Consider the following 144179-nt stretch of genomic DNA (forward strand, 5'->3'; position numbering starts at 1 on the left):
AGGCAGTTTATACTCCTGCACACCTAGCTGTGGTGTTATAAACATTTTCTCGTTAAGAGTTGCTTTGTCATGGCAGCTCTGGCAGGGACAAAGGCTTTGGGGTCTCTCTTCCCAAGACCACTATGTATTTCTCTCATCTTTACCCTACGTCTGCAATCATGAAAAATAATTAGACCCAGCTTTCCCCAACCCCATTTCTTAGCATTCTTTTTACACTCATTATGCTCTGAGTTCTCTAACTTGCTTAGACCTTTAGACCACAAAACCCCAATATTTGACTACCTTTTCAGTTTTCTGTTTTGTCACATCCCTTTCTGAGGCAATGAATGCAGAATATTTGCTACAAGGGAAAAGGGGAAGGAAATTGAAAAATACTGACGAAAACCCAAAAAAGATATTAGTTAATTAATCAAAACTATTATCTAAATAAATGTGATGGGGAGAAAAATACAGTCCTGAATCCAAAGAGACATGGAATTAGATACCGACGATGCTACTTTCTAGCTTACTAGGGCGAATTACATTTCATCTCTGTAGCCTTTTCACTCCCGTTTACTCATGGGGAAATTAAAAGACCCATCTTCTAGAGTTGTTGTGAGAATTAAATTTAGTGAGATAATATATGCAAAGTCAAAGTCAGGCCGGTGTGGTGGCTCACGCCTGTAATCCCAACACTTTGGGTGGCCGAGGAGGGCAGATCACTTAAGCTCAGGAGTTTAAGACCAGCTTGGGCAATATAGTGAAAACCCATCTCTACAAAAAAATACAAAAAACTAGCCAGGAATGATGGCATGTGTCTGTAGTTCTAGCCAATCAAGGGGCTGAAGTGGGAGAATCTCATGAGTTTAGGAGTGGAGGTTGCAAGTGAGCCCAGGTGACAGCATGAGACACTGTCTCAAAAACAACAACAAAGTGTCTCCTTTCAGCAAAAGTATAAAAAAATACCACCTAGCCAATATTGTTGTAGAAATTATTTAAGACTGAGCTGATTTCCCAGTTCTTCCTAAGTAGTTATTTAGGTAGACCCATAAAGCCTCCATGAAGACACCAGCTAAGGCCGGGCGCAGTGGCTCACGCCTATAATCCCAGCACTTTGGGAGGCTAAGGCAGGCAGATCACCTGAGGTTAGGAGTTCAAAACCAGCCTGATCAACATGGAGAAACCCCATCTCTACTAAAAATACAAAAAATTAGCTGAGCATGGTGGCACATGCTTATAATCCCAGCTACTTGGGAGACTGAGTCAGGAGAATCGCTTGAACATGGGAGGTTGCGGTGAGCCCAGATTGAGCCATTGCACTCCAGCCTGGACAACAAGATCGAAACTCTTGTCTCAAAAAAAAAAAGAAAAAAAAAAACCCACCATCACCAACAACAAAAGACACACCAGCTATTGAGTTTGAAGATTAGTGTTGGATGTGGTTTGCGACTACTAAGCAAGATGCCACTACGGTGCAGTCTGGCTCTTTAATTTTCTTCCTTTTGTGTAGGGAGAAATAGCCTGATGATGACAGCTAGATTTTCAATTCACTATTATCTTTATTTTCGAGCTTTTGTGCACTTTGGCCCTTGTACTTTCCTGTATCGAGGGGAATACCCTACAGAGAAAAATATTTTATATTTTAATCTGCCTGGCTCTTAAGTTGTAATACTAAATTGAACACTCCTCTAAGGCATTAGGTGTGCTCTGTTTTTTCAGGAGCTGGCAAAACCCAGGCAGAGCCGGTGTTGACTTTCAGATTTTCCTTTCTAAGAAGCTGTCATGCAGAGGCTGAGCCACTAGATGTCACAAATGGGGAAGTGTTCTGCCCTGCTCCCTGTGGTTTCTCCTGCAAGGAGAGGTGGTGAGATTCTATAATCCTTCTTCAGCTGGAGTGACCACTGTGTCATACCAGTGACAGGCTGGGAATGTCTGTGGTCCATCTTTATAGCCAGGAAGGCTATACATCTTCTCTATCCATATATATATAAATAAATATATAGATATGAAATTATATAATTGAGGTGAAGACTACGGAATCACCACCCTAGGGATCTTCTGTATTATCCTGATTAGTGGTTCCCACAGAGATCTATGACATGTGAGGGACTGTGCTAATGCCTAGGAAAGAAATGGCCAACAAAAACAGTGGGTTAGTGCAGGATGAGAAAGGTGGACTATAATGAAATCAGAAACACAAAGACATGTAGTGAGTTTTCCTGTAGGTAAAGATATTTACCTTGAAGAACTGGGCTTTCAAAATTATTTCTGTTTTATGTTAATGTTGAAATGCCTTTTATTTTATGAAACGATAATATTAGTAGGAAAAAGTTTTATTTTAATATTCTTATTGGAAAAATTAAAAGTCTGCAGCTTTATTATGATGTTCTAATTTTTTTTTTTTTATGATGTTCTAATTTTTTTAAAAAAATTATCTGGTCTTTAAAGTCCTCAAGTCTGGGAGCCCTTGTGTGTGTGCTATCTCTAACTGTCTATACTCAGGACTGAAGATGCCTCCCAGTACAGATTATTATCCTCATCACACCCACTTCTCAGTCACTACCATTGGAGAAGCCATCAATGTAGAAGGAAACACTCTCAGATAAATTCAGATAAAGCTGAAAGTAAATAGTATCATATATTGGGTAATGAATAGCATTAAAGCTTTCCCTAGGGAAACAATTTTACTAAAGTACCAGGTTTTGCTAGAAGATTATTGCTACATGATAAATTTGGGCTCTAAACTTGCTTTATAGAGCATATTTATTATTTATACAGTCCCCAGTGGAATTTGACCTACCCAATATCTTTCTGGTAAATAGTCCAGGGGGATGGGGTGAGATCAGATTGGAGAACTCTCTACCTAAAATAATGGACCCTATCAAGTGAACACAAGGTTCTCCTTCCCCATCATAGTCCATTTGGTTCAGATCATTTAAGAAGCTATATACAAACCTGTTGCAAAAGGATGTTTGATTAGCAGCGATGAGAATAAAAACAATGATCTTCAGGCCAGGCCTGGTGGCTTGTGCCTGTAATCCCAGAAGTTTGGGAGGCCGAGGTAGGTGGATCTCCTGAGGTCAGGAGTTCCAGACCAGCCTGCCCAGCATGGTGAAACCCCTTCTCTACTAAAAACACAAAAATTAGCCAGGCTTGGTTAGGCATGCCTCTAGTCCCAGCTACTTAGGAGACTGAGGCAGGAGAATCATTTGAACCTGGGAGGCGGAGGTTGCAGGGAACTGAGATTGTGCCACTGCACTCCAGCCTGGGCAACAGAGGGAGACTTCATCTGAAAAAAAAAAAAAAAAAACAAAAAAAACTTTGAATATCCTAAAACTAAATATGACCATATTAGTGTATTGTGTACCAATAGCCTTCAAGTAGAGAATTTGCTTTTACTGGAACTAAATATGACCATATTAGTGTATTGTGTACCAATAGACTTCAAGTAGAGAATTTGCTTTTACTGGGAACAAATGTTGAAGAAGTCAAGAATCTGGATGAATGAGAGGAAATGGCTCATTTCTCCGAAATGGTGACCAGGACAAAAAGTGAAAAGAACTAAACTCTTTGGGACAGCTAGGGTATACTCCAGGATAAACTATACTTCATGATAATCATCATCTTGGTGCCTGTGAACATGAAAAGAGCTGGATGAAGGGCAGGACTCTCAGGAAGCAGCAAGGTGACAGTGCACAGATTCTTTGAGTACCAGGCACAGCACTGTGTACCTGGACAAGTGTCCAAAAGAACGGAGCAATTTCCCCAAAACAAGGAGACATATGTGATTGACATGAAATGGCGCTTTGAGGAAGTGACTGTGCTCTAGGTATTCACATTTTATCCAAAGACACACCCTTCAGAGGGCAGCCCATGTCCAATGACTGACTGCTATATAAAGGCTCAGAGTCATTTCAACACAATGTGGGACTACTCTGAAGGGCTATTTGAACTCCAGAACTACTCAAAGAATCAGCTGAAGCTGGGTTAGTCTGAATCTTTTTGTCCTTTCAAAATTTATATTCTGAAACTTGATTCCGAATGAAAAGTATTAAGAGGTAGAGCCTTTAGAAGGTGATTAGGTCATGAGGGCTCCACTTTCATATATAGGATTAATGCCCTTATAAAGGAGGCCTCAGAGAACTTCTTTGGCCTTCTGTTATGTGAAGACACAGCGAAAAAGTGCTATATGCGCAGCAGAGAACCCTCACCAAACATTACATTTCCTGGTGCCTTGATCTTTAAATTTCCAGCCTCCAGAACTGTGAGCAACAAATTTTTGTTGTTTATAAATATCCAGTCTATGGTATTTTGTTATAGCAGCCAACATGGATGAAAAAGAAAAGTGGTATCAAGAGTGGGGTGCTGATGTAACAAATATCTAAAAACGTGGAAGCATCTTGGGAAAAGGGTAATGGATAGAGGCTGGAAGAATTTGGAGCTTCATGCTACAAAAAGCCTGCATTGTTATACATGGGACATTAAGGTGGATTCTGATGAGGGCTCAGAAGAAGAGGAGAGATGTAGAGAAAGCCTCAATCTTTTTAGAGATTACCTAAAAGATGGCAAGCAGAATGTTGGTGGAATTATGGATGGTAAAAGCCATTTGGATGAGGTCTCAGATGGAAATGAGAAATATGCTTTTGGAAACTGGAGGAAAGATGATCCTTGTTATAAAGTGGTAAAGAACTTAGCTGAATTGTGTTCATGTCCTGGTGCTTTGTGGAAAGTAGAACTAACTGAAGAAATAAGCTATTTGGTGGAACAACTACCTAAGCAAATGGTTGAGGTACAACATGGCTTCTCTTGACTGCTTATTGTAAAATTTGAAAATATTAAATTTACAATAAAAAATGAAGCAGAACTTATGCCTGGCCATGTCGTAAAGAACAAAAAACATGTTCAGGAGAGAATACCATGGGTGTAGTCAACCTAGCCTTTGATAAGGAGATTAGTATAGATAGAAGGAAGTCAGATGCTACTCACCAAGATGATGGAAGAATAACCCTGACAGCATTTCAGAGATTACTGGGCTTGCCGCTTTCACACAGGCCCAGAGTGCCAAGGCCTGGGGGACAGAATTATGTCAAAAAAGGGGCCTTAGGTGCCTGCGGGACTTTGGTGCTCACCCTGGGCTGCCTAAAATCTCTGCTCCCCTCATTCTGACACAGCACTCCTTAGCCATACCATATGACTCACAAGCTAATCTAAGTGTGGCTCAGGCTACCTCTCTCGAGGGCAGAGATAGTAAACCTTAGTTGCATGTGTTCAGTACCATCTCCAAAAAAATGTGAAGAATGCACAAGCTGTGCAGCATTGCTACTTCCATTTAGATTTCAAAGGATGCCCTGTTGAATCTTGAGGCCTTAATGGAGAACTGCACGCAGGAGTCATCAGAGGAAGCCCCTACTAGGGCAATGACCAGTGAAGCTGTGGAGGCAGGGGCGCTGCAGAGACTCCTTACTAGGGCAATACCTAGTGGAGCTGTGAAAGTGGAACCACCCTCAAGAACCCAGCTCAATAGAGCAAGCAGGGTGCAACTCCAGACTGGGAGAGCTGCAAGCACAAAACTCAACCCATGAGAGTTGTGGCATTGGCCACACCCAGCAAAGCCATGGGGGCAGAGCCACCCAGAGCTTTGAGGTTCCAGTTCCTGCCCTAATGTGTCCAAAAGACAGACCGTCAAGTCAAAGAACATTGTTCTCCAGCCTTAAGATTTAATGTTTGCCCTAATGAGTTTTAGACTTGCTTGAGACTCATTAACTGTTTCTTTTTTTAAATTGATTTGAAATGGGAATGTCTATTCTATGCCTGTCCTACCATTGTATTTTGGAAGTACATACTTCATTTGATTTCCCAGGCTCACTGTTGGAGGGGAATTTACCTCAGAATGAATTGTACCTTGAGTCTCACTTATAATTGATTTAGCTGATATTTAGGTGAAATTCTGAACTTTAGACTTTTGAATTCATGCTGGAATGAGTTAAGACTTTGGGACTGTTGAGATGGAATGAATGTATTTTTCATGTGAGAAAGATATGAACTTGGAAGCATGGGGGAGAATATTATGGTCTGAATGTGTCCCACCAAATTCATATGCTGAGATTTATTTCCCAATATAATAATTAAGAGGTGCGTGTCTTTGAAAAGTGCTTAGATCATGAGGGCTCCACCCTCATACATAGGATTCATAAAGGAGGCCCAAGAGAGCTTGTTTGGCCTTATACCTTGTGAAGACACTGCATGAATCTATGAACAGCATCAGTGAAGCAGCGAGCCCTTCCCAGATACCAAATCTGCTGGTGCCTTAGTTTGGGGCTTCTCAATCTCCAGAACTGTAGGAGATAATTTTTTGTTGTTTATAAATTACCCAGTCTGAGGTATTTTGTTACAGCAACCCAAACAGACAAAGACAGGCTGCTCATCAGTCCTATATGAAAGCTTGCCTTCTTCCTCTGCTAATTCCTTCCTTTTCCCCTCCTACGCGAGCACTCCCTAATAAACATTCCACATGCTAACCTCTCCCTCAAAGTCAGCTTCTTGGATAAACCTACTTGCATTTGAGTAACATTCAAGGTTTTTCTTCTCATCTTGAAGAAAAACTGGGATACCTTTTAGCTGATCTAGCTGGAGGAAATACTTGTTACAAGTATAAACAAACAGTATTACTGTACATAAAAAAGTGGATTAAAAAAACAATAGGAAATAATGTTTCATTATATTCTAATTCCAGATAACTTAGTGAACTCAGTTCTTTTCAAAGTCCAGTTTAAATGTCAGTGACCCTGTTATTTTTTTCTGTAACTTTCTCAGCTCATAGAATACTTAATATCAGTGCCATACCAAGGGCATGGGAGATGGAAGGAGGTTTGGAGAACAGTTGGTCCTGGGTAGGCAGCAAAGGGGTACACTGTCTGTGGAGAATTTATGAACTATAATAAAACTGACTATAAGTCAGTCTGCTTTATATTATCACTGTGTATATACAATTCTAAATGATGTCAGTAACAAAATACTCCTTCCACCCATGGAAAGAAGTTTCCCCTTTCTAACCCCACAACACTTACATACATCTCCCTTACACCTTGTTATACTATGACTCAGTGTATACCTTAGTTATGGCATATACCAGCTACTTTGCATTATATTAACTCCCAGACTATGAGTGCTTCATGTCAAACTTAAGTACAGCTGATCTTTGCCCCCTCCTTTTCATCTCTGTATGATCCTTATAAAAGTAGCTAACCCAGAGTAGACACCAATAATTTTTAGTTGACAAAATAAAGGACTGTAATTCAGTTCTTCATCCACATATGCAAGTAGTTAATTAGCACAGAAATAATAAAGTCTTCCATCCCCAAAGCTCAACCAATGTCCTAAATCAATGTCATTATGAATCTCTCAAATGTGATTCTCTTAGTTTTCCACACAGTTATTAAATCAAAACTTCACTTCTTCTGTGATGGGTTCAGGATACACTAACTCAAAATATGATTGTAAGAGACCAGAATATTTTTACCAAAATGCCAGGGGTTTAGTTTAGGTCCCATTGCTTGTCCCACAGAAAGCCAATCACCAAAACAACAAGTATTGCCAGGGAAGAAGGCTTTTTATTTGGGTGATGTCAGCTGAAGAAATGAGAGTCAAACTTCAAATCTGTCTCTCCCACCTGACTGAAATTGAGCGTTTATATGGTGAGAAAGGACTATAGCTATGTTCAGGGAAAACAGAAATCAGGAAAAAGTAAGAAAGCAATCAAGATGGATGAGGGGCCTGGCTTTGAGGAGTTGCAGTTCTTTGCCTGAGGGTTGGTTTCCCGAGAAAGGAACTAGAGCAAGACAAATTTAAGTTTCAAGTTTTAAAATCAGTAATAAAACTATGTTTATTAAAAAAAAAAACCCATTAACATTAGTTCTATGGGACAATTGAGTCAGTTTCAATATGCCACCCCAAATAAGCCTCTTTGACATGTGGATTATTTTGAGCTGGTTATTTTGAGAAACTGCTGTCTAAGGAGTAGTTTTGAAAGGTTATCCTTTGATTGGAGAAATTTACATCTATACAGGAAATCTCCATGTATAAGAGTATCTCCCTTTCTGCACCAAGAAAAGCAGGATGACTAATCACTAGAGATTCTAAACCAATGGAAAAGGTATCAACTTAAATCTGTCCAAAAATCTTTACCAAAGGCACCTGATGTAAGGGGAAAGTGGGCCTGAGTATCAGCGTGTGCTCAGTCTATTAAGCAGTGTGCCTGGTGCCAGGAGGTTGTGTTGTAACCCTAGGTGATTTCTCACAGATGTACTTCAGGGTTGACTTTTTTTGATTCACAATCAGGAGAATGGTAAGAAGTCTGAACAAGAGAACAGAAGGAAAATGGCTAGAGGAGCAGAGGGCTAGGACTGAGAAAGGAAGTTTTTAGGAGAGTTAGGGTGATAAAGGACTGAAGCAGCAGCAAGTTGTGAAGGAAAGGCTAGGGGAGAAATGGGATTTTAAGAAGCATTGCTCAAATATAGAACCTGAGCCACTTTGAAATTTCTTTTGATTGCTAGGCTATGTTTTCTTTGTCTGCTATAATGTTAGCAAAATCACTTTATATTTCAGGCTCTATGTCTCATTTTAAGTAGTTAAACCACCAGTTAAAGTCTGTAACTGCCTTCCACATTAGTGTGTGTCTGGGACAATGAAGGAATCCATTCATCTTTGCATTGACCAACTATTTGATCTTGAGAAAGTTAACACTTTTTGAAATGTCTACTTTTTTTCATCTGCAAACTAAGGTAATAATGGCACCTGTCCCATAAAATGATTGTGAGGATTAAGTGAAATCATGTATGAACAAAGCCCTCTGCTCAGGCTTTGTCAAAGATGGAGTGCTAAATAAAGGGTAATGTCCTGTTATTGTTTATGTTGTTAGAATAGTGAAAATCAAGCAGAATTCTTGGAAGTCTCAAATAAAAATTATGTGTCCTAGCAAACTAGATGGGGCCAAGAAGAACCCCTGGGGCTAACTGAATTACAGTGACTGGAATCAAAACATTCTACTCCTTGCAGTGGTTCCTGTCATCTGCAGACACAACATATTTTTATTTCTAACTGCAAACATGTCATATTTTCCCTAAATAGTAGTTTCTTATGTTAAGTGTTTCATATAATTCTAACATTTTTTGTATCTCATTAGCTTAAGTTTTTTTTCTTCCATATTCCAGCTTGTGTGCTTGCTTCTACTCAGTCTTCCTTCTATCAAAATAATTTAAAGATTGTGAAACTCCTCCAAATTTGAATTCAGTGATGAAAATGAACTTAACACACCACCTCTTTTCTCTTGCAGTCATTGCTCTCTTTCTCTCCTTCTCCTTACCTTATGCGTTAGACTGACTTGCTCATAGTACATGAGAATGACTTGCTCCTCAGGATCTCAGCTCTTTCACCTTCAGAGGTAAAAAGGGGAGAGGTCTTTAATCAGTTGAATCTTCTTGTCTCATAAGGAAGAAATAGCAATAACAACAAAACCACACTGCCTCAACAGCTAGTTGTAATTAGAAGTCAGACACAACTTAAAATAAAATTCAAACAAATAAACAAACACTGGGACAAAAGCTCAAAAGCTCTTTGAGCCATAGTGGTCCAAGGGGATGCTGTCTGTCCTGTGGTTTCCTTTCTCTTTCTCCTACTTTTGCTTGTTGTATTGCAGAGTTCTGTCCTCTCACACCATTTCCATAGGTGCATTGTTCTTAATCGACAGTCTGTGGACAGTAGTAACACAAAAACTTTCTGCCTGGAGTCCATGAATTTCAAAACTTTTAACCGTGTATGTGTGTGCGTGTGTGTGTGTGTGTGTGTCTGTGTATTCATGTGCACAAGCAGATATTTTCTTGGAAAAAGATCCTATCTATCAGCAAAATCCCAGATGCCCCTCCAAAGTAAGTCATACTTTGCAGGACTTAGATGATGTATCCAATCCTTAATTCCATTTACTTCTGTCTTCTTTCTGCTTTTCTCATTGCACTTATATTATTTTCATACACTAATGGTTCTATGTAAGCATTTTAGATTTCAAAGCAGAATTATTTCTTTCTTTTTCACTGCTATCTAAGAGGATTATCTTTTAGTTCAATGTCTATATAGTAGGCATTTCAATGCAAATGATATTTTCAAACAGTGGAGATGCCAGGTGATATAAGAGAGAATTAGGCATAACTCCTACTATCCAGGAGCTTATAACAGGAAGCAGATAATGTTAAAGAAAAAGAACTACAATAGCAGCAATGAAAAGTTAAACATGCAGTTTAACAAGAGTTAAAGAAGGATAGATGAGGAGGTTCTAAATCTGCCCAGGAAGTTAGGATAAGCCTGTTGAAATAGGTGACATTCAAATGTATCTGGAAAGGCACTGGTAAGTTTTATAGGGAAAACAGGTAGGAAAGAACATTCTTGGCAGAAATGGAAACAACAGTGACACCATTTTGCTGTGTCCCCACCCAAATCTCATCTCGAATTGTAATTCCCATGTGTTGAGGGAGGGGCTGAGCGGGAGGTGATTGGATTATGGGGGCGTTTTCCCCCATGCTGTTCTTTTGATAGTGAGTGTTCACGAAATCTGATGGCTTAAAAGTAGCACTCCCCCTTTACTCTCTCTCTCTCTCTTCTACTGCCATGTAAAATGTGCCTTGCTTCCCTTTCACCTTCTGCCATGATTGCAAGTTTCCTGAGGCTTCCCTAGCCATGTGGAACTGTGAGTCAATTAAATGTCTTTCTCTTATAAATTACCCAGTCTCAGGTATTTCTTTTTAGCAGTGTGAGAACAGACTAATACAAACAGTTTTGGTATAGCTGAGGCCTGAGGTGAATGTAGGTGTGGTGGGACCTGGGACTGGAAGGGCACAAAGGAGTCAAATGAATGATCCCAGTTGAATGACCTGGGACATTAAGCCAAATCATATATGTCTATATATGGGCATGTGTGTATGTGTGTGCGTGCGCATGTGTGTGTGCTGCATCCTTACCTATGTGCCTATGCAGGGAAGGTATACTTTGGGTAGAAGTCTGCTAAGTTGCTGAGTAGTTCCAAGACTGAAAGCAATTCCAAGACCGTGGAAGATGGGAGGGCAGAGGCTGAACAGATACAGACCATTCAGAAACTGAGGAGTGCAGCAGCTGAGGCCTAGAAGTACAGGTCCAAGTTCAAGTTGGAAATGGAGACAATTCCCTGAGGCATGAGAAAGGACCCGAATCTGCAAGAGGATAAAGAAGCTAAATTTGTTATATATATTATTCAATTCTATGAACATTTAAAAAGGTATCATGAATATAGTTATATTTTTAAAAGCAATTAAATATTGCTTAAACATTTCTGTTTGTTTTAAACTGGGCTCTTTCAGTTTATTTTATCAGGAAGATTCCTGAGTTTTGTGAAGAGCATTGTGCAGAGTGCACATGGGTTAGGCCATGCAATTATGTTCTCAATGAAACTCTATTTTTGCTGATAAAGGTCAAATGTAAAATGACTATTTTTGAAAAGATGACTCACATAATTCTGTTATATTTTAATAAGTAGCATGGTAGTAGACATTTTATTCTGAGCACATCTTTAGTGCTTTTGCAAACAGGCCTGTGTGTTATTTTCACTGATAAACACAGTACTGAAAGCAAAGTCTACAGGCCAGTTCTGAGACTAAGCATTGTAGTTGTTTGTATGTTACAGCTCTCTGCGAAAGAAGCCTTTGCCCAGGGCTTTTTAGAGGTAGTTTAGCTGTCAAATAAAGTTACTAAATGGACTTTTAATTTACTGTATGTATCAAAACCTTAGGATAAGGTTGCAGGTATCTGAAAATTGGCTAATGGAGCAAGATAAATGTGTCTGTTATCACTGTTCAAAGGGCTATATTTGAATCATTGTTTTAATTGGCAGAACTGAAGTAATTTTAAGAAGGTGCTGATAAAATAAAATTGAATTAAGTTTAGTGGGCAGAGTAAACTGTGAAAAGATTTTTGCTCTAAAAATGGGTTTTACCTAAGGCCCTTTTCATGGTAAAGTTAAAACATTTTATAAGCTGATGTTTTATTTGCTTGTTTAGTTTTTGTTTTTCTTATCTTTGCTAAGGAATATCTACTAGTTGTCTTTCATGATAACACATTCTTGTTTCTTCCATTGTTCCTTGATGATTTTGTCTGAGCATGTGGTTGATGCATGAGTTTAAATCAGGAAACCCCAGGGTCTTGCAGGAAGCAGGTTATGTGTTAATTAATGTTTTATAAGATATCACAGAATGCAGGATTTATTAGAAATGTGAGGAGGTTTTTGAGGGAGCCTCCTTCTGGAAGTAGCTTTTCTCCTACCAAAGCCTACAATACACTGTAGAAATTGTGGCCAGTCGAGCCACAGAGAGAAACAGCCTTCCAGAAAGCCCCAGGAAGTACATTTGCAGATGAGAATTAATCAGAGAGTGAACCTCTTCGAGTCTGGCCTTTGCAGGGCTCTAGGTGTATTGGATACAGACTTTTATGAGAAAAACTGAACCATGTTAATAATGGCTGAAAGATATTTCTCCATCTTTGGTATATTAACCTTAACACAAAGAGGTAATACATTCAATGCAGGCCAGCGTGGGACACAGAAAAGGAGAAGCAGACAATTCAGACTTTAAGGTCACAGCAGAAGAAAACGCAGGCAGAACCTTTCTCTAAAACTATCTCCTTGAGGGACGGGGATATCTTTAAAGTCCAAGTGTGGAGGACTTGCCTAGATTTAGGTAGATCTTTGTAGATTTTTGCTTGGGCAGTGAGTTGAAGAAATTCCACTGGCAGTGGAATTCCTGTTAAAGAGGAAGGTGTCTGTATTTAAGGAAATAACTTGTAAAATGACTTGGGGTAAAAGATGAGAGCTTGGAGTCAGTCAACTAAAAAAATGGCTTAGTGGTTTGCATTTGGAATAAACAGGGTTTTAGGAAAGAAGAGAGTTGAAATAGCAAAGTAGTGGCTTGGATCAATGACAGATAGCAAAGACATTTCAGAATAGGCATTCCTAAGGTTCACTTTTAAGGTCTGATGCCATGCGTTGGATGTCTTTCTAGCTCACCAAGATGGTTAATGGAGTCTGTTGTATACCCCCAGGCCTTTGTGTAATTGCTAAGACAATGCTTTTCTTTGGTTATTGGAGGTGTATGCAGATGATAAAAGAATAAAATATATGTCATTGTTCTGACACTGATAAAGAACATTTTCTCTCTTTACAGTTTTATGATGTTAAAATATTAATCAGAATGTTTATCATATAGAGTCACATTTTAAAAGCAATTAAATAAATAAATTATATATATAATATCTAGGCTTCATAAAATTAAATAATTTTATTTAAAGGTTTCCTGCAATTGTGATTTTTCTGGTTTTTATTGTTGTCTTTTAGTAATCCATTTGAAATCCCGTCTGGACTTAAAAAAATAACTTTACATAGTGGTTCAATGTGTCTTTATCCTACCTTTTATACAGCAGGTTACGATTGCCATTTAAAAAGCAATTTATTCGTCCAATTTTACATCTTGTCATAACCAATTCACTTTGGATGCTGGTGCTCTACTTTGATTTCTAAAGCTTTATGTATCCCTTACATTGTTAAGTTGTATCCGTTACTTTGTTAGCTAAAAACATTTTGTTCATAAACGTCACCAGTTAGCAGTTTAACTCTCTACACAGCTTTCTCTTGTTTAAATATGAAATCATAGCTTATATTTTTATCTAGGATTTACTTATGTAAAAATACAGTTGTTTTAAATTGTGGTTAAACCTCATCACATAAAATTATAGGATATTATACATTTCAAAATGTTTACCACTCTCCCCTAACCAAATTTAGTTATAATCAAAACTATTGCCTTGCAGAAGAATCCTACTAGTTTGTTTAGAAACATTTTTCTCTTAAAGATGAAGACTGGGTCAGTGTTAGTTCAAAAAGATCAGTTAGGCAGTTGGTGTGTGGCACTCAATGCTAAACACCTTTTACAAAAAGATGGTATAAAGCTGGGCACTATGGCTCACATCTGTAATCCAAGCTGCTTGGGAGACTGAGGTGGAAGAATGCTTTGAGCCTAGGAGTTTGAGTTCGAGGCTGCAGTGAGTTATGATTGAGCCACTGCATTCCATTTCAGCCTGGGCAACAGAACGAGAGTCTGTTGCTAAAAAACAAGTTTTAAGGTAAAATGTAATAAAGAAAAATTATCCAAGTAATCACATTTTTAAAGCAATTGAATCAATGCATCTTGGTACATGTCAGGTTTTTAAATAATTTTTTCTCTTCTTTTTAGCCTAATCTTGAGTTGCTTGAGCAAATTTGTTTTGTATCTATTACTGCTAATCTGTATGCCCATTTTCTCAGCATTTCAAACAGGAACAGCAGTCCTACATTATCATGTTGTTGTTAGCTAATGGTTTATAATTTATTTGTAATTTCAGGAAGTATTCTTGTTGTCAACACTTTAAAAAATGTATATGCATGAAAAAAAATTAAGTTTCTCTTCAATGTTGATAGAGAAATTGTTTACTTAAAATACTTGTTTCTTCAAGGTATTAATAGTTATTCCATGAAGCTATTTGTGTAAAAGCATAGTTTTATATTTTTATATGAAGAGAATGCATAAAAAAGAGCTGTTAAAATTTAAGGTATTTTGGCCAGGAGTGGTGGCTCATGCCTGTAATCCTAGCACTTTAGGAGGCCGAGGCGGTGGGATTGTCTGAGCTCAGGAGTTCAAGACCAGCCTGCGCCACATGGTGAAATCCCTGTCTCTACTAAAGTACAAAAAATTAGCTGGGTGTAGCGACGTGTCCTGTAGTTCCAGCTACTTGGGAGGATGAGGCAGGAGAATTGCTAGAACCCGGGAGGCGGAGGTTGCAGTGAGCTGAGATTGCACCACTACACTCCAGCCTGGGCAACAGAGCCAGATTCCATCTCAAAATAAATAAATAAGTAAGTAACGGTATTTTATTATCATGGCTTATGTGTTTCAGAATCTGGAAAAACCAGTCATTTCATCTATAAAAAAAATTATGAAGGTACATTAACTGTGTGGATGTCACAAAAACCCACATTTGGGCATTGCATTTCCGAACAGTGATAGTGCAGATGTGCTCCTTTGATATTATTACAGTAATTGTATAGAATTCCTTATAACAGGAATGATGATACAGGGCTGGCTGGGTGCTTCCGATTTTTCTGCAGGGCTGCAAAGAAAAAAATTTATAAACTAGAATTTTTAATTTTTGGCTCAAGGCATGGTCAGAGGATCAGGATTTTCTTAAAATATATTTTTATCTTGATAACCACAGGGCTGTTGTATCTAAAATAAGACCTGGGAGCTGCTGATGATTAGAGAAGTTGAGTTTACAGATTTACTGGATCTCTTCTGTGGCTGAGAATGAGGAAAATAGGATTGGAAGGAAACATTTATATCAGCTTGGGTGATGCTGAGTGTCCCAAACTCAGTCCCCACAGCACCTCCTCTGCCAGCTGCAGCAGCAGCAGCATCTTTCTTGATGCGCGAAGCTGGTCCTGCTTCACTGGAAACCTGAAATGACCTTATCTGAGATGGTTATGCTGCAAAGGCGGTGCTGATGTTTCTCATGGTCTACCCTTGCTATCCCTCATTGCTTCCAAATGATGGGGTACAGGAAGCCCTGCCCCCAAATATGGCATCTTGGCATACTGAGAATTTTAAGCTGAAGGAAACTGGAGAAACAGTTTCTTCAGCTGAGAAAATGCAGAAACAGAAAGATTTCTCTGTCCTTTTCCTACCCCTTCTCTCCTGACAGGTGTTCTGCCCTATACCTAGAGGACAGGAATGTTACATAGAGAGGCAAAGAAGAGTCTGAACAAACAGGCCTTGCTAGGATCTCCCAATTTCATACTATTAGATTATATCCCCTTTTAGTCTAATCATACTTATACAAGAATGTCTGTTCTTTACCAAACTGATGCCTAAAAAGAGTTTTACCTGGATCTTTGGGTCTTTATTTCCATAGGCTTTCTTGTCACATAAAACTTTGATTAAATAAATCTGTCATGCTGTTCTCTTGTTACTCTGTCTTTTGTTACAGGAGTGTCAGCTGTGAATCTTGCATTGGAGGGTGAGAAAAGATATTACTTTTCTCCCCTGCACAAATCTATATATAGAGTCAGGTCCCAGCAAGACCCAGGAAGAAATACAAAATGTGCCTTGAGAGGCGAATGATAACAAAAAGACTTACAAGAGTTTGATAATTTATGTAATCAAAAAACCAAAAGGGAGATACCCCACCTCCAACTCATTAGGGTGGTTAATATAAAAAAAAAACAAACAAAAACAAAAAATAGCAAGTGCTGGTGAGGAAGTAGAGAAATTGGAACCTTTGTGCATGGTTGGTGGGAATGTAAAACAGTACAGCTGCCATGGAAAACAGTATGGCAGGTCCTCAAAAAAATTTAAAAAATGGAATTGCCCCTCCATTCTAGTTGGATGATTCCAGCCATTCCTCTTCTATTTACCCAAAAGAATTAAAGCAGGGTCTCAAAGAGATATCTGTACCCTCATATTCATAGGAACATTAGTCACAATAGCTAAAATGTGGAAGCAACCCAAAAGTTCATCAACAGATGAATGATAAGCAAAATGTGGTATAGCCACATCATGGAAGACTGCTCAGCCTTAAGAAAGAAGGAAAATCTGACATATGCTACAACATGGATGAACCTTGAGGATATTATGCTGAATGAAAGAAGCCAGTACTATGACTTGAATGTTCATCCCCTCCGGAACTACTATGCTTGAAACGTAATCGTCAGTGCAACAGGGTTTAGAGTTAGGGCCTAATGGGATGTGTTTAGGTCACGAGAACTTGGCCTTCATGAATGTATTAATGCCATAATAAAAGGGCATTTAGGAGTGGGTTCACCCCCTTCTGCTTTTCTGCCATGTGAGGAACAACGTTCCTCCCCTTTGAAGGATGCAATGTTCAAGGCACCATTTTGGAAACAGGGACTGGGCCCTTACTAGACACCAAGCCTGCTGGTGCCTTGATGTTTTTGTCATGCTGGTATTGTTGACTTTCATTGGTGGTGAATGGGGATGGAGTTTGGTGAAGGAAATGCACTGGTGCATACAATATCTAGGTGTTTCAGATTCAGGAAGAAATTGTAATGTAAGGGCCATGAAAAGAGATGGCCGTTGCTGAGGGCCATTGATGAATTAGAGAAAGACAAAGAAAAAATGAGGGTAATTAATCATCTATCAAAAGTAAATTGTGAAATTCAGGAGATGTCCTTGGAAGCATATAAAAAGCTCTCACTTCTGTTACCGTAAGGCAGAAAAAGCTAAGGATCAGGCTGAGGATTTAATTGGAAGAGTAGCAAAGCTTCAGAGAAGGTATGCTGAAATTCTACCCCCAGCAAGTCTGTATGTCAAAGTCTGGGCCACCATAGGGGAAACCTGGGGTCTTGAGAGTGGAATTTGATGAATTTATGTACTTTCATCAATTCTACCTCTGTTAGTGGAAATTGGATCAATTGCCAGAGTTGAGTCACAACATAACCTGGCTAGGAAAGTGCTGAGTGTACTAGGGAAGGAAAGGCTCTGTACCTTGAAGAAGTTATAGGACTTAGCTGATACACACCAGTAGGAGCTGGGATCTGATGGATTGGGCAGGCTTTTGAGCATGCTGTGTCAGGAGAGTAGAATGTGAAGTTGTGTAAGAGACAGTTTTTCAACACAGGAACAGCCTCCTGTGATACAAGATTCAACACCCTGACAACGACCTGGGAGATGCTGTCAACACTCTCCTACAACAGCTCTTACAAGTTTGGAAAAATAATAGCCCGTGCTAAGTAAAGTAGAAATGTCAGAATTGCTGAGGCAAGTAGTGGAAAAAGATAAGGTCTAAGGCTGAACTTTCTGCCCTTACCTAACATATCTGTATAGCGGGCATGCTGTATAGATATGTTAGGTAAGGGCAGAAAACACCAGCTTGAACATTCCAGAGGAAACTCCAGGTATGAAGGATTTAGGGATGGTAATTCTTATCACATTCCCATTTAACTCACCGGTTTAGCTTAGTAAGCCAACAGATAATTCTGTTAAATAACAGTCATTATTGTAAGCGTAATAAAATAAGTGACTTCAGGTGTGGCTGGTTTTCCACGTTTCTTCACTGGAATAATCAACAGAACCCTGCATCTGATAAGCACTTATCAAGTTAGCAACCCTTTCCCCTAATTTTTGAACCTGAGCTTGCCAGAGCAGTTTTCTTTCATTTGACCGAGACTGCACATCTTCATTGTTTTACATCAGGGCTACATCAAACAGTCTGGGTCTATGTCATATTTTAGTCCATAGAGACATTGATCACCTCTCTATAACACAAGGCATCTTCCTAGGACATTATTGACATTCATGATAAGCAAGAGAGTAACCAACACCCTAGGCCCCTGGGTAAGACATTTACATAGCAGAGGGTGAAATATAATCACATAAAAATTCAGATACCTGCCACTGAAATGGAGTTTCAGGATAGTCCAGTGGCTAGGGCATGAAAATATAGTCTCTCCAAAGTGAAACATGAATTCTTATACCTTAGACTTTTTATTATTGAGAAAGGGACACAGCATGTGGGAGAAATATGTCACACATTTGGGTGCATTGCTCCAATTCAGTTAATGAGAAATACATAAAACTATAAAGTTTTAGAGTCCTGGTAGAGCCTGCACTCATAACTCTATGTGACTTGAAACACTTTTTATGGACTGCGTGTTTCTGATTCAACAAATTATAGAATTGGATCAAGCCATCATCAAATGAAAGGAGTATATAGAAAATTAGCCTTAGAAAGTCTTGATGGCATGAATAAGTTACACGAGTAGGTGGCTCAGCCACCCAGTGCACCCATTTATTGGCATTACCACCCCTGCCTCAGTCAACGTTTGTGACACATTTACTAAGGAAGAAAATATTTGTGTCTGTTTTATAAGTGATTGTACCAGAAATAGACAGAAGTGGGCTGCCATGGTATTATAGTCCCATTCAAGAGTGGCCCCCAAGCAGAGAAGGGAGACAAAATCCTTTCGATGGGCGAATGTTCAAGCCATTTCTGGTGTTCCTTTTTGCTGAAAGATAATATAAGCCGACATACGAACATACACTGCTTTATAGGTAGTGGTGGCTATGAATAGGTCAAGATAGTCAGGGGCCAGAGAGCCCCTGAATCTTGGAAATTGGTATAGGAATAGACCTCTCAGAAGTGATTCATGGGAATCTCACCAAAGTAAACTTACTGTAAAGGAGGCTGTTAATAACCAGGTATTAACAGATAGGATAGAATGGTCCATTCTGTTCAGATTATTTAGGTTTCCCCCCATCTAGTGCCTGATTAATGATTTATCAACAAAGAGGCCATAGTGGCAAGAATGGAGATTATGCTGGGTTCAACAGCCTGGACTTTCCCCAATCCTAGCCTGACTATTATCACTGTGAATTTAAGTCTGTCAACAGTGGAGAGAAATACTGAGCTGCTCTTAAAGAACTGTTATGGAGGGGGAAGCAACTCATCCTCACCGGAATGGATAATTGGGCTGTATCCAGTTTACATACTTCCTCAGATTTCCTTGGCCCTGCCCCTCCTACTTGTTTGCTTATTTGGAATGCTGTGGTCTGATCATCAGTACCATTGTCTCATCTCAACTCCTGTGTGCTTTCCATCCTTCCCTGGATGAGGGCAAAGAGGAAGCCTACTTTTCCCACCATGTTCAAACTAAATTGAAGTAACCTGCTGCTTTGGAGCATGATATCTGGCTTGCCAGTGACTGCCCAGAGTCGCTCAGTAGCACAACCTGGAAGTGTGGGGGAGTTAATGCCTCAAATGGTGAATTTTGACCAGTAAGAAAGAGATAGGGAAATAGAAAGAAGCCACGGTATAATGAGTGCATATTTGTTTGCATAATATTGGTGGGAGCATGTTGTTGATGCTATTTGTTGTTGTTTAGAAGCTCAAGTATATATAGAAGAATATACATCTACTTTGAGTAGGCAGAAGGAAGGCTTGCTTTGGCTATGGTGGGTTGGCAGTCAATATTGATTTTAATCATCTGTGTTGTCTTCCTGTATGTTGAAAACTAGAAAGACTTTTTTAAAGGTACATTTCTAAGGCTTTCTTGCCATGATGTTTTGCTATATAATTTAGGTTCCACTGAAAAGGGTCAAAAGATGCAAGTATGGAGACAGTAATTTTTCTGATTCTTTGACTGTTTCTGTTGGGAAGGACCATTTGGACACATTGAGTTTTTTATGCACTGCTGCAGTTTCTAGCCACTAATTTTCATGAATATTGAGAGACAGCTGCAGTTTGTGGCAATGGTTTTCTCCCTGTATCACAGCTGTAGCAGTGTCCCTAGCATTCGCCATTTAGGAGAAACTCAAATAATGCTTACTGAATTGAACTGGATTTCATAGAACTTGGAAAGAAGAACAAAACAAAATTTATGCTGTAGTTCATAAGTGCCAGAGTGGACATCATTGGCAGCCGATAACTGTATTAATCGTATTTTGAGCCTTCCTTATTGGTGTATTTTGTGAAAGAGAGTAAAACAGGGGCTGTGTGCTCCCTCAAAGTTCAGAAGGGGTTTTCCTCCTCTCCTGCAGGGCATACAAGTCTCCTCTGCTCTGGAGAGGTCCGGGCTGAGTGCTGGCAGTTGGTGCTCCTGACAAGGCATCAAATCTGTGCTGATTCAGCACACAAACCACTCCCTGACACCGATGGGGACTACTTCGAGTCGTTCTATCTCTTTCTCATCCATTCTTCTGTTCATGTGGCCCCTTGTTCTCTCATTCAGTGCATCATTTTTCTAGTCCTGGAGAGCAGTAAATTCCTTCTGCAATCATGCATCTGAGTCTCTTCATCTTCTGTTAGACTGGAAGGCTGATGAAGAAGTGAATATCTTAGCTTTCCTTCATAGGCTCTGCATGGGTAACTTGTATCTGCCCTTAAGAACTTGGGAGAGAAAGCCCTCAAGATGTGAGTGAACAAAATGATTGGTATTTGGTAGAAAAGACACAAACTATAATTCAAAATATGATCCTACCACAATGTGAATTGCTGTATTGTTTGTTCTTTGTGAGTTGGCAAAAAATAATTTGAGAACTGTTAAAATATGTAACATCACTTAACCAGATCCATTAGGAAATATTTCAGTCAAAGCTAATCTGAAATATTGGTCTGTTTTAAAATTTGTGGGCCTTCACAGGTTCCACTAAAACAGGTTACACTCATTTCTACTTAACAACCGTTTATTTAGAATGCTAGGGACAAGTTGCAGTCTTGGAAATTTATCTTACAACTCTAATTTCTTTACGTATTTACAAAGACTAACTCATATTAAATCACCCAATAAAACCTGAACAAGCAACAATAACATTTTCTCCTTACACAATTTGCTTTCTATTGAAGGCTACATGAAGAGGAGAAGCTCAATTATCTTAAGATAAAAATGTTAGATTAGGTGAAACTGCATATTTGCTAGCCATCTGGTTCAGTCACAAACTCCCCAGGAATCCTGAACATATTTGCAACTGAAAAGAATCTGAACTTGAATGACTTTTAAATTGGGACATAAAACGTGGTGACTCAAACTAGGCACAGATACTGATAAAGGGCCAATGAATAGGTTTATTTTGAGTCTTATGCGCTTTAGTATTCTTTTCTTCAGATATAACTAAAAGGATGCAAATATTTGTTAGTAATTGAATAAAAACTCTTTTTCCCACCTGTAAAATGTATTTTAAATTCATCCAAAGAGTCTTCTGCTCCAAGTTAGGCCAGAAAGAAGCAAAAACAAAAACAAAATCAAAAACAAAAATTGGATTGTGTATAATCCTTCTCATTTGCCAGTTTGCAGGGAAATAGTAGTTAAGTTCCTTATGCAAAGGAAACTTTTATAAAGGAAACCCAACGTATTTATGATGAGTTTGGAGACGACAAAATAACAAACCTAATTTTTGTTTGTGGAATTATTTTCACAATCACATAAGAAACACCTCTTCAGCTATCAAGCTGCAGCCTGATGGAAAGTCTACAGTGAGTAGTGTAAATGAGAGCACACGCTGCTGGATCTCTGAAGGAAGCAGAGAACTGTGTACAATATTTGATCTCAAGAAACTCGTGGTGTTTCTGTCAAAGGTGTTTCAACCAGAACAACTCCATCTTGAATAGGAGCTTGATAAAATAAGGCTGAGACCTACTGGGCTGCATTCCCAGATGGTTAGGCATTCTTAATCACAAAATGAGATAGGAGCTCAGCACAAGATACAGGTCACAAAGACTTGTATCCTTGCTGATAAGACAGGTTGCAGTAAAGAAGCTGGTCAAAACTGGCCGGGCGCGGTGGCTCATGCCTATAATCCCAGCACTTTGGGAGGCCGAGGCGGGTGGATCACGAGGTCAAGAGATCGAGACCATCCTGGTCAACATGTTGAAACCCCGTCTCTACTGAAAATACAAAAATTAGCTGGGCATGGTGGCGCACACCTGTAGTCCCAACTACTCAGGAGGCTGAGGCAGGAGAATTGCCTGAACCCAGGAGACGGAGGTTGCGGGGAGCCGAGATTGCGCCATTACACTTCAGCCTGGGTAACAAGAGTGAAACTCTTGTCTCAAAAAAAAAAAAAAAAAAAAAAAAAAAAAACTTACCAGAACCAAGACAGCAACGAGACTGATCTCCGGTTGTCCTCAGGGCTACACTTTCACCAGTGCCATGACAGTTTCAAATGCCATGGCAACATCAGGAAGTTACTCCATATAGTCTGAAAAGGGGAGGCATGAATAATCCACCCTTTGTTTAGCATATAATCAAGACATAACCATAAAAATGGGCAACCAGTAGCCTCCGTGTGCTCTGCTATGCCTGTGGAGTAGCCATTCTTATTCCTTTACATGCTTTCACTTTACTCTACGGATTCATCTCAAATTCTTTCTTGCGAGAGAGCCAAGAACCCTCTTTTGGGGTCTGGATCGGGACCCCTTTCCAGTAATATTTCTATGCACAGATGTCATATATCAAAATGCAAGTCACCAAGTCCTATGTCAGAATACAGTTGATCTTCAGTTTATGGTAGTATGTCTGGCAAACACCAATTTTAGGTCTTGTTAAAATCACTAGTAATAACCTTCCCCCACCTCATTCATTACCCAAACTGCATTTACCTTCGCTAAGGAACTGCAGACTATACCAACACAGGCCACATGCTGTGTTCCAGGATTATCATTTAAAGATAATTCAAACTTTTCAAGCATGTAATTGACAGTGAACAATTTTAAAATATTGACTCTAATTTTGAATCCTAGAGGGAGGATCTTAGATCAATGAAGAAGAAGCTTCACTTGCTGCAAGAGGATTTTCTAAGCTAGGAAGAAAATATTTTCAGTTTAAATGTTACTGGTCTTGTATATTAAAAAAGTTTAATCTATCCAATGCAGAAAATTTCCAAAGGAGTATGTGTAACTTGAAATTTACATTATGTTTTGTTTTGCAACTCAATAAATGTTTGTTAATTTACCATGGCTCAAATTTTGACCGTTGGGCAGGAACTATTTAAGTTGATCATCTTATTGAGGAAGGAATGCCTTGCTCTTTTCAGAGCATGGTATATGGTAGACTTAATGATACTTATTATAAGCTTCCAGGCTTGGGCAAAATTGCAATCTGATATACTGTGTACAAAATTGCATCTGATCTGCTGTGATTGCAAAGGAAATCACAAATAATGAAAGTGATAATGATGAGGAAGGTGATGATAATGATAATGATTGATGACTGCTGATGAAAACAACATTATCAAACACTATGTGCCAAGCACTCTTAGAAGCATTTACACACACTAATGAGTTTAATCAGCAAATAATCTTAACCATTGGTAAAAGCATTGCTAGTAAATAAAAGATTAGGGTTAGCTAAAATATCTAGGTACTTCCTGGAGAAGCTCAACCTTGACGGAGCCCATAGTGGGTGGCTGGTTTAGGAAGGAGCATGCCCATCTGGCTCTAGTGACATTAAGGCCGGAGATTAATTGTGGCCACCTCATAGCAGATGTAATAAAGCTCCACTGGGGTGTATCATAGCTTCTTTAGTTCCCTTCTATCTAATCATTCACTTTATAATAAAAAACTCAGGCAGTTCTCTAGAAAAGTACTATTTCCTTGGGGATGTAGGGAAATGTGTGTTATGTGTTTTGAGTTATCACAATGATTGGAATTTGGTTATCACTGGCAATGAGCAACCAGAGGAGTGAGGGATGTTAAAGTGTCCTGGAAGCTAAGATAGTCTCATATGGTAAATAATCATTTTATCCAAAATGTTCATGGCTCTCCTTTGAGAAACAGTGATGATGATTCAGGATCTAGGTTGACTTTTACAGTGGCAGAACTGGAATAGAAAATGATATAGTAAGGAAAAAATTATAGAGTCAAGTCTGGAATATTTCCCTCAATTTTTTAGAAAAATGTTAGGTTGCAATGAGAATGTACTAGTATTTCAGTACATTTATTTGTTAAATAATTGTTGAAGAATACATCTTTGCTGTGGAAGTTTTAGAAGTAGGAGGGAAATGTATTTGATGAATATATTGAATGAATTTCCTTCCAGGAATATTATTATTATTTTGATACGGAGTCTTACTCTGTCACCCAGGCTGGAGTGCAGGGGCACAATCTCGGCTTACTGCAACCTCCACCTCCTGGGTTCAAGCGTTTCTCATTCCTCAGCCTCCTGAGTAGCTAGGATTATAGGCATGCACCACCATGCCCAGCTGAAATTTGGTATTTTTAGTAGAGATGGTGTTTCAACATGTTGCCCAGACTGGTCTTGGATGCCTGAGCTCAGGTAATCTGCCCACTGCGGCCTCCCAACGTGCTAGAATTATAGGTATGAGCTACCTCACCCGGCCTTCAGGCACATTAATTGATTGTGCATAGTACAGATCATACAGACAACACATATTTTAAAATTGCTATTTTGATTATTTGCATTAGAATGGAGTCTTTCAGAGCCTCAAATCAATAGTGTATACTTATAAATTCTGGAGTTCTTTAAGGCTTCTGTATGTAAAACACCATTAAATATTTACCTCTCTTTAAATATTGAAAGAAATAAGTTTTAATTATATTTCCAGTGTTCTATTTATCTTTGCATTATTCCAAACAAAATTGGAGGGAATTTATTTATATTACATGTCAAAACTGTCTTGTGAAGTGATGCTTTAGCTGATATTACAGAATATGATAAGCCAAAGTATGACTGTTTGGTATGCTAAGTACTTTGAACTAAAGAAGATTAGAAGGCCGCAGAAGCAGCCTCAGAAGCAAAATCTCTCTCTGACCTCCTGCCCTCCTGTCTCCTGCCCCTCTTTCTCACTTGAATTGAGTCATAGAAACTGGAATTTGTCTTCTTCTTCCCTGAAGCAAACCATAAAACCTCAAAAGGTCACTCTTTGCCTTGTCCCTCAACATTCTCATTCCAGCAGGGTCTTGCCCCATACCCAGGAGGAAGGAAGGCTTCACAGCCAGAAAAATCTGCACAGACAGGCCTTGTGGGTTTCCAGCCTTGATCCATTACCATTAGATTATACCCTCTGTCCAATCACATTTCTATATGGTTATGCTTTCTTTATCAAATCTAAGCATATAATAAGTTTACCCTGGGTCTTTGGATCTTTGTTTCTGAAAGCTCCCATGTCACATAAAACTTTAATTAAATAAATGTGTTATGCTATTCCCTTGTTAACTTGTCTTTTGTTATGAGTGTCAGCTGTGATCCTTACGATGGGCATGGAAAGCTATTACACCTTTCTGCCCTTACATTAATACGATGTAGGCATTTCTGTAAACCAGCTGTCGTAGAGATAGCTTTTCTCAGTGGACTTTCTACAGCATTAGGCTGCAGTCTCTAGGCACTGTTAGGCTGCTTACCTGCCCAAGAGTTTTCAAGTTTCCAAAGTACATCCTGAACAGTGCTCTCCCTACCAAAACATCAAAGCCCTAATGTCTGAAATTTCTTCTCTGACCCTTAGAATGAAGTCAGCTCTCAATGAATTTGTCGTGTTTCATCAGATTTCTGTATCATTTTGGTAACAACTAACCGTTGTTATATTATTAGTGCACCTTCCTAATTAATATTTATCCTTTTTAATTTGGTAAGATATTTGCTTACTATCCTTTTCTTTAGAATTATTCTTCCCAGTGGAGAAGATACAAAATAGAACTTTATTTCTTTTGCACAGGAGTATGCTTATCGGAAGCCTCTGTGTCTTTAGCTACATGAGTTTCCTTTGCGTACTCTAAAACTAGGGTAGGAGGGGCAGGCCCTAGTCCCCTGGAACCAATGCTGGGCCTTAACCTGTGCCTCTGTGTTCTCTGGGAGAGCCACAGAATTCAAAAATCCAGAGCATGGCTGAAGGAGTTAGGCTATCCCTCCTTAGTGGGACCATCCAACAATTAAGAAAGTTTATTATCAAATTTTCTGTTCATATCTCTCACCTGTATCAGTGTGAGTTATAGCAGACTCCAATAACTGTACCATACCCACAGGTCAGTTTAATTAAACACTTGCTATATTAATTAATTAATCCTGGAAAATATAAAATGTATAAAACTATGTCTTTAAGAAAACTAAGTGATATTCCTAAAACTCTGGGTATGATGATCTAATTTTGATTAAAACTATGATTTATTCAAATATATAATGGCAAATATATAATAAAACAAAATTTTTGTCTTGTTCCCCCCTGGATATTTGGATTATGAATTATAAGAAATTTTCATGTTCTTTTTGTGCTTATCTGAATTTTTCAATTTTAAAAATAAACATGTATTCAGTTATAAGAAAATACTAATTTTCTTTTTTTAATTTTTAAATTTTATTATTTATTTACTATTATTATATTTTTCAATGGATGAGAGATCTCTACGTTGCCCAAGCTGGCCTTGAAAGCAAAGCCTCGCCTTCTCAAGCACCAGGACAATTGACCTGAGCCACTGAGGCTCAAGAAAATACTAATTTTCAAACTACATTGAAAGCGCTATGCTAGCCCTTGAAGTGAGGTTGAAGGATTATTAAAATAACATTATATAGTCTATGCTCTTAGAAACTTATAATTTGGTTTATTGACCAAAGATATATGCAAACAAAAATTTAAATCATTATATATTAAAGACTTAAATAGTAAAAAAAAAAAAAAAAAAAAAAATCATGTTTTGAGGTAGCATGTAATAAATGATAATGAGTTTTATATCTTTAAATAATCTTATTTAATTATTACAAAATAAACCTTATGGTTTATTTTGATCCTCTTTGGTAGGGTGAGAAAACTGAGAACTTACTTGTAAATCTATATGTAGATTACAACATAATAACAGCTAATATTTAGCTAATATTTGCAGAGTGCCTATGATGTGCCAGGAACCATTCCATGGTATTCCATGAGGTTAAGCATGGTGCATTGGTTAAGAGGGCAATTCCCTGAAGCTTCTGCTTGACTTAAGTCTTCACTTTGCTATTAAAGGAAGTCATGTGAGCTTGGGCAAGTCGTTTATCCTGACTGAGTCTTCATTTCTTCATTTTGAAAACTAAAGCAATAATATCTGTCTTACAGGGTATTAAGTGGAGTAAATAAATTGTTTATATAAAATACTTAGCACATATGTGATATTGTGTTAGCTATTACCACAATATATTAACTCATTCAAATTTTATAACAGCATCAGGCAAGCATTAATGATATCATTAATATGTCTACTTTTAGATGGAGAAATCAAGGCCAAGAAATGTTAAATGATTGACTCAGAGACGGTAGGTGGCCTGGCTAGATTTGAACTATGATACGCTAGTGTCTATGCTTGGAACCACTCTATTGAAGTGTGTCATCCCATTATAAACAGTCTAATATATTTAATATTATGAATAAGTTTCTGATAAGTAATAAGTAATGCATGTCTTCATGATGCCATAAAATAAATATGCTTTTGGAAAACAATAGTGATTATTTATGTAACATATACTATTAGAGTTTTAAGAAGTAAACAGTTGTCTCTGGTATTTGGTAAACTGATTTGATCAAATAATATATCCTTACTGAGGACAAGGGCAGAATCCTCTTTCCTCCCTCCTCCTTCTACCCTCTCTCTCTCTCTGTCTTCCTCTTTATTTCACACTCTCACTCAATCTTCTACTGAGCTAGCATTGTATTGCTTTTGTTTTTTGTTTGAGGGCCTGTGTTGGTAATGCAAAGCTCACGGTGAATCCAAATCTTTTTCTGTGAGATATAATTGAAATCTCAGAAGTCATTGACTTCAATGTGGAGTTCAAATTCTTATCCCAAAATATTTTACATGATTATTGTCATACCCCTTATATTTCAGTATTTTAGATGGGAAATGGCTTGATATAAATGGTTTAAAATAGGTTTTATTAAAGGAGTAACAATAATAGGGTAGGCACATAATTTATTAGATATATATTTGTTAATGTAATGGGAACTATCACTAGAAAAGAGAGCAAATCAAAGCAATTAAATATTTATGCTGGAAGAATATTCTAAGTTCAATAAAATTTAAACCAATTATAGAGCTTTTAAATTATTTTAAATTGTGAGTTGTAAATATCAACCTAAATATATATCTGTGGAATGACTTTGTTTCTTGCCCCTAAAATAGTTTAATCACCCCTGGCTGTACTTTAGAATCAATGGGGCATGGGGGTTAAAAATCCTCATGTCCATGTTAGACCCTTGACCATAATCTTTTTTTTTTTTTTTTCACTGTTTCAAAGTTTATTGGGGGTTTTAGTTGGTGTAACACTTGGATAGTTGGTTGCATTGTTTATATGTAGATCTTTTTACATTGTATGATAATGTACACTACTGATATATATAGTTCACAGAATAAGATCCTTTGGAACAAGACATGTGATACTGGATCTATATGACCATAATCTTTTTTCTGCAGCTTCCCAAGTAATTCCAATATGCTGAGTACAATTGCTTTAACAGTTTACTGAATGTTCATGTACACTGACATGAAAGTTTGACTTTTCAAAAGCATTCTATTAAAATAGCAGAATTTGCTTCTCAGCCACTTGAAGTTTGGCTCTCATCACAGGAGCAAGCATCTTCCCATTGAGAAAGGACGTTCAATTTGGCAGAACTCTGAGAACAGGAAGAACCACAAAGGACATTATTTATCTTTTCCTAGGGTTTGAAGCCATCATCACACATGAATATGTTTATTTATTAGAATAATAAATGGTTTCATTTTTAGATTCACATGCAAGAATCTCAGCATTTTTAAAGACGGACCTTTCATAGTCTCTAAAATCTCAAACTCACTTGTTTTTTGTCTTTCTCTGCTCTCTACATATATATGATTTTTGGCAGGCAGAATTTTCATTGATTAAAATCAAAGAGAAAAGCATTTTTAAAAACTGTTTTAAAAATCCCAGATATTTTCAACAGATGAAAAGCTGGCAACTGGGCCACTTGCTTTGAAATAAAAATAAAGGGATACAATATTCTTAGAAGTCTATTTCTATCCAAGAATCTTACATTTGTTGTTAAAGCCAATAGCTTCATTGTCAGGTAATAGAAAATCAGAGCTTTCTCTCCACCCTGAGGGTACTTTTCTGAATAAATGGAGCTCAGGTTGCTGAGCTCCAACTAAATTAAAGAGCCATCTTTTAATAGCTGAGGCATGAAGCTATTATCTCCCTGAATATACCACCTACTGAGAAGCAAAGACTACAGAACCATCTTAAGGCACGCCTCTCAATAATCCTAAATGGAGGACCCAAGAAATAGAGATAGAAAAGGAAATATCTTCTTCTTACACTTCTGGTGTCAGTTTCTTCTTAGTTCATTTTCTACCTCATATTCCCCCAATAATCTCATTTTTATGACTTTTCTCATGTATCTACCATCATAGACAGGGTCCACTCTGCTCACGATAGTCTTGTTCAAGAATAGTCTTATTATAATATTAAGCTTTGTCACTATGTAGGAAAGTAAGAACATCACATCTTAACAGTTTACTTGTTTTATTTAAACATTATGAAACTCTGTAAGATCCTTCAATATTAGTATCAAGCAGGTTTTATATATGACCAGGCTATAATATACAAAAATTGCTGGCAAAGTGAGGATATCGTCCATCTGTGTAAGAACTAAAACACTAAAAGTAAATGATTTAATTTCATATTATCCTTGGACTTTTTTCTTCTCCAAGGCAATTAATGTATTGCAATTAAGTAAGGGAAAAATTTTAAGACACGTCTTTGAATGTCAATGACAAACTCATTTAGGTGTGTTTCCATTCAAGTCATTGGACCAGCAATTGACACTTGCACCCAAGAATTCGTTTCTGTATATCAGAAAATTCAGAAACTATTTTTTATGTTGAAAATCTAGAGTAGGGATGGAAATATTGCAAAATGTATTCTTTGTTATTGGGAGTGTAAAGTGCTAAAGAGAAGAACTTAAGTATGAAAAGAAAAACTTTTAATTCAGCACCCATGATTAAGTTATAAAGCATTTCAATTATGTTGATCTAATCAACAACACCATAGATTTCTGGGATTGCTAAACTGGCTGGAAAAATAAATTATGCTTTGAGTCATATACAAAGAGAATAAAGCCAATATATTTTGGAATAATACCATAGTTGATTTAGCAACACCATATATATGATCTTTTTTTCCAACTGCAAAAGTACTAGGAAATGAAAAGCGTATGTATTTACAATTTGAAGTAAAATGTATCAGAACAAGAACGAATTAAATGGCTTTTTTGGAAATAATATATTTACAGGGTTTGACACAAAGAAAAATAGCTAAGATTCTACAACTCAGAAGAATCAAAAGATATGCAGTAACACAAAATTGACTTTTAATGTACCAGTTCATTGTATCTTACAGGAAACAAAAACATTTTTTTTGGTAATACAGATTGATTCTTCTCCTCAAATTTATACTCAGTATCTATTAAATGTCTTTAAATATTGGTCTTCTTTTAATCAGGTGACTTAATGACTTTTGTATTTTTCATTTCTTTCATTGTACACCCGTTGCTGCTCTGGCAGTAGTGAGCTATGATACAGTTAACTTCTTAACCAAAGGATGTCAGTTATCCCTTGATTTTCTTAATGCATTCTATTGCTAAAAACTGATAAGTGAGTCCCTTTTAATCCTCTCCTCCTTAGTGGTCAGCTACTCCATGAGACCACCATATTCTTTGGAGTACTAAAATTAAGAAACCCAGAATGGCTGCCAGCAACCAAATTGGAATCTCCTTTAAGTCTACTTCTAATTGCCAAAATAATAAGTGACTATATTATTGCATAAAATAACACTTTAACAGGTACCGGCCCCCTTTCTATGAGAGAAAGTTTAAATTTACAAATGCCATATTTGGCTAAAAATTACTGTGATACAATATGGCAGCAGTCATTTAAAGATGGCTTCCAGTGTTAATGTGACCAACTTATTTTCATTCTTATATTGTCTTTTTATTTGAATAGCTTTTTTTTTGTTTGTTTGGGGTTTCCAATGTAGATGTCTCAGTGAAATGTGCAGATATACTTTGTTCCTTATACGGTCACCAGTGTTAATTATGGACAAAATCATTAAAACAAGGGTTCCTAGCCCAGCCTCCCACAGAATCTCTTTGACACTCTTGGAATCCAAGTCTGAGGAGCAATTTCTGAATTAGCCAGTGTTGTACCAACTTTTTGTTAGGAATTGTATTAGAATAATCTTTCTTTTTCAGGCATGCTTAGTGAGACATCATGAGGAATAAAGTCGGAAGTAGATATTTGGTGGAAAAACAGCAAAATGAGAACATTAAAAAGACTCATTCAAGTAGGAGTCTAAAGGGCATGGAAATTCTGAGCCTCTGAGCAAAATCAGAAGATAAAAATTCTGCTCAGCAGTATTCATTGTGTTAAGATTTTTTGTTTTGTACACGAATGGAAAAATGATGTGTAAATTAATATAGATTTTAATCAGCTAACAGTCACTGCAGAGATTTTGATCAGCACCAATTCCTATACTAGTAAGTATTTAAAAGTTAAGAAATGCTACTATATTTAACATTATAAAGGTAGAGTTCTGGATATAACTGAAAATTAGACGCTTGCTTCAATAGAAATTTGTTCTCACTTGCATTTCCAACAAAATTATTGGAACATACATAATAATAGTTCAAGTATGGACTTCTTCCAATGAGCTAGCCCCCACATTTGAGGTGTTAAGAGTTGTTATTTAGAGATAGTTCCCTCTTTAAATAATATATAACCTCATCCTAGACCATTTAGGTATCTTCTTTAATTTAGAAATGCAAGTTCTATTTATACCACCAGTGTTTGAGTTTAAACCTTATGAACTCTTTGGATTTATAGTTTTGTACAATTTGCATATCCAACCTAACTAAAAAATGTGCATGCATAACATTGTCATCTTTTAATAGTAAAGCATCTGAAAATTTTCAGATATGTTTTTGATGAAAGAAAGGATCTACTTTTATTTACAATATTTTGTCTGAATAATATATGATTATAGTTATGGTTTCATGGACTTCCAATTGTTCTATACCTTCCACACACATAACTCTATATTTATAGAGTAAATTTATTAGAATTATTACAGAGCTTTAAATGCAACCACAATCCATTCAGGAAACAGATTTATTTACTCATGTTCATGGGAGGAAAATCTACATAAAAACATTCATGAAAGCATACCAACTATGTCATACTTGGATTGTTATAGTAAATCCCATTTATTAGAATTCATTGTGAAATAATGGGAAACCACGAAATGTAATTTGAATACAAATATTGGTCCCTGTGGGGTCTCAGCAGTCATAAAAATATAGGAAAACAGAGCTTTATTTAAGATTGAAGCTGCTAATGTGGATAGTTGTGTTTTGAAGCTGGACTTAACCTTTTATTTAAAGCCCTGAAGATTTTAGTGTAAACTCTTTGATGACAGCTTCAGCATTTAATTGAAGCCTAATGATGACCAGCAAGGAAAGTGACATCATTAACCACATTTTCTATTTGGGATAAGGTTTGGAACTGCATTTTTGATTTTTTCCCCCAAACATAGGCACTAGTTGGGTTTTCTAGTGTATGTACAAATCAGAATAATAAGAATTTTGAAAGTTGGGTCTTTGTTTCTGAATTAGGCATTTCTTTTATGATGTAATTGTTTTTCATATAATGTAAATAACAAATATTAAATAAGTTTAAAGTTATTTTTATAGGACAATAACATTTCATAGGCTAACAGAAAGTCAAGCTGCTAAATTTTACAATTTTTCTGTCCAGCAGTTTATCTATATAACTGCCCTGAGTAGATGCTAAATGCTGCTTAGCAAATGGCCCTTAGAATTTAAATACAACTCAGTAAAGCTACTCAAAAGATAAAACAATTCTTCTCAGACGTGTAATTTTAATTATAGGAAGGTAGAAGTCTTTCATTGGTTAAATATTATCTGCTTATTTATGTCTCATACGTCATATAAATGGGATTAAGGAATTTTAACTGTGCTTGTTACTATGCATTGGAGTCCATATGAATGTTTTCTGTTTTTTGGTCAAAAAGGCAGGATTTTAAAGAGTAAGATATTCTGTCTATTGGAGACTTGAAATACTAACTTTTAGAAAGCTATAGATTGTTCCCTTGTGAAACGGAGTTTTATATAAACTCAGTTTATGTAAAGAAGGCTGTATTTCAAATTCGTTGCTCTAATTTGTTTATTGTAGTGCATTTCAAAATTGTACAAATGTGTAAAGTTTGTGCTTGTGGAAGCTGCTGCTCTGAGTAGCTTTACTTTCCTTAATTTAATCCTAGCAATTCTCAAGCTATTGCATGCCCCGTTCATGAAAGGATACTTTGTTGGGATGATACAGCTTAAACAGTTTGGCTCTAAAGTCTCTTTAAGTAGAGCTTCCCTTAAATTTATATTAATTTATGATATATATTTAATGATAGCTTTACAAAAAACAAATCAGTGAATTGGTCTTTATGAAAATGACTCTTTACAGTAAGTAAAAAAGGGTTATCACAGTTTTGGTAACTTTCATGAGTTCATATTGGAAAAAAAAACCACCTTTCACATGTTCTTAATGACTTTAAAACTGACGCGCTCTAGCGGCACAATCAGTTGTATGCTCTGAAGCAGTAGACACCGTACAGCTTATGCTTTTTATCTGGGAAACCCACGAAGCGCACTGCAGCCTCAGTAGGACTGCAGCGCCTTCGTGGCCTAGAGATAGGGTAGCGGACGCTGCCGTCAGCCAACCAGCCCGCATCACAGCGGTCATATCCAAGGAGTTTCCAGGCAGCAAATATCTGGCCCACTTTTGCAATCTGAGCACCATCATTGAGACAAGCTTGCACCGCTTCATCATAGGTCAGTTTGGTGGGGTGGATCAGATAGTAAAAACGGCCTGTAGAGAGAAGGAGACAGAGTCAGTGGACTGGTCTGCAACTGAGCCACGCAGAAAGAGCCAAAAACGGAAGTGGTTCCTCAATGAAGTAACCCAAACCGGAAGTGGTTCCTCAATGAAGGGGGAGATAGAGCAATGTTTGGAAAGTTTTTGTAATATAGAAATGTCAATTAAATGTAGTGTCCCTAGGTCACTTCCATTAAATTAATTTTTTCCCTTACCCCTTAATATGTGTCCAGATATGCCCCTTTCATAATTTTAAAAAGAAAAGGGAAATGGGAGACTCAGTTTCTGTTAGCTAATTAGTGACTAAAAGAGCCCTTCTGTGGCACTAGAGAAGACAGAATTCCATGTTAAAAGCAAGGGCGATTTAAATTCTAGCTGTAGCAAGACTGAACCCCAGCACAAGTTTCTGGAGAGGCAAAATTTGAATGTGAAAGGATCAAAACACATTCCTGACATAAAAGTCCATTTAAAAAAAATCAAAAGCCCTCAAGTCCTTTTCATTCCAGGTATCAATAAGACATTATTCTCATTCAAAGACTACGGTATGAAAATGCATAAAATACAGGAAGTCACTTGCCGCAGATAATATGAACTCAGAATGTAAACCTAGTCTGTGTTGGGTCGCTAGCAAAGGAGACAAATTTGTTTTTTTTTTTCAGCTTCCATTGGTTGGAACCCTGACACCTATTTCTTGATTTCACTAGAAAGACAAATTAGTCTCGACCACTTATTGAATAGTGTTAATTACTGAGATTCCTTCAATATGTATTAAATGTGTAAAATGTATAAAATATCACTTCAACTGACTGAAAGTGATACATACACACTGACCGAAGATTTTCTCATGCATCTTAGTTTTAGGTAGAACCTAATCAGACTCTCTTGCCTGATTAGATATTGTAATATGATATTCTCCTGCCCCTCATTAGACATAGGTTACTGAAGTATAAATTAATGCTTGCCATTTCTTACTAGACTGAGATGATGTGATTTGGAGAAAGGGTAGTGGCCATTGGAACATTAACTGGAGGTTAAATACAATCATCTATACCAGAGTTCAGCAAACTCAGCTCATGAGTCAAAATTGGCCTCCTACCTGTTTTTGTAAATGAAATTTTATTGGAACACTGCCATCTCCATCTGGGTTTAGTATTTTAATGGCTGTATTTTGTGCTACAACATACACATTTACAATGAGCAGTTGCAGCAGACACCACATGGCCATCAAAGCCAAAAATATTTACTATATGGCCCTTTACAGAAAAAGATTGTTGGCTGGGCATAGTGGCTCACGTCTGTAATTCCAGCACTTTGGAAAGCTGAGGCAGCCTTACCATGTGAGGTCAGGAGTTGGAGACCAGCCTCGCCAACATAATGAAACCTTGTCTTAGCTAGGTATGGTGGCACACACTTTAGTCCCAGCTACTCAGGAGGCTGATGTGGAAGAGTCACTTGGGAACCTGGGAGGTGGAGGTTGCAATGAGCCAAGATTGTGCCACCACACTCCAGCCTGTGTGACAGACAGGGTGATACCTTGTCTCAAAAAAGAAAAGTTGACCCTTGACCTCTAATCTCTTTCTATTTTTCCCAAAGCATATCACCAGGGACCTGAAATATAAATGATGGGTCCAGGGCTTGCTTCATGGGTGTGCGAGCTGTGACACCACACAGGGCCTCACATGTCTACATGTGGGGTTCTGCATTTAGTTCAATGCTCTGCTGTCACCATCTTAAAATTTTAACATTTTTGAACAAGAAGCTCCACATTTTCTTTCCTTCTTCTTTTTTTCTTTTAGAGAGGGAGTCTCACTATGTTGCCATGTCTGTTCTCAAACTCTTGGGCTCAAGCAATCCTCCTGCCTTGGCCTCCCAAAGTGCCAGGATTACAGGCACGAGCCACTGCACACAGACCACATTTTCATTTCACACTGGGCCCCACAAATTATGTGGCTGACTCTGAAGGAAGCAAGAGAAGGGCTGAGAGGTGCATGAATATAATGAATCAGTCATCAACATTGATGCAAGCTTTCCTTCTGCTTTCACCTGGAGAGTTAGTTCTATTTCCTTTATCTTGCTTACTCCCCACTTTGTCCTGAGTTTTGATCATCTATGAATAAATGCACCTGTGATTGAGAGAGGGCGAGCATGGGTAATAACAAAGGCACACTTACTTTGATTGAGAGAGCCATATCCTATGGAGGGCACACACTGGCAGCATCATCTTTGACAGTAGGGAACAGACCTCAAGCCACATGACAGTTTCAACTATTTCATATAAAAATGGGATGAAATAAAACCTAGGAGTACTGGGAATATACACTTTTGCTTGACTTATGTGGATATTTAAAAATAATGACACTCAAGAACTTTTTGTATCTTTTTAAACTAGAGTAAAACTTCAAAGCTTGTTTTTGTTTGTTTTTCTAAGAAGATAAGATTAAAAGCCAAGTTTAGTTACTGGTATAATATAGAATGGTCCCTGAGACAGGAAAGAAGGTAATACAGTTATTATCTTACCATTGAAATTGGATGTAAAACAGAAAACATCATATCTGCTTTTATCTTTGTCCCAAAATCCGTAGTTCCTGACTCCGGGCACTGTGTTCTGGCCCCCACAGGGCTCTCTGGGCTTTGTGATGGGATACTGCACAGAGCCATCACTGAGCCAGCCGGCATTGCACCAGTCCAGCCCGCCCCGCCAGGCATCGTACAGCTGGTCAAAGGAGGCGATCACAGCATCCTGGTCCAGACACACCTGCTGCGCCTCGTGGAAATTGAGATTGTAGCGCCCCAGCCGTGGAAAGTAAGGGAATACCACACCTGTCCAAAGGAGAAGGCAAGGAGTCATTAGAAGCCCCAAAACTAACAACTCTAAGCAAATCCCACCTAGCTGGTGAAAACCATAATACAGCCTCCATCAGATGAGGCAAAAGTTTTTTGTCAACTAGCAACTGTTTCTCATGATCCTTTTCCCCTTTAAGCATCCTCTCAGTTCTGAGCAACTCATGATCAGCAATTTTGCTTGATAACTTCAGTGATTTATTGCTTTTGCTAAGAGTTCAACTCTAGCCTTAAAATTCTCTTTTCTGAAGAGATCTGTCTGCAGATTACAGTTTCCAAATAGCCCTCCCTGAGAACATACCATCTGCTGCGAGTTACTAGCCCTACAATGGGTTACTACTGAGCCCCTGTCACCTAGGGAAAGTCCGTATTGAATACTAGCAGTTGGTGGCGGATATGGAAATACTCAATGTTGAATATTAAGAGCAGAGGGGATGTAGTGCTCAAAGAGAAGGTATTTATCAAAATTCACAATGTTTTTCTTAGTAATTTTTCCTATATAATTAGTAATTAGTTTTATGTAGTCTTTTAAATGTATAGGGAAGCATATTAACAAATGATTCAAATGCTGATATATAACTCTTTTTATATGGTCTTCTAATAACTTGCAGATAAGTAACCTTCACATAGGGGGATTCTTATTTGGCGAAATTCTTAAAGCAAGCTTGTCCAACCCTTGGCCTGCAAGCCACATGTGGCCCAGGACAGCTTTGAATGCAGCCCAACACAAATTTGTAAACTCTCTTAAAACATTTTGAGATATTTTTGTGATTTCCTTTTTCAATTTTTTTTTGTAGCTTATCAGTTATCATTAAGTGTTAGTATATTTTATGTGTGGCCCAAGACAGTTCTTATTCCTCTAAAGTGGCCCAGGAAAGCCATAAGTTTGGATTACCCCTGCTAAAGTGAATTCCTTTGTATATCTAACAAGAACATAATTAAACAATTTTATTTCAGATTAATAAGACAGATTTGTACAGTGAGACACTCCTCCATAGAAAGCACCATGGTACTCTTATATGTTTACTTTTAATGGGGCTCTTATTCTTATTTTTTTTTTCTGCCCTTAAATAGCACGACTAAAATAAGGGCTTTCATTTAAAAATATTTCCATTACTATTTTTCAACTTCCACATTTATATATTGCAAACTGAAAGTAAGGGGTTTGAAACATTTTTATTATAAACAGACAAAAAATTTCCCTAAGCTTGTCCTATAAAAGGTAGGTACAGAATAGACATCCATTGATTGACTAATGCCAAATAATTAAGTTAAATATTTTGAGGACAGAAGTTCCATAGCAAATGTTAACAGTGTGACTCGGCATTTGTTTTGCCTGGGAAGATGTTATGGCTTTCCAAAACATTCCTTTTGTTCAAATAATTATGGGAGGTGACCAAGCTGCCTCACAACACTCTGCACAATTTTCTTTAAAGGCTAAGGATTACCAAATAAGAAAGAAAACTGCATCACTTGCTGGACTTTGAAACGGACTACTGTGTCAAAATATTTCTCTCATGGTTATTAAAAGATAACTAATTTAGAATCATTATTCAACGACTTGCCTCAAATTTTTGAATATAATTAGAAGTAATTAGTATTATATCACGTGGAATGCAAACATTTGTCCCACTGACACAGTAATTTGGTGAGTTATAGCACATGTGCTATTTTATGAGACTGCAGATGCTATTCAAGATGATATATAATCCACTAATAGCATAACCAGTACACAGGAAATATTTCTTTAATAAATTGTCCTAAAAGACTCTACAAGAAGAAATTTCAGTGGCCTTAAATCAAGTCACGTCCACTGAAGGCCTCTGTAGGACACGTTTGTCCCTGTAGGGCAATCCAGCTGGCACCATCCATGAAAGGCAGAGCTCCAAGAAGGCTTCCTGATCTCATTCTGCCTTCTCAGGTTCTTGGCTGAAGGATCTATAAGCTGAATTAGAGCCAAAAGGAAGGAGTAAAAGCCTCTATTGGTTGCCACTAACTCCTGTGGTGAGTGGGAGGGAAGGCCTGGAGATGATTCTATCTAAGGAGGACTCTGCCCAGGCACTGAGCTGGGAACCCAGTGAGTGCTGGGAAAAATCCATTATGGTGCTCTGGTCCCTCATGTCTTTTATCCTCTTTCCTCAGTCACCCTGGGAGTGCTGATGAAAAGGGAAACCTTCAATTTATTCATTAGAGATTCCCTTTTTTGCTAGATCTTAAGTGACAGAAATCTCAAAGTATATCAACTTGAAAAGAGAAAGAAACCAGTGGGGTTGACTTCCATTTCCAAAATGGCTGAAGATGGTAACAATGGAGAATGCAGAATATTTTAATTTATGCTAATTTTAAAGACCCGGAGAACCTTTTAGGTTTAAATTCACTGTAGTGTGTTTTTGGTGGACTCTCATAAGCATCCGGAAAGACTTTTCTTTAGTAATTTGTTTTTGATTAACCACTAAACGTTACTTAAATATAATTGATTTAGTTCCAAATCCAGTGCTGTATATTTTTATTTGAGTTTTTTCAAATGTAACATAATTTCATACAATCATTTTAGAAAGTGAAACTTAGGTTAAAATTTTGGTATTTTTCAAATGTAAGAAAAATACAACTAACTGTTGTATCAGCTCAAATGATTTACTTAACAAATTTGAATTACTGTTTGATATGCTGGAAAGAACATATCCCAAGTAAATCAAGGTAAAGCTCTATGCTTTACTCAAAGTTTTAAAACTTTCCCTGTATTCTATAAATTTCACATATACATTTCAACAATATGATGTTTTTATAAGCAGGGCCATTTTTGGAACTACATGATTATTATATTAGTATTTTATTTGTTGACTTATTATACTTCCAGCTAGTTAAGGTTTTAACATCCAATTGCAGAAAACTTCTTGGCTCTGTAGAAAAAATGTGTACTTCTTACAGCTGAATTATGGAGCAAATGGTTCCTATTATCCAGTGTTGCAAAAATAAGAAAAGTTAAACTTTTATGGGTGGGAAAGAAGGTGGTATGATTATCCAAGGAATATCTGACTAATGTATCCTTCATACGTATATATCAAAAGATAATCAAAAGCTCGTAACTTTCTGTGGAGGGCTGGTATGTATCATTACAAAGGAGATTAGTAAGGATGATACATTATATGGGAAAGAATAATACCAAATGATGTGAGTTTAGTTATTTGAAACACATTTGGAGAACACATTTTTCAAGATTTATAATTACCCAGCTCAATTCATTCTAGTTGTTGGCAAATATCAGTTTGTTAGACATATGAAAGGTTTCCACATCCTGGGACGTATAAAAGTTAAAGTAAGTTTTAATAATGACACAAAGTAAATGTTTCCAGTAATAAAAGGCAGATACCATGTAGCATAAATAATATGACCTCCCTTAGTGCCTGTCATAGTGCTTATCAGTGCTATGCACATATCTGAAATTATGTTTCTATTTCTGATAGTTCTCAGACTATAATTTTGTATATTTAGCCCCATTTTCAACAATGGAAGATGAATACAGTGGAAGTTTAGAAGCATAAATGTCACATTTTGTGTATCATTAATTGTGTATTTATTGATTGCTGAGCCCAGTTGATTTCTGATTCTGTAGCCCTAGCTTGCCCCTAAATTTCTAGTGACATTCTTTTGTTTTATCTGTATAAATCTTGTTGCTTGTTGGGTGCTATTTCTAGGTAGGTAATTGGTGGCAATCAGAGGGCTCTGCCCTATCCAAGATTCTGTATGAAAATACTGTGTTTCCACATCTAATTCCAACTCACACGGAGGTCAGTCTTTGTTAAGGATTTACAATTTTTTTTTGTTAGTGTGATTATACAAACAGTTCTTAAGCAACAACTAAGAGCAAGGCACTGTGCTTGCTATTCTAGGACATAGGTAGGGGTGTGGCCTCTTCCTATATTTGACAGAACCCAAGACAGAATAAATATATATAGTTTGGACATATATATATATATATATATATATATAGAATCTAAGACAGAATAAAAGCTTATAATACAAATAGGAGCTATATAATTTAAGCATCACGAAGAATTTTTTTTTTCTAATTGGTAACATTCTTTAGTGTAAATAGCATTTAACCTGGTATTAAAGGACCAACACAATTAAAGATAATGTGCAATTACAGTTGGAAAAGCAGCTCAATCAAGGCATGTAAAATGAGATGCTTCCCTGGCCTTTTGATGCATGTTAGAAGACTGACAGGGAGCTTGAGTGACAGTTGCCTGATTGGTAGTCACATGTAAGAATGTAATTGATAATGAAAAAGATCAAAAGAGGGAACGAGAGCTAATAAATGACAACCAGAAGATATGTCTTTTGCTATATGTGGTTCACCACAGATTTCAAACTCTCATGCATACAAACTGCTGCATCTTATTGTCTATCCCAGAATATGTGGAGATTGTCTTTAGCTTATGTCAAGTTTTCTACATTTATGACTTTTATTTTATTCTTATGGCTATCTTAATTTGTTGTAATTTTACTTTGAAATATGAATTCTCATCTTACTCTGAAGTATATTTAGAAAAAGTAATGTCCCATCTAAGTCTTTTTTGAAAATTATTCAGTGGTAGTGGAAGTAAAAAGGCAAAATAAAATAAGATTGGCTATATCATAATACTTTTTGAAGCTGGATGATGATACATGGATTCGTTATAGCATTCCTTTTACTTTTCCAAATGTTTGAAACTAGTGACAATGAAAAGTTAAAAATTTTTATTCCACCCTTTCACTAATCTGAGACTGAATGCAGGCAAGCTGGAATGTTGTCAGTGGTATCTGTTGTTCACATTTTGCTTTGAGAAATGTCTCTGTCTTATCTGTGATGCCCTCTCTCCTGCTTTACCTTTTGAAAGCCTTACCTTCATGATCTAAAACAAGCATCTCTCTTTACTTTTTTTTTTTTTTGAGACGGAGTCTCGATCTGTCACCCGGGCTGGAGTGCAATGGCGAGATCTTGACTCACTGCAACCTCAGCCTCCTGGATTCAAGCGAATCTCCTGACTCAGCCTCCTGAGTAGGGATTAAAGGTGCTTACCACCATGCTAGGCTAATTTTTGTATTTTTAGTAGAGATGGGGTTTCACCACGTTGGCCAGACTGGTCACGGACTCCTGACCCCAAGTGATCCACCCGCCTCTGCATCCCAAAGTGCTGGGATTACAGGCGTGAGCCACCACACCCAGCCAAGTGTCTCTTAAGAATGGTTTCCATGACTCCCACATTACATGCACATTTTTTTGTATTTGAAAGTTTAAACACTTTGTATCAAACATTCTTTTACTTGTAAACTATTTACTGAGCATGAATTTTGTTCTTGGCACTTGAATGTCCTCAAGTAGATCATGTTTAACAAAGAAGTTTACAAATATTTACAAAACAATAAGTGATTAGAACTATAATGGAAGTCTACATAAGGCACTATGAGAACACCATGGAGGAGGGAGATTTAACAGCTATTATCAACACAGGGCAGGTCCTAGCTTATCGCTCCAATAACTTTGGGCCTTTCAGAATTTTCTGAAGCCTGAAGCTGCTGAATGCTGCTGCCTTTTTAAAGCCTCTCTGCTACCAACAGAAACTTTCCCCTTCTTGAAAACTCTCAAATCATAGTAGAGTAGAGCATGGGCTTCATCCATTGCCTTTGGTATCAAATTCCAGCTCTAGCTCTTACTAGAGCTAGGCCTGTTATCTTAGAAAAGGTGTCTGTCTTAAGCTTCATCTGTAAAGAAGGTTTACTGAACATGAACAAAATGAATAGAACATATGATTATAGAAATTTGTGCCCACTTATTTTACTGACTTCTGCCTAATTTCATTAAATTATTTTAGAATCTTTAATGGACTATATGATTGTTGAATGAAAAGAGCAAAGATTGGAATTCTTTCTCTCTCATGGCACCAAAACAGCATCTGTAAAAATACGTATCAATTAAACTGGTTTCTGGGATTACATTTACTTAGCTCATATGCATCTATGTTATATGGCAGGGAATGTTCCCTAAGCACGGAGAATCTGAAGATTTGCAATGGTGAAGAGCCTAGGAGAAAAAAAATTATTTTCTTAGTCTCCTTTCAGCATCTCTAATTGTGTTTTGAAGGAGCCTTGATTTGACCCTGTAATGCATTATGCTCTAACATATGCTGAAACTCCTTTTAAACAATGAGAGCAGGTTTCATGTTCAAAGCCACCATCAAGCAGTGGCATCCAGCTAGAATTTGGAATACCTTATGTTTATTATGTTTATTTTGTTGATTTCCTTCTATTTCTCGTAAGCTATACTGGTTTCTTTTTATTTCGAGTTTCATTTTGTAAAATATAGACTTTAAATATTGCATGCAAATTACTTAAGTTTAGGAAATATTGAAATATATAAACATAGGATTTTAGAAGAAAAAGTAACAAGAGATAATAGAATTCAAACTCGTTTGAGGCTAAGTGACCTGCCCCAGTTACAAAACTGATACTGGAAGAGTTGAGGTGAACCTAAGCCTCTTACTACTACTAGCTCAAGGCTCTCTCAAAGGGGCAACCTTCAATGCCTCTTCGATAAATGGTCTCAATTAACATCTGATGACAGACTGACTTCTCTAAGTCAACTCCTTCCATCCTGAATGATGCCAATGTTCGTGGATATTAATGTGAATCAGTAAAAACTTAAAGCACAAGGTGGCATGTACTCAGGGGACAAGAACTACCTATGAGAGACAAGGAAAGGTCACAAAAATGTACTTTTTAATGCTGTGCAGTTAATTAGATATATAAAGCAAATAAATCTCCATATATGTGATAGGATTGTATGGGATTTGAAAGGTCAAATAGTCAGTGATATACTAGTGAATCAAACAAATATTTTTCCAAAAGCCACAAATCTGTCCTTGGGGGTAAAAGGAGTTTCTAGCAAGCATTCACTTAGAGTTTTATGTAGTTAGGGAAGGAAGGCATTCTGTCAATGCTGCCAAAATCCACCCCTCAGTGTAAAGTAATGCTGAAATTTATGAAAAATAAGATGTCTTGTGATACATGAGAAACTAAGGAGAGGAGTATCTCTAGAGGATGGACATTGGGCAGAGGGGAGGCAAGGATGGCAAGGATACTTTTTGTCATATTTGTATACAGGTTGGTTTTTGAACCTGTTGAATGGCTTACATAGTTAAGAAACAGAATTCTCCCACAAAATGCCTTGACCATTTGGTATTCAATGACTGAGACTCTGAACCATTACAAAATTACTTATTTAGAAGAATGTTTAAAGAAATCTAGAGATTACTTTCTTGTTGAATTAAGGTTTTGCAGTCATTTTACAGAATACAATAACATACATTTTAGTTAGCAGATGTCCTTTACAAAACATGCCATTATTTTGAAACTGAGATAATTTTAGAAACATAATTTAAAAAAATACACAAGCTGAATTTCTCAATAACCATATAATGGAATTTAAATTTTGACCAGCATAAGGCAGTTTCTGAAAACTGTTGATTCAGTTCCACTTCACATTTCTCCTAGTTACAAATAACTTCAATTTTGCACATAAGCATTGTGTGTACATTTCAAACATGAAAGCGGGAATCATAGGCAGACTGTAGAATATAAAAGAATAGAAAAATATGCTAGGCATGGACTTTTGAGTTTTTCACTTTATTACTGTGGTAACCACTAGACATTACTCTTCATGAAAAAAAGCAACTACTAGTGATCATTTCTACATTGAACATGACTTATAGATACCTACCTTGTAAGTCCAGTGCTACCACAGCAGTATCATCTTCCAATCCTTCAATCACCTCACACTTATATCTCCCATAATCTTCCAGAGTGAGGTCTGTGATAACCAGGGAAGCATCATTATCACTGCCTCCTTTCAGAAACACTCTACCCTGGTAGCCTCCATAGGTTTTTTTGTGGTATCCCATGGAAACAAAAACATCCACTTCCTTGAGGTAATCTGAAGTTAGCTTGGTCCACTTAATTCGGATTTTATGGATTCCTGAGCCAAATGCTGTAGGGTCTCGATAAAATTTACAAGGCAGTGTAACATTGCCACCTCTGTGTGAGAACACCTTGGCTTGCTCTGCTTCCACAAGTAGACGGGGTCCATTTTCTGCTATAATTAAAAAGGAAAAAAAGGAAAATAACCATTAATATACCTTCAGATATTTTTGTAAAATGAAATATGTTACATATACAGGACATCTGACAAAGGATAGCTTTGGGTGATTAGCTTCTCTACATAATCTCTTTTGAACGATATAGAAAGGTACCTCTAGTAACTAGAAAATATCTCTAAAGTAGTCATGTATTTTAAACCAAAGCGGAAGAAGTTATATTATCATCAGGAAGAAATATTGGACCTAAGGCTCCATAGTCATCTGAAGGTCAATGATTTCACGATAAATTCTATTTATTATGGTTTCCATATTTTATTCTACATTCAAATATCAAAAATGTAGAAACAAGACCAAGAGAAGTGAGAGAGTTGCATGACTGTTTCATCAATATAAACCCAAACATTTTAAGGTAAGATAAACCCAGCTGGGCTTTCTAATACAATAAGTTTGTATTGTACTTAACAGGCAAAATATGAAGCAACATGATTACTTTCATTATACCGTTCTGGCCAGAGAACTCAGAATAGCCTTACATTTCTGGCTTCTAGTCAAATATGCACCTGTGTTATGCTATTCTGAAGCATTTCAGGAAATATGTATGTATATCATTTGCACAGAAAGGCTAGACAAAGGTATTTTTAGTAAATGCTTTTGATAAATTCCAGAAGATTTTAGAATGTATTCCTCAAAATTTGAATGTTAAAAGCATATCCAAACTTATACTTCTTTTCTGATTAACCAAATAATTATTTGCTTCTTTACTCCCTTCAATATCTGTCCATTTGCTCTCTTTGCTTTCTGCTATGTCTCATTTTGCAGTTATCTTATTACTTCCACCTTTCCTTTCCTTGCCCTTTTGTTTTCCTCCAAGTCCTTCCTCCAAGGACTTTATTGCCTTCCAAAGAGCATCACAGTATCCTGAGTGCGCCAAGTCAGCAGGTCTGCTGTTTTCTATACACCAGCTGTTATTTTCAGATCTTGGCTTTCTCTGGGGTTTCCCCCTGGCTAGCACATTATGCTTTGACCTTGACAGTGTCTCTTGAGGATGTGCAAGATTTGAGAATGAGAAAGTGATATAAGAGCTCCTGGATATGGATATCTTTGTGTCCATATACAGCTTTCAAAAGCCACCAAAGCTGCCCTTCACGTAAGTCTGCAGACCTCCTGCCTTGGGCAGATAGGTGTTGAATAATCCTTCTCCATTAAGCATTTAAGATATCCAAATCACTGAGAACAGTAGCCATGTTGAGACATATGGCAAATATAGGATTTGGATTTTAAAATAGAAACTGTCCAAAAAATAGACATAGCATTTCTATTTTTATCATATGCAAACAGAATTAATATTTTTAATGAGTGTATCATTTCATTTATATTGAGTCCCAAGCCTCAAAAAGCTGAAAAGTTTAGCAAAGTCATCAATGCCTCTCACTTTGAATAGATAATGAAATTGTAGGATAATGGATTCATTTAGTATTTAGTGAAGATAAATCACAAATCCAGCTCATTAAGCATTTCCTTTATATTTCATTCTTTATCTCATTATTTAGGACCATAGAATCTCAAGCTATAAAAGATAAATCTATGCAACTCTACCCTACGTATAATTTTTCCCTTACAATTTCCACAATGCCTGTATCCAGGTTCTACCTAAACATCTCTAGTGTCTGCTTTCTAGGAGGAGGAAAAGGTGCTGTCAACTAAGTTTTCTCAGGAATGCCTGAGGGTCATAGGGAACATTTCCTCACCAGTATATTGTGAGGGGTAAGGGTGGGGGTGCGAACACCCCAGGAGCTGGGCCTTCCCATGCTGGAGCATAGTTTAGATATGACACATAGCTATAAGAGGTCACAATTTCATTATTCTTTCAAGATGTTTAGTTCAAAGTCAAAATTAATGCCCAAATGCACTCACATAGGGGATATTATAGTAGTTGTGAACGAGGGCTTTAATATGACATAGACCTTGGCATAACCTCACTTCCTCAATTTACTAGCTCTGTAGCCGTGGGCAAGTTGTGCAACCTCTAAGCCCTAATTCCTTATATGTGAATTACAGAGACTAATACCTATCATATACAATTAACCGAATACACATAAAGCATTTAGAACAATGGCTGAGTGCTAAGTGTGCACTACTAACCTGTTCCTACTGCATAGATTTTACACAGTATTTTCCAACTAAGATGCTGCCCAAAATAGAGCATAATTTTGACATATTTTAGTTTTCCATCGTTTCACTTATTTATAGTTTTGAATCATGTGGAGTAAAAAGTAAATACATAAAATGCCACCTGTGAGACTTGGAAATAGGAGACTTGGAAATTTGTGAGGTTTAGTGTAATCATCAACTGTTCCAGAATGAATACAAGGTCTAAACATTTTATAAATTAAAGGGTTAAGGCAAAGATCAAAACTCTTGTATAAGGGACTCAGACTTCTAATTTTTTTCTGTGGTTAACTGTAAACCATCTTGCAGTATTTTAGAAGTGTAGGTTTCTGATTATGTTTTTGTTTTACTTCTACTCCAGCATTGTGAATAGAGGATGACTTATGTCGTGTAATGTTGAAAATTAAGCAGACACCAAACATCCACTGACCTGCACAAAAAATAGTGTTTCTAACAAGCCTATCAACATGTATAAAATTCTACCATTCTCCTTTGTTTTGGTGTGTGCGTGTGTGTGTGTGTGTGTGTGTGTGTGTGTGTTGAGGTAATAGATCCCAGAAGTCTCTGGCTGAAATTCAAAGAACTCTAGCAGAGAGATGTAACATATTTAGTGACTGAGGCCATTAAGGTTCCTTAGGCTAAATTTCCAACATGGCTTTGAGAATAATGTTTTCGTTTGTTTGCTAAAGAAGATCTACACTGCAGATTAGACAGCACTGAGCATTGCTGGAGAAGTGATCTGTTGCAGAACATGTAAGATGTGGAGGAATGAGCTCTGGCTGTGAGTCAGCAGCTCTGGGTTCTGTTGCAGGCTCTATCATGCCTTAGCTCTTGGACTCTGAGAAGTCTACCTCATGAGAACCTTGAGCTTGTTTCAGTTCTCATCAGGTGCTAAGTCACAGGTTGTCATTATAGAGATCAGCCAGGAAACACACTGAATTAGACAGGGAAAGGAAAAGGGACGAAGACAGAGAAAAAGGGAACCACAGGTGCTGATTACAAACTTTGGACACTCTTGCCTAGAGAAAGTCTTGAATCTGATAATTTGATTTAAACTCCTGAATTAGTTTGAAATTAATGTCTGAATCAAAACTGTTTGATTGGTGCTGAATGCGGTGGCTCACGCCTGTAATCCCAGCACTTTGGGAGGCTGAGGCGGGCAGATCACTTGAGGTCAGGAGTTCGAGATCAGCCTGGTCAACATGGTGAAACCACATCTCAACTAAAAATATAAAAATTAGATGGGCCTGTAGTCCCAGCTACTTAGGAGGCTGAGGCAGGAGAATTTCCTGAACCCGGGAGGTGGAGGTTGCAGTGAGCCGAGATCGCATCACTGTATCCCAGCCTGAGTGACAGAGAGACTCCGTCTCAAAAAAAGAACTGTTTGGTGAACAGGCAGTTGCATAGCAATTGAAATTCGAAAGATAAAAATAAGCCTTGATCATTAGAATGAGTCTTGTTTGTTTTTCTTTTTAAAACAGTATGGAAAAATAAATAAAACTACGCAGTATACAAGTGTCCATTTCCCCTTTTCCTTTCAGCGTGAAAAGGTGCACATAAACACTTGCATAGTGTTGAAAAGCTTAATTTTGTCCATAAATGAGACTGTATGTTGAAAATATATGGCTAACTGGGGCAACTGAAGATGTCCATTGGGGAATGAAATTTTTTAAAGTGCAATTTACAAGTAAATAAATTTCCCATTTCCATTAGTGACAATGACTTGAAAGATCCGATGCCCTTCAAAGCTCAGAGTTGTCTCCAGGGGAAACAGCAGGGCCTGGTGAGAACACTAATGGGGACTCACTGAACCACTGGGGCCTCGTTATTATCTTACAAATTCTGCTGTGAAATCCAGAGGACATCATTTGGTTTCACCAAGTAATAAAAGCAGTGGCGTGACCAAACAGCTGATCTTTATACTTGCTATGAAATTTAGATGAAGACTTTTAAACAATAGGACAAAAACAACTGGAGAAAAACAATTTAAAACGATGACATTGGACCACTGCCTATTGTTCTTAGTCCTGTTAAAAGCATAACAATTTTTTTGGCAGTTCATACCCACAGAAATCTAGGTGATAGAAGAAAGGAAAGGGTGCTACGAATAAAAGTTTATTTTGTTGTTGTTGTTGTTGTTGTTGTGGTTTGTTTTTTTTTTTTACTTTTTTAGATGGAGTTTCTCTCTTGTTGCCCAGGCTGGAGTGCAACGGCCCAATCTTGACTAACTGCAACTCTGCCTCCCGGGTTCAAGCGATTCTCCTGCATTAGCCTCCTGAGTAGCTGAGATTACAGGCGCGCATCACCACGCCTGGCTAATTTTTTGTATGTTTTAGTAGAAACAGGGTTTCATCATGTTAGCCAGGCTGGTCTTGAACTCCTGACCTCAGGTGATCCGCCTGCCTAGGCCTCTCAAAGTTCTGGGATTACAGGCGTGAGCCGCAAACTTTATGTTTTTAAGCTGTACAAAGTCACACCTTAAATTTAGGTCATTGTAATTATACATTTTATGAATCATCACAGAAAACAATAACATTACATGAAATTGGGAGCCCTCCTGGAGAAGGAGAAGGAGGATCGGTTGTCAGGGGCTACCTCGCTCCTCTCTCCTATGGCACTAAAAAGCCCTTTTCATCCCTCCATCCTCATGGTCCTTACAGCACTCATTTTGAAAGTGAAGGCCTTGGGAAGCTCCTTGATACAAATACAATTTCAATGAAAAAAAAAGTTTGTCGTTTTAAAATGAATGGACAATTGTGCAAGACAGCCAGTCTTGATGTTGGTTACTTTCTCCACTCATGTATGGGTGAAGTGGCCTGGAGACTTTTGGATTTCTCAGATCAATAATAATTAAAAAAAAAGAACCCAACTGTGGAATGCAATTGAGATGGCTAAATAAGAACATTAAAAATTATCTCTCCAAGAAAAAACCCTACCACCATTTATTTTTTCCATTGTGGGAAAATATATATTTTAAAAATTGCTGTTTTAACCATGTTTACGTGTATAATTCAATGCCATTCATTACTTTCACCTTGTTGTGCAACCATCAGCAATATCCCTTTCCAAAACTTTTTCATCATCCCAAACAAAAAGTTCATTTTTTTCTGACATTCCAAACTGATAGACACGGACTCAATTGTCAGCTCCATAATGAGTTATTTAAAAAAAAAAAAAAAGCACAAGGTTTTAAAAATGCTTCTTTATTTTGTGACATTTATTGACACTTTAGTAGATTTGGATGTGTAAGACTAACACTTTGGAAGCTGTTCTTTTCTTTAATGTAGCCAAAGCCTGCAGGAGAATGAGCAACCAGCATGGATTTGTGTCCATCACTGTGCTTACCATAGTCTATTGAAAACAATCACTCTGCCTTGTTTACATTGTTTCTCCAGTGTCAACATAGTGCCTGATGCAAAAAGTGTCTGTGATTGAAATATTCTAGGCTGCATATAGCTTGGGCTTAGCTATGGCAGTAAGCATGGATATCTGAGCTTGCTTTATACCTTACTACCTTTCTGAAATAAAAACACCTTATAAAAACAGTTACGCACATTAAAGACACAATATTTAAGTAGAATATGTAATTTAAACGTTTGTCTCTCATTGCACTTTACACACTACATTTGAGTAGGACACATACTTTAGAAAATAAAGAGTGCCTTACTTATAAACTTTTAACTTTATAATTATTTTGCTTCCTTCAGAATGGAAGAAATCTAATTTTTCCTGAAACTGCTCACCTGGAGTCAGAAAAATCTATCTTTGGTCAGGATTCTGATGTGTCTAATCAGATTGCATCAGAAACCTTTCCAGGTGCCCACCCCCATCAATGCTGACCCTCTCCCTTCTCATCCAGCCTTTACTGTCCTTTCAAAGAGTTCATTACTTTTAATTTGTCAGAGACCAAGTTTTAGCTTGCTTCCCCAGCTATTCTTGAATGCAAAGGATCTGGAGCCTCTAGAAGGGAGGATAGTACAAAGGGTAGTAGAAAAAGGATCTCACTTTTGCCGTGTGCTTCACCTACTTGATTTGAATTTGAAATCTGGAGCCGAGCACAGTGGCTCATGCCTGTAACCCCAGCACTTTGGGAGACCAAGGCTGGTGGATCACCTGAGGTCAGGTATTCGAAACCAGCCTGACCAACATGGTGAAACCCCGTCTCTACTAAAAATACAAAAATTAGCCAGGCTTGGTGGTGTGCACTTGTAATCCCAGCTACTCAAGAGGCTGAGATTCGCTTGAACCCAGGAGGTGGAGGTTGCAGTGAGCCAAGATCACGCCACTGCACTCCAGCCTGGGCGACAGGGCCAGACTGTCTCAAGAAAAAAAAAAATCTGGACTTTTTCTCTGGTCCATCTTTGCTTTCACCTGGAAGTTCAAACTTTGACCTGAAGATACAGAGATACAGAGGAGTATGTGTGCTTTCACCATTTGTGAGACTTGAAAAGTTTGTGTAGTTTGGCATAAAGTATATCTGAAAGGATTCAGAAGAAACTAACAGCCTTCGTAGACTATGAGAAGTTGTGGGGGACAGTGAGTGGAGGAACGCTTGGGAGATTTTCTCATGTACACTTCCATATTTTAAAAATTTTGAACCATGTGAATGTACCACCCATGCACAAACTAAATAAAAATTGCATAAAAATAAATTTAAAAGTTGAGGGAATTAAATTAACAGACACAAAAAGCTTAATCTAGAGTATCTCTGGAAACATATACAAGAAGCTGGTAGCTGTAATTCTAATATATTATTACAATTGAAGGATTATATTTTCTATTATATCTTCAATTATATTATAATTAAAGGATTATATACCTATTGCTGTGCTACTAAAAATGTTATCTTTAAACATGTATTTAAAACATGAAATACATGTTTCATCTCATTTCTCTATTTTTTAAAGATACTATTGCCAAAGATTCTAACTGTTGTCTAGTTTTGAACCATAAAGGGAAAACTCCGTATGCTGAAAATAGGATAAGTGGAGATCGCTCTTGGATATAAAGTGATTGGTGCTATTTTTCATCATCTGTGACCCTGCCTTTTGGTCTCACAGGCTACAAGATCATACTCCTCCCATCCAGTCCACCTCCCAATGCTGCCAGGGACTTTCTTCTCTGTAACCACTGTATAGTCTTAATGCTCTGCTCTTTCCTATCAATCTATAGCTAAATTGTGTTTTTATAATTTCTCAAATGGCATGTTTTGCCTTCCTGTTGAGATTTGCATTATCAGATGTGATGCACTATGAAGCTTCCTTGTAGGTATTAACCAAATCCATCACTTTCCCTTTCCTTAGAGCTAAATGGATCATGTGTTGGGAAACTGATCAATTCTAAAATATAGCACTGTTTTGAGTGATACTGATCATGAATGGGTACTACGTTAGGTCTTATTTAAGTTTCATAGTAAAAAAAGAAGATAAATTCCATCACTATTTTGGAGCCTCGAGGTTTATCTATGGCAACGTTTAAAAAAAGTTTTTTTAGAACAGTGGAATCCGCCCCACTGCCACCTTGCAAAGGATATATAAGACAAACCTTTTCCATATAATCTTATAAACGTAAGCCTCTCTGGTTGAGATGGGCATCACAAGGCCCCAAGGAACTCTAGGAGGTCAACTGAACATAGTTTAAAAATCACTGTTCTGAGACATACACCGGAAACTCTGTCAATATCCTGATTCTGTCTCCTCTTAATTCGCTTTTCTTAATCTTTTTCTAGCAGGAAGAAGTAAAGTGTGAGGAGAAAGTTTAGCTCTGTTCTGTTGATAAAGTTCTCTGTGGCTTCTGCCTTTCCACATTAATTATTTCATTTCTTTTCTCAGCAGTTAAAGAGTATTAGTTAAGCATATGGACTATACCTCTTACACTGTGTCACTTAACCTTTCTGTACCTCAGTTATCCTTATCAGTAAATGGAAGTAAGTCACCTTCATCCCTGGGTTAAATCCATATTGAGAACTTAGCCTGGTGCCTGGCCTACAGTAAGTGCCCAACTAATGTTGACTCTTGTTAGTAAACATTTACTTGTCCACAGAGTGCCAGGTGTTTCTATCTTCTACACTGTCTTCTTTACTGTGCTCTTCCAGAAGGCAGTTCCTAGAAAGTATTGGTTTCTGAGAAATTCACATCTCATCAACTCTTGAGGATTCTCCTAATCTAGTGGTTCTTAACAAGACAGGAGTGCATTTCAGTAGTACTAACTTAGAAGTCTTTTTAAACAAACTTATCACTATCTTTCCACCTCTGTCTATTCTGTCTTTGTCATCTATATCTATATCTGTGCCCATATCTATCTATCTATATCTACATTTATAGCTACCTATATCTATAGCATGCAATTCTTGTCTGCTCCCTCTTCCATTTCCTTGCGAGTTTCAGACAGTTTGCATTTGGGGTGGATGTGGAATGTGTGTATTTGCAGCTGCCATCCACTCCTTGCTTCTCTTACTCCTGCTAAGAATGACAATGGTGGTCTGTCGGAAAAGCTTCTGTAAAGCCTAAGATCTAACTTTCTTTTTCTGAGTGATTTTATTTCTTCTGAAACATAGTTATATAAATTGAATGGAATAGAATGGGGGCCATTTTTACCTATCATGTCATGTAAAGGTGCCATGAAAAGGCTTTGATGTTGCTGTGTGTTCCTGTATGGGTTTGGAGCACAAGAGCCAACCTGCCTGAGTTTAATCTCATCTCACCACCTAACAACCATGTGACCTGGGTCAAGCTATGTAATTTCTCCCAATTTAGGAGGTTAACCATCTTTTTAAAAATTTTTTTTTGAGATGGAGTTTCGCTCTTGTTGCCTAGGCTGGAATGCAATGGTGCAATCTCTGCTCACTGCCATCTCCCCCTTGGCTCACTGCAGCCTCCACCTTGGCTCACTGCAACCTCTGCCTCCTGGGTCTAAGCGATTCTCCTCCCTCAGCCTCTCAAATAGCTGGGTTTTAAGCACCTACCACCACTCCCCGCTAATTTTTGTATTTTTAGTAGAGACGGGGATTCACCATGTTGGCCAGGTGGGTCTCAAACTCCTGACCTCAGGTGATCTGCCCGCCTCAGCCTCCCAGAGTGCTGGGATTACAGGCGTGAGCCACCACACCTGGCTGATTAACCATCTTTACACCATGTTGTGGTGAGTAGTCAATGAGATGACCCAGGTGATGCACTTTTTATGAGAAATGCACATACTAAGTAATTTTAAATGTTAATATTAATTTGTTACTATCATTGTCATTGTTAATTCCGAGGTAATGTTATAGAAGTAATAATCTTAGTATCTTTGTCAACTTAGAGTTGTCTGCTCTGGTTAATAATTTTCAGAATTTAAATTTATCTGTGTTATCAAAGATTTATGGATAAATAACTAGGATTTAATTCTTATTTTTTAGACCTAGGAAAAAACAAACCAGGTTATCATAATTATAGAACGATTAAAGAATAAAACAATGAAACAAAATTAGAATACTTCACTAATATTTTGAGTGACATTCTTAATATAAACATACTCTCTAGGATTTTAGCTATCTTAGAGGTTTGTTTCAAAGGATATGGAGAAACCAAAGCATTAGCACCAGTCATTCTTCTTCATTAGGCTGTAATTATCTACCACTCCTTGATTACTGGAAATGTGCCTTGATGTGGTAAAGGCGTAGAGCTCAACTCCACTTGTCTCTGCTCAGACCACTTCCACTTTGTGGTGAAGTGTAAGGTTAAGTAATTTGTAATTTGTAGAATGACACTGTTAATTTTATACAGTGATAAGGCTAATATCTCCACTTAGTAAAGAAGACATCAAGATAATACCATCACAGGAGTCAATCCCAGAGGCAATAGAGGATAAAAAGGGAACTTTGATATTTTTTTTTACCTAATAAACAATCTGAATCAATAGCCTACAAAGGGTCAGGTAGTAAGTTGAGTGCTGAAACAAAGCAAAAGGTAAGTCAAACACAAATGACCAGGTGGGCAAGGCTGAGGGGAGTGAAGAGAGCACCTGGGCATGATGAGAATGATAAAGAATGGAAAAGGCTGTATCTATTTGAGGAGCACATGCCCCATTCTAACCAGACAGCAGATACAGGTTTCCAGGGATGCAGTCCTGTGAGGGCAAAGGCTGAAAAATAGCAGGCCTTTGGATTTTTCAATAGAGGCTAGAAATGCAATTTTTAATGCAAAATTCTCCTATATGCAAATGCTTGCAATTAAATTTTTTCAAAATCGTATGAGAAAAGTAATTCCACATATCAGTGATCAAGGTTCAGACTCTGGGAAGTGAATATGTGACCCCTGCATTTTCCTTTATCCCACTTGTCGGTATTGAGAGTCTTCAAAACTCACACCAGGTCTGTCTCCTTCCCTTTGTCTGCATATCCCCCCTCCTAGGTGATCTCATCTGGTCCCATAGTCATAAATACTACTTATGTGCTGATGATTCCAAAACATTCTCTCATTATACTTCTTCCTGAGCATGAAACTAGTAAACCCATCTTCCTGTTGGTCCTACATTGAATGCCAAATAACTAACTTGAGTCCCCCTCCCTCACCCAAATCTGTTCTCTCAGTCTTTCTCGATTTAGTTTACGCCTCCATCATCCATCCTTTGGTTCATGCCAAACTCTAGCATCTGAGCTTGATGTGTCTGTTTCCCTTAATTCCCACGTTCAATCTATCAATAATTGCTGCCATTTCTTCCTTCACTTTTTTTTTTCAAATTGGTTCATCTCTATCCTTTTCTATTGCTATCATCCTGGTCCCTGCCACCATGATTTCTTACGTGAACTATCTCAAGATCCTCCTAAAATGTAGCCTCGCCTTTCCTCTTGGCCCACCATAATCCATTATTCACTATTCACATGGTCTTTTATAAATGTGAAGCATATTATGTCACCCCTTGCTCAAACCTTTTAAACATTTTCAAATGATTTTGAATAAAGTCTGAACTCTGTACTCTGGTCCACTTACAAAGTACTGTGGTCTGCCTCCTGCCTACTTTCTGCAACCACAACCTCCTCTCTGACAGGCTGCAGTCTGTTGGACTTCTTTTGGTTTGAAAGCATCAAGCTTATTCCAATCTCAGGGAATTTGCATTGTTTTGCTTTTTCTACCTGGAATGCTCTGCCTCTGGTTTTTGATGTAACTGTCTTCCACTCGTTATTCAGGTCTCAGCTTGATGTTCTTGCTTAGAGGGCACCTCCCCATACTTGTCCTCAATAGCAAATGCACACCACTGAGCCCACTGCCCCTTAGTGCTGTCTCTCATAATCTCTTTTCCCTGAAAAACACTGTTTTTTTTTTTAAGCCCAAGTCTCACTCTATTGCCCAAGCTGGAATGCAGTGGTGCAATCTTGGCTCACTGCAATCTCCACCTCCTGAGTTCAAGTGATTCTCCTGCCTCAGCCTCCCAAGCAGCTGAGACTACAGGCATGCTAATTTTTGTATTTTTAGTAGAGATGGGGTTTCACCATGTTGGCCAGGCTGGTCTTGAATTCCTGACCTCAAGTGATCTGCCTGCCTCGGCCTCCCAAAGTGCTGGGATAATAGGTGTGAAACACTATGGCTGGCCAAAAAAACACTTTTGTATTTATTGTTTATATGTAATTTGTTTTCATTTATTTATTCAATTGTATACATAGGCCAAATAATGAGTTATAAGAAAAGAGACTGAAGTTCAAGAAGCTTGATTTTGGAACACATTTTGATTTTAATATATTGTGGGAAGTCTACAAAATGCTGTTACTTTATGCATCTTTTAGAATAAGGTATTCTGTTTATACGGAAACATTTAAATGAAGCATTAACTATTGAATCAGCTTTTCAGTACTTTGGTACTTTAAGCTATTAATTAAGACCCTTTGTTAATGATTGTGATAAAAGACAAAGCAAAATGAGGACATAAAAATAATCATATGCAGATTTTTGGAGATTTAATGCCTGACAGCATGATTGACAACATTTTTCAAGAGAAAGTAAGAAGTAATTGTTCATAACCCATATAATACCGGAGAAGAAAATTTGAAAATGTAAAACTTTATAATTTACCTCTCTGTGCTTGAAGAAAGTAAAAAGCAAAAAAAAAAAAAAAAAAGAGAGAGAACAAAAAGCCTTGTATAAAAGTGTTCATTATTTTTTGCTAGCAACATTATTAGTCATAGATAATCATGAAATCATTCTGAACAAATATTGTCATCTAAGAAGAAAATAAATTTGTGTCATATATCTTATAATGTTTAAGGCTACATTACACATATCTTTGACTTACATGTCTTTCCTTTCACCTGCTCTTTCTCTACCCTCAGTAACTTTGAGCCAAAAAGACAAACATAATTTCCAATGCTTTCCAGGAACAAGCTAAAACAGGGAGGCAAGCAGCATTTCAAATAGAATCAGCTAGACGTGGAAATTTCCTCCCTTCAAGGGTACGTTTTCAAAGGCATTTTTATTTCAAACTTTCAATCCCTCTTTAGAAGTAAGATAGGACTCCACTTTGTTCCCACTTCTTTACCTATCTCCATACCTAACAGTAGTAAAATGCTTCTTTTTCTTTTCTTTCTTTCTTTTTCTTTTTTTTTTTTTTGGAGACAGAGTCTCTCTCTGTCACCAGGCACCAGGTTGGAGTGCAATGGTACGATCTCGGCTCACTGCAACCTCTGCCTCCCAGGTTCAAGAAATTCTCCTGCCTCAGCCTCCCACGTAGCTGGGACTACAGGCACGCACCACCATGTCCAGCTAATTTTTGTATTTTTAGTAGAGATGGGGTTTCACCATGTTGGCCAGGATAGTCTTGATCTCCTGACCTCGTGATCCTCCCACCTCGGCCTCCCAAAGTGCTGGGATTACAGGTGTGAGCCACCGCGCCCGGCCTAGTAAAATGCTTCTTGTTTTAACATATTTCATTCATTTTATACATGATGGAATATGGTCTTTCTGGGTTTTCTAAATCCAAAATGTCTTTTTCTTTTGAGTTGACAGTGTTTGGAAAAGGTAGGGAGAATTCTTACTTAACTTATTTTGTTCAATACACTCCATAGCACAATCCCTGAGCATGTAAAAAGTTACTTCATACACCTTAGACATGTGGTGACTAGTCACTGACTAACAATGAAGTCAAGTAACCAACATGTTGAATTAAACCAAGATTAAAATAGTACCATTTGTACTGACTACTTGATAATCATTCCTGAAGGCAGACAAGTCTAGGGCTAGTATATTGTGACAACACAAAATACACAAAATATTTTTAAGTAATTTTATTTCAAATAATTTCCTATGTTTTTAATGTTTTCATTTTGAAATAATATGGCTTTAAAAAATTTTATTTCTTCCCTAGATACTATTAGTTTGATAACCTCTTTATTGAATATTCTAATTTCTTAGCATTTTGGTGTTTGTATTCCAAAAGGCTCTTCTAAAATGGTAATTTTCCACTTTCCACTTCAAATAAAGAGCATAATCAATAGAGAAATCTAAAGCTATTATATCCGATATTTGGTAAAATGAGAGAATCATCATGTTGAAATCACTGTAACACTAAGCCATTAAGCTATAGTCAGTGCTTTAGCTGAGTCAAGGTTCTTGCAGAGCTGCAACCAAAGAGAAAGGCCTCACTATTTAATGGGGTTTTCTTGGTATTTGAGAGAGTTTCCAAATAATCATTGGCTTCACACATACTCTGCTGATTTCAGCACAAAGAATGGTACAGAGAGAGCAATGTCAGTTTAGTATGAATTTGTTGCTACCTGAAAAGATTATTCAATATAAGCTTTATATCTGGAAATATTATAGAACTGCATAGTTTTAATAGTTATTCTTAACATAGAATTCAGCATTCTACATTTTCAATATCAAGTTTAGAAATAGTCTTAAGATGTATTTTATGAGTTCAGCTCTATCAAGTGATTAAAAATTTAATGGCTATGGTTCAAAGTTCTAAATAGTACGCTCTTTTAGTTTGGTCACTAATTACTCTTTTCTCTACATTTTCAATTTTATTTAACACTTATTTTATTTTTTCTTGCTTGCTTGTTGCCTTGATAATATTGTCAGCAAGCACACTGAGGAGATGGTCTATATTTCCACAGAGAATAACCCAATGTTTTGCGTGAAGGTGGCCAATGTTTAGCAAATGCCTGAATTCAGTTTTCTCAAAAGGACACACAAATGCAAAGAAGACTAGGACATGGACTAGCAATTATGCATACTGACAGAAGCAAAGTTGGTAAGAAAATATATATTTCTGTTACCATGATTAATAGCTCTTTATTCTTAGTAATGACCGTCTCTCTCACTAGACTAAAAGCTTGTTGAAAGCAGAGACTGTATGTTTTGTTTGTCACCGTATCTCTAATGCCTCTACATAAGTACCTAACATATTTGTTGAATAAATGAGTTGTCTATAGGTGTATATATGCATGGGTGTAATATATGAGTATTTTTACATATGTATGTATATTCCTACATATATACTATTGTTCCTTGCTTTTTGAGCTCATTTATTATGTTAACATGGTGATATGCTAAGTTTGCTCAAATGGCAAGCCTATGTTTAATGCAGTAGGTTCTTCTTATCATTTTTTGTTTCATGCCCTCTGGTAAATTGAAAAAAAGGTTTAGATCTAGTTATCTAATACGGATGATGTGCTAATTTTTATAATTCCATGATGGAATTCTCTGATGTTTATAGCTATTAGCTTTTAGATAGAATATTAACAGTATATACATACATATATATATACTGTTAAAATATATATATATATATATTTATACCATTAAAATATATATATATATATATTTCCACCTGTGATTTGTAAAATATTTGTGGCTATTTTTCCTGGCATTTGTAGATTTTTCATTGGTGGCTACAAATAACATATTCTGCCTCAAAAAGACAAAAGTAAATTAACTTTTCCAAGCAGACTCAGAGAGTTCACATGAGTTTTAGGTGGGAGAGAGAAAATTAAGACAGAGTAACACGTACCCCGTTCTCCCATTAAACTTTGGCTCTGCAGATGGTTTGTGATCATACGTTATTAAATTCGCCCACTCCTTGTGATACATTCTGTATCACCAAATCCCAACTCTGCAGTTATTACATAAGGAACAGGATAGTATTGCAGTGACCAAATGTAAATCCACTACTCTTCAAAGCTGCACACATGCATGAGGAAAACTGCTGCAACTGTCTTTGGTGGACTCTCATGGAGTATCAGATGCTGCATGTTGTGTGGGAGCCATGCACAAGACCAAACAACATTTGCTCCCCAAATGCACAATTCTCTTGTTCATCTGCTGCTTCTCATTTCATGAATTGAAAATATTTCCCTGGGATTTGGAAAGACTGAACCAGACTTGATTAGAAAAAAAAAAGAAGCAACAACAACTGGATTTTGGTCCTGGATTTATTTAGCAAACATGTATTGATCACCCGCTATGTGCCAGTTATTGGGTTTATGTGACTGGGATGCATCAAAGACTCCTGCCTTCATGAAGCTGTTGAATATTCTCGAGGTAGAGACAGAAGACAAACAATTACATAAAAATAAGTAGAGTATACAGCCAGTGTTACAAAGAGAAAGAAAACATGGGTGAGAGAGATTAGGGTACCAGAGGGGGACAGATTGCAGTAGTCAGGATGACTTCATTAAAAAGGTAAGAAATGAGCCCAGAAAAGGAAGGGGTTAAACAGATAAATGAACTTTTATCAGCCAGGTAGCCTGGGACAAGCAATGCAAAGCTCTGAGTCTTGATCTCTTCATTTGTGAATTGGAAGAGTGGTCTAGACAATCTCTACCAAAGTCCTTTTAAGTTCTTAAAATTGTGTGAGCTATGATTTAGCTTATGCCAACATTATGGAGTGAAAGCAGTCATCTAGCTAATGTTCATTAAGTGCATAAAATGTATCATGTGCTGCTAAATGCCAGCGATATCACAGCATTTAACAAACGCTCATTATGGTAGTGACAATTTAGAAGTATCTTGGCCAGGCACAGTGGTTCACGCCTGTAATCCCAGTCCTTTGGGAGGCCGAGGCAGGTGGATGACCTGAGGTCGGGAGTTTGAGACCAGCCTGACCAGCATGGAGAAACCCCATCTCTACTAAATTAGCCAGGCGTGGTGGTGCATGCCTGTAATCCCAGCTACTCGGAGGCTGAGGCAAGAGAATTGCTTGAACCCAGGAGGTGGAGGTTGCGGTGAGCCGAGATGGCGCCATTGCACTCCAGTCTGGGTAACAAGAGCGAAACTCCATCTCAAAAAAAAAGGAAGTATCTCATTGCATCCTTCATTCATTTGTTCACTCACTTATTCAACAAACATATATCAAGCACCTGCTATGTGTCTGGCACAGCTATATAATTGGAGTTAGTTACAAAGCTGAGAGACAATCTGATGAGGGAGGGAGGCATGTTAGCAGGAAGCCCATGTGAGGACTGAGCCAGATTTGAAGAAGGGGAGGTGGGTTCAGCACACACAGCAGGCACGGGAACAGTGAAGCTGAGAGAGGACTGTGCACTTCTGCCAGCGGTTCTGGATGCACATTATTTTTTTCTACTTACAGACATAAACTTCTGGCAATTTCTTCTTTAAGCAAATCTACTTGTTTTATTTGTTGACAAAAGTACAATTACTTTTACTTATTGAGGAGAAGGACACAATTTTTACTTCTGGGATTTCCTCTTGTTCTTCTTTACAAAAAATTAAAGTAGTGGATCTGTGTTCACATAGTAAGTATATTAAGGGAAAATATTACTTATGTTTGGAAAACTTTAGTTTCTACCAGGAAAGTAAAAATGATAAGATAATATTTAATATGAATGGGGAGGCCAGGTGCAGTGGCTCACAACTGTAATGCTAGCACTTTGAGAGGCTGAGGTGGGCTGATCACCTGAGATCAGGAGTTGAGACCAGCCTGGCCAACATTGCAAAATCCTGTCTCTATTAAAAACACAGAAATTAGCTAGGCAGAGTGGCAGGTACCTGTAATCCCAGCTACTTGGGAGGCTGAGGTAGGAGTATCACTTGAACTTGGGAGGTGGAGGTTGCAGTGAGCCTAGATTGAGCCATTACACTCCAGCTTGGGTGACAGAAAGAGACTCCATCTCAAAAATAATAATAATAATAATAATATGAATGGGGAAATTATAAATTGTGAAATAAAAGAAGGCAAAGAAAAGAACTTATAAAATGTTTACTTCATTAGAACTAAGGCGATGACATGGATCTGTTAACAAATGTACTTTGAAAAGTGTGATTTTTTTTTTGACCGGTATTTGTAGTCTGTTTTCTGTTTAAAAATCAATTTTCCATAACAGGGAGGAAAGCAATAAACATAATGATAACAACTACCTGGATAGCTTATTGGCTCTTGGGAACGAGGCACTGTACTAAGCACTTTCCACAGATTATCTCATTTAATTCTCACAGAGCTCTATGGAATAAGCAGGCAGTAAGCCCAATTATACAGATGAGGTAACTGGGATTTAGAGAGATTAAGTAAATTTTCCAAAGTCTAAGCTAGTTAGTGGCATTACAGGAAAGACTCAAACTTGTCATCAGAAGACCTCTGCTTGAACACCAGAAGCAGGAAGCACTGACTCTGACCTTGAGAAGGTCAAGCAGCTATTGGTTAATGGGCAAGTGGTCATAAAATGTCTCTGCTATCTGTAAATGTCTTCTAAAAAGTTGTATTTAAAAAAATACATTCATCATCTCTGAAATTCTGCTCGTAGTTGAAAGGCTACACAAAAGTTTTTGGACCTGACACAAATATTATAAATATTATTCTTTCTGTGTGATTTGGTACTCCATATAAAACTCCTCCTAATGGTCTCAAGTTTCAAAGAATTTAAAAGTAAACTAGCCACATTGTGACATGAGGAACAAAATCCATTAGTTTAGAGTACAGAGAGGGTAACAGTGAACCCTCTTCCTGTAGACGTATTTGAGAAAATAACTATTGCCTACATTCAGGACAGTGTGTTATATACAAGCTAACATCTTGATTGCATATTTTTAGTAGACTTTGTAGAAAAATGAAGTTTGCTTTCCTGTATGACCAAATTATTTCAACAAAAAATTCAAGGAAATAGATTAGTACATGTGAAATTTGTATCTAAAGCTAACTCTTTCTCCATGGGAAGCTGGGAGAGATTTATTTTCCATTACCAGAGAAATGTTTTTCACTACAAACACTTTGCATAGGGTCCACACTTGCTATTTTCTTTCCTGGCCATCTGCCTTTTTTTTCTTTTTTTTTTTTTTAATCCAGATTAAACTTTTTGTGTGTGTGTCTATATCTCTATAAAATCTTGCGCAACAAAACTATGAGGAAGCCTTCAGAAAAACAATTAGCTAACTCATAAACATGGAACTCAAAAATGTATCATTAACATGTTGAGCATCTGTATCAAGGCAGCCAAGAAGAACTGGAGGATGATTTGCACTACTTTCCCAATATCATTCAGACCTTGGGAACTTGGAGCACAAAAATAGAAATGTTATCAAAAATGGGAGAGAGTAAAGATGTTTTTACAGTAACATGAATTTTCAACTATTTTCTGTCACTAACAGAAGCTCATACTGCTTATCAGTATCATTCAAGAATTTCAGATTGAGATAGCTAATTTAATCATCTGACTAAATTGTTCCAAAAAATCTGTGAGGATTTCAGCTCCCTAAAATTCCTTCTGGGCTATGTTTTATAAATAAAAGTTTTAAATATAAGAAAATATGCCGTATTTCAAGTAAGTAATGAAGCAAATAAGTAATCTGCTTTGTTGATTCCTGTGCTATCTGATTTATTTTTGCATTGTAAAAAACAACTGGAATTATGGCAGGTCACTTGGAAGCAGTTTCTCTGAAGGACTATGGGATTTGAAAATTCAATCTGAATGTTATCACAAAAAAAATTATTGGGAAAAAAGTAATGAGAACAGGTATTTGGTTTATGGACATAACATCACAATCCTATGACCCAAATCACATTTCAGCATTAAATTTCCACAAGCCAAATATAGCTCTATTACTTGAAAGCTCTTTAGCAACTCTTCGAGGCAAGCCTGCACTTTCTAAGAATATGAATTTACAATTAAAATGAAGTGGACTATTGAGCCTTTTTAAAAATTTGGACAGTGTATGCAAATACACTGATAATTCTGATACTCTTGGTCACAAATCCCTTTGCACTAAGTTTCAATAGAGGAGATGAGAATGGAAAAGCTGAAGTAACAGAAGTTTTTCTTGCTAACTTGAGTCTGACTTATAGGAGTAATTTTTCAAATGTTAGTACATTTAAAAAATACTATTCTCATACTCTGAGTGCAATTTTGATTAAATGGTTTGTACACAGTTTATAATACAACTTTGGTATCTGTCATCTAATAACTTGAAACCACAGCTTAAATTTATATTGCATTGGATATAAAACTGGTATCATTAATAATTACTAGGTATTACTTTTTTGGCTGAATCGAATTCTGTCACTAGAAGGTAAAAGGGTATTATTCTTCATTAGAAATCTCTGTGTGGAAATATCATATGGTCATTGGAAACAGCTCTGATTCTACTACATGTTAAGGAAACAGCTGAGTCAGCAGCTTGCAGAGTAAAATTTATGATTATACAATTTCTTTTCTCAGTTCAACAGAGAAAAAAAGCTGTTGGAAGCAAACAAAACTAAAAGAGATGTGTCTAAAATAGCTAGACGTAGACAAATTCAGAATTCTATTTTGGTAGTCGTAATATGTACAGGAAAATACTTCTAGATAGATTTACACTATGATTTGACCTTCACAAGTCATACTTTTCACAGTGAATGCAGTTTACTGAGACTATGCTTTTGACCTTGAAGATACAACTTAAGAGTTTTATGTCTCTTAGCAAACTTATCATGCCTCTGGTACCACCATTGAGTTTATCTAAAATTACCATCGTGTGTTTAAACTGTTCTATATTCCTGTTTTAATTATTCGGCACCCAAGGACAAGGAGAGAACAGTTCCTCTTATTGCAGAAGTCTCAGCTTTCTTAATGCAGGATGTCCCTCATCTGAAGCTGGACTGAGGAAAGAGCTGCATTGTACTGCAGCCTCAAACCTTGCTACAGCTTTCAGGCTTAGCATTCAGCTGAGCTCAACAGAAATGTGCAGGGGCAATGTATTGGTCTACAGGAGCTACGGCTTTACTGAAGGAGATTGTAACAGGGTAAGCTCCTTTCTCCTGGACAATAGCTTGTTTAATTTTCATTTTATTTATATTGCTTCTCTTAACGATTAAACAATTTACTCTAACAAAATAACCTTGTATCCTGTTTTACTTTCTATTTCCTCCCTCTGACTTGCATTTAAATGAACTTTATGCCCTTCATTTTTCTTGAAGATAGCAACTGCACTTAACAGCCTTGAACGATTATACCAATTCACTGCAGCTGGACATTCTTAAGCTACTCAACTTTAATTGTCCCCAATTCTTAACTCTACTGTAATGCAATAGTATTCAAAAGCCAGGGAACACTTTCACCAATTAGCAGAAAGGAAAAGAAAAAGTCAGTGAAGCAGAACTAAAATTAAGAAACACTAACCCAGAATCTCGAATCTAAGTAACTTGAAATTAATTAGACTTTGATAAGAGAAGCTGTGTTTCCTTACCTTGGATGTGAATAACTCTGTCATGATACAGAGTATAGTTGTCTGATTGATGATCAGCCCAGCAGATTGAAATCAGCACCAGAAGAAGTAGACTCTTCATCTTTATAGCCCAAAGAATCTTCTTCACTGCGAGAGCATCACATACAAAGAGGCTTGTGAGATTTGGAACCCTTTGGAGTGTTGCACTGCACAACTTATTACCGCCTTATCATCATAGAATGGGTCTGTAAAAATATTTAACCCAATCTGTTCAGAAAGTTACTGTGGCTGTCTTTGAGAGCTGAAGACGGCAGCTTTGAACAATTCCAGCTACCATCATGTAGCCAGAGTCCAAATAGTGTTTAACTCTATCTTTGCAGAATTGTAAATACAGAAATTTAAAACACTGTAATTTTGATACAGAGAATTATAGCAAGTAAAAAAGAGATGTGACAAAAACATAAACAGACTCTTAAAAAATTTAAGCCTCTGAATTTACAGCATACGTTAATAAAACAGCAATGTGTTATATCTCTACATGAGAATTTATCACTTGGTCTAATTAGAAACTGAATCTAAAGCCAGGGCAAATAATATTTGCATGAAACTTGACATCATCATTCATGTCACATTTACATGTGGCTTCCTAAGCAGGTTAGACTTGCTTGTTCCAAATAGAAAAGAGGACAAAAAAAAAAGTGCCCGATTAAGCAGAAGCAGCACATTTGTTACAGATTCACTTACCATCTTAAATACTGCTTGGGTCTATGGTGAATAGTTGAAAATTATGAACAAACTAGGTTAGAGTTGTATACGCTGCCACTGCAGTCATCCTGATTGATTTTTCATTCATTTCAACCTAAAATGCTGATGCACCAACTTAGAGTGCCAGGTAGGGTCTCTGCAGTCGGCAGGGCCTCGGCTGCAGGGAACATCCCTGTCAGCCTCCCAGGGCAATTAGGCAAATGAAAGGCTGAAACAGAGGCACAGCTCTAGTCCTAAGTGAAAGAGGCAGAACCATCACTTGCCTATCCTTTATTGAAAGACCAATGTGATAAAAGGGGACATAACCTCTTCCCTCCCAAAAGTTGGTCATTGGAAGGACCAAAAGTGATACTTAGTGATACGAACCTTATAACCTTTGCAGTATTTGCCAGGCAAGACTTTCAGTGGAGCTTCTCGCTTTTAATGTGGAAGCTGACACAAAAATTAATAAGGGCTTTCTTTTTCTCTCATGCACACAGCAGCTTTAACAATACTGGCTATTTTTAAAACTGAAATTGCACAGTACTGGCTTCTCACACTAATTTGTTTTTTCCAAGAAAGCCTGACTCCCTGGAATATTTATTAAAGAGCTCTGAGTCTGTTCCTGGAGGTCCCAGTAGGCAAGGCTCTACTCCAGAACCTAATTCATTTATTCACAGAAGTTCCCCAAGTCTCTTCTGAGTCTAAAATATGTCTCTGCATTTTCCCCTGTGAAAATTTGCAGTACTGTCATGCTGGTGGCTTTAGTCTTTCACGTTTGCTTTAAAGCTTTTCTTTTTCTTTGTTATATCACAGAAAGAAGATGGTGGATAAGCAAACAAATTGCAAAATTTATTTGTCCGGGAAACCAAGAATGTCAGCTTCAAAATTCTACCTGAATTACTAATCTTATTTTCAGAAGTTCACTTCCCTGTTCCTCTAGGAACTTTTTTGAAATGTTTATGTGTTTGTTTGTAGTCACTGACTTTTGTCCATAGGATTACAGTTTAAAATAGGACCTATTTTCAGCCCAGGATTGTGCTTTGGGTGAGCAAATATAAAGGTGACCTATTGGAGTTTGGAATATAATTGAGATAACTGTATACACAAACATGAAACAATAGGCAAACAGTACCAGAGGTGTGAGGTGCTCTCTGCTTGTAACAGGAATCGGAGAAGGGGACGTTGTAAAGGAGAGAGTATAAAGAAAGTGTATAATTTAATAATCCAATACAGGAGATATTGTAGATGGGGAGTCAAGATGAGCAAAAGTGGACAGTTTGCTAAATTTTCACATTAGTGTGCATGTATAGTATAATTTATACGGAGCTGTATATGATACACACACTGGGGTAGAGTTGCACATCCTACCACTGCAGCCGCCTTGAATTTCATTCATTTAAAAATATATATGACACATATATCGATATATCTCCTTTAATTCCCTACCACAGTATTTAAAATTATACCGCTAAAGGTTTATTCCAATGAGTTAAAGTATTGACTGTCCAACAGCCTAATTTAAAATTGCAAACATCCTGAGTGTTTGTGAGGGAGTAGAGGGAATAACCAATAATAAAAACAATTTCTTTCCATGGAGCGTCTACTGTTCGCCAGTACCACGTGCAGCATTTTGTCTGCAATGGCTCAAGCATTCTTTAAAACAACAACGTGAGACAAATATTTCCATTTCTTGGGATACAGACAGTAATCTTGCTGGAAGGTACACACTTTTATAGGAAGTGCAAAGTTTGTATTTACCTTCAAGCATATTTAATTTGCTCTTTTGTTGCCTTTTGAAATTCAAGTTCCTTAATTTTCAACTACTATAATCTTAAAACTTTGACTTGTGTTATATATAAAAATAAACATTTTTCCCAAGATTTACATATTGAGAAGGCAGTCAGATGGTATTTTTCTTAACATGATTTGCCCTGCCTCATTTATAATACCACTCTGGTACCATGAACAAAGTCTTGGTGACTCACATGTGTGAACACATATACAGAGATATGATACACAAACACAGAAAGATAGATACATACCATCTTTGAAAAATTCAAGTAGGCTGGGGGCGGTGGCTCATTCCTGTAATCCTAGCACTTTGGGAGGCCAAGGCAGGTGGATTGCCTGGGGTCAGGAGTTTGAGACCAACCTGGTCAGCATGGTGAAACCCTGTCTCTACTAAAAATACAAAAATTAGCCGGGTGTGGTGGCAGACACCTGTAATCCCAGCTCCTTGGGAAGCTGAGGCAGGAGAATCACTTGAACCTGGGAGGCGGAGGTTGCAGTGAGCTGACATGGCACCACTGCACTCCAGCTGAGGCAACAGAGCAAGATTCCTCCCCAACAAAGAAAAAAATAATTTAAGTATATGGTCAAGTGCAGTACTTTGTGATTCGAGGCCTCTATCAGTGAATACTTTGGAGTACCCTGTGCTGGTGTCAATGCAATCCAGGTAGGTGAGACTGGAAATTATCTTTGTTACCCTGGCAAGCACAACAACCATCTCATCAGTAGACATGAAACTAGAAAAGTGTACTTTAGGGTCACAGTCTTCAGGTGTCTGAGCAATGAGGTGTATAAAACAAGGTGCTGCACACCAGACTGAGGCCATTGAGATCAAGGGCTGTGCCAGGGGTTTGTGTGCTGGTCCCAGTAGAAAAGGACAGCTCAGACATAGTAGGTGGTCATGTGAGTGAACGAATCTGAGTTCTGCTTATTTGCATTTTGTAATCATGCCTCCTCTCAATGTCTAGGTTTGTTAGGTAAAAATTCTCAGTTTTTGATGTGAGTTAAAATTTAGGCAATCCGGGAGACTTTTACACAACCAGCTGTTATTAACTCCTGAATTACTGCTCTTAGTTCACCTGCAATTCACACATTGAAGCTCTCTCTTTTCACAGCCTTACAAATCTTGAAGCTCAAGCAGCCAGTTTCAAGATGAATCCAAACTGAAATATCTGTGTTCACAGTCAAAGACAGATGATAGGAATGTAATTTTACAGTCCTGCTTTGTTGATCATTGAACCACGGTTTAGCAACAATATATCTTATTCACCATGAAAGAGTAATAGTTTGATAGAAATGCAGATAAACTAATATCAACAGTCTCATACCAAGATGATCAACTGCTATTTCCTAAGTGTCTACTACATTATCATTATCATATTAGGTAATGGGGAGTTACAACCAAGTGAAAGGCATGTGTGCTGCTTTATGTGCCTTGAGAGCTAACACTGCATACTTCCTGAACTGCTATCACAGCTAAGCACTGGTCTTCACCCACTGAACTGTTATTTCTCAGAACCACTCAGTTGAGGTAAGTATGTTGTTAGACACATTTTACAGTTCTAGAAGTGGAGTCTTAGGGTGGTGAGGTACCCAGCATGAACAGCAAAGAGCTGGTAGTCTGGGCAGTGTGACCCCAGAGACGCATTATTGTTGTCCTGGGTCCCCTGACGAGTGCTGTCAGCTCTCTCCTAGCCAGTCTTACAACTCCTTTAATGCTTCTTGGAAGCTGGAATTTTCCTTGTCATAATGCATAGTTCTGTGAAAGTTCAAGCTACCAAGTCAGCTAAAAAGGTTTTCCGATGCCCTGGACTGGATGTCCAGCCAAGGACCTTTTCATTGTGGTGAGCTTTCAGTCTGGACATGGGCAGCCTATTGTTCCTCTACCCTGGACATCTTCCTTTGGCAATCTGACATCCTGGGAAAAAAATCATAGACCAGAAGGAAGAAAAGTGAGCTCTATTCTGCGTCTCACAACCAATACATCAGTTCTCAATTTTTCACCTACAAAATAGAAATAATGACAACTTCTCCCTGGTTTAAAAGTATTCTTCAGCAAGTATAAAAACCGCAAAGACTGGCCAGGTGCAGTGGCTCATGCCTATAATCCCAGCACTTTGGGAGGCTGAGGCGGGTAGATCATGAGGTCAAGAGATCGAGACCATCCTGGCCAACGTGGTGAAACCCCGTCTCTACTTAAAATACAAAAATTCACTGGACATGGTGGCTCATGCCTGTAGTCCCAGCTACTCAGGAGGCTGAGGCAAGAGAATCGCTTGAATCCAGGAGATGGAGGTTGCAGTGAGCTGAGATCGTGCCATTGCACTCCAGCCTGGGTAACAAGAGTGAAACTCCGTCTCAAAACAAAACAAAACAAAACTCCACAAAGACTAAGGTATTGTTGTTAAATTGGTATGAACACCCTCAAACTTGATCGATTGTCATGGATAAATGTGAGAAAAATAGCAAATCAAGGACATCTTCATCTCAGCGACAGATGAATCCTCCCATAAATCTGCTATTTGGAATGAGTTCAGGAGTTACTTCCCAGCAGCAGCAGCACTTGGAAATTGTTAGAGAATGGAAATTCCTGGGCCTCAGCATCAGAAACTCTGGGGGGTGGGGCCCAGCCATCAGTGTTTAGCAATCTCCTCCCCTCTCAGTGATCCTGATGTGTGCTCAAATTTGAGAGCCAGTGGTCTAAGTTTTTAAGATTACTGGGTGTTCTTCATCTGTGTGTGGGTTTGAGCTTCTGAGACTACCCAATTCTTGGAAATAAAGCCCTGCCTATGTTCATTTTTCCTCTCTCCACTTTTCCTCATTTTCCTTTTTATCTATAGTACACACATGTGTGTGTTTTAACTAAAAATATTACTTTAAAACAGTGGAAGGGAATGCATGTAACATATTACTTATTTTCTAAAAATAATAGGCAGATGGGCATTTTTATTTTACAAACTCTATATATTGTTGATACATTGATAAGAATTAAGGCAGATATGTATAATCAGAAAGATTCTCATCCACAAATGGTTAACAACTTACACAATATATTTGTCATTAAAAAAGATTATTTACCATGTTTTATTTTCTCTAAGGTTAGGATAATTGTCATTTTCCTGACAATCTCAGGAATGTCTAACACTGGCTGTGGACTTTGGATGATTTCAGCAGGACAGTGCAGGTCCCTCAAAACATCTCTCTGGACCTGCTGCTCTTCTCTGAAGCCAACACGACTACCTTTATGGGCTCATTATCAAAAGATAATGGGAATTGGGTAGAAACGGAGTAGAAAATAGAAAGAAGATATGAGGGGATTTTAAGAGAGGAGAAATAAAGAGGAAGAAAAGACAACTCAAAGATAAGAGGAAGGGCAATAAAAAAGTAGCAAAGGAATAATAAATGGTGAATGTTTGACACACTGCCTCTTAAGTTTGAAGAAAGAAAATGCCACAACAAAATGAAGACTGAATTACAATTCTCAGATCCAAAAACTTCCTAACATGGCTTCTCTAAGAACAATATTTGTTACAGAGTTTAATATCAAGCTTTTCTTGCAAAGATTTGGCCAGGAATGGAGAAAAAGATTCAGTGGCAGAAAAATGAGCAAGTCAACCATAGGCTTCCAGTCTTTTATGGGTGCAGTATATGCCACCATATTTGAGTGATATAAGGACACATATTTCAGTTTAATATTTATTAGACTTGCCAATGCCTGCAGTTATTGCTAAAGGAATCTCTAAGTATACCTTAGCCACTTACATAGAAACTGCTTAGATTTAGACCAAGTCATTTTAAAATGACTGCTTTTTGGAGTATCACTTAGCTGTGAATGTTTCCACAATTTACTTGTGGTTTCTCTTCTAATTAAAGATCTCAGAAATCTCACTTAATCATGAATTCGTACCATGCATATAAAACATGGGAGGCAGAACCTAGGATCCTCATGACTCAGAAATCTGCATTCTTAAATTTATGAATAATTTATATTTCTTTTTCTCCTCCATGTTTTGAAATCAGCCTGTTTCTATCCTGTTTCCCCTCCAAATTTTCAATTATTTTTCTAAACTTTCTCTTGTTTTACTTTCATGCTTTTATTTATCCATCACCTTCAAATCTTTCCAGTCCACTCTTACATAATTTCTTCTTTTCTCTTTTCCCTACATTTTATATTTATTACATTATTTGATATTTGACATGGTCAGAGGATTACTTATCATAGAACCAGGCACAGAGTAAACAGGATAACTACTTACAACTATACTAGGGAAACAGTAACATGTAAATTGGAGCTATTCTGGGGAGATGGGGAAATTTGGCAATGGGTACAATGGAGGAAAGGGAGAATTTAGTTTCATTCTTTATCTACTACTTTTTAGCAGTGTGACTCTTGAAGAAGTCATTCAACTGCTTTAGGGTCAAGTATTTTTTATCTGTCAATTAAAAGAGTTGATGTCAAATGTCCAAGCTCTATGTTAGCTATTATTATGATTTAGTTTTTTCTTACTGGAGATACCAGATCTTCTACTTAGGATGCATTTTAGGACTGTCCTCATCAGCAAATAAATTCATGGATTTTTAAAGAAGTAATATCAATAATGCTTGTTTAAGTAGAAATTCAATTTACTTACTGTTTTTGGCTGTTGCTTTTTGGTAGCTCTGTCTCAGGGAATATTGACAGAGTTTGGGGCAAACTCAGCAATCCTTCACCTAATGAAGTGCATTTGCTCAAGCTGTTCACTGATGCCTTAGAACCTGCTTTAGATAATCCTCGAGATGGGGGTTAGACTTCTCCAAAACCAGCTTTTTAAGTGAATTCTGCAGTTGTTTTGTTTGTTTATTGATTTTCTAAAACAAACATAAAATGCATATCTGAGCAAAGGAATACATTGTATTTTGTGTTTATAATGTTAATGTCCTCAGCCTTTAAATCAAATATTTAGGGTATGTGGGGAAAGCGGTACATACACATACTAATAAATGCAGGGACCACATATTTCTTGCCTCTGAGTAACTAAAAGTCTGGAATACCTACAGATAGTATGTAGCATGTTTCTGTAGTATTCTCACTATCTACTCAAAAATTTTTCAGTTCACTTTGGGAGGCCGAGGCGGGTGGATCACAAGGTCAAGAGATCGAGACCATCCTGGTCAACATGGTGAAACCCCGTCTCTACTAATACAAAAAATTAGCTGGGCACGGTGGCGCGTGCCTGTAATCCCAGCTACTCAGGAGGCTGAGGCAGGAGAATTGCCTGAACCCAGGAGGCGGAGATTGCGGTGAGCCGAGATCGCGCCATTGCGCTCCAGCCTGGGTATCAAGAGCGAAACTCCGTCTCAAAAAAAAAAAAAAAAAAAAAAAATTTCAGTTATGTGAGATTTCATATAGGTTTTTATGGGCATGTGTTCCATAATTAATAGTCTCTTTCTGGACCAGATGGTAAAGAAAGTTAATAAATAAATATTAAGCAATAAATTTTGATGATGATGGTGACGTTAAAAGGATATAAACCTCTTGTTTTTCCCTATGTTTATCTCCGGAAAACTGATCCTACTTTTTAATGCTGTAAAATCATAATTTTCCCATAGAACACTAAAAACTAGACAACCAATATGAATATTACATAGTGATGTTATTAAAATGCATCTTTCATAGGCTGCAGAAGAGGACATCCATGTTCTATCACTATACATAAAGATCATCAAAAATAAAATCACCTCATGAACAATTCTTAAGACAATTAAATCTGTCAGAATATAAATGAGCAATGCTGCCACTTCTCAGGCAAACTCATAATTTCTTTGTGGTTTAATATGCTAAATGCTGCCATGGTATATTGGCTTCATAATAAATACTCTTTAATGGGTATGCTTGTTAGACATACTCATGTAGGAGAGACATCATTTTATAGATTCACTCATTCTTGATTCTATGATCAAAAACCTGAGTAGCATCAATAATAAAGCATTGTATTAAATAATATAAAATTAGATCTTTAAAATATTTTCCTTAATGTATAAAATCAAATGAATCAGTATCAGTAATAATAAATTAATTTTGAACACTGATAAGGAATTGGCACTAAATTAAGAACTCTACAAAGGTATACATGCCTAATTCTCTAGTGAATTGCAATTTAAATAGGATGAACCTAAATGGAGACATTTTAAAGTGATCAGAAGGCCCCTTTTAATCAATTATGTAAAATTTTGTATAAAACATTCTAAAGAACTGTTCTGGAAATTAGTAACAGCTTAGATTGCTATCTCATTGTTTCTTATCAAGCACAAATAAAAAATGAACAAAAACAAATAAAACAACTCTCATTTAAAATTACTCTTTTACATCATTTTATTTTAATTAATTAATTAATTTTTTTATTGAGACAGGGTCTTTCTCTGTCACCAAGGCTGGAGTACAGTGGTGCGATATCACTGCTCACTGCAACCTCGACCTCCTGGGCTCAAGTGATGCTCCCACGGCAGCTCACCAAGTAGCTGGGACCACAGGCATGTGTCACCACACCAGGATAATTTTTTGATTTTTTGTAGAGCGGAGGTCTCCCTATGTTGCCCACGCTATACGTCATTTGAAAAATACAGAGTAACTCGCCTCTTCATATTATCATGTGCAAATATGAATAAAATTAAGAAGTTTTAGAACTGCTTTTAAATGTAGGTTATATAAAAATGAGTTTCAGCTCTAGCTCATATGCACACAACTAAGTGAATACAAACTTTGTAGTTATAAGTTTTATTATTTGAAACAAGAATTTTTAAAATAAAATTTCTAGCAATAAGGTTTATATGGGTAGAAAATTGATTATTACATCACTTTCAACTAAATGCATTAGAAAATCTTTCTAGTCGAGCCAGCAAAACGATATTTTAAGATTCTATTTCGTTAAAAATTTTAATATCTCTTTAAAAGTTCAAAATTTCAACAGCTGTCAGTTACACATTACGTTAACACTGGATCTAAAAATACCACTGCAAATCATCTACATGACATCTTTGGTGCCATCACAAATGTGGCAGCAACAAGTTTTCTACATATGCAAAATGCAACACTAAGCTCACCAGTGCAACCCATGTGTCATTCTAAAGTAGTTACTGAACAACAAGAATCAGGCAACTCCCATGTGTTTCAAATACTGAACAGACTCTGAGAAGGTATAGAAAGATTTAAAATATGTGTCAATTCTGATTTTTGACTACATACAATGAAAAGTTTTATGATCATTGATTTATTATGGTATCTAATTATACTAAGTCATAATAAAAATAAAAACAAATGTATTAATGGTTTTTAGCAGCAGAAACTTCTGTTCTTTCCAGCGCACTTCATGTAGTCAGTCCTCATCTTTTTTGGCTGCCTCTTTTCAGGTATCTTCCAAGATCCTTAAGAAGGTTTACTATTTGTCCCCATCCTACATCAAAACATGACCTCATCAGGATTCAGTTCATTGATTTATAAGTAACAAAGTGTGTTCCAGCCAAAAGGGCTGTGGCTACACAGCTCAAAAAAGGGAAAATACAATATCTTATAATTAACTTAGCAAATATTGACAGCTAAGCTCATTAAATTGAGTTTCCAAATTGGTTTTGTGATGTAGGATATAGCCCAAGAATTTGTCCTGATAGGTTTTTAAATTATAATGATCTTTGAAGGTGTCTTTTAAGCTTTTAAAACTAAAGCATTCTCATTTACAACTTCTTTGGTTGAGGAATTTGTTCATCCTGAAAACACACAAAATCATTTAACCTTTATAGGCATGGAATCTTAGCTAGAACTGACTACTAGACTTCAAAAATATCTACATAATTTGTAGCTTTCTTTTATGAAGAACAGTGGCATTTCAAACTTTTATATAAGTATCAGTCTTGCCATTGACTCAGAACTAAATAATCACACATGAGTAAATTACATAACAACACAGGCAATATTATCCTAACAATGAGGGAAGCTGGGTATAAGAAGTCTCAGGTTTTACAATATTCTAAATACTACAAAATTACTGGCTCTACACCTCTCTCATAGATCCTCGTATTCACCCTGGCTCCAAATTCCCATAATTAGAGTTACCAATACATAGTTCCCCAAGGTTTTTTTTTTTTTTAATTTCAAACGTGATCATGGTTTTGTGAAGTTTTATGGTAATGAGAGCAGTGTAGAGGTGGCAGAGTTCCTGGGTGAGTACTAACAAAGTTAAGAGGAGAGAAGCAGCCACAAAGAATTTTTTATATAAGTATTAAGACAAGCCTAATACTGATACAAAAGTTTTAAATGCCATTGTTCTTCTCTCTTCCATGATGTTCATAGAAAGCAATGGTAGTTCCATGAGCAATTACATAAAAGACTCAAATCCTCATCAGTGTTGGGCAAATGACAGTTGAAAATAATGTGCTTACAGTTGAGAATAATGTGACCTTTGAATAATCTCTTACACCTCGTTAACTTTAGCAGGTACACCGATGCATTTAGACCTAGGTGATGAAGTGTAATCCTAAAATCACAGAACCTGGAAAGCAAGGGAAGTGGTGACATTGCATACCTCTTCAAAAAGGAACTGCTATCTAAAAACTGTAGACGCATCTCACATACACAGCTGCCAATCATCACCCTCAAAGGTTAGTAACAACTGCACACCTCAAAGTAAGTCTTGGTGAGCACAATACTGCAAATACTGAGAGAATACTGACCATATAAATGTCATGGGAAGTGTAATGTAGATCTGAGATGGACTTCTAAAAGTGTGCATTCTCAGTAGGCAGTTGTTTAAAAAACAGGGCTCCTGGGGCCAGGCGCGGTGGCTCAAGCCTGTAATCCCAGCACTTTGGGAGGCTGAGGCGGGCGGATCACGAGGTCAAGAGATCGAGACCATCATGGCCAACATGGTGAAACCCCGTTTCTACTAAAAATACAAAAATTAGCTGGGTGTGGTGGCTCGCGCTTGTAGTCCCAGCTACCCAGGAGGCGGAGGTTGCAGTGAGCCGAGATCGCGCCACTGCACTCCAGCCTGGCTCCTGGCGAGGAGCAGCGAGACTCTGTCTCAACAAACAAACAAGCAAACAAACAAACAAACAAACAAACAAAAGGGGCCCTTACTGCTGAAAACCAAGCAGAAAAGAACATGAACAAAAGAAAGAGGGAGAGGCAGACTGCAGGAGGAGGAGGGGGCCGAAGGAGGAGGAAGATAGCAACTGGGAAGAGGAGAAGGAGTGGTGTTCTTCAGTGGTAATGAATACCTGCAGAGACCAGCAGCATGGCCCCTAAAAATGGGAGGAATGACTTGAAGGATAGGCATTACAATAGGGAAAAATATAGGCTAAGTAAACCAGATAGGCTAAGTAAACAATCTGAGCATAGCCACAGAGGGAAATTCCAGTCTTACATATTTCAGGGGCGCCTAAATTATGTATTGTGCCATATGAAGCTGCTATTCAAAGAATGATCCGTTGAGAATCTACCTTACAGCAGGTAAGTAAAAATAAGGCTCAGCTTCAGATTCCAAAGCAGTTACCCTCAAGAGAGGCTGCGAAGCAATATGAAAGAACAAGGTGGCAAGTGCGTGGAGGCATACTCAGGATACTGTTGGAAAAAGAGGAGGGGCTTTCCAGCATGCAATAGGAATGGTGTCCACGAAAGTTGTGGAGAGTGGCATCCTTGGTAGGCACCTAACCCAGCCTGGCTGGCACGGTATAGAAATTGTTTCAGAAAGGTGATCGTTCAGCTGGCCTAAAGACAAAGAGGAGATAGAGAAGAGGGGAAGGGATATTGCTGCTTATTCAAATCAACTGCGAGGGAGCTTGGCCTACTTTGTGACCGCATGGAGCTCGTGTGATTGGAGAGTGAGGTGATCATAGCAGGGTGGTTGGAGGTGAGGTTGGACAGGGAGTCAGCGACAAGACAAAAAGGCCCTGCACATAAAATTAATTAGAACTTTCCCTAGTGCTATCAGGCATTCTAGCCAGTGCTGCACCACTGCAGGTTACTTACTTTGTCTTTAAATACCTCCTAAGAAGATATAACTGTGTACAAAGTACATAGTACAAAGAGGGATCCTCTCAATCATGCCATGCACATGTTGTTTACTAGGGAAGATGCATGTAGAACACACTTTTCAAAGACTTCCAATTTTTTACAGAAATAAATATAAATATTTCAAAATACAACGTGTTAGCTTTTAGTTCCTGGATTCTCACTCATTCTTCAGTAAGGCCAGATTAACATAGCTATTGTTATAAATTCACTGATCAGTGAATTTGTAACATTTTTATATTTCATATTAATACATTTTCTTAATAGGTTATATCAAAACATTGTCAAGGCACATACTTTAAAATGGTATTGGAAAAATGGTATGGGATTTGATAGCAGAATCCAGCTCATCGTCTGCATGTATAACTACTAGAATGCAAGCTCCCGGAGGGGAGAAACTATGTTTACCACTATGTCCTCTGATACACAGCAGAAGCTCAGGGATGCTATGTATGCTTCTGTGGCTTTGCACTGAACACTGCAAGATAAATGGAAGCCCCCAGAATTGTACAGTGTACAAACTGCACAACCATATGCTGCAGACTTACAGATATTTGTGATCACACACACACACACAGACACACAGACACACACACCTTATTAAATAAATCATCACATTTCATACAATTATAAAAAAATTTGATTCTTAAACTATTAATGAAACATCTAAAACAGTTTGATCCCATGCTAATATTACAAGTGTAAACTTCCTGAGGACAAGGACCATATTTTCTTAGTCTTTATACTCCTGGTTTTACTAGTCCTTATAATCTTGAGTTTTCAGTGAGTGTCCAATGACTGAATAAGGAGATTGGCATTTCTGTAGTTCTAAACATAGCCGTACATGAGGGTGAACTAGAAGTAATTGGAGTGATCTGAAGTAGTTACTAGGGTAACTCGGTTGCTCCATTATTGGAGTTGATTGGTGTGACCTCTGCTCTCTTGTCGGTGCCTCAATCCGAACTTGTCAAGGACACATCTTCCAAATATGTGCTGCTTATTTGAAAAGAATAATGTACTCTGATAGAAAAGGACCAGTTTTGGCCAAGAGCATATGACTATCTATGCTTTCTTGCAAGTATTTCCACAAAAGTTCTTGAAGTCCATTTGTAGAACACAAAGCATATGCACTTTTGATTTTCACCACCATTCCCTACTCCATTTCTCTACCCTGGCACACTGGACGTTATTTGAAATTGTACTATCACCAATGACAGAGCCAAAACAACAATTAGAGATATAAAATGTAACCAAAAAAAAAAAAAAAAAATGGAAAGGCAAGGTCAAGACTTGAGGCCAAATTTCCAATCTCAGTTCCTCCTAGTTGCTAATTTAAAATTTGCTTAAGGATTGTGCCCTTTGATCCACTCCTGGCATAATCAGCCGAGCTGTCTTAAAAAGAGGAAATTATGACAGGTAAAACAATGAAACAGCTGTTGCTAGAGGTGAAAAGGTAGAAGAGGGAACAAGACCAGCCTGTCAAATACAATCAGTTCTAGTGAGGCTTTCTGAATTCTGCTCGTCCTTTCTTGCCAGGCTTATGGAAACTTCCCTTGGCTTGACTGAGAGACAAAGATAGTGAAATCCACATATGTTCATTCTTATCTGAGTTGGCAATAGTAATAGCAGCAATAAAGTAAGAAGGCTCAATGTCGCGGGACTTCAGATAGTCTGTTCTAGTGATGAACTAATTCAGAGACAACCATGCCACCTCTTCATTCCGCTAATGCTGACTAAAAATGTAATACATCAAATTCAATGCAAACACACACACATGCCTCATCCCTTTCACTGTACAGCCTCCAGCACTTGCTGCCCACCTGCCATTTTGGAGACAGCAAGTGAATTTAGAAAAGTTCTCTAAATCTGCACCACTTGGTCCAAGGGTTAGGAGTAGACAGAAAGCAGACGGAGTGCAAAATGCCAGAAAACAAAAGAAGGTCACTTAAATTTCATGGAGTTCAAGAGCAGGATAAGGTTTATCTCCTCAACATCTGGAAGGGTGTGTTGTTTTGTCATTCCTGAATTTCAAGGGAAGAATTTTTATTCTGTAAAAATGCCATTGCTAAAAATAAACAACAATAACAGAAGTTAATAGGTGAAGTGGCTGTTTGAAAGCGAAGGTGACAGGTATTTTGGAATATAAAACAAAAGGAAATGCACTCAAAAGTAACAAAATATGTAAAACAAAACTGGTATAAAAAAGAGCAAGTGGTATTTATAAAGCAAACCCCTCCCCAAAACCCACAGGAAATAAGGAAAAGAAAATCTCATCTGATTCATTTAATTTCAGTGCTGGTGTAGTCACAATCAATTTTTAAAAACTGCAAAAATTGGCAAATTTTCTCTCAGTGTGTAGTGAATGGCCTAAGGACACATCTGCCATTCCTCTCATGAAGGAGAATAACATAGTCTACAGTTAGGAACCTCTTGACCACAATTTGCATTTTCTAGTGATAGTTTAGGAACGTCTTTTCAAAATAAGCCTCTCAGCAAGAGCACAAATTTCTGTTCAGGCATGTGCATAAACAATATAAATAGCTACTTGCTGGCATATTCAAAACATTCATTCAACAATGTTTTAGGAGCAAGTATATAAAATGCAATCTGTGTCCCCAAATATCTCTCACCATTATAGTAGCTAAACCAGGAATGACCTCTTTAAATCTCAGTCTCAGCATTTGGTGTCATACTAACGTGATTAGATACTCAACTTTGCTAATTAGAATGCAACTGACCTGATGAGAGCAATGTCCACATTGTATTATTAATCCTTATATCTCCAGCATATATGCTGAAAAAAATCTTCATAACTATTTTGTAAGTCATATCTGTTAATTATAATGTTTTGACACATCCTGTTCCTTCATTTCTATGTTGGGGGAAGAAATGAAAGTATCAGAAGGATGGAGCATCTCTTTGATTTTTGCTCTTTGGTGTTAGAATATTTAAACTCCGGAAATGCATTTATATAGAACATGCTGAGTTACTGTTCTTGTACTGAAACGTCAAAAGGCTGTTTTCACTCTCCTGGTTGTCTTAAGATACAAGCATTGGATAGGCAAGAATTTCTATGACATTAAATAGGCCAAGTGGGACGAGGTAAATTTGCTTTCACAGCTACCCATTCCTTCGTCTCCATCTCATTGCCTTTTCTCTTTTTAGAAAACTCTGGTATCCAGGACATTCTAGCTACTCAGGCATCTACACTTCTAGGATTTCTCATCAGACCGAAGCGTTAGCTCCTTCCTGACTCTCTCCCATTGAAACCATCATTTCCTTTGCCTTTAGTCTTCTGATACTCTATTGCTTCTCCACTAATGCCTTTGATTTAAGTTTATTTTCTATAGTGTATTTTAGGCACGAGAGAACTATTTTGTCCGAGGAGTCATCCCAGTGATCACTGATGCACCATTCACTTTGGCTGCCTCTCATGAGGCACCAGGCTCCACATATCCCTGTGCAGCAGCAAAACTTCTGCCATTTTCTATTTAGTTCTCTTCCCATGTTAAACTGTTCGGTACCCACAATAGATCTGGCATGAGCTGACTGGCACAGTCCCCACTTTAAGAAGTCCTCATTCTCAATCGTAAAATGAAGTTGCTTCAAAACACTAGCGTAATTGCCAAATCAAATTCTTTCCAATAATTAAATGCACATGAAAAGCAAATGGATGTTGACCTCTTTTGTGGGCATTCACGATTTTGGAAAATTTCCTGTGCTAGTATTTGCCAAATGCAGCTTTTGATTCTATTTTTTTTTTTTTTTTTTTGGTTTGGAGAATGGGTATTTGAGGAAAGCTTATTTAAATGGAAGACATTAATACAGACTGAAGAAAGAAGAGACAATAACTCTAGAAAATGATGCATTCAGGGCAATGGTAGACAGAAAAAGAACTCTTCTATCACCCTCTGCTACGTACAGTGAGAAAGAACTACTAAAAATTCTTCTAATTAACAAAGAAAACTAAACTGAAGACCATGTCAATATTCATTTGCCAACAATGCCCATTTGGTCCATATTTTATGAGGCTGAGCAGAACCATGGGGAACTTAAATTCAATGCTCAGTGTTGAGGCTTAAGTACAATTCTTAGTAAATGCATTGTATTTGCACAGGCAAAATTCCATTTAGAGGGAACTTGCAAATAACATTTGCAAGCATTTGCAAAGCCTACAATAGGCGCATAGTCTACCTTATTTAAATTTACTCAGTCCATTGACCAATCAATCCCAATTATTAGCCTCCTGTTTGTAGGAAATTTCCAGTTTTCATGATAAATTATTTTGACTATTCTTCCTATTTGGGAGAGTGGGGCAAGGAGGGTTACGGATTAGTGGATTTAGCTAAGACCAAAGTTGGATATTCTGAGCATCTAAATAATAAACTGTTCTCTTTGCCAAATTTCTACATACACATAGCTCGTGTATTAAAGAAAATCAAAGTTATGGGTATTTGCATAATGAAGATTACTAATATTACTGGCTTGCCCTACGTTTCCTTAGAATAGATAGCTACCTAAATGAACATTTTCATTAATAAGAGGCCTTATAACGGAACTACAATTATTTTCACTCCCCAGAGAAGAAGAATACAAGGGAAAAAGGAGTCTCTGGAGGGGAATTACAGTGTCCAAAAAACCCACTTCAACAACTTTAGTATTTTGCCTAGGGCAGGCTACAGTGGAGTGATAATATCAAGGGCACACATGGGGTGATTTTAGACTTGAAAGTGAAATCAAATGTGCAGAATAGGCTAAATAACGGCCCATTTTCTCAGAAAGGGAGAGAGTTTTCTATTTACTACATACCCCCAGATATTTTAAATGTATTATACAGTGATTTTAATATAGATGGATGTGTGTGTGTGTGCATGCACCTGTAAAAACAGACAAATCAGATAGTTTACACACACACAACCCAAATGAATTCAACTTGGCTAATTCTAAGCCCAAACATATAAACTTAAAAATTTTTTTATTCAATTTATATAGAATTTTTCCTTATGAAAGATCAGAGATAGGAAACTGTATATGAACAAACAAAATATCTAATTGCTATTCATTCTTTCTTGGCTTCAAAGCTAAAGAATGAATGTTATTTTACATTTACAGTATTATTAGTGCACCGCTTTCTTCAAAGAGCTATTTTTTTTAGAAGACCACCCAGAAGTTTCAACTAATTGAGGAAGCAATCTTCAGTTTACTTAAATAGGAAGGCAACATGGGACTCATTTCTGGCATCAATATTCCTCTGTCATATCTGTTTGTGCTGGATATAATGCAAAGGACAATCTTAAATTCTGAAACTACCCTAGACCGCTTTCCCCCCAAAAAACAACCAAAGCAAAAAACAGTTAACTTCTGATACCTTTTTCAGAAAGATTGTTTCATAATCTGGGGTTTGAAAATTCCAGGAAAAACGAGCCACCCAAGGAGATCATAAAAGGCAAAGTTACAGATGTAGAAACAGGTTTTTTAGTAGTGTGATGAATTTCTGAGACTGGGGAAAGTGTGAGATATTATTTGAAGTGGAGCATTTAAACTGCAGAATTAGCTGTTTGGTCATGGGAGAAACGTCTGTAAGTGGGAACTAAAAGGTTTTATGAACAATTCTTTAAGAAATTCGTTGAAATCTAGAATAAGTAAGATTTGGGGTAGTTTATATGTGGAGATATGTTAATGCTATTTTTACAGTTTTCATTGTAACATGCTATGGTTTATTAAATGGGTTTTATATATTTAAAGAGTCACATATTTTTCTTTTCAAATAAGGCCTTTCCAGTTTTATCTGCTGATTTATAAGTTTGTGTGCCCCTGAATTTTTCTTCCTTAGGGAAAAAAAAATCTCACATAATTTCAATATTGTTAAAGACATTGAAAACTATTTATATAACTATTCACTATATATTCAGGCATGTTATTACGACCAATTACCAAATCTAATCCTTTAATACTATCTTATTTTATTGAAAAAAGTCACATATTTTTATTATCATTAAGTTTTATACGCATGTGTGTATTATTTCAGAGAAACTACAAAATGAAGAAAAGCAAAACTATGAAAATAAAACCACCCAAGACTCTGTTTCTGATCAAGATGAAGTAAAAGGAACAGTATTTACCTTCTGTCTAAAACAACTAAAAAGATAATGAACAAAATATAGAAAAAAAAGACACTCAAGATATCAGACGTCAGGCAAAGAACAGCAACTTCTGATCAATAGGAAACAAATGGGGTGAGTCATGTAATAGTCCCAGTTTATTGCTAAAGTTTCATACAGTACAGGAAGAAGGATTCTATCCAGAGCCTGTTCAACAACTTGAGTTGAGGAGATGAGAGCCAAGAGTTCTGAAAATTGACGGTTCCTAAAGGTTGCAAGGCAGAATAATAGAGATGAGAGGAAAGGAGAGAGTGACAAAAAAAAAAAAAAAGAGTTAACTTGGGATGTTTAGCGTTTTCTCCTAGAATATTCAGTTGAGGACTGATCAGTGCATATGTATGAGAAATCTATCCAAGTCTAAGCAAAAAAATGATCCTAAAGGATTAGTCTTCATCCAGCATGGGCAATAGCACCTGTTTCCAACAGGCAGTGTAAAAATCTCATAATTCTTGGAGAAGGTTTAAAATCTTAAGAAGAATCTTTACTCAAGAGCGGAGGGAAAAGTAATACTAAACTAAAGGCAGCTCTAGGACCACCTAACAAAGTTCAAAAGAATGACATGAAAGAACCACACTGTTTTTAAGTGCCTTAACCAGATCTCTGAACAATGTAACATAATATTTGTAGGAATAAGAAGTATCCAGCCTTAAATGAGGTAAAATTAAAAACATATGGAATCCAATAGAAAGCTAAGGGGCTTGCAAAAAAGCAGAGAATAACAATAATAATAATAATGATTAAGAGAAAACTTAGCCAATAGACACACCCAGAAATTATATAAATAATAGAATTAGTAGATACAGATGACAGAAAGAGTAGATAAGAACATTAAAATGCTATATTTCAAATGTTCAAGAAGCTAAAAGAATTATTGAACATGTTAAATAGAGGCATGAAAAAGACATTTACAAAACACCTATATAAAACATTTAGAGATGAAAATGACAATGTCTAAGAGTTAAAAAAAATAGTACAATAGCAAAGACTTGGAACCAACCCAAATGCCCATCAATGATAGACTGGATAAAGAAAATATGGCACATATACACTATGGAATACTATGCAGCCATAAAAAGGATGAGTTCATGTCCTTTGCAGGGACATGGATGAAACTGGAAAACATCATTCTCAGCCAACTAACACAAGAAGAGGAAACCAAATACTGCATGTTCTCACTCATAAGTGGGAACTGAACAATGAGAACACATGGACACAGGGAAGGGAACATCACACACCAGGGCCTGTTGAGAGGTGGGGGGCTAAACAAGGGACAGCATTAGGAGAAACATCTAATGTAGATGATGGGTTTATGGGTGCAGCATATCACCATGGCACGTATATACCTATGTAACAAACCTGCACATTCTGCACATGTACCCCAGAACTTAAAGTATATATAAAAACAAAGGTTGTAAAAAAATAATCAGCAGGGGAAAGGAGAGTAATTTCATAATGATTAAGTGGTCAAATCATCAAGAGAACATTACAACATTAAAAATGTATTCTTCTAATGACAGAGGTTCAAAATACCTGAAGCAAAATGACATAGAATTGTAAAAGATTAGAACACCCCTTTATCAATAATTGATGGAACAAGTAAACAGAAAAATCAGGAAATATATGGAAGACTTGAATATTGTAAACCAACCTCACCTAACTGATATTTATAGAACGTTCTATTCAACAAGCCCAAATACACATTCTTTTCAAATGCATACTAACCACTTGCCAAGATAAACTATATTCTGAGTGATAAGACAATTTTCAGTAAATGTAAAAGGATATAGGTGAGGCAAAATATATTCCCTAAGTATAGAGTTAACATAGAAATCAATAACAAAAAAATATGCAGAATACTTCTATCTATTTGGAAACAAAAACACAATTTTAAATAACCCAAGGTTCAACAAAAAAATCAAAAGGGTCATTAAAATTATTTTAAACTGAATAAAAATGAAAACGTAGTATATCAAAATCTCTGGGATGCAGTGAAGCAGTACTTAGTTTAAAAAATATTCCCCTAAACACATATTAGAGAAGAAAAAAAGTTTCAAATCAATGACCTCAGATTCCACATTAAGAAACTAGAAAATCTATATGAAAACCGATGTAAGCAGAAGAAAAAAAAATAATATTAGAGTAAAATAAATAAAAACAAAAGATGGTTCTGTGGAAAGATCAATATAATTAATAAATCTCTATTCAAGCTATTCTGATAAAATATAAAAGACATGAATTATCAATCTAATGAATGAAAGAAGTAATATCCCTAATTCCATAGAAATAAACAATAAGAAAATATTATGAAACTTTATTTTAATAAATTAAGTGAATTAAATGAAATAGTGAAATTCTTTGAAAGATAGAATTGCCAGCACACACACAAGAAAAAAAAAAAATAGCCTAAATGCCCCATATCTGTTAAAAAAAAAAATCAAACTTTTAGTTTAAAAATTCCCATGAATAACAACAAAAATAAACAAACAAAAAAATGAAACCAATTCCAGGCCTGGGTGACTTCATCAGGGAATTTCACCAAACATTTAAAGAAGAAATAATATCACCTTTACACAAACTCGTAGATTAAATTGAAGAGGAGAGAGTATTTCCCAATTTATTCTATGAGACTAGCATTACTTTAATACCAAAATCAGACAAAAACATTTCAAGAAAAGTAAATTACAGATAAATTACCCTTCATGAACATAAACCTAAAAAATTTTAACAAAATTTTAGCAAATCTAATCTAAAAAGATACAAAATGGATGATAGAAAATGGAGATTATCCCAGAAATTTAAGGTTTTCTTTACATTAGAAAATCAATGTAACTCATGATATATATATTTTTTTGGGATTGAGTTTTGCTTTTGTCACAGAGGCTGGAGTGCAATGGTGTGATCTTGGCTCACTGCAACCTCCGCCTCCTGGGTTCAAGTGATTCTCCTGCCTCAGCCTCCTGAGTAGCTGGGATTACAGGCACCCACCACCACGCCTGACTAATTTTTGTATTTTTAGTAGAGATGAGGTTTCGCCATGGTGGCTAGGCTAGTCTTAAACTCCTAACCTTAGGTGATCCACCCATGCCAGCCTCCCAAAATGCTGGGATTACAGGTGTGAGCTACCATGCCAGGCTGTAATTCATTATATTAAGAAATAGATAGACACATCGATCAATTGATTGAGCAACAGATAAGACAGATAGATTACTATATATATATATATAAAAACATCTCAATAGATACAGTAAAAGCATTTGACAAAATCCAGCATTCATTCCAACTAAACACTCTTAACAAAGAAGGCATTTTATGTATGCTTACATGATTTTCTAATCATGTATCAGAGCCCAGATGATGAAAGTCTTTTACCACCCTTTCAGATCTAACTTTCCTGTCCTGTTCACCAATATGCCAAAAATTCAGATTTGTGATTCATGGGAACATTCTACTACATAAATGAAATGTGTAAACAAAGAAATACCTGATTTCTGATACGTTGAATATTCAATCAATCCTGTTCCATTGTTTCTGATGATAAGTTTAACAAGAGATTATACCACTGATAATAATAGGAGCATGAAGCAAACTACAATTTTGCTTAAGTGGGTGAAGGACATGAACAGACACTTTTCAAAAGAAGATATATATGAGGCCAACAAATATGAAAAAATGGTCATCATCACTGGTCATTAGAGAAATGCAAATCAAAACCGCATTGAGATACCATCTCACACCAGTTAGAATGGCGACCATTAAAAAATCTGGAGACAACAGATGCTGGAGAGGATGTGGAGAATAGAACACTTTTACACTGTTGGTGGGAGTGTAAATTAGTTCAACCATTATGGAAGACAGTGTGGCAATTCCTCAAGGACCTAGAAATAGAAATTCCATTTGATCCAGCAATCCCATTACTGGGTATATATCCAAAGGATTACAAATCATTCTATTATAAAGACACATGCATACATATGTTCACTGTGGTACTGTTTACAATAGCAAAGACCTGGAACCAACCTAAATGCCCATCGATGATAGACTGGACAAGGAAAATGTGGCACATATATACCATGGAATACTATGTAGCCATAAAAAATGATGAGTTCATGTCCTTTGTAGGGACATGGATGAATCTGGAAACCATCATTCTCAGCAAACTGACACAAGAACAGAAAATCAAACACCGCACATTCTCACTTATAGGCAGATGTTGAACAATGAAAACACATGGACACAAGGAGGGAAGCATCACACACTGGGGTCTGTTGGGGGGAAATAGGGGAGGGACAGTGGGGGGTAGGGAGTTGGAGAGGGATAACATGGGGAGAAATGTCAGATATAGGTGACGTGATGGAGGCAGCAAACCACATTGCCATGTAGGAACCTATGCAACAGTCATGTATGTTCTGCACATGTACCCCAGAACCTAAAGTGCAATAATATATATTAAACATACTTTCCTTTAAGAAGCAAAGAAAAAAAAACTTTAGGAACAGAGCACTGGGTCGGGTGCAGTGGCTCACGCCTGTAATCCCAGCACTTTGGGAGGCTGAGGTGGGAGGATCATGAGGTCAAAAGATGGAGACCATCCTGTCCAACATGGTGAAACTCCATCTCTATTAAAAATACAAAAATTAGCTGGGCATGGTAGTACGTGCTGTAATCCCAGCTACTTGGGAGACTGAAGCAGGAGAATCGCCTGAACCAAGGGAGTCAGAGATTGCAGTGCACCAAGATCATGCCACAGCACTCCAGCCTGGGTGACAGAGTGAGACTCCGTCTCAAAACAACAACAACAAACTGAAAAAAACCGAGTACCGAAATGCTTCCCGCTGGTATACTGAAACAATTGTTTTATTTAAAAGCTACACTTAATCTACTATGATACTGCATACAAATAAAGATTTTTTTAAAAAAGAGAAAAGCATGGAATTCCAATTATTGCCAATGTGTCATGCCTGAAGGATCCTTTTCCCACCCATCAGTTTGAGGTGGTAGTTACTGGTTTATGGCAACAGCCATCATCATTCAAAATGTAGAATATTATTATGCAGGAGTCACATACTGTTCACCTCTCATCCTCACCATGGTTACTGTCATCCTGGGACAGGCAAGGAGGAATAATGAAAGGAGAAAATTTTGCAAAGGAGGAGAAAAATTTGCCAAGTATGTATAGTAATATAAATTAAGGTCACATTTTGCTTTATATCAATTATAGTAAATTGGTATTTTCCTTTAAATATGTATGTCTCAAACTCTCCCTTCAAAGTATTTTGCTTTACTTTTGGGCAGCTAATGCACTATCATTCATCATAACTATTAGACTAAGTTAGGCTTCAATTTTTGCTATGATCTATCAGTTTAAGGATGCAGATAGTAAATGATGGCACAAAGCTTCTTTCATTCTGCTCTCTGAAAATTAATTTGAAATAGTAGCCATATGTAATGAAATAAGGACACAGTAAAAGAGTGCAGATGATTAATGCCTTCTATTTTCAAAATAAAGTTTTTCAACTCTGCATTAACATTTATTTTCCAATTCTCTGGTGTACTAGCTATTAGTTTAATAAAAGGAGACCTTTCCAGTGATAAGGACATTATCTTATTCATTTCTGTAATTCTGTTACACTATCAGTCAAGAGGTTTACTTTCAAGTGATGTTGATATAAATGAGAGTTTTCCTTTTAGTCTTATAGTTTCAAGGCCCAAAGCCTGTCTATGGGTTGTGAAGCTCATACTAGACTAATTGCAATGTGACTTGGAAGGTAGAATAGAACCATCTGCAAAATTTGGAATGATGTGACCAAAATAACAAAATTTTACAGGAAAACATAATGCTTTGCATTTAGAAATAAATGGCCTGTATATGGAAAAGCTATTAAACTTATTTCATGTAGCTTCACAAGGCAAAACTGGACCAAATGAGTGAAAGTTAAGAAATCAAATTTTGTACAATGTCAGGAAGAATTTCCTAATAAGTCATGTAAAAGTGAAATGAATTGCCCTGTGAAATACACAGTGTTTTCTGCCCCCACAAGTGTTTAGGCAGATCAACAAATATCTGCCTATTGTATTACACAGGGGATTTGAGAGTAGGTGGGAGTTTGGAACACATTTGGTCCTTTGATCTCTATAATTTCAAATCTGATCTTGCAGCTCAGAAATTTGAAGGACGTGAAGATGAATAAAACCACATATTAACAAAGACACTATAAATTAATAAATAAAAGCTATTTCAACAATTGATTATATTCAGCACTTAAAAAAGTATATGAAGTAATGGTGGTACAAATAAAATTTTAAGAGACAACTAAGAAAGAGGTGACTAATTCCAGCTAGTGGTACATTGCAAGGTCGCCAGGAGGAAGTGTTACATTAATGATGCAAGCATGAGCCATGTTTCAGGTGGGAGGGATGAAGTGGTAAGGGATTCGTGCTTGAGAGACGTGTATGAGCTCAGAATCAGAGGAACAGAACTGCATGAATGTTTGGGAAGAGAAGATAGATATTCTGAGAGATTTTAATGATTAGAATCTTGGTGAAAAATTTGGTGTTTACTTTGGTTGCCAAGACCTGCCTCTCACGGAGTAAAAAAATAGATATAACGTTGTCAAATAACCTGTATAAATTATAAACTTTTCTGTCATCATTTTTATAATTTAAAATAACTTTAGATAGTAAAAAAGATGGATATGAACATCTGAAACTACTTTCAGAATTTTGTCTTGATAGCAATAAGACTGTACAGCATCTGCAAAAGACTGGAGGGACTGATTCACCACTAAAATTTATCCCAGCCCAGCATCTTCAGGGAGCTAGGCACACTGATATCCCTCTAGGCTTGAAGAGTTTGGTCTCTCAGAGAGAGCAGGCCAGGAAGATAAGGGCTACCTAGAACAGAGTCAAGCCAACCCATTGATTTTTGGCATTTCTTAAAGTGGAAAGAAAAGGAAATTTTCCAGCTAGCTAATTTTCTTACTTGTTAGCTTGTTTGGAGTCTTTTGTTTCTGGAAGCTTTTAACATGCCCTCTTTGTTTTGTTTTTCCAGCGACTTTCCTTTTTTTTTTTTTTTTTTTTTGAGATGGAGTTTCACTCTGTCACCCAGGCTGGAGTACAGCGGAGCAATTTCAGCGCGCTGCAGCCTCTACCTCCCAGGTTTAAGCAATTCTTGTGCCTCAGCCTCCCAATAGCTGGGATTGCAGGCGTGCATCACCACACTTGGCTAATTTTTGCATTTTTAGTAGAGACGGGGTTTTGCCATGTTGGCTAGGCTGGTCTTGAACTCCTGACCTCAAGTGATAAGCCTGCTTCAGCCTTTTAAAGTGCTGGGATTACAGGCATGAGCCATATCTGGCCTCCAACAATTTTCTTATGCCATGTCTGGGTGTGGGTGTTTTACTTTTTGGAGTTTATCCCATTGGGGCATTGTAGTGCTTCTTGGATCTGTGACTTGGGTGAATAGCCACAGCTGTTATTTCTAAAATATTTTTTTCTGCCCCATTTGCGTTTACTCCTTCTGAGATGCCAGTTTCTATATTTCACATGTCTTTTACTACCACCACCTCTGCTCCTGGAAGTTTCTTTTTTTTTTTTTTCTGTCAGATTTCAGCCTAGTTACTTTGGTCAGACCTATTTTCCAGTTTACTAATCATCTCCTCAATGGTTCTAAATGTTCCTAAACTCATGTATTGAGTTTTTAATTTTAGTCATTACACTGTTTTCAGTTCTAGAATTTCCATTTGAATGATTTTTTTTTATCATTTCCAGTTCTTTGTTAAAATTCTCTATTTTAATATCTAATTGCTGTGCTTCAGGAGCACATACACTAGAATTGGAATGATTAGCACAGCTCCTGCATATTTTTTATAAATATTAACAGCAGAATAGACCAAGCTGAAGGAAGAATCTCAGAACTTGAATACTGGCTCTCTGAAATAAGACAGTCAGACTTATAAAGACTTACAAAGAGAAAAGAATGAAGAAGAATGAACAAAACCTCCAAGAAGTATGGGATTATATAAAAAAATGAAATCTACAAATCATTGGCATCCCTGAAATGGAGGGGGAGAAAACAAGCAACTTTGAAAGCAGGTTTCAGGATGTCATCCTAGAATCTTGCAGGGGTTCTCTGTATTTTCTGAAGTTGACTGTTGGCCTCTCTGGCAAGTTTTGGGAAAGGCCCAGAGAGGCCAACAGTCAACTTCAGGAAATACAGAGAACCCCTGCAAGTTTCTACACAAGAAGATCATCCTAAAGACACATAATCATCAGATTTTCCAAGATTGAAATAAAACAACAGCAACAAAAAGAATGTTAAAGGCAACTGGGGAGAAAAGGCAGATCACCTACAAAGGGAAGCCCATCATACTAATAGCAGACCTCTCAGCAGAAACCTTACAAGCTAGAAGAGATTGGGGGGCCTATATTCAACAGTCTTAAAGAAAAAAAATCTTCAACCAAGAATTTCACGTCCAGCCAAACTAAGCTTCCTAAGCAAAGAAGAAATAAGATCCTTTTCAGATATGCAAATGTTTAGGGAGTTTGTTACCACCAGACCTGTCTTACAAGAGAATTTAAAAGGAGCACTAAATACGGCAAGAAAAGACTGCTACTAGCTGATACAGAAAACCACTTAAATATACAGACAAGTGACACTATAAAGCAACACACAAGTCAGCATAATAACCAGTTAACAACATAGTGACTGGATCTAATCCACATATATCAATACAAACCTTGAATGTAAATGGCATAAATGTCTCACTTAAAAGGCACAGAAGAGCAAGCTAGATTAAAAAGCAAGACCCAATGCTATGCTGCCTTCAAGAGAGATACCTCACATGTAATGACATCCATAGGCTCAAAATAAAGGGATGGAAGAAAATCTACCAAGAAAATGGAAAACAGGAAAAAGCAGGAGTTGCAATCCTAATTTCGGACAAATAGAATTTAAACTAATAAAGATCAAAAACTAACAGAGAAGGGCATTACATAATGATAAGGTGTTCAATTCAACAAGAAGATCTAACTATCCTAAATTTATATGCACCCAACATAGGAGCACCCAGGTTCATAAAGCAAATTCTTAGAGACCTGCAAAGAGACACAGACTCCAACATAGCAATAGTGGGCCAGTTCAACATTCCACTGACAGACAGTATTATACAGATCATCAAGGCAGAAAATTAACAAAGATATTTAGGACCTGAACTCAACATTGGACCAAATGGATCTGACAGATCTCTACAGAACTGCCCATCTGAAAATAACAGAACAGACATTCTTCTAATCAGCACATGGCACATTCTAAAAATCATCCACATAATTAGACATAAAACAGTGCTCAGCAAATGCAAAAGAACCAAAATGATACCAAACACACTCTCAGACCACAGTGCAATAAATAAAGAAGTCAAGACTAAGAAAATTGCTTGGCTAGGCACAGTGGCTCACATCTGTAATCCTAGCACTTTGGGAGGCTGAGGCAGGTGGATCATCTGAGGTCAGGAGTTTGAGACAGCCTGGCCAACATGGTGAAACTCTGTCTCTACTAAAAATACAAAAATTAACTAGGTGTGGTGGTGCATGCCTGTAATCCCAGCTACTCGGGAGGCTGAGGCAGGGCAATCGCTTGAACCTGGGAGGTGGAGGTTGCAGTGAGTTGAGATGGTGCCATTGCACTCCAATCTGGGTGACAAGAGTGAAATTCTGCCTCTAAAAAGAAGAAAGAAAGATAGAAAGAGAGAAAAAAGGAGAGAAAGAGAGAAAGAAACGAAAGAAAGAAAGAAGGAGGAAGGGAGGGAGGGAGGAAGGAAGGAAGAAAAAGAAAGAAGGAAAGAAAGAAAGAAAAAGAAAGAAAGAAAGAATTGCTCAAAACCACGCAATTACATGGAAATTAAACAACCTGCTCCTGAATGGCTTTTGGGTAAATAATGAATAAAAGGCAAGAAATCATTAAGTTCTTTGAAACTTACGAGAGCAAATACATAACATACCAGAATCTCTGGAACACAGCTAAGGCAGTGTTAAGAGGGAAAGTCATAGCACTAATTGCTCACATCAGAAAGTTAGAAAAATTTCAAATTAACAACCTAACATCACAACTGAAAGAATTATGGAAGCAAGAATAAATCAACTCCAAAGCTAGGAGAAGACAAAAAATAACCAAAATCAGAGCTGAACTGAAGGAAATTGAAACACAGAAAAACACTCAAAGGATCAACAAATCCAGGAGTTGGTTTTTTGAAAAAATTAGTAAGATAGATAGACTGCTAGCTAGACTAATAAAGAAGAAAAGAGGGAATAATCAAATAAACATAATTAGAATGACAAAGAGGATGTTACCACTGACCCCACAGAAATGTTAATAAAAACAACCATCAGAAATTATTATGAACACCTATATGTACACAAACCAGAAAACCTAGGAAAGATGGATACATTTCTGAAAGCATGCACACTCCTAAGACAAAACCTGGAAGAAATGGATTCCCTGAAAAGACCAAATACAAGCTCTGAAATTAAATCAGTAATAAATAGCCTACCAACCAAATATAAAGTCCAGGACCAAATGGATTCACAGCAAAATTCCACCACTTATACAAGAAAGAGCTTGCCCTATTCTAAAAAATCAAGAAGGAGGGACTCCTCCCCAACTCATTCTATGAGGCCAGCATCATCCTGATACCAAAAAGTGTCAGGCATAACAACAACAGCAACAACAACAACAACAAAACTTCAGGCCAATATTTTTGATAAACATTGATGCAAAAATCCTTAACAAAATACTTGAAAACTGAATCTAGCAGCACTCAAAAGCTAATTCATCATGTCAAGTAGGCTTTATCCCCACGATGCAAGGTTGGTTTAACATACACAAATCAATAAATGTAATTCGTCACGTAAACAGAACTAAAGACAAAAATCACGTGACTATCTCAATAGATGCAGAAATAAATTTCAACATCTCTTTTATATTACAAACTCTCAATAAACTAGGTATTGAGGGAACATACTTCAAAATAGTAAGAACCATCTATGATAAACCCACAGCCAACTGAATGGACAAAGCTGGAAACATTCCCTTTGAAAACCAGCACAAAACAAGGATGTCCTCTCTCACCACTTTTAGTCAAGATAGTATTGGAAGTCCTAGCAACAGCAATCAGGCAAGAGAAAGAAATAAAGGGAATCTAAATAGGAAGAGAGGAACTCAAATTATCTCTGTTTGCAGACAACATGATTCTATATCTAGAAAACCCTATAGTACTGGTTCAAAAGCTCCTTCAGCTGAGAACTTTAGCAAAGTTTCAGGATACAAAATAAACATACAAAAGCACTAACGGTCCTGTAGTCAATAGCCAACCTGAGAGCCGAATCAGGAACACAATCCCATTCAAAATTGCCACAGAAAGAATAAAATACCTAGGAGGTATTTTATTACCTGGGAAGTAAAGATTTCTACAGTGAGGATTACAGTATACTGCTCAAAGAAATCAGAAAATACACAAACAAATTTTAAAAATCCCATGCTTATGGATAGGAAGAATCAATATCATTAAAATGACCATACTATCCAAAGCAATTTACAGATTCAATGCTATTCCTATCAAACTACCAATGACGGTCTTCACAGAACTAGAAAAAACTATTTTAAAATTCACATGGAACCAAAAAAGAGCCCAAATAGCCAAAGCAATCCTAAGCAAAAAGAAGAAAGCTGGAAGCATCACATTACCCACCTTCAAATTATACTACAGGGCTACAGTAACCAAAACAGCATGGCTCTGGTCCAAAAACAGGCATGTAGCCCAGTGGAACAAAATAGAGAGTCCAAAAACAAGGCCACCCACCTATGACCATCTGATCTTTGACAAAACTGACAAAAACAAGCAATAGGGAAAAGACTCCCTATATAGTAAGTGGTGCTGGGATAACCAGCTAGCAATATGAACAAGATTGAAGCTGGACCTCTTCCTTAAACCACATACAAAAATCAACTCAAGATGAATTAAAGACTTAAATGTAAAACCAAAAACTAAAAATCCTGGAAGATAATCAAGGCAATACCATCCTGGAAATAGGAACAGGCAAAGATATCGTGACAGAGACACCAAAAGCAATAGGAGCAAAAGTAAAATTTGACAAATGGAATCCAATTAAACTTAAGAGCTTCTGCACAGCAAAATAAACTGTCAACAGAGAAAACAGCCTACAGAATGAGAGAAAATATTTTCAAACTCTACAACTGTAAGAACTTAAGCAAATTTACAAGAGAAAAACAAACAAACCCATTTAAAAGTGGGCAAAGGACATGAACAGACTTTTCCAAAGACGGCATGCATGTGGCCAGCAAGCATATGTTGAAAAGCTCAATATCACTGGTCATCAGAGAAATGCAAATCAAAACTACAATGAGATACCATCTCAAACCAGTCAGAAAGGTTATTATTAAAAAGTCAAAAAATAACAGATGCTGGTGTGGTTGTAGAGGAAAGGAAACGCTCACCCACTGTTGACAGGAGTGTAAATTAGTTCAACTGTTGTGGAAAGCAGTATGGTAATTCCTCAGAGAGCCAAAGCAGAATTACCATTTCACCCAGCAATCCCAGTACTGGGTATGTACTCAGAGGAATATAAATCATTCTACCATAAAGACACATGCACACGTATGTTCACTGCAGCTCTACTGACAATAGCAAAGACATGAAATCAACCTAAGAGGCCATTAATGACAGATTAAATAAGGCAAATGTGATACATATACACCATGGAATACTATGCAGCCATAAAAAAGAATAAGATCATGTCTTCTGCGGGAACATAGATGGAGCTGGAGGCCATTATCCTTAGCAAACTAACACAGGAACAGAAAACCAAATACAAATACTGCATGTTTTCACTTATATGTAGGAGCTAAATGCTGAGAACACATGAGCTCAAAGAAGGGAACAATAGACACTGGGGTCTGCTTGAGGGTGGAGGTTGGGAAGAGGGAGAAGAGCAGAAAAAACAACTATTGGGTACTAGGCTTAATAACTGGGTGATGAAATAATCTGTACAACTAATTCCCAAGACACAAGTACCTATATCACAAACTTTCACATGTATCCCTGAACCTAAAATAAAAGCTAAAAAAATAAATAAAAATAAAGATTCTGAATAGAATATTTTAATTACATGGTACTCTTCCTTTTGCGACATTAAAAATATTTATACTTTGAAACAACAAGAGGAGTATGAAAACATTTCTATACAATATCTAAAATTATGTTTATCTTTTTTTTTTTTTTTTGACAGTCTCTGTCACCCAGGTTGGAGTTCAGTGGCATGATCGTGGCTCACTGCAACCTCCACCTCCCAGGTTCAAGTTATTCTCCTGCCTCAGTCTCCCGAGTAGCTGGGACTACAGGCATGTGCCACCATGCCTGGTTAAATTTTTTTTGTATTTTTAGCAGAAACTGGGTTTCACTAGCTTGTTTAGGCTGGTCTTGAACTCCAAAGTGCCCAAAGTGATGGGATTACAGGTGTGAGCCACCTGCCTGGCCCAGCTTATATTTCTAGCATGTGTATTTCTCTAAACTTACAGAGATATCTGGAATTCAACTAACCACATATGTAAGTAGTGTGCTTGTATTTTTCCGTATTGCCTAACTTATTTTCATATTGGGCAAATGTTCTTTTTACACAGTAAATAAAAGACAAAATCCTTTCCTAAAATAATCTAATTTCTTAAACATATTAATCACATAAAGCCTATGTGTGAAAAGTCTAATATTGATACGTCCTATTGTTCTATTTCTATCTTGTTTTACTATCTTGGCTTTTCCTGGTCATTGAGTCCTGTCAGCTAGTATATTGGGTAATTTTATTTATTTAAGTTATTTATTTTACAGAATTTTCATTTCTATTTTAGATTCAGGGAGTGCACGTGCAGGTTTGTTGCAAGGGTGTGCTGCACGACGCTGAGGTTTGGGCTCCTACTGTGCTCATCACCCAGAGAGTGAACATACTGTATTGGGTAATTTTAGATGAGACTGCTTTCCAGCTAAAAGCTAAAGCCAGGTCACTAAGAACTTTGCAAATCACTTAAAATAATTTGGACCTAATTGTCACAGCAATGAAAAGACACTGAAGAGCTTTAAGTGGGGAAATATTTTCATATTTACACTTTAGAACAGTTATTCTAGCTTCGGTGTCAGGTAATAAATTGGAAAGTAGGCTGGGCGCAGTGGCTCACGCCTATAATCCCAGCACTTTGGGAGGCCGAGGTGGGTGGATCATGAGTTCAAGAGATCAAGACTGTCCCGGTCAACATGGTGAAACCCCGTTTCTACTAAAAATACAAAAATTAGCTGGGCATGGAGGCAAGCGCCTGTAGTCCCAGGTACTCGGGAGGCTGAGACAGGAGAATTGCTTGAACCCAGGAGGCAGAGGTTGAGGTAAGCCGAGATCGCGCCATTGCACTCCAGCCTGGGTAACATGAGCGAAACTCCCTCTCAAAAAAAAAAAAAAAAAAAAAATTAGAAAGTAACAAGATTGGAGATATAGAGACTGATGGATGAGATTTGCAGGAATTCAGTAAGAGAGGATGATAACGAAGGGCAGGATTTATGCTAATAGAGATAGAAAAAAGTGTACATATTGGAGAGATATTTATGAGACAGAATCCATAGGATGACTCCCATGTTCCTGTTTTGAAAACTGAGTGGAGAGAAAATGGTGCTATTCACTAAAGTAGATAAAATTGGGGTGGTTCAAATTCAGGAGAAAGAAAGAGTTCATTATACTGTGGAATCTGACATGTTTGTGAGATGTGCTGGTGGAGGTGGTTTGGACACTCGGGAGGAGAGTTTGGATAGATCTAAAGATCTGGGAGTCCAGCACATAGCCGAGTGCGGTGTGATGCGTGGGCGGAGATGGAAGCGCACAGGGAGAATATGCAGAGTGGGGACAAGCATCTGGGGCAGAAGCCATTGGAATACAAACAGCCAAGAGGCAGGTGGACTTCTCTTTAGAAGCCTGAAATGGAGACTGAGATAGAGTCACCAAAGAAGCCTGAAATCTAGGAAAGAATGGTCACAAAGCCCAGGGAGAGACTGTTGTGAAGGCAACATGGTCACTAGTATTAAAATGCCACTAAGAAAGCACTGAAAAAAGTCATTGTTGACGCTGCTGAGGAGTATTTCAATGGAGTAGCTGTGGGAGAAAGCACATTACAGTAAGTCCAGGAGAGGATGGGGGTGAGGGGATAGACAGTGAATATTCAGAATCTTCACATTCAGAAGAAAGGATGTGGCTCTCATGAAAAGGAGAGAGTGATAGGATGTATCTGATATTAGGAAAGGTTTGTGTTTTTAAGATAAAGAATATTTGACCATGATTAAATGTCAGTAAGAAAAATAGGCCAGGTGCGGTGTCTCATGTCTGTAATCCCAGGATTTTGGGAGGCCGAGGGGGTTGGATCACCTGAGGTCAGGAGTTTGAGACCAGCCTGATCAACATGGTAAAACCCCATCTCTACTAAAAATACAAAAATTAGCCGGGCATGGTGGTGCATGCCTTAATCCCAGCTACTCTGGAGGCTGAGACAGGAAAACTGCTTGAACCTGGGAGGTGGAGGTGGCAGTGAGCCAAGATCTGGGCAACAGAGCGAGACTCTGTCTCAACAGTGAAAAATAACCAGAGTGGGAAAGGTTGATAATACAAGAGAGAATAGATCTAATAAATAGGAATTTCTCCAAGAAAACTGGAGGAAATTAGATCCAGAGCTCGGGGGTAATATCTGCATTGGGCTCTTCAAGGTAAAGGAGATTAAAAAAACATAATTTTAACAGAAAGGAAAAAAAGAGAGAATATATTGGGGGTACAGACCAGAGGCTAGTTTCAGGCAAGACAGTGAGAGGGTGGCTTCTGTTTTCAGTGTGAATTAGAGAGGCCTGGACATCTGCTACAGGGAACTCAAGAAGCAATGGACTTTTAAGAAATACGGTAGAACTGCCATACGGCGTGAAAGATCCGGCTGACATCAGGTACCATAAAGTTCTATAGTCGTCCCATTCTGCATCGTGGAGCAAGTGTGGAGGAAGGGGGCAGTCAGAGTCATCATGAAAAAAGATTTTGTTTGTTGGATTCCTTGCAGGACAAGGACATGGAAAATGCTGGCAAGCATGGTGGACAACAAAGAAAGAAGTGAAGATGAAGGGGAATGATCAGGTGGGGGAAATGAAGGAAGTCTGAGGTAAAGATTCCAGTTCACTGCCCTGAGAACAGCAAATTTTCCAGTTTGTGTGATTAGTATTGTGATTATTTTTAAATTATACATAACTGACCAGTTGTCTTGGGACGGTCTTTGTTTATGCCTTCTCTGTAAGCCATTCCCCTTTTACTCTTAAAGGTGCTCTGGTTTGGCTAATGCATTTTATTGTCTTGATATATAAAGAGAGAGAACACAAACCAGGCTTGGTCAAAGGAAAATAATGAGTTCAATTTTGGAAATAAGTTCATAAACCTTATGAGAACTTCATATTAAATGGTCAAGTAAACTGAACACACATACAGACACAACTAAATTTAACCATTAAACATAAATTCAGACAGTACTGAATAAATTATAATTTAGTGATTGATTCAAGAATGGTATACTAATTTGCGGAAAGACTCAGAAAATATTTGCATTACATACTTGAAGCTACTTTCTCTGCATTAAAGTATACAGCATTTTGGGGTAAAGTGAAAAATACTAATCGTGTGAGAATGAGGAATCATGTGGCCAAATGGTCAAACTGGAGTTTTACATTAAGTAATACCTCAAAATGTCACAAGGTGGCAGCACAACCACAATATAACGTAATTAGCAAGGGTCACGATCCTTTCAGGCATTTACAGTTAGAATTTATACCTGTTGTACATTATATATATATTCTGAATATATAGTCCTTAATTTAAAAAGGATCATTTTGTTTTGTCGTTATTGCTGATTTGAAAATGGAACATATAAAAATTTTAATTTTCTAATATGTTTGAAAATGGAACATATAAAAATTTTAATTTTCTAATATGTACATTATTTTAAAATGTTAGCTAGAGTAAAAAGCATGATCATGAATACACATTGATGCCATTCTTAGGATAATTATTAGCACATAGGGTATATAATATCATAGTTACAAATGCTCTGTAAGTTTGCATCTTGATTAGTATATTTTAGTTTGACAATTTTATTTAGATCATCTTTATATTTATCTGACTAGTAAAATAAAATCTGTAACTTTTTTCATTGACCTATAGAAAGAGAGTGTTCAGAAGTTTCATTAAAAAAATTTTGTTTGGCATATTCTAATTATGGTAACTTCAAGTAGGAGATAGAGTTGCCAGGTTAGTTGAAAAAAAAAACACAGAATATCAAGTTAAAATTGAAGTCTAGATAAACAAGAATTTTTTTTTTTTTTTGGTATAAGTACGTCCCATGAAATACTGGTGGCATACTTAAAGTTATTCAATTATTGAATTATTTATTGTATTTTACTTAGCAATTCTATTAAAGGGAGGGAGGAGAACCTGGAAAAAAAAAAAAGAAAAAAAAAGAAAGTTTCTGAGAAGACCAGAAAAATCCAGGATTACCGACTACAAATCTGCCCTAAGATTTGGAAGTCTTCAGAATCAAGGAACTAGAAAAAGAATTATAAATAGACTTGAATTAGTCTGCATTCTGTGGCAAACTCATTTATATGTTAAGCTAAACAACATGGGCTATGCTGAATCAAGCACCCTGGTGAATTACCATCTACACCGCACATTGATTACTGATTTCTAAACAACAAAACACAACAACATATATTTAAAGTTAGTTCGGTATTGGACAAGATGTAATAAACAACTATAATCTAGACATTTTGGGGTCTTACCCAGGGTTATCATTATGAAAATCTGTCATTAGAGCATCAAGGCACGGAAATACCATTTTAATTTCCTTTAATTCAACAAACATGTCTGGCACCTTCCATATGCAGAGGCCTGACTAGGACTGTGAAGTATAAGGATTAATAAACATTGATGCTGTCTAACTCAGTGGACATTTAAAGTTAATAAAATAAAAGTTAAATTCATGCATAAATAATGTCAACACTAATTCTCACTAATTTTTCCCTGGTTTCAGTTCTTGGTCAACTGCTTCTTTCTTAGTGTATCCCAAAGGATGACTGATTCCCTTCGCTCTTCCAGATGATTTTCAGCTCCCATTTTAAGGCCAGAGTCTTCCAAATCTCTATTTCCAGCCATGATTTCTCCCCTATACTTACGATATGTACATCCAATTCCTATGAGTTCTTGGCTGTCCCCTTGGTACTTCTTCCTAAATTAGACTCATCATTTCTCCCAGCAACTTCTATTCTTCCTATATTCCTAATCTTACAATTGCATCCCTCCTCAGGTAATCATCCATCCTTAAAACAGTCACACTATCTCAGACTCCTTGTCCATATCCAATCAATGCACCCTCATGCATGTCTACACTGTTTCAATGACCTCTAAACAGATTTCCCACCTTCAGACTTGCTTTCCTTAAATTTAGAGATTTACTGAAATTAACAATTAATTTTATTTACATTATTAATTTTATACTGTAGTGATTATCATTTACATCTCAAAAGAGTTTATATATTTAACAACATGGATGGGTAAGAAGAGACACAAGGAAACAAAAACAGAGCTGGGGAATGGCTTGGGTTTTCAGGCATTTGAAATATAGGTGCTTGGGATAGAAAGTCAGGACACCCTTGAAGCCCTGTGTTCAGCCCTGTGCTGGACACTCACAAGAGCAACAGGATGTCAGGCACTCATATCTCCAAGCCAGGTGAGTAACGCAGGCTAATGACCCCTCTCCTCTAGGCTGCCAGAAAGACAGGGAAGGAAATCAGCTCTCTACATCAGGGTCATCAGTCCTAGAAACTTAATAAGCCGTGAGCACATCTTTATGTTGTAAGACCAGAACAATATCTTACAAGAGCACCAAACGATGGTAGCAAAATCTAATGGGGTATAATTTAAATAAACTTACATGAATTAATGAAATATTTAATAAAATATGGCTATCATGCTGTATGCTAATTAAACATAAACTGAGAAGAGATTTAGACAAATGACTCTGATTCAGGTCACTTTTGGAAAGCCAAAGCAGATTTTCGCTATTTTCTGTTTTTCGTAGTTAGTTTTTCAGAAGCTATGATCAGCATCAATGGTGAAATGTCTCTGGAACCAATTTCACTCTACTTAGGTACCTAAGCAAATAGTTTTAAAAGATGTTGGCTTTGACCCGTCTTTTCAACATGATGGCTGACCCCTGTGCTTCTCCTATGCATATTCCTTATTTCATCTCTACGACTTTGAGGAATTCTTGGACTAGGTATGTGGATTTTCACTGCCACCTCCCACTAAACCTGGATATTTGGGGTAGCAGGAGTGCTCGAAAACCGTAGAACGTAAGAAGCTGTGGATGCGCTACCTGTCCAGGTGCCACAGTTGAAGCACTGTAATGAAGGGCTGAGGGGATCTAGAGTGGCAGTTAAGGCAAAGTGAACAGGAATGTTAAAACGGGAAGGAAGTTGGATGCTTCTTGGGGCAAAGGGAAGAGATAGGTCTGGCTAAAGCGCTGGGGGAGGTAGAAGAACAGGTTGATCAGGCTTAACTAAAAGGAGCCAGTAGTTAACACGGTCCTTCAAATTTCTGGAAACAGGACTTGAGGGAATGAATCCCTCTGTTCTCACACAGGGAGTGGGGATAACCGAGAGACTGAAGCCCCTAGGGGATTGAATCAGGCTTAATTACACCCTTTGGTGTAAGGATGGGAAGGCTCTCAGATGTTTTAAATTCTTTTCACAGAAAACAAAACATTTACTTTAAAGAAATAAAGGACTTAAAATGTAAATGCATGAGTGAAACTCATTCATACTCAAGTGTAATACATGAGTGAAACTCATTCACAATTTTGTGTAGGCAAGAAATCAATAAACCAGAGAACTATCAGATCCTCTGGCGTGCAGGGGTAGAGAGCAGGAGTCTCAGTTTATGAGATAGAGGGGTTAGAAGGCTTGAGGAAATGCAAAGAAAGGGAGCCAGGAAATTAGGAAGGCAAGTTTCACCTACTTGGCAAATTTTTCTAGTGATTCATGATGTGTATCCATCTGTCGCCTCCACTAGCTTGTGAACTCCTTGAGCCAATTACTATGCAACACCTAGCAAGGTGCTTGCCTGGTGCAAATGGTAAGCACTAAATCATTCTTGCTCAGTCTGAATTTTAGTTTCAAACTGGTGGACAACAATTCAGTGCAAATGCATTTTTGCTTTTCCTGTCTATCCAAGCAGATGTATTATTGGAATCCTAGGCCTCCTGGGGTTCTGGAGTGTCAGAGCCACCTTTCAAGGCCCATCTGTGTCCATACAACCAAGAGACAAATCTCTAGCCACTCAGCTCAGTGATAGCACACAAGGGAAAATAATTTTTAAAAATACATGCTCAAAATTCTCTTAATACTAAAACTATGAGGCTAGAACTTTTTGGTTATTTTTGTTACTCAAAGTACACTTCAAGATCTTGTAACACTTCGGGTTTATAACGTGAGTTTTGACTTTCTGATTATTTTATAATGGATTTTCATAGTGTAATGTGAAGAGGAACACATGGCACCAGCACCCTGTGCTGGTAAATAGCCGGTGCTCAATATGTTTTTGTTGAATAAACAAATGAACAAATGAATGAACAAATGAGGTAAAATGAAAAAAAAATTCACAGAGTATGTATGAAGACAAAACCAAGATATTATCCATAAGACTTTGTGAAAGGCTTAGGGAAATCTAGACTTACCATAAGCATAATTTGAATATTATTTAATTTAATTGGATATTATAGTAATTGGAACTTAGTAACCAATAGAGTAAATTGTCTTCTTTTTGGATGTCAGATTGCGCAGAAGGAAAAGTTTCTGTTGTCTTGAACAGATTGAGAAACAGCCCTTTAACTTTAGTAAGTTTTCCAAGTTATTTTTACTCTGAATTTTTCTTTGTGTTTTGTAAACAGTCTCCTGATCTTCTAGCAAACCTCATCTCAGGTGTCACCTCTATTAAGCCATAAAACAATCAATGGAGTCTCAAAAGAGTCAGTAACATTTGATACTTAAAACAAATTTTGGCTGTCTCTGAGATACATAGCTAAAAACTCTTAATACCAGCTATCGCCTTCCATGCTTCTGTCAGTGGGAGAAGTTATGTAGAGCAAAGACAATATAACTATAAGCATCAGACCATTTTAGAGAGCTTGGCTGGTTTTCTCTTGTAGAGTTTGTTCTTGTCTAGTATCTTTAAGTTATCTGAAATCATTAAAACTTCTTGTAACATGGTAGAAAACTTTAAAAGAGGCTGGGTGCAGTGGTTCATGCCTGTAATCCCGGCACTTTGGGAGGCCAAGGCGGGTGGATCACCTGAGGTTGAGAGTTCTAGATCAGCCTGACCAACATGGAGAAACCCTGTCTCTACTAAAAAAGAAAAAAAAAAAATACAAAGAAAGAGAAAGCTTTAAAAGAAGGCTAGGGGCAGTGGCTCACACCTGTAATCCCAGCACTTGGGTAGGCTGAGGCGGGTGGATAACCTGAGGTCAGGAGTTTGAAACCAGCCTGGCCAACATGGCAAAACCCTGTCTGTACTAAAAATACAAAAATTAGCCAGGTGTGGTGGCACAGGTCTGTAGTCCTAGCTACTCGAGAGGCTGAGTCAGAATTGCTTGAACCTAGGGAATGGTGGTTGCAGTGAGCCAAGATCATGCCATTGCACTCCAGCCTGGGCTACAGAGTGAGACTCCATCTCAAGAAAAAAAAAAGTCCATGATTAAATTCCACTTTAAGGACCTCTGACTTTTAGTCAGTGTCTCACTAGCTCTCTCACTGGGATGTGTATGCAATTCATTCTAAATCACAAGGATGATCCAATGAAACTGTTAAGGGGATGTGTTTTTTTTTCCTAGTAGATAATGATCTATTGGAAATAAAAATTAACATAATCTGCTTTATTTTATATGATTACCGGTGCTAATTCCAAACATTACCTTCAATCAACACAGGTTATAATTTTGTGATATTAATGAAAAACAACTTAATGAGCAGGTCTCCTTCTTTCGTTGTGTAGGTTTCACTGCCATACAAAAACCGAACTCTTCTAAAGAGGAAACTTCTATTCCACAACAGCAGGCCTAACTCTATTTGTGGATTGCACCTCCAAAACTCCCCAAGTAACAAATTCATCATTTTTTTTCTACTGAAACATTCTACGTTCTATATGAATTTCAAAACCTGTCTGGATTAATGCTGATGTCTTGAACACTGTTGCAATTGTCACATATCTTGCAAAGAGCCAATTGGAGTAATAATTCATGTATCTTTTAGAGAAAAGGTTTTTAAAACTCTCAGTGCAACACTGAAATGGATTAATCTTCTATGATATCCTAATGCTTCCTTCAAGTGGTGGTTTCCCATGTCATCGTTTTGTCTAGGATTTTTTTTCTATTTGGTCAACTTAATGGAAGCTGGGTTCCTGCTTCAAAACTCCATACGAACAACAAGTATAGAGGAAGTTGTTTTACATGCTAATTATTAGTGTTTGAGAGCAATAGTTTATAAAATATACCCCATTACTCAAAAGCAACTTGTACTACTAACCTTTTCAATCTAAAAGAAATGTAAAAAACTTGTGCTACTATGCTTTTCAAAATGAAAAAAATCAAAGAATATGAAACAAAATGTGCAACTGTGTGCTAACCTTTAAGCTAGTAGTTATTTACCCAACTATATTCAGTAACACTAAACCTTACAGAAATTTATTTCTATTTGAGGAAGAGTCATTTAAGGTGGTCAAACTCGTGTTTCCACCATCCCTGGAACTATACCGTGGTATGTCTGTCAAAAATAAATTCTATATTAGAAGTGAGTTGCAGTTATTAAGCTATATCCTTGTGGAGGCAGAAAGTGAATGGTTAAGTATCCAATAAAGAGTAAAGTGATCTTAAATACGACTAGGGATTTCATAAACTGTTAAGTTGTATCTTAATTTTTAACTTATATAAATATCACTTTATTTATTTTCTACTCTGAGCACCTACTCCAATGTCTGGCATCTAGTTAGTGTTCAACAAATGTCAACCAAAGGAGCCGGAGTGTTTTAAGCAGCTGGTGAGAAAGCCTTCCTCGACTTATCCACTAGGTGGCACACAGGGACCATGCTTCCCGCAGTTCACCGCCACAGACCCACCCATTCATAGTGTAAATAAAGAGATGCATTATTAATTTATACCCTCTCGTCCTCTCTACTCCTAATAATTGTTTAACCAGCTGTTTCCTCTAATCCTCCTTAAACACTATTGATTAAAATCCTTAGGATATTCAAGTCTCCATCCTTTCCTACTTCTCTCAACAGCATTTTGTTACCTTTAAATGACAGGCTAAGTACATTTAAATGATATAGACTAAGTACTATGGTTCCTAATCATGGCTGCAGGATGTCGGAAAATTAATTTGAAGTGCGATCAAAGTTCTTTTCAAATTTGCCTTGTATTTTGTCAGAATTTTAACTTGTGAGATATCATTTTTTAAAAACGCGATCTGAAAAATAAAATATGCATGGGGCTAAAAGAAGTGAAAAAGAAAACTAGTATTTTCTAAGGCAGAGAGTCATTTTCTGAATATAACTCTTGTTCATCTCTACAAAGATGAAGCGCATTGCTACCTTAAGATTCAAAGGACTTCGTCAACTGTTCAGAAAATACCAATTTTCCACACCCAAGATGCTAAAAGGCAGGATTGTTTAGTAGACCGTTTACTCATAAAGTATCTTTCTGCGTACTCTGAATGTATTTATCCTGGATGTGTTACTTGCTCCCAAAGGAAGGAAAAGGAAGTGAAACCACTAGGGATATAATGAATTGATTCTTCTCTGTGAAAGTTTCTTCAGTACTTCTAAATTACAGTGTCAGTCATTCCTCTGAGAGACAGGGCCTTGCTGAAAATAAATGGCTCATTTTATAAATAAGAACATAACGTTTCCCCCACTTTCTTGTTTCTCATAGAAGGCCCAGGCCCATCATGCATTCCTGTCTAGAATACTGGCCTCTGGGTACATTCCTCCTATAGATCAGTGGTCTGTTGAGGTGTTGGTTATCTCTTGTTCACTTAATTAGCTTTAAGCAAAATTACATCTTACACAGTTCTATTTTTAAGCTGTTTCCAATTTAGTGAAGAGGTCATCAACAAAAATATAAATTCGTTTCTTAGCTGAAACAATGAAATGTTTAAGAATGGGTAGTATAAAAGTGACTAAAGACTAAAGCTTATATCTGAACAGTCCTTTGGCATACATTATAGTTCACTGAATGGAAGGAAAACTTTCATTTATGTGAGTAAATGGAATTTCTTAACTGATATAAGAATTATGAAATATCACATTAAAAATTCTCCAAAGAGAACTATGATAATACTTTTATATAGTTTTACATCATAGTAGTTCTCTTTGGAGAATTTTTAATAGAACAATATTTGCATTCCATTAAAATATTGAAATGACTAAAATGTGTATAAAACCTCTGCAAATTTAGTACACTGAAATAATCACATAGAAATAGTTACCAGAAACTACATTCATAATGAATAAATATCACATTCATTTAGAAATTAATCCACAGCCTTAATTTCTTAAGAATTATTAGCTTCCAAGAAGCCAGCCAGAATGTTTGATTTTATGACATCACACTGGAACATGTACAGGAACACTTTCCACCCTAAAAATTCCCAAATGTACTGGCCACCGTGTGTATTTTTCCAGCGATAAATGAAAATAAAGCAACTTATTCTCAGATTAATAAGCCATCTTATTTTGAACACAACAGTCACATTCAATGGAAGAAAACTACTTGATCTAAGCCCAAATAAACTTAGGTTTGCTCTTGGTAGTGAACAGTCTCAACATACAAATAATTTCTTTAAGCAGCTTTTAAAAGTAATCTTAACTATGACTATATATTTTCTTCAGTGCATTAAAATTATCCATCAGCATCATTGTATATATGAAATGCATCATAATTCTATGATCTTAATTTCATAATTAGCTGGAGAAGCCTGGGCCAATAAAGGCAACATTTCTAAGATTATTAATCTAACAGGTATTACCTATGACTAAAGTAACTTACTTTTTCACATAACCCTATATATTCTCTAAAACAAAATTCGTAAGCCTGGCTGGACAGTCCCATTCCTCATCTTTCCTTTCAGCCTATACTATCCTTTTTTCGTCTCAGGTACTATAAAAATGGTTGTTGAAATACAGATAGAAAAGTCACCGCTTGGAAACCAATGAGTCTACCAGATTTACAGTAGCGCTAGCAGAAGCCAGGATACTAGAGTTAATTCTTTCTCCAATTCTAGACTGAGCTTGTTTATTGTAGTGAAATATTTATCTGACAATATGAAACTTTTAAAAAACTTGAGGTGTCATATTGAATTGGGATGAAAACTAAATTCAAAAGAAAATAATAAAATTTGTTTAATGTATATATACATTACGTGTGTATTGCCCTCTGAAATCTTAAAGCCACAAAGGTATAACCAAAAGAGGGGAAAGAAATTTGCAAGTTTTACCTTGTCCTGAAATCCACGAGTTCAGATGCTCTCAAGTTCTGCTTAAGTTGGAAGCTGGAGATCAAGTGAAGCTAGCGCTCTTTCTCCTCACCTTAAGTTTGTCTCTGGGCGAGTGTGAGAGTGTGTGTGTGTGTGTATGTGTGTGTGTGCGCAGAATGTCTCTTTGTGGTGCTGGATGGCAGAGGTCCTGATCCTGTGAAGAAGGAGGCACTTTCTCACCAAGAGCAGAAGAAAAGCAAAGCGTCACCAGGAAAGTTCTCCTCCCAGATCCCCTAATTACAGCCTAACGTGCACTTCATGCAAACTTCAGGGAGGAAGGGAGGGGCAGCTCTGTGCCCAGACCCTGTAAAACAGCAGCCTCTTAGATGACTTTCCCTTCTGCTCAGATCCCGAGTATCCCGCTCTGGGTTTCAGGCAAGCCGGCAGCTACAGCCACAAGCCCCCCGCCATACCACACCTCCTGCACCCTTACCCTCACCACTCCTGGGTCTGTCCAGAGGGGCTGGGACGACGGTCTGTGGAATGATCTCTGGGGGCAGCAGTGTGAACAGACTCCCCAGGATAGTCAGTTTTCGCTTTGTTTTATTAGCCTCTGCCTAAAAGAAAAATCCAAGGGTAGGAGAGGTCCTCTTTTTCCCGCCTTCCCCTCCCCAAAGGAGATCAAGGATAACAGACAATGATGATAACGGCACAGAAAGCTTTCTAAACTGGAGGTGGCCTTCCATCCAAATCACCAGAAGCATATTTTCTGGTTTACTGGACTCAGTATTGGTGTTGAGTTTAAATCTCCTCAACAAACAACTGCTATTGTATCCTTGGATGACAGAGCTCGAGGAACCTGGATTTATTTATAGAATGAGGAATGCGAGAGGGAGACGGGATGGGTGGGGTTAGGTTGTAGATCCATACCCAGGATTAGAACCAGATGGGCACAGGGCGCGCGCGGGCGCGCGCACATACACACACACACACACACACACACACACACACACGCACATCCCTGAAATAACCACTGGGGAAGATGCTGGGACACGCGGGAAAACGCCTCCTGAACAAATAGACATTTATTTATAACTCCAGGGAGAGTATATAGGTCCATTGATTCCCGCCTTGAGTAACCAAGGGTTTTGGAGAGGAAATGGCTTCATATTTCAATAACAGAGCCACCTTTGATGGAGTCTAGGAAGGGGAAAAAAAGAAACACACCGCAGGAAGCAAACGGCTGTTAGAGCAGCCGGGAGGAGGGAGCAGGGCTGGCCCGGGGACTGAGGACAAGCAAACAAGCCCGAGGGGCCCGCGGCCGGGGTGGAGGCGAGGCGCTGGCCGTCCCCGAGTCGCAGCGAGCCGGGCCGGGTAGCGCTGGGGCCGTGCGGGGACTCGCGGCCGCGCTCCTGGCTCCCACCGCCGGCCGGGGCGGCGCAGGCGGGCGGGCGGGACTACCGGCTTCTCAGGGCCGCCGCTGGGGCTGGGGCGCCGGCGCGGGAGAGGGTCCCGTGGGCCGTAGGGACTGGGGGAGTCGTGCGTGGAGGGGCGAGTGGGGCAGGAGGATGGGCGGGTCCGGGCGTCCTGGAGGTGCAGGTGGAACGGGAGGACCCGCGAGACAGCCGAGCTGCGGGGAAGCGCAGGGACAGCGGCTCCGGAGGGCAGGGCAGGTGGCCCGTGGGCAGACGAGCCAGCGCGCAACGCGCGACCTCAGCGGGGACGCCCAAGCCGAGTCGGGCGGTGGCGGCGAGCGGCGCTATTGTCTTAAAGATAAAGCCGAGGCCGCGGGGCTGCCTCCTGCACTCTGGAGACCTGAGGGAGAGACCGCAGGAAAAAAGCCTTCTTCCCGCCTCTTCTGAGAGATTTCACCAGTTTTTTTTTTTTTTTTTTTTTTTTTTTTTTTGGCTTCCGACTCCCCCTTGCCATTAGGTCTTTGGTAAATCAACACGTGCCTCTTGGAAAGGTTTCTTTTCAAAGACAAACCGAACACTCACACCCTCCCTAAATGAGGGTAGTTACATTCAAAAGGAATTCTTCACCAGGCAGTTCAACACCTTTCTTGGAATTCCAAAACCTGGGTAAGGGCGCCTCTCTTATTTTTCTGTTTCCCCGCACAGGGAACAGGCTAAGGGTTTTGCAATTTTATGTCCCTAATCTAGTGGCTATTGAGGCAGCTGTTATGTAGGCCTCTACATTAACCGCCAATAAAAATAAGATAAATCTCTACTTTTCAACTATGAAGAGGGTTTTTATGCTATTAATATTTCTTGTAAACGTTCAGGGTAGTGTGTATTTTAAAGAACATAAACGAATTAGACTTAAAAACAAATATCCACTTTTTATATTAAAGCAGCATAAAGGTGGCGAGGCTGGTGGTGTGTGGCTATGAGATCATATAAAGACAGTTTAAATACCGATCTTGATCCCTCAGCTTAACAACCTAATTTCGGGCGATTGCCTGGAGCATAAATCGTATCAGCTGGTTCATGGACCGCTCTTGTTCCCCTATTTTGTGGTCTGCTCTACATACGTATTCCAGCAAAGCATTAAGAGAATTTAACGTATTCTCCTCTGAAATTGTTTATTAACCACACAAGACAATCTATTTTGCAACTTAGTCACATTATGGTAAGCTACACTAGATTTTTCTTCAATTTCATATATAGCCCCAACCACTGAGATAGACTTCCAGAAGTAACAACAGCTACTTATCCTGTCCCTCCTGCTCCTCCCCTATTTCCAAACTTCCCTTCCCCATAAAGATCCCCAGTCTTTTAAATCACAAGTATTTAACCTGTCAATAATGGGTGTTTTAAGTGTTATTCAGGCTTAATTTAATTGACGTTAATTATATATATTTCCGTTCGTTTTGGGGTTCACATGGTTTTTTAGTTATATGAAATTTACATTGAAATTAGCTTTACGAGTCTTTAGAAAATATTTTTATGTTCAGTTAATTAATGTTCAGCCAAATTGTGCTTTATGGAGGCATACATTACTTTAGCCCTTATAATTTTTCATCAGGGCACAGGCATTACAAGCTGTGGTAAAAAAAATCAAATCAAGTGAAAACAGGAATAAATACAAACCTATTTTCATGACTTTAAACATTTTACAAAGATATAAATTGCAAAAATAATTTTTGAAGACCAAAATATCTTCTCAAAGAAAACCATATCAAAAAATTATTATATATTTGAAGATTCCCTGTATTTATTAATATTAATAATTCATGTGGAAACTCATAACTTTCATTTGTTAAATCAAGTTTAGCCTAAAATTGCTTTCTTACATATTTTAAGTTTGACCTAAAGGTTTCTCTGTACATTATGAACTATAAACCAAATGAAATTGTAGACAGACTCTAGCCTACTCTTGTGTCAATTACTGAATTTTGGCCAATCAAATGTGGTCAACTGTTCAAACCCTGTTTAAATAAGGCAAAGGTGGAGCTATAACCAGTCCAGGGTTCTGTACCTCACTTTCCTTTTTCTGCCGGTAAACCTTCCACGACGTGGCTATGCTGGGGTGTTTGAGCCCACTCTGCCTCCGGAGACTGCCAGAATGGTTCTTTGCTTAATCAAACTCTTTTTTTTTTTTTTTTTTTTTTGAGACGGAGTTTTGCTCTTGATACCCAGGCTGGAGCTCAATGGCGCGATCTCGGCTCACCGCAATCTCCGCCTCCTGGGTTCAGGCAATTCTCCTGCCTCAGCCTCCTGAGTAGCTGGGATTACAGGCACGCGCCACCGTGCCCAGCTAATTTTTTGTATTAGTAGAGACGGGGTTTCACCATGTTGACCAGGATGGTCTCGATCTCTTGACCTCGTGATCCACCCGCCTCGGCCTCCCAAAGTGCTGGGATTACAGGCTTGAGCCACCGCGCCCGGCCAATCAAACTCTTTTAAATTTAATTTTACTAAAGTTTTCTTTTTTTGAGGATTGTTTTGTTTTGTTTGCTTGTTTTAATCTGGAAAAGGCAAAGAAGCCAGTTTTTTTTTAAGTTGCAAGAAAAACCAAAGCTCTTTTTGGTTTTTCAATAATATATTTGGATTTGTTTTTCATTCTTTTAAAATATTCTTATGTTAAACTTCAAAATATACTGATATATGTATAATGTTATGCATATAATTATACATATAAATATTCTATAGATAATATATACAGCATATTTTGAAATGATATTGTTTAACATAATACAAGAGTATTTTGTATGAATGAAAACAGGTCAAAATGGTGTTATAAAATGCAACTTTGCATTCTTTTGCTAACTGTAAGACAATTTGAGTAATTAGATTGAACCAAATAAAATGGAATATTCAACCTTTTTTCACCTACCAAAGAAGCAATTTCAGCTGATTTTACCTTATAAAATTTGAATATGTGCATAGCACAAGTGTAGCAGGAACATTTTCAACATTTAAAAAATATTTATCTAAAATATTATGAATATTTAATATGTAATAAATTCCCAAGCATAATAGTATCCCTGCTGGCATATTACACCCATACAAAATATACGATTATAATCAAAAAGAGATTATCTAAATTCATCTCCTCTTCAGACTCCAAAAGAGGCTGCTGTTATCCACTAAATTCCAGAGAATTGCTTCCCTCTGAGCTCTTGTTTCCTGGAATTTTTGCCTCAGGCTAATATTATACCTGGATGAACATCTGCTAGGATAAAGGTGCAGTTTTGTGCACTTTGGAGGTGCAGAGGGGAGGGAAGTCATTTGACCTTTCCTGTCTGAGGCTCAGAACTTCATTAAAGCACCTCCTGGGATTGTGGGCATAAACATGAGAAAGACATCTTTTGTAATTAAGTCCTTCCCACTGGCTGTATTCCTGTTGAACTCGATGATTAAAATACAAATTCAATATTCTAAATGGTCACGAAGCATTTGATAAAAGGTTATTTTGCTTTTAATGCAATGTAGGCGGGGGGATGACTTTCTGAGAGCCCACTTTTCGTGCTCACTCTCAGAAAGTGTCCAGCAGACAGACTCTTCAAAAGGGCACACTAAATAATTAGGCAATAAATTGTTCAAATGTTAAGAGCAGAGCTGTTTCAGAAGCTACTGAGGCCAAATGAGTATCATACCAAGTGATAAATATCCTTGGATCCTAAGAAGTAAACGCCTGCTTGTCCCCATGTTTGTCTGTTGAATTGGTTTTGGGTTCACAGCATCGTCCATTATCTTTCTTTTAATTTATTGTTCTCTCAGTATGTTTCTTTTGTCCGGAACATTCAAACTCGCCCTTCATTTCTTCAATAAATTGATGAGTATTTCATTATTGTCTAAATTTTGCTAATTTTGCAATAGGGTCCAAATTCAGTTCCGTCTCCTTTTTCAGTTTTTTGTTTTTGTTTGTAGCTACAATGGATTTTAAAACAAAACTTTGTAATATTCTATTTCTTTTAAAAATTCTGACACAAGTATGACAAAATATTAACATTTTTCAAATCTGAGGATTGAAAACATTGGTCTCAGTTTTTTTTTTTTCTATTTTCTGTTTGAATTACCATGGAAAAAATAAATAAATAAAAAAGTAATAGGAAAAAAGAAGAAAAAAATAAATAGGGCTCACCAGAATGTAAGTTCCACACTGCAGAAATCTTGGCTGGTTTGGTTATACGGGTCTATTGCAAGCACTGAGAACAGTACCTAGCACTCAGTAGGTACTTCCATAGATATGCTTGGAAGGTTTATGGCACTCATGTCACTATGTAGAAGTTGAGTCACAAGGTCATACACAAAGGGATTGACAAAGCTGGGATCAAACTTAAAGTCTGGAATACTTTCCTTGTCCCATGTTGCCTAGAAAGTCTAGATCTTTTTGTTTTTTCTTTTCAGATGGAATCTTGCCTGTCACCAGGCTGGAGTGCTGTGGAGGAATCTTGGCTCACTCTAACCTCAGCTTCCCATGTTCAAGTGATTCTCCTGCCTCAGCTTCCCTAGTAGCTGGGATTACAGGCACACATCACCATGCCCAGCTAATTTTTGTATTTTTAGTAGAAGTGGAATTTCACCATGTTAGCCATGATGGTCTCCATCTCCTGATATCGTGATCTGCCTGCCTCGGCCTCCCAAAGTGCTGGAATTGCAGGCGTGAGCCACCGCACCAGGCCAATCCTTTGGTATTTTTAAAACACAGATCTATCCATGTTTCTCTGTGTCGTTGACAATGAAAACTCATACATACAAAATACTATGTAAACTCTTCCAAATCTCAGAAATGGTAGACCCTTGAAGGGAAAACTTCCTTTGTGTGTATGAATTTCTCAAGTGCCAAACTTTTAATACTTATCTCTTTTTATCTTCTAAAAAAAAACTGGGATACATCTGCCGACATGCAGGTTTGTTACATAGGTGTACATGTGTGATGGTGGTTTACTGCACCTATTAACCCATCCTCTAAGTTCTCTTCCCTCACTCTTATCCTCCACCCCACAGCAGTCCCTGGTGTGTGTACTTCCCCTCCCTGTGTCCAAGTGTTCTCAATGTTCAACTCCCTACTTACCTTGCTTCTAGTGCCCAGCACAGTTTAGTCCGCAGAGTGAATTGTCCTTGCTTTTGTGCATCTGTAGTAGAGTTTGTGTGATTTGGCAAATGGTTAATCCTTCTCCTGTGTGCTTGATGAATAATCCAATTCTACTTAACTTAGATTTTTAAAAAATGGTTCTAGGAACTTGAATAATCACTGGAGATGAACACCTTTCTTTCACAACATCAAATACTGGTTCCCTTATTGATGACAATCAATCCAAGTAAGTGATCCTTTTCTCCAGTTCTGTCTGTTTGGGAGCAGATTGATAAGAAACCAAAAGCAATGGCAACAAAAGCCAAAATTGACAAATAGTATATAATTAAACTGAAGAGCTTCTGCCCAGCAAAAGAAACTATCATCAGAGTTAACAGGCAACCTACAGAATGGGAGAAAATTTTTGCAATCTATCCATCTGACAAAGGGCTAATATTCAGAATCTACAAAGAACTTAACCAAATTTACAAAAACAAAAACAAAACATAAAAAGTGGGTGAAGGATATGAACAGACACTTCTCAGAAGACATTTATGTGGCCAATAAACATATGAAGAAAGGCTCATCATCACTGTTCATTAGAGAAATGCAAATCAAAACCACAATGAGATACCATCTCACCCCAGTTAGAATGGTGATCATGAGCGGAAAACAACAGATGCTGGAGAGGATGTGGAGAGATAGGAATGCTTTTACATTGTTGGTGGGAGTGTGTTAGTTCAACCATTGTGGAAGACATGTGGCGATTCCTCACGGATCTAGAACCAGAAATACCATTTGACCCAGCAATCCCATTACTAGGTATATACACAAAGGGTTATAATCATTCTACTACAAAGACACATGCAAATGTATGTTTATTGCAACGCTGTTCACAATAGCAAAGACGTGGAGCCAACCCAAATGCCCAACAGTGATAGACTAGATAAAGAAAATGTGGCACATATACACCATGGAATACTATGCAGTATTCCACATCCTTTTTATGGATAAAGGATGAGTTCATGTCCTTTGCAGGGACATGGATGAAGCTGGAAACCATCTTTCTCAGCAAACTAACACAAGAACAGAAAACCAAACACTGCATGTTCTCATTCATAAGTGGGAGCTGAACAATGAGAACACATGGACACAGGGAGGGGAGCACATGGACATCAAACATGGGGGCTTGTCTGGGAGTGGGGAGTAAGGGTAGGGATAGCATTAGGAGAAATACCTAATGTAGATGACAGGCTGATGGGTGCAGCAAACCACCGTGGCATGTGTATACCTATGTGACAAACCTGCACGTTCTGCACATGTATCCCATAATTTAAAATATAATTAAAAAAAAACAAAGAAAGAAACCCTTAACCAAGTTGGGACTATTAGGAATGGTCTGCGGCAAATGTTTACTCATTAGGGAGGGACTCCAAATTATTTTTGAAGACTTATTCCTGTTACTTTTGGTGTTTCATTCAATAAAATCCACTGTATCTTATTGACACACCCATACAGATTAATGCATAGGAGCAGCCGGAACAAAAAATGAGATATGCCAAGAAAAGTGATTAGGATAAACTGTAGTCACTGAAACTGAAGAGCTTTCTCAGTGGTGACTGTTCAGACTGGCACATTTTAAACTTTGATGAAATCTGAAATGTCTTAGGATCTAAATTTTAAAATTCATGCTGTCAATGAGGCAAATTATAAAAGTAAGTCATGAAACCATGTGCTACCAAGAATTCTGAGAATTTGGCAACCTCTTTGGCTTTTGCATTTTGAGGATACAGAATTAGAAATGGCCCACTTTTAGTAAATGTTGGGCATAACTGTCTTCCTTTGGACAGTCTCCTTGTTCTTAGTCAGTGATGCCACAATAATCTTCAACCGTTTGGTCCTGCTTAGTACTATTTCTATTATATATATATATACACACACACACATATATATATATATATATATGTGTGTGTGTATATATATATATTTATATATATATGTGTATATATATATTTTTATATATATATGTGTATATATATATAAATTTGGTCAGGTGCAGTGGTTAATGCCTGTAATCCCAGCACTTTGGGAGGCTGAGGCGGGAGGATCACAAAGTCAGGAGTTCGAGACCAGCTTGACCAATATGGCGAAACCTCGTCTCTACTGAAAATACAAAATTAGCCTTGCATGGTGGCATGCACCTGTAATCCCAACTACTCAGGAGGCTGAGGCAGGAGGATTGCTTGAACCTGGGAGGCAGAGGTTGCAATGAGCCAAGATTGCATCACTGCACTCCAGCCTGGGCAACAGAGCGAGACTCCGTTTCAAAAACAAAAACAAACAAACAAATAAAAAAAATATAAAATTTAACTGAAGGAATTTCTAAAATTTACATAAATGTTTTTCCCTCATCACCATACATATTCATTCCTAAAAACTCATGTCGTTTTTTAAAAGCAGGTTTACCTATATTTCCCCATTCCTGCCTGAGTCTTTATCTTAACTCTCTCTTGGTTGGATTGTGTCATAGAGTCAGTTACTGGCTGATTTAGAAGAGCTAATCGTGGCTTTGGTCTATGCATTTTTGTGTTTTGCAAAATGTCTTTCTGTGATTTCTAAACTAGTGTTTCATAAGTTATTTTCCATTCAGCCATTTTTAGTTTATTGCTCTTCTGATTCCTTTCACCAATGAGACCTTTTGATAGGAAGATGTCTGAAAGAACTATTGTCTTTACAAGAATTAAGCACTTATAAAATTGCCATGAACTCCACCTCATGTTGCAAGAGAGTCAACCTTTGACTAAGATAGAGTATTAAATATTTGAATCTATATTAGTTATGCGTTGCTTTCTAAAGGTTCTTTAAACATTTTTTTAATGGATAAACATTGTACTTATTTATAGTGCACAACATGATGTCTTCGCATACGTCTTCAATGTAGAAAGGCTAAATTGAGCCAATGAACATACCGGTTACCTCACATAAGCATCCTTTTTCCTGTGATGAGGACACTTAAAGTTCATTTGCTTATGTCATGCTGTCTTTGATTGCCCTAATGTTAAGAATCTTCTTTCTCCCTCCCAATTTCGTATTACTGTCTAGAATGCCGTTTGCTACTTTTACATTGCCTTGTATTTATATTTGTATTTTCATGTGTTTAGTTATTTTATCAGATGCACCATAAACTCTCTGAGGGCAGATATTGTATCTTTACATCTCAGTCTGTGGCACAGCCTTGAGGTTTAAAGCTGATCAAAAAATATTTATTCTTATTTTTGGAGGTGACAATGAGATTCTTTATATTCAAGAGAGGAAGGAAAAATAAATGAAGAAGGCTAGTTATTGAACAAACTAGTTCAGAGTGTTTTGCATCTAATAGCCAAAGGCATAAATAATAAATCATCAAAAGTTGATTAATAATTTTATCATTGTAATTGATCGCATAGTAGTAAAAGAAATATAATACATATTTTTCTTCCATGCTTGGCTAATAAATATGATTGTATAAGTGTTAATCAACAGAAGTAAAATGTTTATTCTTTTAAGAAACTAGGTTGAGGTTAGCTAATTGGGTTATTGTCTTAGGATTACAGTATCAGCCACTTGAATATTGACTTTTTTCACTTACGTATGTAAAGTTCTTCTAAATTTAAACCAATCCTATCAGTAAATTTAGTTTTCTTTGTATTTTCTTCTTGGTCTTTTTTCTTATAACCGTCAGAGAAAAGTTTGTCGAGTCTAATTGGGCTAGAGTGATTTATGTATAGACCTTCTTAGGGTAAAACGGGTGAATTAGCTAATGCATCAAGGCTGGCATAGGGCAAGACTGCTCAGAAAGCCTGAAGGGTAGGGCTTTGATTATTTGGAATTAATAGGAAATAGTCTGGAGTTGTTAGAAAAACAGAGAGAAAGCCAGAAAGATACTGTTTCAGAAGTCTGTGAAGAATTTTGAAAGGGAGACATTAGTAAAGTTCCTTATGAACAGTTCTACTAGAAGAAAATATTAACATAAATACTTAAAGAACATGCCTGTTGGTAAATTTTGAATTACGTGGTTTGGAATAAATGTCTAGAAGGTTTTGACATTTTACATATAAGTCTATGCTAAACTTTCTAGGTGATATCTATTTTTTCTGAATATCTCCATAAATACAATTCTCTCTTTACATCCAACTTTTAGGTAGGGGATAAATAGTTTTCTTTTTTTAAAGAGTAGCTAAGGTACATATCTACATCTCTATACACATACATATACATATATCTTTCTTGCATTGATGTTACCAGAAAGCTCCCTTTTGGTTTATTTTAAGTACTGACAAAGTAAAAGGACTTTGGAAAGAGCCTTTCAATAGTGGATGTAGAAATAGCCTTACACACATTTATCTTGAATACTTCTTTTCACAGACTTGTCCAGCCAATTGCTTCTACTGTAAATTGGAAATCTGTGGTTTTTTGCCTAAGCACCATCTAGTTGTTCCAACATATAGCTAAATTAAGGCATGAAAGCCTGAGGTGGAAGGAAGACTCTAACTAACAGCAACTGAAGAAACAAAAAGGAAATATTTCTCCATTTGTGCCTAATTACTACTGCCCTTATTGCTGAATATACAGTAATTCTTCCCTAATACTGACCTAAATGTCAGCTAGAGAATGCTTGCTCCTTCGAGTACCTGCTGAATCTCTTTTAAGCTTAAAGACAGGTAACTTAGGTACATGAAAAATGATGCAAAGTTGGAGTGACAGTCTCTCAGCTCATCTCAAAACAATTGCTATCAACTTTAAAATCTGGGATCTCTGTGGAGTTTTTCCCTATTGATGTCCTCTACTCTAAGCTCTTGTTATCTTACCTTATCTCCTTCTCAACAAATAAAAAGAAGGATAAATTTTTTAGGATTAAAAATAAGTTGTTGGGTGCAGTGGCTCACGCCTGTAATCTCAGCACTTTGGAAGACCAAGGTGGGCAGATCACTTGAGTTCGGAAGTTTGAGATCAGCCTGGCCAACCTGGTGAAACCTCGTCTCTACTAAAATACAAAAATTAGCCAGGTGTGTTGGCAGCAGCCTGTAATCCTAGCTACTCAGGAGGCTGAGGCAGGAGAATCGCTTGAATCCAGAAGGCATAGGTTGCAGTGACCTGAGATCACGCCACTGCACTCCAACCTGGATGGCAGAGCAAGACTTCAACTCAAAAAACCCAAAATAAATAAAAACAAAAATAAAATAACTTAAAATAATCTAAGTAAATGCTGTAGTGTTTTGATAAATAGCTGTTCTCGTGGTAGTGAATAAGCCTCATGAGATTTGATGGTTTTATTTTTTTCTTTATTTCTTCTAAAAATAAAAACAGGATACATCTGCAGAATGTGCAGTTTTGCTACACAGGTATATGTGGGCCATGGTGGTCTGCTGCCCCCATTGTCCCATCCTTTAAGTTCCCTTCCCTCAACCCCACCCCTCCAACAGGCCCTGGTGTGTGCTGTTCCCCTCCCTGTGTCCCCGTGTTCTCAATGTTCAACTCCCACTTATGAGTGAGAACATGCAGTGTTTGGTTTTCTGTTCCTGTCTTGCTGAGGATTATGGCTTCCAGCTTCATCTATGGCTCTGCAAAGGACATGATCTTATTCCTTTTTACAGGTGCATAGTATTCCATAGTATATATGTACCACATTTTTTATCCAGTCTATCATTGATTGTCACTTGGATTGGTTTCATGTCTTTGCTATTGCAAATAGTGCTGCAATAAACATACGTGTGCACGTGTCTTTATAGCAGAATGATTTACGTTCCTTTGGGTATATAACCAGTAATGAGATTGCTGGGTCAAATGGTATTTCTGGTTCTAGATCCTTGAGGAATCACTGTGCTGCCTTCCACAATGGTTGAACTAATTGACATTCCCACCAACAGTGTAAAAGTGTTCTTATTTTTCCACAGCGTTGCCAGCATCTATTGTTTCCTGACTTTTTAATAATTGCCATTCTGACTGACCTCACTCCATGCCTGGAGATGTTACTCAAGGAGGCTGGAGAACAGCAAAGATGGGTGTCTGCTCCTTCTTCCGGGACCTCTGACCTTGAGGGGGACCAACGTGATGGCAGTAGGATGACTCCTATTAGGGTGTCTGACAACCCCTGTTGGAGGGTCTCACCCAGTTGGGTGGCACAGGGAGCAGGACCCGTTTAACGGAGCACTTTGTCCCTTGGTGGAGACAGTGTGTTTTGCTGGGGGAAACCCACTCGTCTGGGCTGCCCAGATACCTCAGAGTCACCAGGAGGAGAGGCTAAGTCTGCTGGTCCACAGACTGTGGCCACCCCTTCCTCTAGAAGCGCAGGCCCAGGGAGGTCTGAAATCTGTTCCTGAGTCTCTGGCCGGAGTTATTGTCGATCCTGCAGGGAAGCCCCACCCACTGAGGAAGGACGGGTAGGGTGGGGCCTGAAGAGGCACTCCGGCTGCAGACTGCCACAGCTGGTGAGTTGGGCTCTGAGGACTCGTCTTGGGACGTGTCTCCCTGGCTCTAGCAGGGGAAAATCAGAACTTGGAGCTATAGAAATGGGTGCCACCCTTCCGCCGTCTGGGGAGCTTAGTATGTTAGGCAGCGGCGAGTCCCAGTGCTGGTTGCTGCCCCTCCCACAAGGAGCTCAAATGGCTTAGACAGAAGCCAGCCGCAGCCTGTGCTGGTCGCTCCTCCCGGTAAGTTCAATCCCCTTAAACAGATTCAACCTGGGAGGCTGTAATAATGCAACCGACTCCCTTGGCTGGGGAAAGGGAGTTCCTTTCCCTGTGCGTTCTGGGGTTGCAACACTAGGCCTCAGTGGCGTGGGTTCGCGAGTGGGGTCTTCTGATCCAAGGGTTGCACAGTTCCATGGAAAAAGCAGTCTCCCCGGTAGGGTAGCCCACTCAGCTCACTCACCGCCTCCCTTGGCCGGGGGAGGGGGTTCCTTCCCCTATGTTGCTCTCAGGTGGGTCCCTGCAACACACTGTTCTTCCTTTTCTCCTTGGGTTAGGCCAGCCTTCTAGGTAATATTGATGAGAGAACCTGGATACCTTGGTTGCCAGTGAAGGATTCACATGCTTGTCATGGTTTTTTTTGATGGGAGCCTTGCTGCTGCTTCTATTTGACTATCTTGGCCCTGCCCCCAATCTGATGGTTTTATAAATGGGAATTCCCCTCCACAAGTGCTCTTGCCTGGGACCAGGTGGAGATAATTGAATCAGGAGGGTTGTTTTCCCCATACGGTTCTTGTTTTTGTGGTGGTGAATAAGCCTCATGAGATCTAATGATTTTATAAGTGGGAAGTCCCCTGCGTATGCTCTCTTGCTTGCTACCATGTAAAATGTGACTTTACTTCTCATTTTCCTTCCACCGTGATTGTGAGGCCTCCCCAGCATTGTGGAAATGTGAGTCAATCAAACTTTTTTTCTTTGTAAATTACCCAGTCTTGGATATGTCTTTATTAGCAGCATGAGAACAGACCAATAAAGTAACTGAGTCTAGTGAGATTAAAAAATTGTTCTAAAGTCACTCTGGTATCCTGATAGGTCTGTGAATTTTCCCAGCCACCCATTTCTGCATGTTGGAAAACTTAGAATGTAGTTTCAATTGATGTATGTCTTCTAGAATGTAGCTGGGAGTTAATTTTTTCTACTTAAGTAGTCATTATATCTATATTACGGAACTTAGTAGAGTTAAATTCATTAGCTAAGTATTTATTTGTCTCTTTCATTACACTGTGAGCATATTGCTTGTTCATGTCTAATTCATTCTTAAGTCTTTGAACACTGCTTTTCATCTCACCCAAGCACAGTGCCTTATACATGTAGAGGCAGAGACAAATTTGTTTAATTGAATCATGTTAAAACCATAGAGTATATATGTTAGCATGAAGAAATTGGGAAGTGATTTCAACTCAGATGGTCAGGTTTATCGTCTATAAGAAATTGCAATATGTTTTGATTTGGGACTTGACTCATTTTACGGCCTTTGGTTCTTTCCTCTGAATTTCTCCTTTCAGCAACTTCATGCTTCACCATGCAAATGCTTAACCTATCCTATTACTTAGAAATTGCCATGTCAGAATCTGGTCTCCACAAGGATATCTGGAATGTTTCTCACACCTGTGTTTTTTTTTTTTTTTGTATTTAAAACATTTTATTCTTACTTGAATCTCACTCTTTTGTAGTAGCATCCTGGTTGCCTTCCCTGACCCTTCCTCTCCTTTGTGGGGGTCTACTTCCACATGCCCATAAGGCTATTTCATTCTGTCTTAGCTCTGAACATAGCATTTCCTTTATGAAAAACTTCTGTGACAAGATTTTCTGGAGAGCTGAGCTCAAGAAACCCGAGATGTGTATTTTATTTTTTGACCTAAATGTTAAAATCTACACTGCTTTACTATATTTGTTCTGAGAATGGCATTCTTTGCTCTTTGAATTAATTAAGCTGTTTAGAGGCAGGAGGAACTACCTTCGGATCAACTTGATTGAATATAGTTGTTCATCAGGCTCCGGCACCTCCTAAAATACATTTTTTGATTACCTAAATTACTATGCATAAAACCTTCTTAAGTAAATAGGTCTCTGCTGAATGGAATTTTGTACTCCAGTTTTGTAGACAGCCACTCTGCTTCATTCCTGTATATCAAGATTTATAAAATGATAGACAAATATTTGCAGAGTAAAAAATATACTTGAAACTGTATTATGGTCTGATGACTGTGGATCTTCTTGCAGCTATTAAGGTTAGTGTTATTTGAGTATTTTTTTATCATTTGGATATTATTATTAGTGTACAGAGAATTTAGAAGCCCCCTTCCTCAACTGGAATATCTTATATTTAAAAAAAAAAAACCTAAATGTGTACATTGCCTTACTGAGTTTTCACTTTTAATGCCACCAGATAATTTAAGATGCTAATAGTAGGCTTCCATGATATCCCATCCCAAATGAACACTCATATGCCTAACAACCACTTAGAAAACACAAAAAAAGCACAAATTTGGAGCTTTTAATACATGTTATTTTATTCAAAAATATATTTTAATATATTTCCTAGCTTCTATATAGCTAAGCAGAAAAAGAAAATATGAATAAAAGTTTTAAGGTAAAATCATTCAGTGTATTAGGAGTATATTCCTGATCCTTTGATAAAGTAAAGTTTTGTTTCTGTTTAGTGTTTTGATGGGATGACTGTCTTGGGTAAGGTTTTTGTTGTTTTCATTCCAAAGTGAAAACTGATTTTACCCCAAACCATGAATTGGGCATCCATAATTAATGGATCAATAAAATAAACAATAATCTCTTAATGTTTTAAATCAATTTAGCTTCTGTTCCTCTAACAAAATATTAATAAAAAATTATGGACTTATTTATTCTTTGTCATGCATTGCAGACAAAGCTAATAATTAAACTTGAAATGTGTGTGTGTGTTTGCGTGTGCATGTATTCTTTTATATATTGGTAAAATCAGTTACTATAGAAGTCTTTATATTGTCCTTTTCAATATAACACATGTCATTTCAACGAAAGTTTTAGATCCATTAATCATTAATGCTAGGAAAAGTTACAATGGGGCAGTAACTTTAGAATCCTAATTGCCTTGTCAGGTAAATTTTTGTTGATTTTTCTCAGACATCATTTAATTCTCTCCTCCTAAGATGTGTTTACCAGAACACAGGCAAAAACAACTGTAATCACTTCTGGTTTTATTTGCACTAAAAAGGTAGCTTTTGAGAAAAATCATTCACTTGTCAAGACAGTAAAAAACTGTTGGTTATGCTGTCTCTGTTCAGTCTCTACAAAATTATATTTTAAACTGGATTAAGCTATTATACTTTAATATAAAAGATTATTACTTACCTCATTCTAGTCATTTTTTATAATGAAGAGTACAGTTAAAGATAAACAAGAACCAGAAAATATCCTCAAGTATTTTTCAGTCTGTTATTTTCTTATGGTATTTTTCATTTAAGGAATAATACACTGTGGAACCTGTAATGGATTTTGAGGTAATGGTATCTTTTTTTGGGGGGAGGCAGGAAGGCTCACTCTATTGCCCAGGCAGGAGTGCAGTGGTGTGATCTCGGTTTACTGTAACCTCCGCCTCCTAGGTTCCAGTGATTCTTGTGCCTTAGCTTTCCAAGTAGCTGGGATTACAGGCGTGCACCACCACACCTGACTAATTTTAGTATCTTTAGTACAGATGGGGTTTCTCCATGTTGGCAAGGCTGTTCTAGAACTCCTGGCCTCAAGTGATCTGCCCACCTCAGCTTCCCAAAGTGCTGGGATTACAGGCGTGAGCCACTGTGCATGGTCTATTTTTATTGTTTCTTTGATATTTGTCTTCTCTGGTAGAGTTTAAGCTAGTAAATCCATTTTAATTCACTGCTTTGTCTTTGGTGCTTGAGGCATGATAAATTGTTGACAAATATTTGGCAATATTTTAAAAATAAAGTTATATTTTTAAAGTACAAAAATAATCTAAAAGGTAAACGCTCCAGCATTAAAATTGAATTTCTGTCCAGAAATTCCTTAATTGAAATTTTGAATGGTATTGAAACTTGAAAAAAAAGTTTTCCTTTTCTCCACATTTCTCCTCACAAATATTCTTCCAGATCTATAAATAAGAAATTGTATTAAATTAGTTTGCACTAGGATGATCCTGCTTATAAACAGAATAGGGGGTAACATTAGTGTATAATTTAAGGAACTGCAAGAGACCTGCCTGTTTAAAAGTAGTTCCCACCTAGCTACCACAGTATTTTAAATTCCCATCACCTGAGTGGTTTTGTTGTTGTTGTTAAAAGTGACTTGGAGGTAGGGAGCATTTTAAGATTACTTATTCTGGTAGTTGTAAAAAGAAAATGACTTGCCCTTTATAGGGCAGTACTTGTAATTAGGGGTTACTGTATGAAAGATAACCATTTCATTAGTAAAATGACATACAATGTGCTATTATTTTGTTGAATAGGCAGAGATTTTTAACTGGAAAATTTGAGAGAGAAAAAACTTATAATCCTCTAAAAAGATCTGTTTAGCTTCAGGTAAGGATTAGGAAGTACTTTTTTAAGGAGAATAGGAGGGTAAGAGATTAAACAATACCAGTGATTAGAATCTATGTGCAAAGTTTAAGAAAAAAAAGAAAAAAGGAAATATCCCTGAAATACAGAAGAACCATGGAATGTGGAAAATTAATGTAGTCTACATGTTTTTGATTATAGAATAAATATGATGACAGGGCTAGAATTTGATGAACAGTGATATGTGGGACAGACATGGGGGTAAGAAAAGAAAGTTGCTTAGCAACCCAAAGGCCACCAAAGCAATGAGACCTTGTCAGGAGAGATGCTTTGGCTTATGGGATCACCATCTGCTCATTTACCTAAGTCAGGAAGCAAAGGAAAATGGAGCTGGGAGTGGCACAGATTTCATTTGTTTCATAATTTTACTTAAGGATGACTTTCTTATTTTGAGTTCACCTTTTCTATTTTCTGCTTTCTGTTTGGCAAAGGTGACAATGTGTTCTGCAGTGGCTAGAAGGCACAAGCAGGAAAGAAGAGAAGAAAATAATAGACTCGAGTTATTCCCATAATAAGTATTCAGACTCTTGAGTCATTTAGAACTTGAGTCAATTTCTGTTATTCTTTATTAAGATTTACCCTCTTAGCAAATTTTAAGTACTTACAATACAATATTGTTAGCTATAGGCAGTATGCGCTATTGTAGATCTCTAGAACTTACTTATCCTGTATAACTGAGACTTTGTACCCTTTGACCATCACCCTCTATTTGTTTTCTTAACGAAGCATTTCCTCCACTAAATGGATAAATGATGTGCATGTAGAGGATAATTCAGGGTGAACAAACCATAGTGTATAGATTGTGGCTATTTCTATCCACATCCTGGCACTCCCAATTCCTAGTTGTATCCTCAGGCAGGTTATTTAACCTCTCTAAGTTGAAATGTAATCCACTATAAAATTAAGTTAATAATGGCTCCTGATTGCTGGGTTATGTGAGGGTTAAATGAACTCATGCATGAAGAGGGCATAACCCATGCCATGTTGACAAACTGCTCTATAAATGTCAGCTGTTATTCCTCAGGGAAACACCCCTCTCCTCCCCATAAGCTTGATCAAGCAGAAATGATCTTAGAGTTAATGATGACCCAGAAATTCTTAAGATGTCTTTGGAGACACTAGTTTAACACCCTTCTAGGTGTTGAACTATGGGTAATTATACAAAAGCAACATCCCTGAGGGCTCCCAGTTGTAATAAGAGATATCTGTCTCACAGGCACAAATACGTTATAAAAGGAAACCTTTGATCTGTAACAAAAGTGACATTTTATTGAGCCTATTTCTCTCCTAGAAGATTTGAATCATAAGTAGTTTATGTTTCACATGAAGTTAACACTAAGTTATTAGAGAAATTCTTTGAACTATAATTGTGGAGAATTTTAAGTACTACATGCTAGATAATTTGCTCAACAGACAAGCTATGCTGGGAAGAACTAATTAAATACCCACCGTCTGAACTTCCTTCTTGCACATTAAGACAGACCTCTTTCTTTTTATATGTTTTTCAGTCCAAATTTTATCACCCTTCACAGATATTGCTCTAGAATCTTACAGTAGCTTCTTTCCTTCAGCAGTACCCTTTTAATGTTCAGCCGCTGGCTGCTGCCTCATCCACTTTACTGTTCTCATTGGGGATATTAATGACATTTATAGTTGTCAGCTCTAAGCCAATGGGTAATCTTCAGTCCATATTTGTAGCTTTTGGTATAAGGATCACATTATATGTTTTTAAAATTTTTCACTCGATTTGCTTTCATGAGGGTATTCTCTCCTTGTCATGAATCTCTGGCCGCTGTTTGTCTATTTTGTAGGTTTTCCCTTTTCTGCCATCCCTTTAATGCTTTCTAAGATTTGATCCTTGGTCTATTGTTCTTTCATTTTTACATATTCCTTTTGGATGCTACCATTTAACTACCATCTATATATCAATCCCTCCTAAAGCTGCATCTCCAGATTTCAGCCTTTTATTTTCAGGCAACTGTCTGACTGTATGTCCAAGGAGGACATTTTCAGCCAAACCACCCCCATCACAAATGTGCTCTTCTTTTTTTCTGCTTTGGCTTATGAAATCACCATCTGCCCCTTCACTTCAACCAGAAAGCCTAAGAATCATTTTGAACTGCTGTTGCATCATCCCCATATCGAAGTCCAGTCAAATTTATTTCCTAGTATTTCTCAATCTGTGGTAGGTGCCTCAGTCGTTACTGCTGTTGACTTCATCATGTATTTATTATTTCAAAAGCTTTCTAAATGCTCTCAATTTTCCAGTCTTACTCTTTCAATAATGATGATGATGGCAGACCCTTAAGTAGCATTTCTGTGTGGGCCTCTGATCTAAGTGCTTAACCTATAAACTCATTTAATCCCCAAGACAACCCAATAAAGTAGATAATCTTATTATATGCTTTTTACAGATGAGACATTGTGGTGCAGAGAGGTTAAATAACTCGTCCAAGATCACAGAGCTAGTAATGAACAGAGGCAAGAGGCAAGATGTAAACCCAGGCAGCCAGACTTCAGCAACTACTTCATTTTTTTTTTTTTTGAGATGGAGTCTTGCTCTGTCACCAGGCTAGAGTGCAGTGGTGTGATCTTGGCTCACTGCAACCTCCGCCTCCGGGGTTCAAGCAATTCTTCTGACTCAGTCTCCTGAGTAGCTGGGACTACAGGCGTGCACCACCAGGCCCAGCTAATTTTTGTATTTTTAGTAGAGATGGGGTTTCACCATGTTGGCCAGGCTGGTCTCGAACTCCTGACCTTGTGATCCTCCCATCTTGGCCTCCCAAAGCGCTGGGATTACAGGCTTGAGCCACCGCACCCGGATGAACTCCCATTCTTAAAATGTTGTTATGCTAGATTATGTCTCACAGATCTCTGAGGCTGTACTCATTTTTCTTCATTTTTTATTCTGTTCCTCTGAATAAATAATCTCAATTGACTTATCTTTAGTTCTTCCTTCTGCCAACTCAAAGCTAATGTTGAGCCCCTTTAATGAATTTTTCATTTCAGTTGTTGCATTAATCAACTCTAGAATTTATCTTTGGTTCTTTTAAATAATTACTATCTCTTTATTAATATTCTCTATTTGGTAATACATTGCTTTCAGTTCTTTTTTTTTAAATTCCTTAGATATGACTTCCTTCAGATTTTATGCATTTTTATAACAGCTGATTTAAAACCTTTTTCTAGTAAGTCTAACACCTATGCTTTGTTATGGATAGTTTATATTGACTGCTTTTTCTCTATTTATAGGCATACTTCCCTGTTTTCTTTCTTTTCTTTTCTTTTCTTTTTCTTTTTCTTTTTTTTAGAGACAGAGTCTTACTTTGCCACCCAGGCTGGAGTACAGTGGCATGATGATGGATCTCTGTAGCTTTCAGCTCCTGACTTCAAACAATCTTCCTGCTTCAGCCTCTCAAGTACTGAGACTACAGGAGTGTACCATCACACCCAACTTTCCTGTTTCTTTTTATGTCCTGTAATTTTTGTTGGAAAATAGACATTTTAAATAATATACTTTGGTATCTTTGAAAACTAAATCATTATACGTGACTATTGTTGCTATTGTTGGTCATTTGCTGATTGTTGTTGCTGTTTGTTATTGTTGTTGCTGTTTGTTATTGTTGTTCTTGTTCTTATTTGTTTGTTGAATGTCCTTCTTGGACTTATTCTGTATTCCCTATCATAAGCCACTGAAGACATTGATAAGTTAGCTGAATGATCAGCTAATGATTATACAGATGTTTCCCTAATTGCCTTTACCCAATAAGTTTCCACTCTGCTGAGGGGCTGTTTGTTGGGCTACACATTCAGTACCTTGGCAATGTACAACTCTGCCTTAGTCTTAATTTCCTTTTAGTTCAGGATCCCAAATTCAGCCAGGGGTAAGAGATAAGTGCCTTTCTGCTTTTTCCCTTGATATAGATCCATCCCTGTATGTAAACATGGCCTTCTAGATTCCCAGGAATATGTTGGAGGTCTTCCAAGACCCTTATTGACATTTAATTACCCAGATTTTTTTTTAAGTTTTTTGTCTGCCTCTTCTTCTCTTCAACTGGCATCACTACTTCAGGCAGTTGCACTGTTAGCAATTGTGGCTAATTATTTGTTACAAAGATTCTATGAATAAGGATTTTCCTACCGAAAGAGTTTTGAGTCAAGTAATGAAAAGCCCTGTGATTGGAGATTTTCTAGAGAGCTGGCAGACAGAAAAACTAGAAGCAATTCTCAGGGGATAGTGCTTTTTAAGGAGCTCCAAACCTAGTCAACTTCCTCCAGTTGCTGCCAGGCCGATGGTTTTCACAGTTGCCCTGGTTATAATGCTGCTGATTTTCATGGCTACTGTAGAATTGGGAAGTGAGGGATGGAAATAGGGCAAGCTAAAACACAATAGAAGCTTTCTGTCCTTACAAAAATTTAGGCATTTTCCTTGAGTAAACACTCCTTTAATTCTTGCAAGCCTTTAGTTCATTTCCAGAGTTCTGACAAAGTTGATTCTGAAAATTTTGTCAATATTTGAACTACTTTTATGGAGAAGTGAATTTTTGGAGGTCCTTTATCATTCTAAAAGCCTGCCTCCTAAACAGTCCCTTACTAGTCAATATTCTTCCCTACTTGGAGCAGATATCTTATTTTTAAATAACATCTCTGAGCTCCAATTTCCTCAACTGTAAAATGAAAATTATAATATATGCCTCATGGAGTTGTTATAAATATTAAATGAGAAATTACTGTGTACTGTGCCTGGACTATAGTAAGCTGCTTGGAAAGGTTGTTTCATCACTTACTCTTTTGCATTTCTAATTTATTTTATACCATTTAAATCTTTTCAAAATCTAGATATAACTTAGAAATCAGCAGTTATTATCCATGTTTGTTAAAGTCTAATACTCTACTTAGCTTTAGGTTTCTTCTGTAATAGACCCTCAATTTACCTTTCTATTTATAGTCTTCCTCACAGATTTGTAGTAATGCTTAGCTTCAGCCTAGCTGTTTCATTCACTTTTCCTTGAATTGCAAGTGATATAGAGTTTTGTTTCTATGTATTTATTGTTTATTTCCTGGATTTGCCTTCCCTTTATTTCTGTTCTTTCATTGGTACTGTGCAAACTATTTTTATCCTCTAGCCCAAATCAGGGGAGAATCAATGAATCAAGGCATTTCTTACTTCGGTGAAATGCAGAAACATTTGGCTCCTGCTAGCAGAGTTATTTCTGGGTTCCCCCACCTCTTAACTAAACAGCCTTCAAAATTCTGTGTCCTCATTTTCAGAACTTCAAGTATCATCTCCTTGTTAAACTGTTCGTTCATGCCAGTTTGAAACTATTTCTGCATGTAGTTACAGTTCATTTATTTACTTATTTTATCTTTTGGTCTTTTTCATTGCTTTATGACTGGTGCTTTAGCAGGGCTTGTATATCAGCATATCAGTAACATATTACCTTGAGTCGAATTACAAATATCGGAAAAAACCATGAATTTAAAAGATTTGAGTGTAAAAATAAGCAATATTTCAGGGAGGGATTAATAAAAAGAGTGTTTATGCAGTTTATTCCTGCAAATTTTGCTCAAGGCTTCTAAAATAAAAGTGAAATATTTTTAAAACTGTGACAGTCAGAAAACTTTGACTCTAAAAAGTGTCTATTAAATACTGCTGTAAGAGATTAGGAAGTTGGTGCACATATATTTTCCCGCTTCCTGTCAACCACCTTTGTCCTATGTTTTTACTCATATTACTATTTTTTTTAACATTTCTAAGTCTTTTAACATATAAACATAATGTATATAAGCACAAATATTTTCTTAACCTGGCCTTTAAAACTAAGCAGTAGATAATTATATCCCTTTAAAATGATAAATATATTTTGAGCATTTGTTTCATGGGTGCATAGTATATTCCATTATATGGCTGTACGATAGTTCATATAACTCATGTCCTATTATGGGGCATGTATGATATTTTTCATTTTTTCTATGTAAGCAATATCTGATGATCAACCTTATACTAAGTTTTTCTTCACAAATTTTCATTGTTTCTTCCCAGAGTCTATGAAGAAAAAAAAAGAGTAGCTTAAAAAACTTAAGTTTGAATAATCATTGGCTATCATGTTGACCAAGCACACAGGAATTTCAGTTAATGTGTACTGATCCTACTGTAGTTTACCCATAAAATTAAAATGTAATGTCTTTTTCCCCAGGGTTTTGAAAGCTGCATTTAGATAACATCTGAAAAAGACATGCTATCAAACAGTGCAGTATATTACTAATTTCATTGTTGAGGCAGTTTTATGAAACCACTGCCACCACAGCACAGCTTTTATGGTTTATTACCTTTTGTCGTAAATGACTATTTACAAAAACTGAAAACACTATGAAAATGTCAGAACAGTCCTAGGTTCTCATGTTCCTGGCTTTATAGACTGTAGCAGATCTTAAGGTTTCAAAGGATGCTATCGTTAAGAATTCTTAACACATATCCTTTTGGAACAATGGTAATGACTTTTTCAAAAATTTCTTTATTGACTATTGCATTCTAAATTATAAAAATTGAATATGCAAGATTATTGACACCATAATTGCAATGCCATTTTAGTGATTGTAATGATGGCATTTTGTGTACTTAAGAATAAAATTGTTGGCGTTCAGCCAAGATGGTCAAATAGGAACAGTTCTGGTCTGCAGCTCCTAGTGAGACCAACGCAGAAGGCGAGTGATTTCTGCGTTTCCAACTGAGGAACTGGTTCATCTCATTGGGACTGGTTAGACAGTGGGTGCAGCCCACGGAGGGTAAGCAGAAGCAGGGTGGGGCATCACATGACCCAGTAAGTGCAAGGGTTTGGGGAACTACTGCTCCTAGCCAAGGGAAACGATGAGAGACTCTGCCGTGAGGAACAGTGCACTCCAGCCAAGATACTATGCTTTTTCAATGGTATTCATAACCTGCAGACCAGGAGATTCCCTCTGGTGCCTATACCTACAGGCCCTGGGTTTTAAGCACAAAACTGAGTAGTCATTTGGGGAGACACTGAGCTAGCTGCAGGAGTTTTTTTTTTTTTTTTTTGTACCTCAGTGGTACCTGTAATGCCAGTGAGACAGAACCATAATACTCCCCTGAAGAGGGGGGTGAAGCCAGGGAACCAAAGGGTCTTGTTCAGTGGATCCCACCCCCAAAGGGCCCAGCAAGCTAAGATCCACTGGTTTGAAATTCTTGCTGCCAGCACAGCAGTCAGAAGTCAACCTGAGACATTTGAGCTTGGTGAGGGGAGGGGTGTCTGCCATTGCTGAGGCTTGAGTAGGCAGTTTTCCCTCACAGTGTAAACAAAGCCGCCAGGAAGTTCAAACTGAGTACAGAACCCACCACAGTGCAGCAAAGCCACTGTAGCCAGACTACCTCTCTAGATTCCTCCTCTCTGGGCAGGGCATCTCTGAAAAAAAGACTGCAGCCCTAGTCAGAAGCTTATAGATAAAACTCCCATTTCCCTGGGACATAGCACCTGGGGGAAGGGGTGGCGGTGTGCTCAGCTTCAGCAGACTTAAATGTTCCTGCCTACCAGCTCTGAAGAGCGCAGTGGATCTCCCAGCACTGTGCTCGAGCTCTGCCAAGGGAAAGACTGCCTCCTCAACTGAATCCCTGACCCTCATGCCTCCTGACAAGGATACACCTTCCAGCAGGGGTCCTATAGACACCGCACACAGGAGAGCGCAGGCTGTTATCTGGCGCATGTCCCTCTGGGACGAAGCTTCCAGAGGAAGGAGCAGGCAGCAATCTTTGCAATCCTGCAGCCTCCACTGGTGATACCCAAGAAAACAGGGCCTGGAGTGGACTTCCAGCAAACTCCAGCAGACCTGCAGAAGAGGGGCCTGACTGTTAGAAGGAAAACTAACAAACAGAAAGCAATAGCATCAACATCAACAAAAAACACAACCATGCAAAAACCCCATCTGAAGGTCACCAACATCAAAGATTAAAGGTAGATAAATCCATGAAGATAAGAAAAAAATCAGTGCAAAAAGGCTGAAAATTCTAAAAACCACAATGTCTCTTCTCCTCCAAAGGATCACAGCTCCTTGCCAGCAGGGAACAAAACTGGATGGAGAATGAGTATGATGAATTGACAGAAGGAAGCTTCAAAAAGTGAGTAATAACAAACTCCTCTGCCCTAAAGGAACATGTTTTAACCCAATGCAAGGAAGCTAAGAAACTTGATCAAAGGTTACAGGAACTGCTAACTAGAATAACCAGTTTACAGAAGAACATATACGACCTCATGAAGCTGAAAAACACAGCACAAGAACTTCATAAAGCATACACAAGTATCAATAGCAGAACCAATCAAGCAGAAGAAAGGATATCAGCGATTGCAGATCAATGTAATGAAATAAAGTGTAAAGATAAGATTAAAGAAAAAAGAATTAAAAGGAATGAACAAAGTCTCCAAGAAATATGGGACCATGTGAAAAGACAAAACGTACATTTGATTCGTGTACCTAAAAATGACAGGAGTATTGAATGAGTTGGAAAACACACTTCAGGATATTATCCAAGAGAACTTCCTCAACCTAGCAAGACAGGCTAACATTCAAATTTAGAAAATACAGAGAACATCACAAAGATACTCCTAGAGAAGAGCAACCCAAAGATACATAACTGTCAGATTCACCAAGGTTAACAGGTGGGAAAAAATGTTAAGGCCAGTCAGAGAGAAAGTTGTGGTACCCACAAAGGGAAGCCCATCAGACGAACAGTGGATCTCTCTGCAGAAACCCTACAAGCCAGAAGAGAGTGGGGCCAATATTGAACATTCTTAAAGAAAAGAATTTTCAACCCAGAATTTCATATCCAGCCAAACTAAGCTTCGTAAGTAAAGGAGAAATAAAAACCTTTACAGACAAGAAAATGCAGAGGGATTTTGTCACCTTATAAGAGCCTGCCTTACAAGAGCTCCTGAAGGAAGTGCTAAATATGGAAAGAAAGAACTGGTACCAGCCACTGCAAACACATACCAAAATGTAAAGACCATTGACACTATGAAGAAATTGCATCAACTAATGAGCAAAATAACCAGCTAGCATCATAATGACAGGATCAAATTCACACATAACAATATTAACCTTAAAAGTAAACAGGCAAAATGCCCCAATTAAGACACAGACTGGCAGATTGAATAAAGAGTCAAGACCCATGGGTGTGCTGTATTCAGGAGACACATCTCACGTGGAAAGACACACATAGGCTCAAAACAAAGGGATGGAGGAAGATTTACCAAGAAAATGGAGATAAAAAAAAAAAGCAGTGGTTGCAATCCTAGTCCCTGATAAAACAGACTTTAAACCAACAAAGATCAATAAAGACAAAGAAGGGTATTACATAATGGTAAAGGGATCAATGCAACAAGAAGAGTTAACTATCCTAAATATATATGCACTCAATACAGGAGAACCCAGTTCTTAGAGACCTACAAAGAGACTTAGTCTCCCACACAATAATAGTGGGAGATTTTAACACCCTACTGTCAATATTAGACAGATCGATGAGACAGAAAATTAACAAGGATATTCAGGACTTGAACTCTGCTCTGGGCCAAGTGGACCTAATAGACATCTACAGAGCTCTCCACCCGAAATCATCAGAATATAAATTCTTCTCAACACCACATAGAAATTATTCTAAAATAATTGACCACATAATTGAAGTAAACACTCCTCAGCAAATGCAAAAGAATGGAAATCGTATGAAACAGTCTCTCAGACCACAGTGCAATCAAATTAGAACTCAGGATTATGAAACTCAATCAAAACCACACAACTAATGGAAACTGAACAACCTGCTGCTGAATGACTACTGGGTAAATAATGAAAATAAGGCAGAAATAAATAAGTTATTTGAAACCAATGAGTACAAAGACACAACGTACCAGAATCTCTGGGACACAGCTAAAGCAGTGTTTAGAGGGAAATTTATAGCACTAACTGTCCACAGGAGAAAGCAGGAAAGATGTAAAATTGACACCATGACATCACAATTAAAAGAACTAGAGAAGCAAGAGCAAACTAATTCAAAAGCTAGCAGAAGACAAGAAATAACTACAATCAGAGCAGAACTGAAGGAGATAGAGACATGAAAAACCTTTCAAAAAAAAAAAAATCAATGAATCCAGGAGCTGGTTTTTTGAAAAGATTAACAGTAGACTGCTAGCCAAACTAATAAAGAACAAAAGAGAGAACAATCAAGTAGACTCAATAAAAAATTGATAAAGGGGGTATCAGCATTGATCCCACAGAAATACAAACTACCCTCAGAGAATAAACACCTCTATGCAAATAAACTAGAAAATCTAGCAGAAATGGATAAATTACTGGACACTTACACCCTCCCAAGACTGAACCAGGAAGAAGTTGAATTCCTAAATATACCAATAACAAGTTCTGAAATTGAGGGAGTAATTAAGAGTCTAGCAACCAAAAAAAGCTCAGGTCCAGATGGATTCACAGCCAAATTCTACCAGAGGTACAAAGAGGAGCTGGTACCCTTCCTTCTGAGACTATTCCAAGCAATAGAAGAAGAGGGAATCCTCCTAACTCATTTTATGAGGCCAGCATTATCTTGATACCAAAACCTGGCAGAGACATAACAAAAAAAAGAAAATTTCAGGCCAATATCCCTGATGAACATCGATGTGAAAATCCTCAATAAAATACTGGCAAACCAAATCCAGCAGCACATTAAAAAGCTTATCTATCACAATCAAGTCGGCTTCATCCCTGGGATGCAAGGCTGGTTCAACATATGCAAATCAACAAATGTAATCCATCACATAAACAGAACCAATAACAAAAACCACATGATTATCTCAATAGAGGCAGAAAAGACATTCCATAAAATTAAACACCCCTTCATGCTAAAAACACTCAACAAACTAGATATTGATGGAACATATCTCAAAATAATAAGAGCTATTTATGATAAACCCACAGCCAATATCATGCTGAATGGGCAAAAGCTGGAAGCATTCCCTTTGAACACCAGCGTAAGACAAGGGTGCCCTCTCTCACCACTCCTATTCAACACAGTATTGGAAGTTCTGGCCAGCGTAATTAGGCAAGAGAAAGAAATAAGCATATTCAAATAGGAAGAGAAGAAGTCAAATTATCTTTGTTTGCAGATGATATGATTGTATATTTAGAAAACTCCATTGTCTCAGCCCCAAAACTTCTTAAGCTGATAAGCAACTTTAGCAAAGTTTCAGAATACAAAATCAATGTGCAAAATCACAAGCATTTCTATACACCAATAATAGACAAATAGAGAGCCAAATCATGAGTGAACTCCCATTCCCAATTGCTACAAATGGAATAAAATACCTAGGAATACAACTTACAAGGGATGTGAAGGACCTCTTCCAGGAGAACTACAACCCCCTGCTGAAGGAAATAAGAGACAACACAAACAAATGGAGAAACATTTCATGCTCATGCATGGAAAGAATCAATATCATGAAAATGTCCACATTGCCCAAAGTAATTTATAGATTCAATGCTATTCCCTTCAAGCTACCACTACAAGAAATTTTTCTAATTTCTTCATAGAAGTAGAAAAAAACTATTTTAAATTTTGTATGAAACCAAAAAAAGAGCCCATATAGCCAAGGCAGTACTAAGCAAAGAGAATAAAGCTGGAGGCATCACGCTACCTGACTTCAAACTATACTACAAGGCTACAGTAACCAAAACAGCTTGGTACTGGTACCAAAACAGATATATAGACCAATGGAACAGAACAGAGGCCTCAGAAATAACACCACACACCTACAACCATCTGATCTTTGACAAACCTGAAAAAAACAAGCAATGGGGAAAGGATTCCTTATTTAATAAATTTTGGGAAAACTGGCTAGCTGTATGCAGAAAAATGAAACTGTAGCCCCTCCTTACACCTTATACAAAAATTAACTCAAGATGGATTAAAGACTTAAATGTAAGACCTAAAACCATAAAAACTCTAGAAGAAAACCTAGGCAATACCATTCAGGGCATAGGTATGGGCAAAGACTTCATGACTAGAACACCAAAAGCAATGGCAACAAAAGCCAAAATTGACAAATGGGATCTAATTTAACTAAAGAGCTTCTGCACAGCAAAAGCAACTATCATCAGAGTGAACAGACAACCTACAAAATGGGGGAAAATTTTTGCAATATGTCCATCTGACAAAGGGCTAATATCCAGAGTCTATAAAGAACTTAAATAAATTTATAAGAAAAAACAATCCCATCAAAAAGTGGATGAAGTCTTTTCAAAAGAAGACTTTTAAGTGGCCAACAAACATGAAAAAAAGCTCATTATCACTGGTCATTAGAGAAATGCAAATCTAAACCACATTGAGATACCATCTCACACCAGAATGGCAATCATTAAAAAGTGAGGAAACAAGAGATCCTGGTGAGGATGTAGAGAATAGAAATGCTTTTACACTGTTGGTGAGACTGTAAGTTAGTTCAACCATTGTGGAAGGCAGTGTGGTGACCCTTCAAGGATCTAGAACTAGAAATACCATTTGACCCAGCAATCCCATTACTGGTTATATACCCAATGGATTATAAATCATTCCACTATAAAGACACATGCACATGTATGTTTATTGCGGCACTATTCACAACAGCAAAGACTTGGAACTAACCCAAATGGCCATCAGTGATAGACTGGATAAAGAAAATATGGCACATATACACCATAGAATACTATGCAGCCATAAAAAGATTGAGTTCATGTCCTTTGCAGGAATATGGGTGAAGCTGAAAACCATTATTCTAAGCAAACTAACACAAGAAGAGAAAACCAAACACTGCAAGTTCTCCCTCATAAGTGGGAGTTAAACAATGAGAATATATGGGCGCAATGCAGGGAACACCACACATTGGGTCCTGTTGGGGGATGGTGGAAAAGGGGAGGGATAGCATTAGGAGGAATACCTAATGTAGATGGTGGGTTGATGGGTGCAGCAAATCACCATGACACATGTATACCTATGTAACAAACCTGTACGTTCTGCACGTGTATCTCAGAACTTAAAGTATAATTTAAAAAAAGGATAAAATTGTCAGAGACTCTGCATGTACATTGTAAATATAAATGTTAGCTAGTTAGCTAGTACCTTTCATAATATTGCAAAATAATATATTGAAACACACAACTTCAAAAAATTAGTTAATGTTTGAGGAATTTATATTTAAGAATCTACCTTCTGAATATGTGCTTAGGTTAAAGGAGAGGCAGTATGCACTAATAATTCAAAACGCTATGTTTATCCTTGCCTAATTTGCCTAATTAAAAATGGGATCTTCACTGAATCTGTTGAGCAGAATGGTGTGTCCGTATGCCACTAAAATCTCTGCACTGCTGGCTTTTCTCTTCTCTTTAGAAGTGTTTAACAGAGGAGCAAATACCATTGTAAATGTGCCATGGCTTTACTAGGGGAAGACAGTTAAACCCACATTTATTAAGATATTACTATACAGCAGGCACTAAGCTAGGTGTTAGGGTCTCTAAGATCAACGTGACATGATTTTTGTCTTTGATCAGCTTATACATTAGGGAGACAAATAGAAAAGAGATCATTTCAAGATCATAGTTTTACATTAGGATTAGGGCAGAAGCATTCAAGGATTTTTTAATTTTTTTTGGAAAAAGAGTACTGACCCAGTCTAGTAAGTTAAGATAATGCCTGAACTGAGTCTTCAAAGGTAAAAGTTAGCCAAGCAGGGGGTAGTTTAGGTAGTTAGAAATTTCAACCTGGTTCTAGTCCTGCTGTGGCTCGTATGCTGAGCACAGTTGTGCAGGCTGTGCTCTGAAGTCCAGCCCATGCTGCTTTCCTTTTTACCTAAGTACTTTTTTGAAATTAATCTGCCCAGAGGAGGCACCTTTCTATAATTTCTCTGTTGAGGATTGAGATCTTTTTATATTTGTTTTCTCAGAAGGGGCACTTTTCTGTAATTTATACAAAAACACTGTATTTTTAGTCTGGTGCTATTGGTCAGAGGGTAAGGATTTATCTTCATATCATCTTTAACTCACAAGTTTTCTAAGCATTGAGTAGTTGTTTAGCCCTTTATTCTCTCTTCCTGAAGCTTGTAAGTATCTGGACGTTTCTGCCTCTGGGTTGTCAACAGGTAGTGCTTTGTGTTACAAATTGAGAAATAGGTAAACAGAGCAAGGTTTCACTCTGGGCTGTCCTGCTGTTTAGACCAGTCAATACAAACTAAAAGTAATATGGATCACTGGCTGACCCTTAAGGGAGTGCTCCTCAAAAGGGAACAAGTGCACACTGAGTTTGCTTCCAGGAAAGTTAGCTTCCAAGGGCTTGTGCATTCTCCGGAATCTTCTTCTTTCCATGTAGTGTCTCTCTTGTTATTCCTTCCTCTCAACTGGTTGCTTCTATATAGACTGTGTCAATTAAAATTTTCCTCTCCAATAAGCCTCCAAATCTCTCTCTTTCTCTCTCATGTTTCTGCAGTAGGTGATTTGCTTCTACCTGTTTGTGTGCAGGCTTGGGAGAGGGAAAATGTCCCCAGAGGGACAAATGGAACAGTTCACTAAGTTCAGAGAAAGTATGTGTATAGGCAAAAACAGATGAAAATTTATAAGTATTATATTACCATATGAACTAGAAATAATTTGCAAAAAACATTTTGGAACCATTTAGAATAGTGCTACATACAATCACTTTGTTTAACTCAAGTGAGTCATATAAAACAAACCTTTGAAAAAATACTGGTCTAGTACTGGTAATGGACAGTGTTCCACTAGGATGTCAAACTCAAATAAGCAAGGAGATTACTTTGATTAACCACTGTCTTAGGAGATGTTAGGCAAATATTAACCCAATAGAAAATAAAGGATTGAAGATAAGTAGTTTGTTTTTTTTCCCCTACTCCTTTGGCAAACATGAGGAGGCCTCTAAGTAAATTCGAAAGGTTTTAAATTTCTACTTTGGTATTTCTGAGGAGCTCCAAGGAAAAGTCTGCAAACTGAGAATTACAACTCTGAGCAGTTGTGCTTGGGGAAGTCCTAATCCAGCAAAGTTTTGCTTTTACTTAGCAGTCAGACTCAAATCTTTGATCCCTAGCCAAGAAAACCAGTAGTTGGTTAGTGGCTATCAATTGGCAAGTAAAATACACATTACAGAGAGGAAAATGTGTTGGGATAGAGTTATCTGGACAAATTAGAGGATGAGTTCACTTGATTGGGGTTACTGGGAGAAGTGGATATTGTGATATGAGCATGACTTAAGGAGATTAAACAAATACTGCTCTTTACAGTAGGCAGGAACATAATTTTTGGCAATGTTTTCAGAAGCCTGCAGACACTCTGCCACTACCAGGTACACCACCTATGACAATGATTCCAAGGTATAGGCTGAGGACTACATGCGTCAGAATCACCTGCAGTACTCTACAATATCAGATTCCTGTATTCTGCTCTGAGTTTACAGCATCAGTATCTTTTAGAGTGAGGCTTGAGAATCTGTTTTTAAAATCACTGTAGTATTCTCAGGTCCATTACCATTTGAGAATCAATGACTTATAGAATACTATGTACTATATATAGCACTAATTTGCAAACATATGGGAGTTTATTTATGCAAAGAAGCAGAGCTATAGATTTCAAGATGTAGAAATTCCATGGTATGCATATATCTCCTCATGGGAGGAATATAGAAATACATTTCTACTTCAAAATAAACATGTATCTATTAAACCAACATACTTTTCATTTATGTTTTTCCTCCTTTAAGAAATGTTTTTTGAATAGTTCTATACAGATGAACTAGAATGAACTGAGAATGAATAGATAAGCAGGAAGTTGGGGGAAAGTCTGGTATTCACATAGCCTGTTTATAATTAAAGCCATAAATGTGGATAAGTTACATTCAATGGTATGCTGGTAA

General features: G+C 37.5%; 1 protein-coding gene across 3 annotated transcripts; it reads right to left on the reverse strand.

The window, feature by feature from the left end:
- Positions 1 to 30649: 30649 nt before the first annotated feature.
- HAPLN1 (hyaluronan and proteoglycan link protein 1) lies at positions 30650 to 111173 on the reverse strand. Of its 3 annotated transcripts, XM_064376102.1 has the most exons (6): positions 111134 to 111173; positions 110662 to 110854; positions 66275 to 66400; positions 45086 to 45457; positions 37003 to 37305; positions 30650 to 34479 (listed from the first exon to the last, which is right to left on the reverse strand). In XM_064376102.1, exons 3-6 carry the CDS (start codon positions 66372 to 66374, stop codon positions 34190 to 34192), a joined length of 1065 nt encoding a protein of 354 aa, XP_064232172.1. In that variant the 5' UTR covers positions 66375 to 66400; positions 110662 to 110854; positions 111134 to 111173; the 3' UTR covers positions 30650 to 34189. The 3 variants fall into 3 exon arrangements, with proteins under 3 accessions (XP_064232172.1, XP_021521073.1, XP_012333052.1); XM_021665398.2 differs by lacking the exon at positions 111134 to 111173 and having other exon boundaries at positions 45086 to 45454; positions 110662 to 110914; XM_012477629.2 differs by lacking the exon at positions 111134 to 111173 and having other exon boundaries at positions 110662 to 110914.
- Between the last annotated feature and the right edge of the window lie 33006 nt (positions 111174 to 144179).

Source organism: Aotus nancymaae, unplaced genomic scaffold, assembly GCF_030222135.1.
Source record: "Aotus nancymaae isolate 86718 unplaced genomic scaffold, 86718_ANA_hifiasm-v0.15.2.pri h1tg000014l, whole genome shotgun sequence".
Lineage (NCBI taxonomy): Eukaryota > Metazoa > Chordata > Mammalia > Primates > Aotidae > Aotus > Aotus nancymaae.

Bases quoted from the DNA above. Each gene is read 5' to 3' on its own strand.
- HAPLN1 (XM_064376102.1), bottom strand. From the start codon at position 66,374: ATGAAGAGTCTACTTCTTCTGGTGCTGATTTCAATCTGCTGGGCTGAT. The intron at 37,306-45,085 runs GTAGGTATCTAT...TCCTTTGGACAG, and splicing joins GGTAGCACTGGACTTACAAG to GTGTGGTATTCCCTTACTTT. The intron at 34,480-37,002 runs GTAAGATAATAA...TTCTCTCTACAG, and splicing joins TTTTACATCCAATTTCAATG to GCCGTTTTTACTATCTGATC.